Source organism: Lepisosteus oculatus, chromosome 5 (assembly GCF_040954835.1).
Source record: "Lepisosteus oculatus isolate fLepOcu1 chromosome 5, fLepOcu1.hap2, whole genome shotgun sequence".
NCBI classification, from domain to species: Eukaryota; Metazoa; Chordata; class Actinopteri; order Semionotiformes; family Lepisosteidae; genus Lepisosteus; species Lepisosteus oculatus.
In genome coordinates, this window is record NC_090700.1 from 31626858 (window position 1) to 31771036 (window position 144179).

At 40.1% G+C, this 144179-nt stretch overlaps 1 protein-coding gene and 2 long non-coding RNA genes across 6 annotated transcripts; 2 read left to right on the plus strand and 1 right to left on the minus strand.

The window, feature by feature from the left end:
- Positions 1-15152: 15152 nt before the first annotated feature.
- Positions 15153-66021, minus strand: cttnbp2nlb (CTTNBP2 N-terminal like b). 2 transcript variants are annotated; one of them, XM_006628365.3, is made up of 5 exons: positions 65934-66021; positions 52012-52119; positions 25964-26194; positions 23252-23359; positions 15153-21021 (listed from the first exon to the last, which is right to left on the minus strand). In XM_006628365.3, exons 1-5 carry the CDS (start codon positions 65937-65939, stop codon positions 19771-19773), a joined length of 1704 nt encoding a protein of 567 aa, XP_006628428.3. In that variant the 5' UTR covers positions 65940-66021; the 3' UTR covers positions 15153-19770. The 2 variants fall into 2 exon arrangements, with proteins under 2 accessions (XP_006628428.3, XP_069046386.1); XM_069190285.1 differs by lacking the exon at positions 52012-52119 and having other exon boundaries at positions 65934-65996.
- Positions 24720-31323, plus strand: LOC107076794 (uncharacterized). 3 transcript variants are annotated; one of them, XR_011189655.1, is made up of 5 exons: positions 24720-25060; positions 25300-25393; positions 26028-27224; positions 29151-29193; positions 31002-31323. It is a non-coding gene; the product is annotated as an uncharacterized lncRNA (long non-coding RNA). The 3 variants fall into 3 exon arrangements; XR_001477931.2 differs by lacking the exon at positions 31002-31323 and adding an exon at positions 30640-30900; XR_001477932.2 differs by lacking the exon at positions 31002-31323 and adding an exon at positions 30700-30900.
- Positions 50746-54850, plus strand: LOC138239202 (uncharacterized). The gene is made up of 2 exons (XR_011189654.1): positions 50746-50974; positions 54499-54850. It is a non-coding gene; the product is annotated as an uncharacterized lncRNA (long non-coding RNA).
- Positions 66022-144179: the final 78158 nt, after the last annotated feature.

Below are 144179 nucleotides of genomic sequence, written 5' to 3' on the forward strand. Positions count from 1 at the left end.
ATGTAATTTTGTTTCTTACAATTGATCAATTATAAAATTCAGTGGGCAAAAAACAACTGGCCCATATACAAATTGGTCCTGTTCAAAACTGGCTTAGGGCTATCTGGGTGGCTGTTTGAAATATCCTGAGAGATGCGAGTGATTTCACAAAAATAAGGACTACATCTCTGCGAAAGCATTAGAAGAGAACAGCGGTCTCAATTTCTCAGACCGGTTGTTAAATCTCAGTAACAAATTTATTGACAGCATAGCGACATTTTACAAATTTCAAATTAAACCCAAAATTGTGAACTTTGTGAAAATACTGGACAGTCTCCATGTTGTTGCAAACCCTTGGATTCGCAATGGGCGAGAGAGAGAATTGGTGCAAACTGCAAGATGAAGTAGCCCTTCCTGCTTGTATAAGCAAATAAATACAGGTTGTGCTGCAGACATTTCACCACAGATATGCTTATTTACAACATCATAGGGCTGCTTCACGTCACCTGTTCTGTTGCCTCATTCTGAATTGCACAATATGGAGCTGTGCCTACCTTGAAATTTCATCTATTCTAAATTGGAGGTTTTACATTTTACTGTGTACACTTTACCTTCATAGTAGTTTGAAATACACTTATCAATGCCGAGACTTTGTGGCTCTGAAATACAAAAACAGCATTGCAGTTTACCTTTAAAGGCGAATTTCTGAGCGTCTGTACTGTGTTTGTAGGACGTCAATTAAAAAAAAGCTAAACGCTTAAGTTGTTTTCAAAGGTCTTACATATTGATCTCACAGCAAGGTTTATAAGAAGGGCTGTTAAAAATTACTGAGTCAGCATCATCATTAACCTATCAACCATAAAAAAATACTTGTAAAAACTAAAAAAAAGCCTAATTTAGAAAATGTTTAGATTTCAAAGCACTCTAGTTGGAATGAAAACCACTAGACTCTGTTGCCCTCCATAAATTTGGTTGGACACACCTGGTCTTCATCATGCTGATATTAATAAGACCTGCGAGGTAAGAATCTAAGATTGCACTCAACTCAGGACCAGGGGAGGAAACTCTGTGCGTAAAGGAATAAAGAACAAACAGCAGAGTGGATCAAATTCATGGGTTGTACAAGAGCACACAAATCAGGCATCATCGTAAGGTGAAACTGTTATGGTGATGTCCAGGTTTCTCAAAAGCATTCAGACATCCTGAATCAGACTGGAAACCCTTTACCATAATGGACTGGTCTGTCATGTCTCTGGGTTGTGCCAGTCAGGCACATGTGGATACACACGAGACAACACAGTTCCAGGTTGCCCTCTGATCATCACAGCATCTAATTATGGGGAAACAGGAGGTTAAGAAGAGTTTCACCTCCTTTAAGTACTACCAGTTACTGTCCTTTAGTTAGGACTGAAAAACTAACAGGATGTATGTTAGCATGTAACAGCCCTTGTGTCTCACAGCCATTCCAAAATGAGATCATTTTCCCCTTTAATCATAAGCACTCACTGTTGTTTGCTTAAGCACCTCAGGCCAGCACTACAAGAAATTTCAATCCTTAATTTGCTTTTTTAACCTTGTAAATTCTTCATACTGAGTCAATCAAAGCAAATTCAGTGCACTGTGCTAGGAAAGCTTACACGCCTACTCCTTTCAATGTGCTGTAACTGTTTTGTGTGACAATTTGCTCCATATCACTGTAGTCTTGACAGGCAATTTGTGAGTGCAAATCAAATACTTTGGTCTTGGCTCCTTTCATAGGACCCAAAAAGTAATATATACTGCATTTTCTTTAAATGAATAATAATAAAACACACTTCCTTTGCATTTCTATTGTATTTTACCACAAAGCACAGAAACCAGCTACTGCAGGTGAAAATGTGTACCCACACACTGCTGCAGTTACAGTTTTTGTACAATAGTTTCACTCCCAAGGGGTAAAGGAATCTGCATCAAACCCTCTATGACACATCACTCACAACAGCCAGGTGTCACAGTGTTTGTGTCTTCTCAGTTTTGTGCGTGGCACACTCACAGCCATGTTTCCCGTCTGTCTGTCTGGATTTCTAAGCACAGTGGCATTGCTTTCTATGTTGTAAATGCAGCAGAGCAAATTATTAATACAACGTTTACAGGATATTTGCTTCAAAAAGTGGGCTAAATGCACTTTGTGCTCAGTATGAATTTCACAAAAGCCTTAGTACTTGTTTGCTAATGACATAATCATGCTAATGGCATATGTCATAATACAAATATGTGCAAGAATCTGGTACTTAAGTGAAATTCATACTGTCTCTGTGTCAATGTAACTGGTTTTAATATGGTAGGGCTGTGTACTTACTAGGGCTAGGAGGTTTATTAGCAGCACACCTTAGTGCTTTTACCAATAGACAGCAAGGCACTGTTAAATTGGGTCCTTTTTCTTCTTAGGCTGAGATGAGTCTTTTATAAAATAATTCTTGTTGGAATAGACAATGATTTAGCAATATAGCATCATAGGCTTCAGAAATGGGAAAGCATACATGCAGATGTAAACTTAAAAGGCTTAAGAAAAGGCAAATGAAATAAACGTTTCCTTTAAAAAAGGCTACACCAGTGATTCAAGCTCTAGTGAAAGGTGTTCACTTGATCAGCTCAATCAGGCCATTAAGAGCAGAGGTGGATCGAACACCCACTGGCACCGTAGCCCTCCAGGGCTGGCATTGCTTACCACTGCCTTAGCTTAAAATGGAGCAGCTGTTTCTACTGCACCAAACGGCTACTCCATTATTCAGATTCGGATCACACACACACACACACACAAAAAATGCAGCAGTTGCATGAGAATTGACAGGGATTTTAACAAGAATGCTATGACCCAGATTGACACATTCCAAACAATTTCCTCCTGCAGTCTCTCACAACTGGGGATACAAACAGGTTCAAGTCAGAGAACCCACTCTGTGACCTCTCTGCTGAAAAGGCAAGGTGCCTGCAGGGCTTAAACAATCAGAACTGGCTCATTGCATTTCCATCAAGTCGAACTGGTTCATGATCACTGGTTCACTCCCACTTGGACTGCTTGGATTTTTATCATGAACACGAGCCAGGCAGCATATAATTCTGCTGCAGAAACAGGCAAAAAAGACCGTCCTATTCCATCAAAGTGTTCAAAGACCCTTCAAGTTTCTTTAAGAGGCTACAATTAAGGTCTGACCTGTAAGAGGACGACAGGGGAAAAATTATGCGGCCTAAAAGTTAAAAAAACCTTTTTCCTTTAATACGTCTGCACAGAAACCTCAAAAGACCCCGTTCTCAAATGAACTGATTGCATTCCCCCAAATCCATTAGAGCTATTAGAATGTCCCTGTACCATTGTGATAAGATCAAAGCATTCCCAGTGCCCAGTCGAGACCTTGCTCGGGAAGCCATTATGCACTCTTGTAAAACAAAATTGAAAAAAACAGGCCCTGCAGAGCAGACATGAATGACCATTCCAAAAAACGTCTTTTTAACATTCCTTAAACTCATGGATCTTCAGCCAGAATTCTTGGAGCTGGGTTCTCACTGATACTTGCAGATGGGCAAAACTGCTGTGTCTCCAACAGAGCACTTGGATTAAAAACTGTTAAAACTGCAATGTTTTCCTGCCTCAGCTGCAATACAGAGTCAAATTCTGGTTCATATACAATCTTGTTCTATGCTGATAGACGTAATTCAACTAATGTGTCCTGTCCTATGTCGATAGACGTGTTTCACACTGATGTTTCTTGTCTTATGTTGATATGCATTTCCATACTAACGTGTCTAAACCTAATTTGATCAATTAAATAAGTGTGTCTGACACTATAAAAAATAGTTGCAGCATGCTAGGCTGCAAAGGAACAGGTAAAGGTCTATTCCATTCTGAAAAGAGAAGTAAGGAAACACAACATGTGGAGCTGTAGAGCCTAAAAGACTGTGGAGCCTAATTCAAAATTAGTTTTGAAATGAAATTGGAATGATAACTGTATTTTCTTTTCATAAAACGTCACTTTTGAATTTTAATTAATTAATCAGCTCAGTGGTAAAGGTGAATCCTTCTAACTAGTGTGGGCAGGGAGTGAGAGAGGGGCTATCAAGGAATCAGCAGGTTTCCCTCAGAACTCTACTCTTGTCGTGGTTGTCTGAAATGTGCTCTCACAAATAGCCCCACTGTGCCTACAAGAGAGTTATATTAGAAAAGCAGACGTGACACTGCTCTTACTGACTGCAAGCTCTCAGTAGCTAGAAAACTGTCCGACTCAAACAGTTGTGTGCTGCTACTTAGGGAATTCCAGTCACAGTCAGCTAGTGAACACGACAGGCTTGAACCTAAGACATGTGGACTAAAAGGCTCAAACCACACTCTGAAATTTGATTCTTATTTAGGTATCTCAGAACTACTGAAGAATTAGAGATTCAAAGGATGAATTCCCTCATGACTGCAATACATTAGTCAAAACTAGCCAATCCTCCAAGGTTGCCATGCATTAGACAGAACAATTCATTGGGCATGATAAAAAGTAGGAAAGACTTTTACTTGTTAGTCACTAACACCTGAAATCCATGGGGAAAATCATTAACTCCTGCAACTAATTGGCGATACCTGTCACTTTCAGGGAATAGAGCTGTGATCTCAATTTCAACAGGCTTCCAGGGCTGAAACATCGCTCTTCTGCCCCAGAAAGTCACATCTCTGAATCACAGTCTGTGAGACATGATCACTTCAGCTCGCAGCTCATCAATCTCCCGCCTTGTCAGGGCAGCCTTTGCTTGTGTCTGGCACAGTTTCCCACCCTGTTTCTGTACGCAACACCCCGTCAGGAAAAACAAACTTCTCTTGAGTGGAGAGGAGAGGGAATGGGCCTTCTGTCAAACAAACGTGACCCCCCACCTACTCACACATCCAGGTCTTCTGCTAGAGTGAGTTTCCAGTTTGGATCAACCCCCACAACTATGCTCCTTTGCGGTCTAATAGGGGATGAACCCCTGAGATAACATTTCAAGAGCCTCCATGTGCTACAGCAGCCAGAACATCGTCACTCACAGCTCGTCCCAGGACAGACTGTTTACAGGGAGGAATGTGGAGGGGATCGTCCAAGGTTGCTGAAGCTCCCTCTCTGACGTCCATGTGTAGACTTGGAGCAGGGGGAATGACAGTGGAACAGTGATTGATTCAAATCCCAGGTGAGTCACTGTTGTTGTACCAAGGTACTTCACCTGATTTGTGTTGGTAAATACCCAACTATGTAAATGGGTTCAAATTTAAACAGTTTTGGAGAAAGCTGTCAAACAAATAAGTAATTGATAATGAACAGGATGGAGTGAAAATAACCTGCAAAATGCTCTTCTTTGATGGGGTGCTTGTCTCTAACCCTTAAAAAAATCAAGATCATGGATCATGGAATACCTGTGAGAATGCAGGCTCATAGTCCCAGGTGGCTGAGAGGTTTCCATTCAGGTGGAATCTTCCAATGGTGCTGTATTTACTTGTTATGGGCAATTATCAGTACTCCCCGCCACTAATTAATGTGTGCTCACCTTGTTACCCCAGGTATTTAAATCCTGTCTGCACTCAGCCATTGGATTTGCTTTTCCCTGGAGTCAAATGCCTTTCTTTGCTATGCTTCACTGTGTTACTTGGCTCAATTTTATTCTTCACTTGCTTCAGAGTGGTCCGACTCACCTTCGACTTCTCTTCCAGATTCCCCACAGCTTTTTACCTCCCCATGTCTACCTGGCTATTGACCTGGATTGAAACTTGCCTTCAGTTCCTGGATTTGCCCTTCACTACAGACTGAGATTCCCTGTGCTGCTGCTCTCATTGCAGTGCTTTTAATTTCACTATTGCCTGCCTGCTCGCTGTCCTCTCACAGCCTTACAAGTGGGTTCATCCTTTAGGTCTGCACCCGCTGCCCTCTACAGATCAGTCTGCACCATTACATATCATGTAAAGCTTTTGGTGGACATCTCTCTATTGGAATGGTGTTCATATGGATGACATTTCTTCTGCAGGAGCATTGTATTAGATTCTCTCCAGAGGGTTTCTGAGGAATTCAAATCATCTCCATGTTAAGGGAAACGGATAAAAAAAAATAGGTTAAAATCATCTTGTGCAGTTTGTTGATGTGGTGAATTCTATTTATTCCTGCAGAAATCATAGTTTAAAAAAAAAAACTTGTCATGGTCTTCCTTAATGCACTACTATCAGTGATGCATTAATCCAATGTCAGTATCCAATCCAGTGCAGTAATATGTCTTTCCTGCCTGCCACGTAATAGTTACTTCATTCAAAATGATTTGAAATAAAACAATCTGCAGATCTAAATCAAGCTCCTGTACTGAGAACTTGAATTTGTTTTAAGGTGTCACCTCTTGCTGTGCACAGACTCTTGGAAGAACAACAATCAAATCTGATCCTTTTAAACATGTAGAATATAAATCATCTTCAACCCACAGCTGAAGCCTATACTGCACAAAACGTTAAAAATACCTCACTGTAATGGCATGTTAACATACACACAATAAAATAGAGAGCAACTGTATGTGTCCAATTTGACTGGTTCATCATTTATTTGCAGGAAAGCACATGGTATTTACAGTAAGCAAAAAAGAGAAAGGTCAACTACCAGCCACTTCTTGTGATCTTGTGGAGCATTTGACACTTTTTGGGTTCTTGTAATTGTACAGCAAAATGAAAAAGGTGAAAAGCCCTTTTCCTCAGGACGAAGAGCTGTAAGAGACACGACACATGACAATGCCCGACACTGTAGGGTCCAAATTTTGCCCATCAGTCTGCTGGTTTCTTTTATTTATTTTCCCCATTCATAGATGGGGATTATTAGGAGGCCATGATTGGTAAGGGCCAATGGGAAATCTGTCCAGGACGCTGTAGTTACACCCCTACTCTTTTCAAGAAACACCCTGGGATTTTTAATGACCACAGAGAGTCAGGACCTCAGTTTTACGTCTCATCCAAACGACAGCTCCTGTTTACAGTATAGTGTCCCCGTCACTATACTGGGGCATTAGGACCCACATTAGACCATTAGGGGGTGAGCGCCCCCTGCTGGCCCCACTAACACCTCTTCCAGCAGCAACCTTAGTTTTCCCCAGGAGGTCTCCCATCCAGGTACTGACCAGGCTCACACCTGCTTAGCAGCAGTGGGTTGCCAGTTATAGGGTGATATGGCTGCTGGCCATACAAGATGAATGTATCCATTAGCTCCCAATGAAAGTGGGAGACAACATTTACTGGTTTATATCTCATAGACAGGTAAACAGGTAGGATCCAATACTGGCCCTGATGGGTCAGTGTGTCAACAGGTTTCCATCTCAACCAAACCGAGCTCAGACAGAACCAGTTTTGCAGGGTTACCACAACAATGCTGGTGAGAATCTGAAACGAAACTCCAAACACCCCACAGCTCACAAGCGTTGCAGCTGGCCATCTAGGATTTCAGCAATGAGACTGAAACACACCGTCCTCCTGTTTCCAGCATGATTGAGAGATGGCCACTGTTTTGGTCATGAAAGGGACTGGAAGTGGATCTTTCCTTTACTTACGTCAGCCTCTCTGTAATCAGGGCTGTTCCTGGTCCAAGGCAGTTCTGCTGTTGCTGTACTTCTACATCCATTACAGGGGAGGCACAGGAGTGACCTCCTGCAGGACAAAAGAATATACCACAGCCCTCATTTACTTAAATACTTTTAATCAATTAATTAACATATACATATTGCATCTAGTGTATCATTAAATCACAGTCTTTGTAACATGATGTACAGTATGTCCAGCTGAAACAGAATTTGGGTCTGTTTCAGTTGAATGAGAAGGCTGACAGGGAAGAAATGCCAGCAATGCCCCTCTGAGAAGGTACAGACTTCCATGAGCCCCAAGGGAAGACCTGGAACCTGAATTATATCTCTGACTTTACAGTAAGAACAAGCTCTTGTTGCTGCTGAAGTGGCAGCAGAAATCCTCCTCAAGTCTCTCCTCTGAATTACATTTCTTTTCCTTACTGTAGACAACGTTTTACATTGGCTCTCCCGATTTCAACTTGTCTGATTCAAATCATTACAAATCAACATTCAAGTAATGATGGGAACGCGCTATTGATAAGAATAGTTGAGAAAGCAATGGATTTACGCATAACATAATAAGGCGTTGATTTTATCGTCCGCTTTTGGGAACAACACATAAGAATTTACAACGGCGGTCATTTAAGCATTACAAGCATTACATTTAAGCATTTACAAGGCGGTCGTTAAAAATGTCAGACTTCAAAAACATCAGTTTTTAGTCCATGCATTAGTCAGGTAAAATGTTAATTGTAAAACGATTAAGTGTTTCCTTCCAAACCATCCTTCTTTTTTCGTTAAAATTACAAGCCTTTGCTCAAGGACAAACAAAAAAACATGTTTTGAGCTAAGAATGTCAAATTAACATTTTGATACAGTACCTACTGGCTTTGACATGAGTGTTGTGAATATTTAGTTCTCCAGGAAACGAGGGACCTGTTCTGCCTCCGAGCTGAAGCTTAAATTGCACGAGTTTGGACCGCTAGAATTAACAAGGTTACAGATCCTGGCAATTTAACTAGTCATATGCTAAAAACAAATTGTATTTTTTCTTGAGTTGAGTGTGTTTGCACAATGCATCGTGAATTTTCGATATGAAGCACTCCAAGTGATAATGAGTAATTAAATGGAATTAAAACGAGTTAATAGGTCACAGGCTCCTGTTTTCTAATCAGATTACACAACGTTCAGGCGTGCATGTGAATCACACCTGCCAACATACCATGGATATCGTCCTGATGGCGCTAGACAGGAAACTATTAAGAGTTTGTTTGGCCACATACACTGTAATGCACTTTCTTTAATCGGCGCACATGCATGTCTACAGCGTGCGAAGGAGAGGAATTCGAACTGGATTTCCTGGTTGTCTCCGAATGCTTGAGTTATCAGCTTTGGACGCTCAGCCACACACGCATCGAAGGGTGGCCTGAAACCAATGTGTAGAAAATTACATTAAGAACAAATAGCCGGTGCTTAATGTGTGACCTTCCACAGCTGTCAGCAGCAGTTGATTTGTTGGCTTGCCACTGGCATTCTTTCCCTTAAACCTAAACCTGCGGAGTTCTTTTCTGTGGGTCCGGAAGTACCACTTGTCTTTTGCTAATGATCATTCCCGCTAGATTATTTTTTTTAATCGGTAGACAGCGAAATCGGCCACTTGTTACACGAAGGTAATTCACCCGCGGGATAAACATGATTTTGTAAGTGAATCTACGTCAAACCCATGTTTATGCACATGTGTCTGCTCAATGTTGTCCATGGAATAGTACAGTATGTAGACTGTACGTATAGTACATATAGAATAGGTGCTAAATCTAATAAAGCCTGGCCTTGTGCAATTGTTGCAATTACATCTTATACACCCCTTTTCTTCAAATCAAAATCCATAAATATCCTACACTCAGTTCATCACATTGTTTCTTGGCTCTGAATTGTGTAATGCTATAATAATTTAAAGGGTGTTTATTATAACTAATATCAAACTCAATACAGGTTTTAGGTTTAATTTCTATATTTTATAGGCATCATTGTATTTCTTGCATAAACTTTGTACTGTGCATTTAAGCCAATAAGTCATTACATGGTTAAGAACACCTGCAGTGTGGCCTTCCCGCACTGGGGCTGTGCCATCCCAGAAAAAGTTAGGCTGACAGGCTGATAGGCTGCTTTAGCAATGAAATGAGTACCCAAGGTCACAGAAGGTGATTACGAGAGGCTGCTTTGCTGTGGTTATGTGGTTTTGATCCTTTGTAAATAGTTTACAATTAATTAGTCCCAAATGATAGGCAGGAGTATGGTATTTTGCACTCCAGACTTCCAGCGGGTGGAAATGGGTGTGTTCACATCCCTGATCAAGGCACTACACTCAGATTGCTCCAAGAAATGCCATGCTCTATAAATACAGTAGGTCTCCAGGCCATCATTATAAATGAGTATTGTCAATTGATGTACACTGCAACTCACAACTGTCACTGAAGCTAAGCAGATGTGAACCTGGTCAGTACCTGGATAACAGACCTCCTGGGAAAAACTAGTGGGGCCAGCAGGGGGCACTCACCCTGCGGTCCATGTGAGTCCTAATGCCCCTGTATAGTGACAGGGACACCATACTGTAAACAGGTGCTGTCCTTTGGATGAGACATAAAAACCAAGGTCCTGATTCTCTGTAGTCATTAAAAATCTCAGGTTGTTTCTTGAAAAGAGTAGGGGTGTAACTACAGCGTCCTGGCCAAATTTCCCATTGGCCCTTACCAATCATGGCCTCCTAATAATCCCCATCTATGAATCGGCTTCATTACTCTGTTCTCCTCCCCACTGATAGCTGATGTGTGGTGAGCGTTCTGGCGCACTATGGCTGCCGTCGCATCATCCAGGTGGGGCTGCACATTGGTGATGGAGGGGAGACTCCATTACCTGTAAAGCGCTTTGAGTGGAGTGTCCAGAAAAGCGCTATATACTGTAAGTGTAAGCAATTATTATTATTAGTAGTAGTAGTAGTAAAGTAAAAGAATAAAAACAGGTAAACAAATGTCTAAGATGTATCTTCTTATGATCATTACTGATAGGCTGTAAAATAGCCTATACAGTTTGTTGTCATGGCAATCAAGACATGATTTTTCCTCAAGAGGACAGCCCAAATCATTCTCACTCAGCAGAAAAAAGCAAGTTGTCAGGAATTTTACATTCACACACAAAGCATGGTACAGTAAGTGCTGCAGTTACACACTTACAAGAAAAAGGCTACATTTAAGTCACTAGAAAGAACTTGGCTAGCCATTCCGTGAAGATTACAGCCAAAGTTTCAGTGTTGTATTTGCATATACTGTAAGTTCGGTCAATTCCAGCATACTGCGAATTATTATTAATTTCCTTTTATAAACTTTTTTTTTGTTAAGCTTGCAGCAAAACTACAGCTTTCCTCATCAATGTTCTGGCCAAAATAATTACTTCTGGGGTCAGTAATGTAATTTGAGTCCAGTTAAAACACTCTTCTGTTGAATAAACACCAAAACACACTAAAGTGAGGCATATATCTCTAGAATTTTACTGAGTATGTGGATTAGTTCCATAGGTAGAGATCATTATGGCCAGCACACTCCAGACATTCTACAGAATTCTACCAAAAATGTACATCAGGGCAGAAATAATTTCTCTTATGACTTGTGATCTGTCAAAAAGTGTCCGCTAAAAGAAAGGTTTCGATACTGGATGAAAAATGAATCTGGACTTCAGAAACATTACAGATAAGACAGGCCCATTCAGACCTCTTTGTTTCTTAGGTTGTTAGTAGGTGACTGATCCCAGGATCTCATCCAGCTATTTCTTGATAGAAGCCAGGGTGCTAGTTTCAAGGACATAACTTGAGTAGCTTACACAAACATTATGTAAAGAAATGCCTCCTGTCCCCAGTTTTAATGGCACTAACCTGTAGTTTCCACTTTGTCTGGATTGTGAGAATTCTGAAGACATCCATTGAGTTGACTTTGTCCATGCCCTTGAGAATTTTGAATAATGTAGTTTCCCTCGTAGTGTTTTCTTTTTAAAACCAAAAATATTCAGTTATTTCAGCCTGTAAAAGTCTGATATTTCTCTTGGTCCAGGTAATTTATCTACTGTAGTTGTTCTTCCCTGGAATGATGCTATGAGCAACAAAAGCAGCACCAGATTTTTTTGGAAAGTGGTGAACAAAATTGTAGAAATGTCCAAAAAGGATGTATGAAATGTGTTACAGAACTCGGTTTGCCTTTTTTATTGCTTCCTTGCATTGCAAAGACGTTAATAAAATCAACATAAAACATAACCGCCAAGGTTTTTTCATAAGAAAAGTCTGTGTGCTCAATGTTCCTCATCTCATACACTTAAAGCTTTGCTTTCTACAGTACATGCAATATTCTGAACTTTCTACATTTCTGCCAAATGTTTTCCCTGTCCTGAATGTGATTTAAAAACTTTTGTATTTTATTTGCTGCCTCTGCAGTTCGCTAAAACCTCTGTTTTGGTATTGTTTAAGAACTTGACACATATACTTACAAAACCAGAATAAACATCATTGATATAAATGAGGGGCAGCAGTGGTTTGTATAGCTGCCTTTGCAGTCTTGGGGCCCTGGGTTCAATTCCGGACCTTTTTTGCTAACTGTGTAGAGTACTGTATGTACTTTTTCTGTGTGTTCGCGTAGGTTTCCTCCAGAAGCTCTGGTTTACCCCCACAGTCCAAAGACATACTGGTAGCTTAGAGTCTTCTGGAACAATTGGCCCTGGTGTGAGTGTGTGTGTGCCCTGTGTTGGACTGGTGTCCCATCAAGTGTGTATCCTGCCTTGCGCCCATTGCTTGCCAGGAAATGCTCAGGCTGCCTCCCAACTCTGTGGGAGTGGTTGGAAAATGAATGAATGGATGGATATAAATTAGGTAAAGCAGTGGTCCTACGTGGATCGCTGTAGTACTCTACTAATTACATCACCTCAGTATGTGATTCTTCCATCATCAGTCATTTAGCTGTACCATATTCTAACCATTAACCAGTACTCAATACAAAACGTATACATAAACTTATATATGCACTTTTGGATTTGATCTTTTTTGAGAAACCTCATAATCTTTCTATATACATGCCATATACAGTATATACATATATAGTGCCTGCAGAAAGTATTCAGACCCCTCCACGTTTTCCACACCTTGTTGTGTTGTAGACTTATTTCAAAATGAAATGAAAGGCACCCACCTTTCCTAAAAATGTGTTTTCAACTTTATCATTATGGGGTATTTTGTGTCGACTGATGGTAAAAACTTATCGATTCAATTCATTTTGAAATAAGTCTACTACACAACAAAGTGTGGAAAAAGTGGAGGGCACTATATATATATACATACAAAGGAACAAGTAATAGGTTTATTCCCTGCTGAAAAGAGAAGAGTGAAGACACAACGTTTCAGCTGTGAAGCCTTCTTCAGGTGTGTCATGTATATATACTGTACTGTACACATACCATATCATATGATCTTTTGCATTCATTACTGCTATTGCTCATTTAAATAACTCTAAATTAAGCTAGACGTTTTGTAAATCTGTGTTGAGTATTCCCCAAAATCCTATTGCCATGCCTGTGATACTGTAGTGTAATATTGTTAATAATTATTTCCACAATTTTGCAACTAGTAAAGCCAGATTTCTTCACTTATAATTGGTTTTGTTTTGCCTCCCTTTTTCAGAGGTGCAACTTTAGCAATTTTCCAGTCCATGGATATTACTCCTCTCTCAAGAGAATATTGTAAGTGTTGTTACTCATATTTTGTTTTCTTAAGTATGATTGGTAGAATACCATCAAGGCCCTGCAAATTTGTTTTGGGGTTTATTGCACCTGTAACACTTCTGCCTACTGTGGTGATATTGTCATATCGAATTTGGCCTTTCTGCTACCTGTGGCATCCCGTCAATGTTTGGAGTCAACTGTGAGGTTCTTTTGTGGATCCCGAAAGGCTTCAATGTCCTCTTTTATGTAAATGGACAAAATTGCAAACCAAAGCCGAAGACCTCTGATGTACACTGAGCTACAACACGGCTATACAGACCTGTATGGTGATACAGCAGCACCACCTTCTGGTGTCCAGTAGTATTACACATTTTATACATACCACAGCGTCCTTCAACACCTGCAGCATAAATTCTCTGAAGCTCACAAAGGACCTTATTCTTAATTGACATAATGCGTAACTATTGGCTAAATAAGGATAATGTCTGTGCCAAAATAATATGTTTTGACTGAACATTTTATACTGAATACGAAAAGAATCAAAATTTGGCCTTTTCTCTGCTATATAAACGTTACAATATTCTGACAGCCATGGTGATTCGTAAAAATATTTATCGATACCCAACACTGAGTAAAAAAAGAAAAAATGCACAAGCCCTTTTTTTCCAAACAGTTTATTGGCTAATGTCAATTGCATGTAAAAGTAAATACAGTTGAAGGAATGATTTTCTAGGCTTATCCTACTGTATATGAAAAAATTACCATGCAATTTCAAAGGCACTTGAACTTGCATATATACATTTTTAACTGGCTTTAAGCTGTGGACAATTCATGGGAGAAGCAGCAGGGAGTGCTAAAAGTTATTAGTACAAAAATACACATACAATTCATGCATTTATTTAGTGCACTGGTTATTGCTGTTATGTGCTTAGCCTATAAACATAGTAAGTTATTGGATTGATAGTTTCTTAAACTAACAATCAACAGTCAAAGTTGTGACAACATAATTACAACAGGAATTACAGCCTCTGGTCAGTTTTTGCTTTGCACCTACAGGGCAGCTATAGTCAGGCCGGGGCCTGCAAGTTCCATCTGAATTTGCAATATCACTTGACCAACCTCTGGAACAAAAGAAAAATGCATTCTTGCCATTTTCTGAAGCAGACTTACGTTTTGTTTTTGGTCTGTTCGGTTCAGCAGTAGTCTCATTAAGATTCCTGTTTGAAAGAAGATAAAATCCTGTTTGTTTGTTTTTTAACCAGCTGGACTCACTGGCACAACTGTTGGAGATATTGTGCAAGCACTCTCCTGAGGTGCACACTGCCAGACCATTTGCTTTGCTGCTTATCCACAGCATGTCCTCTCACAGGGCCATGAAATGTCTTTTCAGAAGTTAATGGTGCTTTGCACGCTTAGCTCCGCGGAAGACATCCCAGTATAACCAAATCCTGCAAGAGAATTCTCCCAAACACTTTCACAGGGTTTTTCATGGGCAAGAAATGAAATCACAAGAAATGTGCCCACAATGAAAATCCTTTTGAGAAATGCTTAAAGACAGTAGTGTGTGCCACCAATGTTAGCATGAGGAAACAATCCGAACAGAGGTTAATTTGTCCTGATGCAACTCTGTGAGGTATCGGGAGGTAATTACTGGCTTGTAAAATCAGAAGGAAGGTGTTCACTTTCACTTTGTTCCACCTCTGCTGAGACAAGGCAAGCACAAGGCTCACAACTCTGGCCACATGTCTTTTTTATTACAGCAGAGCTCTCAGTTGGATAATTTGACTGATCGATGACTTTATACAGTATAACCCTTGTTTTCAGGGTGCTACAGGCTGTGAGTGTTTGCAAAATTATTGGACTGTGGCCGTAAGGACTGCAGCTAACAGGCCTTTTAATTTTTTTTTTTACTGTTATGAATGATATTACAATTGAGCACCAAAATCCAGCATAAATACAGTAAATGTAAAAATGTAAAACATAAACCCTGTAGTTACATGAAAGCAAATATCCTTTGTGATGGCCCACAATAGACTCAGGTGACAAAGGAATTTGCCATCCTGAACTACTGGGATGTCCCAGGAAACTGTATCCATCATCTGAGTGAATTATACAAACACCCTCTAATACAATTCTTTACAAGCCTTTTAGTAGTTTAAAAATACAGAATCAAAAACGTATAGCTGCCAGTCCAGAAAACTGCAATACGGAAGGCAAACATACGACCTTTTGTAAATCTCGCGGTGCCATGTACCGCATTAAAAGGCATGCTTAGTGATCTAGGACATGTGTGCCTAATCTTGGTCAAACAGTGTGTCTGAAGGGCTTCAAGGTGTCTTTAAAGCAGCAGCTTCTTAAGAGCGGGGGGAAGCTGTTAAATTGGTCCAGTGAAGTCAAGCTCAAGTTGATTATGGTCATTAATAGCCGAGTTGGAATTAAACCCTGAAGAGACACCAGCCCTCAGGGATGAGACACCCCAGGCTTAGAAATAAAGGATGACAGGCCCCCTTGCTTTACCTCTGCATCATGATGGCTACAGTACGGGGGGTGGCCATTCCTTTTCCAGGAGCACCATGATCCAGCAGGTCTTCAGCTCTCCCTTAACTCATTCATTTCTAAGCTCTTGCAATAACATTGCTTTGACCGCAAAAGCAGGTGGGTTGCTCAGTTACTCAGTTTAGATGTTTGAAAAGTAAAATTAAATCACCAACACACTGTAGCAGTTAAACACCACAGCTAGGGCATGCCTAGGGTGGCCTTTTTACACCTGCTGGACTGTGGCTCGCCCGTATATACATCTACGTCTGATATAGGTCACAAAACATCAAAGAACAAATTCAAGGTATTGCTGTAATGTGATATCTATGACCAGTGAGAGCTCTGTAGCTTTTAACAAGCCCTACAAACTCCCTGATACTAAGGGGTAACCCAGAAGTGAAACAAACCATAGGAAGTCATGCAGCCTTAAAGGAGTGTATTGCAGAGTAGTGAGTATCTTCTTACTTACAGAAAACCTACAGGTGCAGCATTATATACAAAACAATAATTGGCAGTTCAAACAGCAAGATCAGGGTACTGATTTGGTTCATTTTGGTATAAATGTGTATAAAATATTTATATAAAGATCTTTAAAAAAATCTAAGTTCTTTGTCATGTGCTTTTGTAAGTTGTCACAAAAAAATTCAGTGTATCTTCAGTGTTAATTCATCTACTGCTAGTCATTATATATGTACTGTCTATAGTTTCATATATACTGTATATACATGGGTATATATATATATTATCCCTACAGTGTCCGGTGTTTTGGTCCTCCAGTAAACTATGAACATACTGTAACATCTATAAAATGGCAATAATTGCAATGCAGAAATTTCCTTCTTATACATCCAGTGAAATAATGCAGACAAGTTAATTTTGAATAAAAACTGTTGTCTGATTTAAAATAGGATACTTGAGGCAGTTGTGCTATGCACCTGTCTGCCTGTTACAAATCAAAGTTTAGGAAACAGTGCAAGGGTTTGATATCATATTACAACATAAATACAATATCTTAAAACTGTATGATATACAGTACAGGTCCCCGGATTCTGTATTCATTAGCTGCAGGGCTTAGTGGGATTCACCCAATGGTTTCACTTTACCATTAGGTACAATATTTACCCATCTATACTCTTTTCCAGGATTTTCCACTTTTCAGTGTGTCCCACATTCCATATTCTATTAAAGTTTTCATTGGCCTTCATTTGAAGCCAGTCCCAAGAGGAATGGGAATTACTGTACAATGTTTTGGTCACTTTAAGAGAGGACAGGTTTTCAAAACTTGTTAAAATAACATCATAGCTTGATTTTTAATGAATAGCATTTCGACACAATATATTCAGGGATGTCAGCAAGCCCAGTATTTCAGGAATGCTATATAACAGCCTTTTTGATTTTTTAAAAATGAATTCTTTACAGACAGACCTGAGTCTGTCTGCCGACAACAGACATTGCAGGAGTCAGCCTGATCACCTTAACTGGTTTGGGCAGGGAGTCTGTAAATACTTTAAAGAGAACTCACAGAATCCTAGTCCGTGATTTCTTAAGGAAGAGTTCTTGAATTAAAACACTGGGAATCAGAATAAAATACAGCAATCAAAAAATATATTCTGAAAGCGCTGCAAGGTTGCCATCGGGTTATTCACAGCCTCAGTTCAGCAAAGGTTGCAATTACAATTCAAATTTAATTTTCTCTGTGATCTGAGGGACTTTTTAAGGAATTGTTCTGTCTTGGACTGATCCAAGACGAGTGGGACTGGAGAGTCAATATGGTTCACCACATCCTGTGCCAGTTTCTCATTTTCCCCAGTGGTAGGTGTTGTCTCAAGTCAATATTTTCTTAGACATGGACAAAATGTTTTTGTCACTCAAGATTTGTATTGCGTGCAGCACTGTGGCAAAACGGTTAGCACTGCTGCCATGCAGCATTGAGGTCTTGGGCCTATTCCGTACTATCTGTGTGGAGTTTGTTTGTACTTTTTTTTTGTTTGTGACTTCTACCCACAGTCCAAAGATATACCGGTAGGTTAATTGGCCCTGGTGTGAGTGTGTATCTGTACCTGTGTGTGCCCTGCAATGGACTGGTGTCCCATCCAGGACCTGCCTTGTACCTATTGCTCGCTGGGATAGGCTCTGGCTCCTCTGCATCCCTGAATTGGGAAAGTGGTTAGAAATGGGTGGATTTTAATTGTGATCTTTTTCCTTCTGGATTTTTAAAAGTCCTTTCATTGGCTCTGTTTTCTGCAGCTGGAGCTGTGAATGCCTTCTGATTGGAGGACTCAAAGTGCTGTACTTGTAACTGGTGAAGCTGGGACAGACTTGTGACTGTCTGTGGCCCAAAAAGAACTTTTGCTTTATGCAAACTGGAATCCAGGCTGACAGCATAAAATTGACACATCTAAAGACTGGGTTTACCCTGATTGCAATCGGAAATAGAGTATTAAGTAATGTGAGTGTGCATGTTGTGTGTCTGTATCTGCTTTCTGAGATAGGCTCCAGTTCCCTGGCAGCCCTGAATTGGGAGAAGTGGATATAAAATGTATGGATGATTGACAACAGATTGACAACGAGTTTGTGGAATGCAGAAAGAATTCTGTCACAACACTGCTTTACTGAATCCAAGGGATGGAATCAGTTAAAGGAGATCTAATTAGGGAAACCATTCAAAGCAGCCTAAGTAATTTAGATTTCACTTGCAAATCAGAGTCCCAAAGAAAGGTTTGTCAAAGGACAAATTAGGTGATGCACTGCTCAAGGACCACTAGGGGGCATTGTGACTCCACTCACTTTTGTTCCTGAGCCATTCTCAAGACTTTCCTACCAAAAGGCTACTGTGTTGCAGGGGGTGAAATACGTCTATGGGAAATATTAAACCCTGAAAACAAATCCATTGAGAAAGAACAGAGATAACCCAGTTTTGTCTATGGTCAGTGCTTACTGTGCTGATTCCTCTACAGTGATGGCAGCAGTACTTCGGAGAATGACCAACCTCTCGATCAGCTCAGTCACCACTATGGAGTGCTGTATGGAATTCTTGGATGCATTAATGAAAGATTACTGGCTCATCTCTATAAGCAACCTGACCGACTGGGGAGCAATGAAGAAACAGACATAACGCATTGAGTTAAAGAGGAAAGCCTGGCATAGCATTTAAGGCAAGGCCAGATTTTAGAAAGAGAGTCTTCTTTCTTAAAAAGAGGTGCAACAGGGGTGAACTCAGAGATGGGCTTGGGTCAGTGGTAGTGACTTAAGACCACCCAATCAGAGCCTGTAGAGCACTTCCCCTTTCTTAAGAAAGAGTATTAAACAACTGAACTGAATAAGTACTATCTTAAGCTTCATGTGCAATGGAGCAGGTTCTTTCATCTAATTGAGAGGTTTTGATGCGGGGGTATCATCAGATCAATTAGTTAATTGTAACCAAACAAATTGTCTCTTCCCATTTCCAATTGTCTTAAAGTTTCATTACATTAATTGGATCAATGTATCCTTTTTCTGTGGTCTCACACTTTTACCACATTAAAGAAAACCTACAGACTCCAAGGAATGGAGTTTGGAAAACATAATACTATTTATAAGCTTATATGCGCTTCAAAGCAAAATTTCTTTAAAACATGAGGAGGCCATACATTTGTGGCATAAGTGACTCTGTGTTGCTGGACTCACTTCAACTGGACATAGCTGAATCAGTGAAGGTTTTTAGAATTCAATGTCAATTTTCTCATTCTGACAATAATAAACATAATGATAAATACAGAAGTACACGTAGAAAGGTTACAACTTCATCTATGAGGAATAAAATTCAACATATCAACTGTAATAAATTAACTAAAACAGTGTTTCTTCAAACTTAGTCTGTCAGTACAGAGTGTGGAATGCTGACGGAGGAAGGGGTGCACCATGGGAAGGTGGGTGTGGCCATGGTTAGCTGGTGGTTGACATCACCAGATCGGGCTCCTTAGCCGCTTCGGGGGAGGAGGTGAGGCCGCAGCTGCCGGAGAGCTCTGGAAACTGGCTGGCTCTGCCCGGCGGTACTGGGGAGGCTGGAGATTGGGCCAGACCTGGTTTCTTGGGAGGGATGGGGGGTGGGTGGCCCCTCTCGGCCCGGGGGATAGTGGGAGACTTGATCCCAGGCGACAGCGGGCTGGAGACCTTGCCGGCAGTTGGGGAATGATCACCCCGGGAATGGGGTGGTGGGGCCAGGGTGCGATAGTCCGTGCCGAAGGGGGAGCTGTTGCTAGGGGAGCCCGGTTTGCTCTGCTGGTTGGTGAAGCGGGAGAGCACCTGCGTGACAGTGTTGCGTGCCAGCTGCTTGGCGGAGCTATGCTCGGCAGCGGTGGGCGACAGGTCGCGGGGGGAACGAGGAGACACCCCGCCGACCTGCTGCTCCTGCTCCGCCTGGGCTTGGAACTTGTGGCGGGCAGCCTGGAAGCGCTGGTTGATGCCAGCCTGGTAGGAGGACTGGTAGCCAGGGCTGGTGGCAGAAAGCCCCATTAGGCGCTTAGCCAAAACCGGAGAGGAGCAAGGGGAGGAGGTGAGGGAAGAGGAGGCTGTGCTGGTGGGGGACAGGCTCTGGTGGAGATGGACAGGGGAGTGCAGGCCGCCATTCTCCACCCCGTTTTCCTGGCTGGTCTTCTCCCCTGGTGAAGGATCGCCATCTTTGAGGTAATGCCCATTCATTTTAGGCTGGGTGGATGATTTGGCTGCCGGCTTTGCTGAGGCTTCATTCTGGCAGGCTACGGAGGCCATGGTGGGCACCAGGGGGAGGCCCTCTCTGCCCCTCAACTCTGCTAGCTCCTTCCTTAGTCTCTCTACCTCCTCCTGTAGCTCCTTGCTCCTACCTTCCTCCTTCTTCAGCCGGGCCCTCAGCTGCTCCCTCTCGGTGTCAAACTCGTCCAGCTGCTTCTCCGCCCGTGCCTCCATCTGCAGGGCCCGCTTCCTCTCGGCCTCCAGCTCGGCCTGCAGCCCCCGGGTCACCCCCCGCTCTTCCTCCAGCTGCTGGCCGAGCTCGGCCACCCGCTGGCTCTCCTCGGCCGCGCGTGCCGTGGCTCTCTTGCATTCTTTGGCCAGTGCGGAGGACAGCTGCTTGTGCTGCGCCCGGTCCTCCTCCGCCTGCCCCGACAGCTTCTTCTGCTCCTTCTCCAGCCTCTTCACCTGCGCCTTCTCAAAGTCCAGCTGCAAGACACAAACGTGGACACGCGGACAAGGGCAAGGTCACATTTCGGGCTTCATGCTTTTACTGGCTACCATGTTGCCTGTTGGTAGCCAGTAAAAGCATGCTTGAGTAGCCTGTTGCAGGAGTACTGCACATGCAGCTCCTGTGGTGAAAACAACTCTCCCTAAAACATCAGCCTAAACATTTTTATTTTAAATCCAGGTTGCAAATGAAATCCAATTACAAATTAACAAATGAACCCTCTATGGAGTCATTACACAGATTGACAAGAGACCTGAAACCCTGCAAAGTTACCAGCTTGCTACTGTGCTTTGCTCTGAGTTGCATACAGGCTTCTTCTATGCCTTTTTGTTTATAAGACATGCAGAAAATGCTCACAATGCTTTTTTTACATGGCATACAGGAAATGCTCATCAGGGTAAATACTACGTTTTGGGGAAATCCGCAGATATTCTCTCTAAAACCCTAACAATTTCTGAAATCACCAATTATTATTTTGCTCAACTCACTGCTCCAGCCCTTATATAAATTAGGATAACATCACTTTATTAGCCATATACAATATCATGTATTAGGAATTTGTCTTTTCACATACCCCAGCTTGCTCTCCATGAGACACACAGACAGGAAGAGAAGCTTGGGGTCAGAGCGCAGGGTCAGTTATTTATACGGCACCCATGGAGCAGCTGGGGTTAAGGGCCTTGATCAGGGGCCCAACGGAGTAGGATTGCTGGCCACAGGATTTGAATAAATGCATACTCTTTTTCAAGGTGGCAGCCCATAACCCAGACACCAAACCTATGGCCAAAATGTAGACATACTGGGTTTTAGACATCACTGCAAACCTAGTCCCAGGGAAATAAGACGATAAAACCATTTTTAAACCTTCAACTTCACTGGCACTCAATTTCATGCACCTCCACTGTGGGTAATCCTTGTCACATCCTTCTACCACCAAACATGCTCTTTTTCACTGTTGACGTTTTTTCTGTACACAATATTCCATAATAAAACACTCGACACGTGCCACAAATTGTTTAATCTAATTCGGATGCCTGATTTTTTCTTTCCTGGCCGTTTTTGGGGCTGAAGAGACTAGTGTCGTAAAGGTATCTTTAGGATTTGCACAGTCAAGCTGTGGTGAAGTGAAACAAGGGTTGAATCATTTCTAAACGGAAGCATCCTGGAATGCAATATTACATCACACAGCTTTTGTTCTTAATTGAGTCCCTCCAGATGTCAACAGTGCACCCTATCATTTGCGAATGATTAAAAAAAAGATATTTTCAGTCCATGATGAAAATGGCACAAATGACCAAGTATCCAGTGGGCACAATGTCAAGTAGAGGCTTTGGCAGAAAACAATACCATCATACCACTGACAAAAAATGACTTATTTTGTGGTTGTTGTTTGTTTTCCTATGTTTTAGGAAAGAGGCTGTTTTGTGAAGGATAAATACCTATTTACAGTATTTAAAAAAAAAAATTAGATAACACACCTTACAGCTGCACACAACACAAAATTACTATAGGAGCTGTTCATTTGATTTGCAATTAAAAGACATATTTTTGCAATAGGGATGCACCTTTCCCTAATGACACAGGCAGGCAACAGAACTCAAAAGCAAAATATTTCAGTTTCGAGTTTTCTTTTGTACAAAGAGGAAATATAAATCCATACACAACAAACTAATTTCAGAACAATTCCTCCTCAGCTCCTTGTGTTTTAAACTAAACAATCACCCTCCTTCCACTAGGATTAAGATTTTACTCTTATCGGGATTGGGTATCCCACAAAGGATGTGATCAGTTTGCTTGAACTCATGACATTGACCAAGCTGGCAGTGTGATACTGTCACTCAAACTAATCTTGATAAAAAACCATATTCTATATACGCAGTCGCTGAAAGTCTTTGCCTGCCCAACAGGCAGAGGCTTCACAGAGAAGTGTGGCTCAAGGGATGAATTTTGTTCAGGTAATCCTTAACAATTATGTCATCACTATTTCCCATTATAAGTATAAGACCAGCAGCACAGATAGCAGTCTAAGGTGTCGGACATAGGCATGATGTAGCCCCCACTAAGAGTACTGGAAGCTCTCAGGTTTCCATCAAGCCACAGGAATCAAGCTGTGAAGATCCTGAGTGATCCAGTCCAATATTGCTGTGTTTTCAGTCATGACAGAATGGGGTGTCTTCTTTGAGACAGATAGGTGCAGTACCCAAGTACCTGTTGTAGGAGGCGTTCTCTCTCCTTCTCCAGCATATAGGTGACATCATCGCCCTCGGCTGTGTCCTGGGCATGCCGGCGTTTCTCTTCCTCCAGGTCTGCAATGACCTGCCGCGCACAGAAGAGGGCAGGAGTGAGTTTCAAATGGACAAGGAAAACTATCAGTCAAAGGTCAATCAATAAATCAAATAGTATTACAGTATAGTGCATTTCAAAGAAAAGATTCACAAAGCTGTATATTAAATCTTTTCAATTACAGAGGACAATATAACAGACATGCATACGAAATGGTTGATAAAAGTTCAAAAACAACTCATAATTGGTTATAAACCTCATAACAGTTACACAGCTCAGGGTAGAAATTTAACAATGATTGTACTGTACAAGCTCAGGTCCCACCTCAGGCCACCAGCTAATCACTAGCTCAAGAGCTGGGACTATACAAAGCTTTAATATGGCACAGACATTGAACCACAGTGACAGGTTAGGAACTGTGTTGAATGTTGTTTTAGAAAAGTCACATGACACAGCTTTTCCCTTTTATACTAGTTCCTTTATATCACTGTCACGGGCAAATTCAAGTCCTGCTCAAAGCTGGGTGTTCAGAAAGAGAGGTCTCTGGCTATTATTGCATTAAATACAAATTATAACTATACCATAACTGTATAATATCGGTCATGAGTCCAGTTATATTGCTGCCCTGGTGGTGACATCATAATGATAACATTACCACTATCTTAAGTACGGTTTTATCGTTGCTCTGGTGGTGACATCATAATGACAGCCCTGCCACTATCATGAGTCCAGTTTCTTTATTGCTCTGGTGGTGACATCATAATGGCCCTATAATCCCTGCGCTATCATGCGCAAGCTTGATGTAGTGGCAACATAGCTATGACAGTCTGCCATGTGCATCAGGTAGGTTCTAGTGCAGTTGTTGCTGCAGAGGCACTGCAGTTGACATGAGTCTCCATTAGGGAAAATGGCATAATCCAGTCATATAATAAATGCCTTTAAAATGGCAGATGCTGTGTGCTTCCTAGAAACTGTCCTGACAGCGCTATTCAGCCTCTACCTCCAGGCCTTTGCCTCCAAACTGAAAAGCTGCCCTCTTTTGCTCATTCCTCTGGACCAGTCTGTCTGCGTCTGGGAGATGACAACAGAGCTATTGTCTGTGGCAGAAACTGAGGAACAAAACAGCAGGAGTGAACAAAGGGGTCAGTTTTTACTCCAATCTCAGGGGTAAAGAGAACTATTGTGTGACTCCTGTTCAGTCAGTGTCTGGATAGGGGCTGGGCAAAAATGTCTCATTTATTCATGTGAAATTGGGTCTCTTGTACTGGATGGTGCTGAATCCTACACTTTTTAACATTCAGAAATTAATAAAACGTTCGGCACACAATGTGAAGCAGACAGTTAAGTGCTACATGGTATATCCATTAGCAGAAAGATGCTTATTTCTGATGAAGGTGACAACCCAGAGCCTATCCAGGAAGCACAGGACACGAGGTGAGACGACACTCTTCATGGGACGCCAGTCTACTTCACTTCAGACACACCTAACTTAGGGACCAACGACTAGCAAACATGTCTTTTGGGAGATGGAAACCAAAATGGAGCACCTGGAGAAAACCCACAGGAACACATGAAAACGTTTAAACTCACTGAAGGCAACCTAGTCCGCAATCAAGCCCAGAACCTAAGATTCATAAGACCACGACTTTCTGAGGATGGATGGATATACTGTACAGTACTGCTTAAATTGTACTGCAATTGAAATACACAACGCAGAATATGCATGTTTAAAAGGTATGTTTCAGCCAAGTTTCATAAGAAACATTGTTACAGTTTGTTAAATTTCTGCTTCATGTTATTTTTTAATACATTCATATATATTAGCTGAAGCCTTGTATTTTATAGCCATAGAAATGAAACCTATGTATTTCTCAGAAAATGTTCAGGCTTGAGTGGTGAATACAGACACAGCGCAGCTCAAGTGAACTGGTTAATTTGTCCCAATGCCTGATACTGGAGTTTTGTCTCTACAGGCCACCGGAAACGTGAGAAGTATGGTACTATCATTACTGTTTGTTCTAAGAGGATGTGCATTAGCTGAAAACAAGGCGATTCTTTTATACACAGGTTAGTGTGGGTCTGGAAATAAAACCTTAATTGTCTTCTAAAAGTATTATCTATAGACCAAATTAAAAAAAAACTATCTTAAATCACAATGGACAGATTGCATGTAGATTGCAGAGGCCAAGTGTGGTTTCTGATGACTCATCAAAATCCTGCACAAAGGAAAAGTAATGCTTTGCACAAATCAGGTTTAACATCCATCCCTTTTGTAACCACATCTTCCAATTCAAGGCTGGGGGGTGGGACTGGAGCCTGTCCCAGCATGCAACAGGGTATAAGGCCTCCCAAGATGGGATGCTAGTCCATCACAGGGCAAACACACTCACAAACACAAATAGACTCACACCAGGGCAGTTTTCCCAGAAGGCAATTAAGCTACCAGTATGTCTTTTGACTGTGTCCTGGAGGAAACAGGCAGCAGTTGTAACCACTGTGACACAATGCTGCCCATCAGGCTTAACACTGATGTGAAAACCTACAGCCACAATCAATGAATTGTCCACAATGGCTGACCATCATCATCATCATTATCATCATCACAATCCACCACAGAGAGTGTTCCTCCCCACGTACCTTCCTGTGCCTGCTCTCTGCTGCGGCAAGCTGAGCCAGCATCCTCTCCTGCATCCTCTTGCAGTGGGACATGACCAGTTTGAGGATGGTGAGCGGACTGGAGCACAGTGGACCCCTCTCCGGCTGCGCAAGGCCCCGCCCCACCTCGTTGTCCCGCTGCAGGGCCAGGAATGGGTCGCTGAGATTGTACTTCCCATAGCGCTCCTGCACAAACGCATCTCTGTGCTGGGCCTGGAACAGGGATAAGAAAAAAACAGCTATTGACACCTTTATGAGCAACAGGAGCATATTCAAGTGGATTGTCTCTCCTGAGTTATAGATCAGATTTTAAAATTCAAGGTTCAAATATAAGGAATTATCCAGTGTCCTCTAACACATTTTTAACACATGGGATGTATAGCTGAATGTGAAGATATTGGGAACATCTGGTCCTCGAAGTACTCCAGTGTTTGTGTCTGCTCTGCTCTGTGCTTGGTATTACATTCCACAGAAATGATCTCCGTATCAGGGCTCCCTGTTTGTAACACGATTTTAAAACTTAGTTTGCTCCACATTTTAAAATACATTAACTTTAAAAAAGTTATGTTTGTTATATTCTGTTGAGCAAAATTCTTATGGTTGTTACATTTTACACTTTTTTTGCATCTTAAAAAAATAAAGTTTAAACAACAAAAAAAGAAATGTTCTCGGAGATTTCCAAGGCCAAATACATGTTCTAATATTTTGCTCATGGTAAGATGACGTGTTACGGTTCTGTGCGGTAAAATCAATCCTGCTTAAAGAATTCAGTGTAAATATTAACCTAGTATAAATCAATATCATCTGACATCATGTGCAAGACCACACTAACTGTTACAGTCTATGGGAATGTTATCTGCTTGCCTGCTTTGGGATCAGGAATTACTAAACAGGAAACTGCGAGTGGAAGTCTGACAGCAAGTGCCTCTGTGCCTTTTCTGAAGCCTCCCGGACAGAGCCAAGAGAAACACAGCCTCCGAGACGCGCCAAGGAAAGGAGACTTAACCCTTCTGGAGGGGCAAAGAATTTCACTGCTGGAAAGGGAAGCTCAGCAGATGGCATCTGCTGACAGGCTCTTCACAGAAGCCAGCCCAGCTGTTTCATTCAAGGGGAGGCTGAGAGTCACGCAGCTCAGGCTCCATGAGTTTCTGAAGCTTCACTGCAGGGACCAAGCTAATGATCGTCCAGAGCAACTGAACAGGCTGTCCCTGGAGAGCAAGTGGCAGCAGGGAGAGAGCGTAGGGTAACGGTGTTTTAGTTTCTCCAAATCCAATACCAGCATTAACCCCCAATATAAAAACCCTCTGCTTCTAAAACTCCCAGTTTCAGTGAACAAGTGGGTTTGCATATTGGATAGCCCAGGCAACTTTAAAAAAAAAAGGGTTTCCTAAAAAACTCTGGATAAGCCCTGGCTTTGCTGTTAATTTTATGTAGCAATTTTTAGTGCTTTATTGTCTGATGAGATGCAAAATTGAGGTCTTACTGTGACTCTGCAGCTGCCACGATTATATCATTGTCTGCTCCTAGTCCCAGGTGGATGAAGAGGTAGATAATGGCTCCCTGTTAAGTGGCATTCTTTTAGATATATTGTGCATTGATGACTCAGTGGACAATTGTAATGAAGAAGCTTTTGCTATTTAATTATATAGAGATACAAAAGTTAATCAGTACTGACCCAACTTCAGATGTTCACCACCAGTGTAGAATGTTTCAGGACAGTCGGGCTATTTCACTTCCTCTCTTGAGTGTGCTATGCTGATAATATATATTTATAGCATTAAGGAACATCTTCCTTCTAGATTGAAGCAACCCTGATAACCATATAATCCTTGGGGGGGGGGGGGGTATTCATACTTGAAACCACCATGGTAATGCTTGAGATTACACTTGCCTAGAAAGAACTTAATTTGCACCAGGAAAGGTAGCCACTGTCTGCCTATCTTGAGATGATTCTGAGTTATATCATGCACCAGATAGCTGCAGTAATAACTGTTGCTGTTTTCCTTGTTATATAAACCTGAGAGAAAAAAAAGAAGAAAAAGCCCTCAAAAGGCTATTAGGCTGTTTTGGATTCATCAAGCTTTTTCTTTGAACAAGGTCACTGTTGGGTGATATCCTAGGAACAGCCAGCTCTGAGTGCCTGTTCTGGCATATCTTATTTTTACTCCAGCTTCTCAATAGGCTTTACTGAAGCATTAAATAAAATATTACAGGCCTCATTCATAAAGAAAGGGCCTAATGCACCTTTTTGAAAAAAGACAAACTCTCAATGTTACACAATCCGCAGAAAAAGCCAGAACCGCCTACAGGGGCTCTTAAATCAGCATCCTGAGAGATTTACACGGCACTTTATGACTTTACTGCACTGCTTTTGTGCTACGAAAGAAACGTCAACTTAGCAGGGTGGGCAAAGTTTTTGAAAAGGGCCCCATGTCTGCAGAGACTTGACATACAGGAAAAGAACATGGCACCACAGATGCAGGGTCCCCCTGCGGTCTCTTCCCGGCTTTGCTGACCGTGGTCCTGTCCATGACCTGTGTGTGGCAGGTCTGAGCTCATTCAGAACATTCTTCTACAGGCACTTCACCACTGCCCTGTCAGCCTCAGGGCCCGGGAGGCAACAATTAGCTCTTTGATCCTTCCTGCCTTACAGTGCAAACAAAGAATGTCAGCCTCCACTGCTTTCTGTAGATTACAGTGTCAGTACAAAGAGCCCGTGTCCATCCTCTTGGTTGCGTTTTCAGAAGGGGACAGGGGAGATAAAAAGAATGTCTTACAGTTGGTTACTGTGCTATGCTTTGATTCTTTATGATATATATATATAGCCCCACCTTGTTTCTGTAACTTAGCACAAAATGGAACCGACAAAACACTTTCTTATCTGGCTCAGGGACCCTAACCTGGGCCAAAATTGGGAATGGAAATACGAGGACACTTTTCTTCTGTTCTCCAGTAAACTTGATTTTGAGATTTTGAACGTGATTTAATATTGCATGGCCGTGAATGTCAGTGAGTATGCATCGACAGTAAAAAAAAATAAGAAATTGTCCACATTTTCTGACCTAAACTGCATCTTCACTGTATAGCCACATAGGCAAGACAGAATTTTTTTAACGGAGTGCATTCATAATTTTGAACATGTGCTGTATCCGATTGTCTTTCTTCCCAGTGAGAGAAAAGACCTGAGAACTCTTAGAAAGACACGAGTGGAGGTATGTAACTATTTTAGCTTTTGTAACTGCTTGCTTGACGTTTTGAGGAAAGTACTGAGTTTTTACCTATTGTACATAAACCACACCTCAGTCTTTCAAGTGAGCACATAAGAATGTTTACAAACAAAAAGAGGTTATCGGGTCTTTCTAAGTCATTTGTCTTTTAATAGCAAATTGATTGGAGGTTTCATTCAGACATTCCTTTAAAAGAAACTGGGGTATCAGCTTCAACAAGTTGCCCAGCCATGTTGCTCCAGCCAAGAGGCTTGGTACCAGGAGGTTCCTGGATTGACCCCCACTCATACTGCTCACTTGCTGTGTCACCCCGATCAGCTACTTTGGGGCTCCATTCTGCAGATGAGGCCTCTTTTAGTGACTGATGCTAGCTGTCCTCCCATTGTCCATGTCACATTTTGGATAAAAGTGTTTCGGAAACAATGACAGTAATTATTGCATGGAACAAGCTCCCCAAGCAATGTAATTTAACATGAGACCCTGGCATATTTCAAGACCCAGCTCTATGAGCTCCTCTGACAAATTAGCTACCAAATGGGTCAGGTGGCCCAACAGATCTCCTGCATGTGTTTTCAGGATGGTCTGGCTACAGAAGGAAACAAAATCCACCAGCCTAAATTTTCCCCAACTCCACCCAACCTTAGCTCAGGTAGATAGAGGCTGTTTCTTCATCACACCATACTTCATAAGTTGTCAGGATCCTTTTGTTTTTCAGCTACAGTGCTGTTGCAAAGCACTACAGGCTCTACAAGAACTACCTAATCAAAATGCACATGTGCTCTATTAGGTAATACACATTTAGACCTTTTTACAAACAACACTCTGTGGAATATTAGCAATATTCCCGAACTGTCAATTCTACAGCAGTCAATACAACTTTGTGAAAGTGTGCTTAATAAGAAATTACTCTGCACTTAAAAAGTCAGATATTTCCCAATGTGAACCAGAAGGAAACACGGAGTGAGTGCCTTGGACCATCCAATAAATCCAATTTCTGGGATTTTAGGGAGTAGACAGGGGCAAAATCTTTAAATGTTGTTCATGTATTTTTGACCACTGTCATTCCTGCTTTCAGTCCTTGAACCCCACCAATTCCAAATTCCTTAATTACGACCAAACACCTCCCTTTGTAATTGAAGTATGCTTGACGGTATCCTCAGCTGAACACAGAAATCCAGATTATACAAAATCCAAGATGACTTGATCATCACTGGAGCCCTGCTGTAAAACCTTCAGAGTCAGAAAGCAGTTGTGCTTGAGTAACGAGATTATTCAGTCCTTGTGGTCGGTGATATGAACGGTTGTTTCTTCTTCTCTTATCCTTGTTTGGAATCCCCAAACCAGATCACTGCAGTTCTCAGTGTTATTATTTTGTTTTGGGATTCCTTTGAGGAATGCAACAAGATTTTTGTTTTTTTCTTTTCATATCAGGCCGTTCGCGTATTTCAGCACTTATTCACTGTGGACTGACATCTTTAATGGGTTTCTCAGGGACCTCCATGGAAAACAAATCCCAGGCTGACTCTGCCAGACCCTGCTGCGTGGGATTCTCCAGTCCAGAAGGGAATGCATCCATAACAACACTTGATGACAAAATAAACCAGATATGAATACTTACAGCACAACCTGGGACAAAATGTGTAGTTCCTAATGTTGCATTAAAAACACAATAAATCTATTTTCATCATCTGCAAAGCAGTACTGTATAAGCATCTCTTGTCCTAGACTGGCAAATTTCTGACCTCTGACCTACATGCCAAAATAGTGATTTGCTGTTGTTGTTTTTTTTTCAGAAAACCCCTTTATCCCAAACACCAGATACAAATTATGGGAAGTGAGATGTTCTGTAATGGGAGCTATCAATATCAGGACCTCCTGTCTACAGGGAGGAGCCCCAGAATAACTGGTCCGTGACTGAGTAGCAGAGGTGGGTTTTACCACAGCTCTTGCCTTAACCACTGGATCACAGTGTCCTGCTGGTTTAAATTGAGGCCTTTTCAGAACTGAAGCAGCAACCTCCTACTTCAACTGCTACATAATGGCAGTCCCTTCCAACTGTAATGTTATTCTTGCTGTTGTTGGGGGGTGGGAAGTGCCTTTCAAACTATGCCTCCTTCTGTAAAGAAGAGAAACAAGGGGATTGAGTAAGAGTTTTCTGTTTGTAAATCACATATTTATCCTTGGGATCCAAAAGGCAGACTATAAAAATGCTCTGGGATTCCAGCATGGACCGAAGTGATTGTTTTCAAGTTAATGAAGAAACTCAATGAGTCTTGTGTCTTTATTAAAATTGGCAAACGGGACCCATCTCAAATTATCTATTAGGTATGCGGGCTGCCAGGACACAGGGAGATAAACTAGGCTTATTATGCTGAAAAAATGAAGCACTGGTTGGAATTGGGAGTGGGGTACTAAACTATAAATGTTTCTGCTGACCTCTGGCTTTTTCAGTAACAGCTCAAAGATGTCTGAATTCTGTGTCAGTATGTTACCCTCAGATGGTTACTATAACAGACAGTGCTCATTGTAAATATAGCATAATATAAATCTTCTAGGTTTCTTAATTTGGAAGTATTTGAGATTAAGGATGATGTTCTTAAGACTGCATAAACATGTCTTTTGTAGAAAAGGTAAGATATCTGTTGCACCCTGTTTAAAGTTTGACCTGCAGTTTGCTACCTATTTCCAATCTAGGTATTCTTAATTACACAGTTTCACCAACACTCCAATTAACGTTTACTGTCACGCACCAGGTATGCAGATCTGCTCTCCTCCTTTGGCTGAGTTTATACGAACTCTTCACAAGGCTAATCTGTGAATGTCCGTGTTAATTTTTCAAATTGGCGATTCAGTATGAGATGCTATAAGCATTTGGTATCATTTAATCATCTAATAGCATTCAATACACTGGCCTTTACTTCCAGTACTAGTCCTGGCGATTTCGTTTAGATTCGAGACCTTCCTTTCGTCATAATCTGGGTCGTTTCCTTCGATCAGATTAGTGCAGCCGTCTGTAAATTCCATTCATTAAGACGTCTGGCGCCCGTCTTTGGCAGCTCTGTTCCGTTTTTGACAGAAGAGGAGTTTGGCTTTAAATCACTATACAGCTTTACCTAATTTGACAAGAGGTATGTCTCTGAAATGACCAAACTGTAACAAGATGATCATCCTTTTTTAAAAAAGCTTTATTGAAAGATTTGAAAAAAGTGGCTGATCTGTTTGCCTGCTATCTAATTCAGTACAGGTTTTATATTTCATAAGGAAGAGCTGTGAGATTAAAAGAACAGCACTGATATAGAGATCAGTAGGCAACAAGTAAAAATGGAGCAGTATCTCATAGGCCTGAACTTGCACCTCTTACAGGGGTACAGATGCTCCTGCAGGAAGCCCACATCTATACCATGGGCCAAATTTGGTTCAAGTTATTCTGGACAAGACACCCATTCCATCTTTTTCAAACTGATACAAAGTGCAGCAGGAAATGCCACACTACAATGTATGTATCCTCCAAAAAAAGCAACAAAAAAAAATCTCAGAGCTTACTATGAAGTAAAAAATTAAAAACAAATGCAATTGATGCCTGGGAATGAATTAACACTCTCTCCTCACAAATTCCATATGCTGTATGTGAATACAGATTTCTGAGCACGGGCTTCCTGCCATCAAGTGTTGTGTTTGTAGCTTGCAAATGAGAGCCTGACAGGTTTGTTTTAATTTAAACCAAAGTGTAGCTATTGGTAAACCAGGTTTTAAAACATGGGCTGGATACTTTCAACTGCAAAAGCCATAAATTAGATCTTTTTAAACATTATTCATGTTTGAGAAATTGCTACAGCTTTTTTAAAATTGCTGTTACTTCTTAACTGCTTCACTGGGTAAGGCTTAATAAGTCAGGTATGAGCCAGGAAAATGTTTTGATCTTTCCTGCCTTTGTGAAATCAGGCCTGGGGATTTGGCTATAAACTTGAAACAATTCCATTTAGGTTATTCTTATTAACAAATAACTAAGCAGTCTGGGTTTTCAGCTGTAAAATGGAGGTTTTCTAGACCGCTACACATTTCGAATCTGAAAGCTGGTAGTTTTTCTGCTTCTGTTCTTCATTCCTCGATGTTTCCTTTTACTCTGTTCAGCTTTTGTTATTAATAATTTCCTTTCTCAAATGTATATTAAAACTGTACTGAGTGTTACAAAAACCTAATACTGTAATATATAATTTTTTACCACATCTTAAAGGCCCTCATTTCCACATTTGCTTTTATTTAATTTGCATATAGCTTTTCAGCGCTCCCAGGCTGAAGTGTAATAACAATAATAAAACAGACCATAAAAAATAACAAAATTCATCTCTTGGTAAAATAATTATTCACCTGTTGTTTTGTGAAAAAAAAAGATGCAAGTGATAAAAGAGGAGCTGGCCATTCTGCTTTTGCTGCTAATGCTTTTGCATTTCATACTGAGATATTCCTTTACACAAAGGGTTGTAGGAGTCTGGAACAAGCTGTCAGGAGATGTTGTTGATGCTGATGCTGTGGTTTCTTGTGGAAAAGGCTGGATGAGATCCTCAGATCAATTAGATGGGATAAGGGTATCCTCTCATCATGCCCTCTCCTTCATTTGTTATTTTTGATTTGCCATGCCAAAAACAACAAAAACACAGAATGAGAGGAAGCAAATGGGAAGAAAATGGTTGCTGCTCATTGCTCTGAAGCACCAAAAGGCTCAGCCTGTGCAACCTTGACAACGACTCCACCTGCTTCCCCCACTTTCAGCTTCAAGGAGTCTTGTAGTCTCAAAGTACGCTTAAGTGTATTATTGGGAGCAGCTATAAACCAAATGAAACCTCCTTCCTTATCTGGTTGTTACTGTAACCCAGCACATCAGAGTTTAGCGGTGCCTTGTTTCCTCCTGTTATTTCCTCTCATTCAGCTTTCACAAAACTTAGCCCCAGTAAACAGCGTTGAAAAGGCACAAAAGGATGTGAGCTGAGACAATGACCCATTTTATTACACTGATGTGACTGAAGGGGATGGGGACACCAGCCCTCAAACATCATGTTTTGCAAAAGTTGGCAAAAACAAGAACTTCCAACAGAGTGTAAATTACATAAAATATTTTTGGAAATATTTATCTTTCAGATTATAAGAACTCACCCATAAATGAATATAAGAAAAGTAAATAACTTAATCTGTTCCACTACGGACCTAAAGACTTGCAGTTATAGAGATAAAATCTTAAAGATGATTAGAAGTTAGGTCACTAAACAGCACTGTCATGCACTTAAGCATCTGGATCTAAGGATAGTCCATAGAGGTGAAAGTGGAGGCCTGGTGAATTTATTCCAGCTCTGAGGCTGAAGAAAAACCCCCAACACAGCTTCCTAATCTTCTTACTCCTGTCTGAAGTGTACTGTGCAACTCTAGCCAGATGGACAGCTTTTAGCAGGCTGTAACACCAATGGCTGACCAGGAGGGAGACTCCAGGCTGTGGGATTAGAGCATAAATTATTGAAACACCTTGGAGGGTTTCTGGCATACCTCTGAAACGCAAAGAGGTATATACCCCTCTGGCATAGCCAGATCAGATTTTCCACCTGTCCTGAAAACAATCTTTATTATCGCAATGCACTAGGGTTTGAAAGACTGTCAGCTATAAAAGGAGATTTTTTTTACTTTCCCTTTCATTCATGTTGTACAAAGCTGCGATCAATGTTATTGTAGACAGGATCTAAACAGGCATTAGTATCGGTGTACCAATTAAAACTGCTCTCCCTTAGTGTGGAACTCTGGCTCTCTGTAGGCTTCAAGGCTCTCTTATTTATATGTGAGGCAATGAAAACTCTAGGTTATTTTAAGGGTTTATTGCATAAGTGCAGTCCATCTCTTCACCTGAAATTGATGGTTCAAGTTTTACTCTGCTGAAGACCAGGCTGCAAACTTGAAGCAACAGATTTCCCAGAAGCTCCATATTTGTGAAACACACTGCCCATGCCCATTAGAGACTTTGCAATTGTTTCAAACTTGCTTAAGGACCTACAGTATCTTTTAACTAGGGTTGATAAATTTATCTTATTTTTACTGGATCCATTTTCTTTGTTTTCTCATGTTCTGACCTTTCTGCATTGCATGTGTGCTATCCTACAAAGATTTGAGTTTCTTGAAAAGTACTCAAACAAAATCATATTATTGACATTTATGCACATAATGACATAACTACAACCTGTGATTTACTTTTACTAGAATAGCAATCGAGAGAAGGCCATTCGGCCTGTCTTTCAAAGTTTGTGGTTTGTAGCTAATTATTTTGGGGATCCTCCAATCATTTCTTAAAATATCTGAGAGAATTAGCTCTCACAACATGACTGAATAATTTATTCCAGACACTCACTACCCTTTGTGTACAATAGTATCACTTTATTTTCCATCAATAGATGTCAAGTAAGTATACTCATTTACAGTTTTAAAGCAGGTGACTGTGACAACTAGTGCCTACTGAGCTGAAAACAGACGGAACCCTGTTTCACGCTGTCTTGTGTCTGAAGCAGAGCTCCAAGCCTTATAGTTTAAAAACCCTTTAAGAAAGAACTAAATTAGATTCTTGGATTAAAATGCTTCTAAACTGCTCTAAGGCAAGATCATCTGACTGGCCTCCAGTCTGTAAAATATTTGTTTACAGTAATAGGAAATGTGTTAATGTTGTCCAATCCCTTTAACAAGTACAGCAACACAACACTGACAGCTGATTAACTATTAAGAACTTTATAAGCCAGTGAAGAGGCTAAAATGCAACTTGATACAGTACTTAGTGTGACTCACCCACTCCTATAAAACCACTCCTGCAGTGCCCTGCAGGTTTTTTTTTATTTCCCAAGGACAAGGGTCTATTTGGTCATGGCCTGATATGGAAACTTTTTTTTTATTTTTTCTTTTCGCCTTCTTATGTTTCTTATTGTGATGTTTCAACCCCAGTGGAAGGAATAGTCTTGCATGAAAACCTAATCACTGTGAACATCAACAAGGGCGATCTTTCTTTAGGGTTGTAATACACAATTTTAGCATACAGTTAGTCTCAATATCAAACCAGAAGGCACTTCTGTGTCTTGTTCAATGAGACAGGCAGCAGAAGAGCTTCTCCTGCTCCCAACAGATAATGTTGCAAAGTAGTTTCTTGAGGTGAAATTGGATAAAAATACAAGCATTGTTTTTCTGAAAATGATAAAAAACAAGAACAAAATTCTACTCAAGAGTAGATCAGGGATAGCCAACCTCTCCGATTCAGTAAGTATTATAAGAACTTCTGTAGGTCCAGCAAAAGGTTCGAATTTGAAAAACAGAAAACATTATGTCCCAGTGAAGTCTCAACACAAGCTCAATCAATACTACAGAAATCTGAGTATGGCAGAGCTGTGCAGCTGAGATAAGAGCTAATCAAGATTGTTGCTAATCTTGGGCTGGGCCTTTCTACCCCTTTACAGGGCTATTCAGTGCTTCGCTTATCTCTAGGAGTTTCATCCAAGTCATTTCCTCTGCCTCTGACAATACCACAGGCTCAAAGGTGGACCCTATCTACCCTCCCCCACTGTTACTGTGAGTACTGAGCCAAAATAGGAGTGTAGAATGATCCCTGGCTAGTCTTTGTCAAAAACACTCCGCCAGCTGAATTAAAATTCCGGGAAAAAAAAAACAAAAATGTCTTCCTTGTTGGTGTGAATTTGTGAGAAAAGACTGAATTGTTTCATTCCTAGAGACAAAATAACAGAATTACAAGAACAAAATCTTTCTGCCTCACAATACTCGATGAATATGTGATACACATCCTGCTTCCTGATGTACTCCACACTGCAGTTTACTTGTCCATATCTTTACTGTTTGTACTTGAACATAGTGACTCCTGTGCTGCATTAACGCACCACAACAGAAAGCCACGCTGTGACTTCTAAAACCTTTATGTGCACAGCAACATTTATATTCTAACAACTTTAAAATCTTTTACGCAGCCTTGGATACAGACACTAACCTAGGACCCAGCATGAACAACAATAACTGGGAACAACCCAAAAGTTTTGGCGCATGAATTATTCCAAAGAACTGTTCAAATAAACTATCATAAGAACATTAGAAAGGTTACATAGGAATAGGGGTAATTTAATCCATTTTGCTAATTTGGTTGTTAGTGGCTTGGTTTAATGTTCAAGTATCCCTTTTTTAAAGGATCCCACACCTACTGTACCTGCACGCGTGTCCTAGCAAAAGGTTCAAGACTCCCACAATCCTCTATGTAAAGAAATATCTTCTGGTATGACTGCCCCCATGACAGATATAAAGACGTGTTAATTATGTAGGCCATATATGACACGATCTGGCAGCAGAAACATTATATTAAATGTTTAAACATTATTATTTAATTAAAATTTAAAAAATAAAATGTTATACTGCTCTGCAGAATAAAAAAAAATAATGTCATGCATTTACACAATAATAAAAAGCAACACAGCAAATTTAATTATAATTGGTGTTTCATGTTCTCTGTTTAATGTTTAATGCAATTAGTCTTCACTCAATTCTAATTTAACAAAATTGAGTTATTCCCTATTGGTATGAAATGTTTTTTTTTTTCATTATTGTCCATTAGTATCCAGAAGTATTTAAAACATCATAGATGTGATAATGGTGCAATGTACAGTACACATATCTGTTAACACAACACTGTTTGCAAAAATATGCAGCCTTATATGAATAAATCATTTAGTAATCAAAGACAACTAAATTAACTATTATTTATCAACTGATCACGGCATGATGACATCATTTCAGTTATGTCAGGCCAGATATGTCTGTGTAGACAACATCTTTAAGAAAAATTAAAAAGATATCTTGTGCCTTGTACAAAAACTATCAAGAGACTTAAGAAATGTACAGAAATCACATTCCTTACCTCTTGAAAGCACACATTGCCGGATCAAAATGCTGAACAAAGCCAAAAGATACAGTATTTTACTTTCAAAACTTTGACATGAAGTTTTGCAGGACTTTGAGATTTGGCTAGGAGATTACATGAGGCCTGATACCTCCCCCATCTCTTCCCCTCTTGCCTAACGAAAACATCCAATCTGAAGATGGTGCATCCTCCGAGATAAATTGAACTTGACCTGAAGTTATTAAGTGTGATGGGAGTTATTTGGTTCATGTTTTGCTCAGACAATACAAAAAACACTTCAAAAGAAGGAGCAGGAATGAAGGGGGGTTTGTCTGTATTGTACCAGACAGACAGCCCTATCTGAACCTTACTGGGCTTTTTACCCCCACACACACCTGTACGGCAGTCCTTTCAGGCTGATTAATGAGGTTTCTGGGGAAGCATTACTGAACTCCCAGCCTACTGGGTGTCACCTGGCCTGCACGCAGATGGAGGCTGGGGGAGTGCGCAGAGTTTGTGGGCCTGTGCAGGCATGACTCACTCACTCCCACCAAGTCCACATTCCACTACCCTAACTGAAAAGGGCCACAAATCGCCTTTTCTTTTCTTAAAAATAGCTCTCAAAGCCCCATGCAACTCAGGGAAAGGAAAGAAAAAATGCACTTCTGTCAAGTTTCAGAAATGGCTTGGCCAGGCTGTTCAAAGTGTTGGATCTTTTAAGAGGCATCTCCCTTAAGGTTCTGAGGTGTGTTAGCTACTAGCAACCAAGCAACCATGGTGTGCCAAAAGCTCTCCTTTAATTTCCAACCCTTCCTATGTTTTTATGCTCCCATGTTAGACAAAAACAGAAATTAAGAGCTGAAGGATTTCATTTAGGGCATGAACAACCCTCTAGGACAGCTGTGTTTTATCATAAAAAGGTGTTTTCCTACAGTTTTAGAGACGCAAGTCCCTGTGCTGATTGTCATTAAAGAGCTGGCATTTGGAATGTAGTATGAACACAGAATTTTATTTTGCTTTTGCGATACTTTCTTCCATAAGTATATGCAATTACAATAAACGCTTCTCAATGATACAGCATCTGAGGTGCAGATTTACATGAAGCTCTTCGTGAGAAATTAAATAATCAATTACAAATTGATACCACGTTCATATGCTATTAGGGTGACATAGTACTAGCCAATCTCGTAGTCAATGATAGACGTAATTAAAGATGTGGTCCAAACAAGTACAAAAGTTGAATGACACTCTTTGTTTCAGCACCTCTTACATATAGCAAAGGTTCTCTCCTCTTGGGTTTTGTGCAAACTGACGGCATTTTTATTCTGAAACATTGTTCAAGATATGAAAGTCAGATGACTGTCGGTCAAGGCACTCCTAGGAATTGGTAAAGACTAACGATCTAGAACGCAGAGTACAATTTGGGTCACCGCATTATAGAAAAAGATATTGCTACTACAGAATCAGCCCAGAGAACAGCAGCTAGACACATTTTCTGCCTTTAAGGAATATGTTACAATATGCTAAGAGAACTGAATTGGCTCACCATGGCAGTACTATATTGGAACACATACGGTATTGTTACAAACAAAAGGAGACCATTTGAAGCAACACTGTATATTACTATTAGATTATTCATCTAATATTTTCATGGAATCGACTTAAGCAGAAGCTTGACTGAGAAGCTTGTTCAAGACACCTATCAACTTTAGTGTGAAAAACGCCTCTTGTTCTCATTCTTACAAACTCTAGAGCATTTGGATTCCAATTTCATTATTGAATATAAAGACATTTATTGAGGGGGCCACTTTGTCCATGCCATCCATGCTAGATTTTTTAGTATTTGTGTGAAGTCCCATCAAACATGCTCTGTTCAAAGATTGAAGAGATTCGGTTTCTTTAACCTGTTGCTTTTTAGAATCAGGATATTTCTAGCTACTATATTTCTACTTTCGTCAACAATGTACAGTTAATCCACACCTTATAGGTTCACTTCAATAACAGGGCACTTGAATAAAATTTAGTATGGAAAAGCATGTTGCAATAAATAAGCATGGCAAAGGAAACTACACAAGTAACTGCTGGTAAAACTACTAAATAAAGAGAAAACAACAGTTTTCGTTGGAAAATGCGTGTGAGGAAATCAGTGACTTGTTAACAAAGCAAACAGCCTGCAGAGCAATGTTATTTGCTTCAGTTACCTAAGAGCTCATATGAGAAACATTTCCACTTTCTTCTAAGAAATAAAAGTCAAACTTAGCAATGCAGAAACTATACACTGTCAAAACCCATTACAGAATCACCACAGCTGTTTTTCAGTAAAGAAAAAAAAACTGTGCGGAGAAAAGTGGCCCTAATCTTTTTAAGCTACAAGGAATCATATGAAAAGAAAAATATTTCTCTTTTCCTCATAAGGCATATTTCAAACACCTTCTTTTCCCCCAAAGTAAAGAAAACCCAAGTTATACTGTCACTGCCAATAGGTTTCGTGAACACATTACATGATTACATGAAGGAAACTGCTAATTCCTCAGATGGTGTTTGGTCAGTATAACGGGATTACAGGTACCTCCATACAGTAACATTTCTGGACTGAATTCAGGATACTATGAGCTGTGGTCTGTGCAAGTCATTTAAGACACTTTCTTTTCGAATCAAAGAAAACAAACCCACAGCTTATAACCTGCTTGTAATAACTAATAGCTGTAATATTTAAGTTTAAGCTCACTTTTTTTTTTAGAAAATACTATCATAGACCATGGCTTCAACTGCAACTGGTGCAATTACCTGGTTTGACATTTCAGTTCAAGACTGGAGCATAGTGAGAATGTGCAATTCATGAAGAATGACATACAGCCAACCACAGGCTGTGCAGGGAACATTCTCTCACCTAAGCACTTCACTTTGACAAATTTTGACACCCAAGTGCTTAGGATTGACAAATAATGATACAGAACCTTCAAGGAATGGGGCTACCAGTATTCCAGAACAAATTCTGGTTTTCTTTAGAAACAGAGTTTGGAACAATTTCAAACTTGATGGTTTTCCAGGCCTTGTAACTATTGGCTGTTATAATATATAGAGAGCTCTGGAGCTGGAATGTTGAAAGAGGATGAATAACAAAAATAAGAAAACAATTGTCCTAACATTGGAAAGTTCTTTTAATGAAGTGTAGCTCCACCTGGGATGACCAAACTGGCCATTCTGTGGCAGCAGCCCCACTACACAGCAGGTCAAATTGATAAGCAACTGCTTCATCAGCTGAAATAAAGTGGAAATGGAATGCACAGAACTTTTTTTTTTTGTTAAGCCTTTCCATCAAAATCATGACCCTTCCTGCTGTGCTCTGGAGATTCAATGCCTCCAGTGATAAAAAATAAATCACAAAAGGCCTTTATTTGGTCAACACTTTCATGTTTTGTATACAAAAGAAGATAATGGTGGTGAGACCACTGTGAATTAAAAAAAAAAGATAAGATGCCGGATTGTTATAGTCAGTTTGTAGCCTAACAGCATTGTAAATCCATTCTTGCATCATGTCAGATGACAGGTAGGCAGTTTCAATTACTGCATCTTCAAAGGTTTTGAAAGCAGCACCAATATTCACAGTGGCTAACAATACATTTGCAACAAAATGTGGCAAAGCAGAGTGAAGTTTAGGCAGCCATTGCAAAATAAATGCATGGTACAAGTGCGCTTTTGTGCCTAAACATACTGGAAGTAAAGGGTTTTGGCAGCTGGAGTTAAATTCCATTTGCAAACCAGGAGAACAAAGGTTTGCAATTGATGGGTCATCATCTGTCCGGACACAACAAGAAGCTGCAGGGCAGAGAAAAACCTTGAAGAAGGGAATGAATGCCTGCAGTACATCACTAAGCACAAAAAGGAGTAGGCACAAACAAATCAGTATCTGGTTGCTTGTCCGTGTGCCCATGTAAGGATCTTACCCAGATGCCTGTCCTTGTCTGCGTCAGTCCCTGCTGATATTTAGGCCAAAAGATGAATTAAATATTTGAAAAAAGTAGACAATTTTGATACGAATAGTTGAGGGCTTAGTTGTTATTATTTAAAAGCAGATCACTTTAGCAAAACCCAGATAGCCCAAGTGTTTTTTCAGCCAACAGACTTTTTTTTTTTGTTTAACCTGGAAGCAGGTGCGTGTATTTGTGTTAAATGAAGCTAGTGACCCGTGGTGATACAGATTAGCCGACGTTTCAGATTCTTTTTTGTTTTGTGCCAGGGAAATGGGCCCTGGCTGCCGGCTGCACAACTTCCAAAACAATTAGACAGCAGGAGTTTCTCAAATCGGAGAGACAGGAAAAAGCTGCCTTTGGGTTTTTTTTAACAAACGTGCTGTGTACATACACCCCCTCCCCCTACCTTTCTCTCCGCCAGACGGACTGAGCCAACCCCTTCTCAGGGGAGAGAGAACAGGCATTTCCCACAGAACTGATGGGCCTCCTGAACTTAAACCAAACAGAACTGTGCAAAGAGGATTTTAATATCCAGTTTTAAGCGTAACTATGAGAAGCAACAGAAGAAAATTGTTTTGACAAAACTGGACCATGCAGCCATGTTGTGGATCGCTGGGTTCAATAAACTACTCTTCTCCTTGCAGTGCAATTTTAACTAAAAGTGGCAGGTTAAAGATTTAAACCAAGTACTTTTGGTCCAAAGTGGGCCTGCTGGATTCTCTTGGTTCCCTCCTCATTTCAGTTCAGAGGTATTTATTCAGGTCTAAATGTACTATTTTAAAAGTGAAGAACACATTCTGAGGAACGCCTAACAGACAGCTTACTAGCCTTACTTGGATGCTGCAAGGGTGAGGGGAATGTGTAGCTGTCCCATTTGGCCAATTTTTAATGGTTGGATGGATCAGTCCAGCCAAACTGGTTATACTTTTGTTTTTCCGACTTCTGTTAAGTGAGGCGTTGAAATCCCTTACGCCTCTCATCCTCGTGGGCTCTGGGTAATTATGACAACTGCTGCCTACGCTGGTAAGAAGCCATCATCACTCCTTCAATGCTTCGCTTAATGGGAAGTGTACAGATTCCCCTGCAGTGAGCAGGCATGGCACCACTGTCGCCAAACAGCCCCTTTCCAAAAGGAGATGGAATACAGGCAGGAGCCCACGCCAGAAAACAGCTCTTACACACCAAGTATGAGCATTAGAATCAGGCCACCTGACAGAGATTTGACTCCACTAGACTGCAGAACTCTCATCAGAAAGGGGCTAATCTCAACAAGATCAACCATGAGTGTTAATCACAGCTGTAGTTCTTACTCTCCACCAGGTTTATGGATGTATTGTTGGCTATGAGTCAGTCCCTTGCTGGTTTGCTGGAATGGATATACCTGCAACAACCAGATTCACACTCACACCTGAGTATCCTGACCTGAAATGACACAATCAAGAATAAAGAGATAAATAAGTTTGTTGGAGGAATCCAATGTTTCCATTTCCTGTCTGTTATCACAGCTGGTGTTTTGTGGGAGCAGATTAAAATGGCCCCTGAAACTGAATTAACACTCCAAACTGAATACCGGCTACAAAAATTTACAAAAAAATTTCGGCAGAAAGAACTGAGAAAAAGGTTATTTCCCCGACGAAACAGAGAAGAGTACCTCACCTAAACACAATTTTCAAGTTTTGCTAGTTTCTTCTAATCGCCTACAAATTTGTTTTTAATTAAAACTGTAATTTCCACCTGATGGCATAACTGAAATAAAGTGACAGCTCACACATGGGAAATTAAACACATACTCTCTGCCCATCAATTATTTTTAAACTCCTGTTGCTGAACCCAAAACAGACAATTAAAGATAAAAGTAAAAATACATTTAAAAAAACAGCAAAATATTTGTTTTTCAAGCAATTGTAAATGAGAAAATGCAAATCATTAAAATGTTTAGCTGCCTCTCAGATCACAGACTTAATTGTTCCTGGTTTCCAAGACAAGCCTGCCAGACCTCAGTGTTTTGTCAGTGTCTTTGTCATTATACTGCATAGCTTCTCCTTCAACATTGTGAAACAAGACAAATTATTAACTATTGTACTAGTAGGACTATAAACATGAGTGGCATGGTGGCACAATGATTAGAACTGATGCCTCACAGGGCTGGGGTCCTGGGTTCCATTCTTTGGGTGCTATCTGTGTGGAGTTTACAGTATGCTCTCCCCGTGTCATTTGGCTTCTGACAAAATTGGTCCTGGTGTGAATGTGTGCCTTGAGATGGACAAGGCAGGGTGTATCCTGCCTTGCGCTCACTGGTTTAGAAAACATTAGGAGTATACGATAAACTGTAGCTTTGCCATTTAAATTATTAAAGGAAATTTGCAGTTCTACCCACTCCTTATGAAAAAGTATTTTATTTCTAGTAAGGGCCATGGCAATCCGGAGTATGGTTCAACAGTACAAAAGGAAGGACCACACCATGGATGGGATACCAGTCCATCACACGCACACGTATACAGGGGCAATTGAGATAGACTGATTAAACTAGCCAGCATGTCACTGGAGGATTAGAGGGAAGATAAGAAACGCATACAAACATGGGGAGCACATGCAAACTCCCCAGACAGGCACCCCAGGTCAGAAACAAACCCAGGACCCAAGAGGCACCATTGAGATACTACACCTACAATACATTTTTCTATAGAAATATTGAAAACAACATGAGATTCAAAAATTCAGAGAAGGAATTCAAAATGAACTGAGTAACTTTAGCTCCTGGGGGGAGCTAGTCAAACAGAGGCCTGCCATTTGCTCACAGTTTAATAAGCATATGGACAACACTGAGCACAAAATGGAGCAGACAGAAACACAGCAAGGCCCTTTACTGCATGGAGGACCTGACACGGGAGGCTAGGGTTTGTCTATTATCAATGAGCTCAGAAGTTTTTGTGAGAATAATCTCATGGTAAAATAAAAATTAAATTAAAAAATCTCCTATGTTGAAATTAATTGTTTACAAGTGGTAGGTATTCCAGTTCCCAAGTACACAGAATGAAGAAATTAATGACAGTTTTAAGTATGTTTCAATTAAATTTAATGAATGGGGCAGAAAAATGAACTGGTTAGAAGAATTACAAAGTCACAGGTGTTTCTACTACTTTATTACAAAGAGTTAACATATATGTAAAAGCATTAAGGAACAACAGTTTTTGCTCTTTAAACTGTGTCAATTACAGAAGGATATTGGTCTTGGTCTTTTATTATTATCACTGATTCAGAAACCAGGGCCGCCTCTGTCTGCAGCAGGGCTAGACCAGACCTGCTCTGCTGGATCTGCCTTGACAGCACTCCTCCCAAAAATTGTCTTCCACAGCCTATGGGCCTGTCGACTCTCTTTTGTCAGCTCAGACCACCCTCAAAATTAACCTTTTACTCTTTCCCTGCTGAAAGGTTCCATTATATCCCTGAATAAAATCACTTCACAAACAGGAAGATGCGGGCAGGAAGGTCTTTATAAAGGTTAACATTATTTTTAACCATTTCAGCTTGCCGTACATCTTGGAAAATACAGGGAAGACGGATTTTGCAGGAAAGCCAACATCCTTCAAGTGCATTTTTTTTTCACATGTACAAGTACAGTGAGCTGAGCCGTGCCACGCAGGACCCGGCCTGGGATGTGGGAGTGGTAAACAAACAAAGCCATCTTTCTCAATCACTGCTATCAGCAATTCATTCCTTTAGTGATTTCCTGAATTCACCTTGCCCCGTTTGCTCATTGCACTCTCTGTGATAGAGCACTTTTCCGTTGGTAGATTCTGAAGTTGTAGTAGCAAAAGCTCAAATGACGTGTTAACAGTATAGGCAGCTGCAAAGATACAACGCAACAGGGCAAAGGGAGTAAATTCTCTCTCTTCTTCATGTAGCTAGGCTATGAATGAGAAGCAGCAAGATATTCTATCTTAAGAGTCTTAAGGAGAGAGAGAGAGGAGAGTAAGAGGGGGAGAAATAATGAAAGAGAAGGGTGGAGAAAAACAGGGGAGTCAGAGAGGAAGCGGGAGAGTTGTTTTTGAGGGGAAGTGGCCGAGCTCGGGAACAAAAGAACATCCCCCCGAGGGCTTTGAGAATTCGCCACAGGCTGGCAGCCTCCCTTCCCTCCGAGGAGGTCACAAAGAAATCATTCCGAAGAACTGCAAGACTTAAACAGACAGAGCTCCTCCAAGGAAAGTGAAACACTCCACAACACCAGTGGGATCCACTGCTTGCCGTCTGCAGCTGTGCAGTGGGAAAAGTACTGGTACCATGTAGTTCTCAGTCAGGCATATACAATGCTGTTGCAGCACAGACAAGGTCTGTCTATCCATCAGTTTTCTATACCGCTTTATCCAGTACAGGGCCATGGAGGACACCAGAGGCTAATGGAGGACATGGAGGACACCAGAGTGAGCAACGGGCACAAGGTAGGATACTCTCTGGACAGAACACCAGTCCATCGCAAGGCACACACAGTCACAAACATACAGTACACGCACAGCAGGGCCAATTTATCTACCAATATGTCTTTGGAATGGTGGAGGAAACCGGAGCACCTGGATGAAACCCATGCAAATACAGGGAGAACATACAAACTCCATGCAGATAGGACTCTAGGTCTGGGATTATTCCCAGGATCCCAGCACTGTGAGGAAGTAGTGCTGTCCACTGTAGAAAAAGCAGTATTTAACAGCTACTAGGTAGTGTGGTTAATGAAAGTACCATGTCATTGTGGGATAGGCTGATATGGAAACACAGCAGACTGCCAGTCCATTTAAACTAACCACTCCCTCCCTATAGAGAATTAAGTTTTGAAAGTGGACATTTCAGAGTTGTCGTTTTGACGTGGAGCACAAAAGGCACACGCAGACAGGCAGCCTCAGATAAGGGAGGCAAAGTAAGCCATTTTCCCTTCTAGGGAAAATGAAAACTTCACTTGCTCTAATAAAAGCATCTACTCGCACAACTCAACTCTTGTTAGCCTACATTTGCTCTAGAATAGCCACAGTTAGTGACAAATAGCTTAGGAGCAGTCAAAAGAACCATGACTGATTTAATTAGCTATTTGCAGTTTTGCTGTACAGGCTGCGTGCAGTTAGACATACATGGCTTAATCTTGAGATGGATTTATTTGATTTTGGCAGTTCATTATTTCAGTTTGTTATTTTGCCCCAGGCCTTTAAGGAGAATCTTGTGGTCAGACCCGGAGATTTATTGTTTTTCTTTCCTCACTAATGGTTTCCTGGAGTAAACATTTTTTTCCTGCAAATAATTTTAAAATCCCACAAAGTACAGATAAAGAGGGAGCTTCCTGCCCAGATAAGGAGAGAGAGTCCAGTATAGGCTGGTCGTTTCCACCAAGCATGAGCTCTGTCTCGTTACACTGTGAAGCAAAAGCAGGTCAGTGCCGCAGGGACAACCCGATCACTTTGAGAGAAATGGGCCACCGGTTCCTGGTTACTGTAGGTTCCCATGGATACAATGAATCGTATGCAGTTAGGGTTCCCCATGAACCTGTCAGTTCTCTCTGATTGGTCACAGAAAAGCACTCTTCCCCTAACTCGAATGTTCAAGGTTCTAACAAATAGGACGCTTCCTCAAACTTTGTCACCTCTGAACATGGAATTCTGCCCCTCTGGAGGACAAGTGACAGGAGGTCTCTTCAGAGACTTCCCCCTTTCTTGTTCCATTTATATTTCAGCTACCATTCCTGACTATTATGTCGATAGCCACCATGCTTTGGCACTTCAAAAGAATGGAAGCCAACAGATACTGACAAGATTGGGTGGCTAACATGGTGCCACAGTGATAGCATTGCAGCACAAGGGCCCTGGCTTTAATTCTGGACCTGGGGTGCTCTCTTTGTGGAGTTTGTATGTTCTCCCCATGTCCACGTGGGTTTACTCTCACAGTTATAAGAGTGGAGGTTAATTGGCTTCGGGGAAAACTGTCCGAGGTGCAAGTGAACTGCGTGTGCCCAGTGATGGACTGGCGTCCCAACCAGGATGTATCCAATCTTGTGTCCATTGCCTGCTTCCCTTGATCCCGAAAGGGATAAAGTGGCAAGAAGTGGATTGATATAATTAACTGGGTTCCACCACAGCTTGACCATCCATCTGACTCACTGACCCAATAGAAACTAGTTTTGAGACAGTCATTCATCAACGTTCATTCAAAACAGCACCCCAGATATATAAGACTACAAAGAGTGTAATCAAAGCCGACTACAAAGAAACGATGAAGGCTTTGCAGTAAGAAACTGAATTTATCTTGTAGGTTTTTTAATTGGAAATAAGCTTTTGTTCCTAATTTGAAGGTATAAAAATTCAGGCAGACTCCATAGATTGGGAGGAGAACCAATGGACACCTGCTTTGTTTTCTTCCCTAAGCGTGTGAAGAATTTACTTTAGAGAAACTGGGGGCCTGGGACATCATGACAGAACCAGTTATTTGTAAACTCCTGTGTTGTGTTCGGACAGAGGTCAGAAGTGTCGCAGGCATTCCTTCCTCTAGCCACCCCCACGCTTGTCAGCAGCTTTCCTGTCCTTCCTGGCTCTGCCCGCTCCCGCTGCCTCTTCCCAGAGGCCCCCTGCCCTCCCAGCTCCATCTCCAGGTCTTCTCAGAAACATCTCCTACTCCCCGTGAAGCATGACACTGTGCGCAAACAGACTAGGAAACAGGAGACTCTAGGAAATATTCATTTGAATTGTAATTCCTGACTTGTCAATATTAATTTTCTGCAGGAACTATGGAGCAACCTTTGCCAAATTCTTTCTACACGAGACTAATTAAAAACCTAACACAACATAGTCTGACAGTTCTTGGAAGCATGTTCATCCTGGAAAACAAAATTACTCCCAATCCATCCCAGATGGAAAAGTGTAACTGATTAATAAACCATAGGCCCTCTCCTGACCCTTCACTTTGTCAGACAGTTTTCATCGTTTTTTAGCTTGGCACTTCCTTTCTTTTACAAATGACGTGCACATTTGTAAGTCACCAGTACGTTTATAAATGGGTTTCCTCTGGGTGCTCTGGTTTTTTTCCCCACAGTCCAAAGTCATACTGGTAGATGAAATGGCTTCTGGTCTGATGGTGCTTGTGTCTGTGTGCCTGTTATGGAGTGGCATCCAGTCCAGGGTGTATCCTGCCTTGAGCCCATTACTTGCCAGGATAAGCTCCAGCTCCCTGGCAACCCTACAGTACATTGGATAAAGCAGTTATGAAACATATTGATGAATAAAAAAGGGAATATTCAGAAAGAGTTAATAGATATCAAATTAAAATTAAATAATCTATATTCTGTCTGTATTCTAGCCTTCTGACAATACCAACCCCATTCTCTGGTCCTCTGACCTCAGCCTTTGACTCCAGTCCACTGTGTCAAACAAAACAAATTTTCTTTACGTGTCCAAGGACAAAAGCTATTTTGTAGATGCTGCTGAGACACACAAGTATACTGTTCAAATCCCCCCAAAAAAATTTTTGAAGACAATATTCACCTCCAGGAACAGAGTTTGAGACCCCTGTTGTGAGGTTATTTTTGCTGGACATTTTTCATTTGTCTGAGAATATAAACACATAATAGGCTTCACTTATAAACCCTTCTGGCAATGTTTTTCCTGACAACAGATGACCAATGAAGTGTCTGAATGTCAACAATGAAATGATTTATTAGGTGCTGCTGATAAGCTAAAGTACACACTGGGCAAAAAATACAAGTCAATATCTAAAGATACTGAACTATTCATTTCTTCTATTGTAATCCAAGATTTCCAACCCATTTGTTAGTCTTTCTGTTAGTCTGCTGTTCAAGATTACCAAGACAGAATATTTCTCATTACGCGTACAAGTACAACATACTGCCTCCGTGTTTCAGGATTAAGAACCTAAGGTATTACAACAATATTTACATACAACACAGTTTTGGAGTTTTGCCCTTTTTATAAAACCCTGAGAGGTTAGATGAACTGAAATCACTGCACTGACTAGCAAGATGTAGTAAAATTACTGAGACTCTATGTAGAGAAACAAAATATAGGTTAAGTCTCAGGTATGGCCACAAGCCTGAGTACACATTGAACTACAGCGCTATCACTCAGCTCCACTGCTGTGTTAACAGGGCAATCAGATCAGTCATTTAAATGTTAACAGGCAGGATTAATGGGACAAATAAGGTGATGAAGCAAATTTCAAAGGCCTTGTGCTAAATACCCCTGCTCTATCCTAACTCTGCTGTATTTTGACAAGGAGTTTAAAAAGCCAGAAAATGAAAAGTCAGCTAAGGGACACCCTAGAAAGCTTTGGATCCTCAGTTACTGCATCTACGACAACCTTCTACAGCCAAACAGTGGCTTAGAGAGCTGAAATAATAAAGGCACATTAACACATTAGGGTTGTGTCTTTTGAAAAAGCTTGTGGTTCTTATAGAAATATGACCAGCTTCAGTCTCTTGGCTCTTCCATATGAAGTCTCGCCTTTCCTTGGCTAATTCCTGTTTCTCTCTACGTCTTTTGTAAACATGCTAAAAATTTCTTCAGGTTAGAGCACAGATTTCAAAGCCTGACAGCACACAAAGCGGTATCTCTCCTGAGCTGTGAGAGCTTCAGACAGCCGCTGTACATGTAATAGGAATAAGGTGTCCCAGTGTTCTCCATGCCCCTATATGGTCAGATTCCTGCCTGACTTGCAGTTCCTTTCCAGCTCTGCCTCATTCCAACTGAACTAAAAAAAACCTTGCTGCTTATGACACTTAGTTGTTTGGAACCAAAGTCATCCGGCTGAGATACGCTCCAGTTGTCTTCCCACACTAAATGGACACACCGTCTCGAACAGTGGAAGGTACTGTGTGCTTTTCTGGACCCGGGTTAGCTCAAGAGTATACACTAGAGCACTCTTGTCTAACTTAAACCTCTTCGGTGACTTGTAGAAAAGTTTGTGCATTGTTTTAAAACCACCCCACTACTGCTTATTAAATGTAAAAATTGTTGAACTATTTTTAAAAGCTCCACAAACAGAATAAAATACAGAGTAATCAGAAAATGCATAAGCAGATCTATCACAAAAACACTGAGTTTTGTTTTGTGGTTCTGTTCTGTGTGGAGCAGGGCAATGTGTATTAAAATACAACAATATAGTTAATGAGTATTTCAAGTTGTCATGAAAAGAGGAGACATATACACTAGAATTGTTTTAGAAATACATAAATAAATAACAGCTGTTTGTAAACAGGCCCGAGACAGGCTTGATGAGGAACTCCTACAGTATAACAGAGCCAACAGCTACACATTCAGGGTTGGAGTCATTAGTCGATGTCTCTGCTATAAATCTGCCACAACTAAATTATTGGTGGCCAAGCAACTCATCCTTGGAAAAAGGAGGACAGCTCAAAGATAAAGGCACACACATCAGAAAACATCTATGTCAGCTAATCTTTGTGGTTTTCTAAAAATCACTGAAAAGCAAAAATGTTAATTACAGAACTCTGTCTTGAAATAAAATTTCCTTTAAATAGAGCAAGAGTACAACAATGCTCCACAATGCTTCCTTGCTATTGGTATAAATATGAGGCTCTGCATGAATCCCAAGGTCTATCTACTTCACACCATTGGAATTTGCCATTTTTATTTCCAATTTATTCATTTCAGGGAGGTTATTTAAAGACTTGTGACATGGTCATCACTTAGCAAACTAACAAATTTGACCAAAACCACATGACTGTCGAACAACTGCCTGGGTCCCTGTTAATTAGACCACAACTTTTCTGGGCTCAGCCAGGCTGTGATTGTGGTCATGATCACAACAGAAAGTGGCCGAGAGGCTCAGGGGAGCAGGTGCAGTAGTACTGGAGAGGCTTCTCTGCTCATGGAGTGACAGGAGAGGCTGGAGGAATGTGGGACTCACCCTTAGGGCCTCAATTACAAGATCCCTTGCCTCCAGCTCCCCCTCTAGCACGCTGAACAACATCAGCAGCTCCGGCTTACTCAGGTTGTCCATATTCATCCTGGATTCCTGCGGGAAAACACCCAGAGCGTTAGAGAGAACCTTTCTGGAGAGGGCAAAGGAGCAGGCATTAGTGAAATAGCCTATTAAGAAATACTGCCAATAATTACTCAAATTTTTTACTTGTAGCAAATGTTCAATTCAAAGAAAGAGAGAATAAAGGGTGAGATATTCCTCAGTTGCTGCAGAGACAGAAAAACAACCTCAACTCTGAAGCTGCATTCAAAGGATGCAGCACAGACATCTGGGTGCTCAGCATGACACACAGTGAGTCTCTGAACCTGCTGGGGTTAAGCCCTCTTCCAGTAGCACTGGGACCAGCAGCCATATCATCCTGCAACTCACAACTGGCAGCCCACTGAAGCTAAGCAGGTGTGAGCCTGGTCAGTACCTGGATGAGAGACCTCCTGCGAAAAATTAAGGTTGCTGCTGGAAGAGGTGTTAGTGGGGCGCTCACTGTGTGGGTCCTAATGCTCCAGTATAGTGATGGGGACACTATACTGTAAAAAGGCACTGTCCTCCGGATGAGATGTTAAACCAAGTCCTGACTCTCTGTGATGATTAAAATCCCAGGGTGTTTCTCTAAAAGGGAAGGGATGTTACCCTGGCCAAATTTCCCATTGGCCTCTACCAATCATGGCCTCCTAATATCTCTGAACTGGCTTCATCACTGTTTTACTCCCCACTGATAAATGGTGTGTGGTGAGTGTACTGGTGCACTATGACTGCTATTACATCCTCCAGGTGGGGCTGCACATTGCTGGTGGTGGAAGGGAGTCCTCATTTACCTGTAAAGAATTTTGAATGGAGCATCCAGAAAAGCGGAATATAAGTGTGAGGAATTATTATTATTGCCTACTATAAATGTACAGTACAGTGCCTTGCAGAAGTACTCAGACCCTTCCTACTGTATGGTGTCCCATTCTGTGAAATTACAAAAAATGATGCATACAGTATACATCCATTTTCTAATTGCTTAATCCAATACAAGATGGCAGGGGATAACGAATCATATCCCATCAAGCAATGGAAGCAATGTTGGATACATCCTGGATGAGGCATCAGTCCATCACAAGGCACAGACACAAAAGAAACTCACACCAGGGTCTATTTTCCCAGAAGCCAATTAACCTACCATTTTGTCTGAGGACTGTTGAGGAAACCTCTGCACCCACGGGTGAACATTTAAACTCCACACAGATAGCATCCCAGGAATTGAATCCAGGGCCCCAGTGCTGCACAGATGCATGTACAGTTTTTAAAATACTTTATCCAGAACCTCAATGCTCAGACTAGATAAAGACTTCTAAGGCTACATTACAGTAAATGTAAAATAAAAAACACCAAAATGAGTTTTTTGATGAGATTGCTTATGTGTTTGACCTATCATCACAATCTTTGATGCAAATAATTAGATTAGGTTTGCTGAACAGGGCTTGAATACATATGAACAACAGAAAAGTCATGTTTGCATATTAATTCTATTTGTACTTCTTTCTTTTTGTTGGTTTCTTGCTTTGAATTGGTGCTGAAGGTAATGTACTGTATATATCAAATATGAATTTCTACTTCAAAGTGTCCTGAGTGTAAGCTTTCAAGGAATAAAACGAAAACACTGGTTAAGTGGTGAATACCTTCTCAAGGCACTGTAGTGCTGGGCAGATATAACAATTCTTCTAGAACAGTTTGGAGCACTCTCGGAATATGTAGCTCTGGCAGTAGTGATGGAAACTACTATGTGGAAGTTTGACCATTTGGGGTATTTAGGAGACACAATTGTTATTATACACAAGCCCATGGTACCCACTGTTCCTTGCAGTAATACCAGCCATTCCCAGCAGATTATGCCACAGAAATAGCTAGAAAGAGTACAGAAACAGTGAACAGTCTTGAGGAGCTGAGAAAGTCTAATAAACTGAAAGGAATATGCGCTGGGGCATGATGATCTCACTGTCATTGCCAAATAGATATTTATCACAAAACCAGAGAGCAAAGCAACATGCATCTGCACAAGAGTGCTTCTGCTCACTTAAGAAAATGGGTCCCCTCTTTTATTTTTCTCTCGATGGTAACAAGTCTTACCTGCGTGGGCAATTTTCAGCCGTCTCAGCACCACAGTTTGTGTGCTTGATTGTTTTTATTACCTATGCAAGGTCATGCCCAGAGTCATCAGTTTGTGTGGGAGAAAAAAATAAACGCTTTTCCAATTACGTTTTGTTTTGAGAACACTGCAGAACAAACAAGATGCCTTCTGTGTCTGTCTAGATTCATTACAAATGAAGTCCAAATCCAGCTTTAGGCACAGGTCCTACTAAATTAGCTACCCTCTGCGGTTGCGGAACCAGTTGAACTTGATTAGAATTGATCCGATTCTGCTTGTTCTTTCAGGTCTAACAGGGCGGGTGGTTTTGTTCAGCGGCTTGGACAAGCGGTTGGATAGAAATGTTTGGAACGTACTGCTGGCGGACTACAGAAACCAGGCCTTCTTTTTTAGCACTGCACCGAGTCTGCTGACAGGCCTGTGGCATCTGGTCTTTAAACATGCAAACCGCACGCTAACCAGGCGACGTATGCAACCCGATGGTTTGAATCAGCACTGTTTATTTTATATTGAGCAATGGGGTTTTAAGGTTAGGGGTAATAACTACTGGAGCAACTCAGCCTTCTTCATACCAGTTGGAGGATCCCCCATGGTGCAGGAAATAAAGATCTATCTCTTTGAATAAACTCTCTGACCTCACACTGTCGCAGAATTTTGTTCTGTCCTACTCTTTTAAATCAATGGTTTCCCTTTGTCATGCAAAAATACAATTCTATGGTTAATCCCAGTAGATCTGTATATTGTAGCACAGAAAGCAGCTTTACAGATATGTAGAGAGGAACAAGTGATCTTAATGATGGATGCCTCAATTAGACTAAAATGGTAAATGTAACAAATTTTGTGAATTAAAGATGATAAATGACAAGTGTGGTTTCTTCTCACCCCAACTAAGCCGTATTAATAAAATGGTTATAAGAATAGACAATGCTAGAGGAGGCATTGCATATGCTGTTCATGCTTACATACCGTATATTGTAACTCCTGATTGTGTCTAAGACATTGTGTATGCTGCAATCACACACTCGAAACGGAGCACACTCAAACATGGCAGGACCAGGCACCAGAGCCTTGTGTGTCATTCAGGGATTGATGCAGATGCTCAGGCAAACAGCTGACACGCGTTATGAAGGGTACAGAAGCATCACAATTAAAAAATAATTAATAATTCCACTACGTGTTGGGTGGTGCTTGTTTTACTGGGGCCAGGCTCTGAACAGATTGCTTGACAGTTTTATTTTAGTATAAAGGAATTATGGCTTGCAGATTGCTCAGATGATCAGAAAATCCATATTTCTAGCAAATGTGATTAGCATTTGGCAGGCATATCATCATAAACGCAGAACCATGCTAAAGGCATGTACATTTTCTTAATACAGGGTGGATGTCCAATTGAAACAGATGCTGGAGATGGGCATATAGTGTTTATTTTAAACACCTCCTCTCTGGGTCTCAAGAGTATCTTGGGCACTTGAAATTATTAACAAACCAGGATTAAACCAGGACAATATCATACTTATATTGTTTCTGACAGGGACACACACAAAATAATCCGAAAAACCGTGACGAGTAAATTGTGGATATCTGGTAACCCTAAATATTCAGTACACAGGAAAGTAAATACACAAACATTCTGAGGGCTCATTCCTTCTTAAAAATAAGAGAAACACAGTGCCTGACAACTGGAAAACTATGAATCACCATGGTGGCTAATAGCTAAAAAAAGATTAACTGTACTCTTAAAGTTTCAAAGGGGAACCCTACTGTAACTTCCCTTCCCCCCCAAATAAAAAATAAACAAAGCCAGATTGCTCACAAAATAGGTTAAACTATCAGACACAAACACGGAAATCAGTAGAGAATAAGAAAATCAAACTTAACTGACTGTGGAAAGCTCTTCAGCCAGTCTAAACATAGAACAGAGAACCTAGTTAGGGCCTTATTAAGATTAATCAAAAGCCTTTCCAAAGGAAATTTGGTGTGATCTTTCTCAATGTTCTCTGCAAAACCACACAGTTGTCTGAGGTACAAACCTTACTCATTCATCTAATTCCATCCCTTACTTCTGCATAAAGGACTGCTATTTCTTTCCCCTCCTCTTAAACACTCACTGATGAGTCTACTGAAATATGATTAAGGATGAGGAAAACGATTATTTTTTAGAAAAAAAAAATTGCACCAGGAAAAAACTATATATACATACAGCTTATGACTGGACAAGTCCACACATCATATTTTTCCCCCAGTGTTTGCAGTGACTCATGAGTTTTAAAGCAAAAGCTCTCAAAAGCTAATAAGTATGGTTTCTGTATGAGTTGAGGTAGATGAGTCGAAGTTTCCAGATAATGACTTCATTTCGAGTCTGCAATGTAACACTATACTGTACAACAGCTGTACAGTAAAAGGTAGAATGCGGTTGTGTTTTACTTCAGGCACACGGAGATTAACACACTGAAGTGAGCCAAACATCCACTTCCAAGACAGGTCTGGCCACTTTCTACTTGCTTGTCTCCCATTAACTTTACTATATGAGCTCATCCGGATCTGTGTCTGGACGAGATCATTTTCATTGCTCTTTTAACACTGGTTAAGCCTTGGATAAAACGGGATTACTTTGATCTCATTTTAGAGCCAGGCATGTGACTTGACCTTTTGCTCATTAACTCTTCGATTACATGCAAATCAACTGAAAGAAACAGTTCCATCCCACACGACTGCAGCCAATTATTATCCAGGCTTCATGACGTAATATACACTGACACAACCCTGAATTCCAGTCAGAATGACTTGGGAAAAGCACTGATCTACTGGAGAAATGTTAATGTAGTTCTCTTCTTGCAAGACAAGGTCCACCTAGATGGTATTGGTATTCTCATCTGAGGCTTTTCTGAATGATAGCGTTATGATTTTTAACATTTTTGGGATAGCTGTCCATTGAGAACTACAAGGCCAGTCACTCATAGGTTAATAGACCAAAATCTGTATAGTCCATGAATTTACATGATTATAGTCACTGAAATATTCAGTGGACTTAATCAGGAAATAAGCAGACAGAACATCAAAAAAGGGAAACGTCTACACAGAAATGTTTATGGTAACTTCCTTTTCAGGGATTTATCAAGTTATCTTCATTGCTGAGGCGTTGAGACTAAGCTTGGTTACTGCTAGTGACCTAGATAGGCTGAATAAACAGCCTCTTTCTATATCAACCCTTCTTATTTATTACATTTATATTTTTTTCTACAGTTTAATGTGGACTCTGACTGCAATAAGGCATTGATCTCAGCTCCATTAATTCCTCTAATCTGAAACCATGATTTAATGATTCCATGCTCTGGTACTGACACACGCTCCTACTGACACAGTGCATGTGAATTTCCTTATTGAAAAAACAAAATAGCTTCCTTATTGGAAAGAATAAACTTTCACTTCTCAAAATCAGATAATACTTTTCTAAAATTAGAAGAGGAAGACAGAATTTCACTTTCAGACTGAAGAGTCTATTCACGACAAGTAGAAAAGAAAAAAGACAAAGCTAATTAAACAGCCAGTGAACTCTAGTCTAGTTTTTCTTTCAGGCCCCCTGAGTCACTCAACTGGTAATAGTGCTCACCATAGTGCAGGCTGAGCTCTATGATCATGGTTCGAGCCTGGGTTACTGTATGTCACTATCTTACAATGACCAGGATTACATAGGCAGCAGCACACAATAAGCTGAGCCCCACTGAGGGTTATATAGGTTCAGTTGGCTTCTCTAGGCTCTCAGAGACAGAGTGACCCCTGATACCTCTATGGCACTCGTGGAAATGTGGTGCTGTGGGCAAGAGACTCATCCAATCAGACCTGAACCTGCAGTGTTGTGTTAAAGGACCAATGCCCAGAGTGGACGAGTCTACCTACACTTGCTCATTCTCCCTTGTGCAGTCTCAGGATTCAGAACCATGAGACAAGATGTGAATATAATCGGCACTGAAAGCTTCCCAAAAATAAAAGGCCAGGAGGAAAGTCTGTTCTCAACAACAAACACTCGGAGGAACAAGTTTAATCCAGGAGTGGTGTCAGAATGCAGGCTGCAAAAGAACAATTAGAGGTTAAGAATTCAATAAAAAGTCAAAAGTAAAAGTAAACAAAAATCCCACTGGTGAAGCCTTTTTCAGGTGTGTACACACCTGATCTCTGATTTTTGAACAAATGACCCTTTGGATCTTGACCAGAGAAGACCACAAAGGGGCATGACACAAGTGTGCAGAATCCTGAAAGCTGCTGACTAAGACAACACAATGGAAAACTTGGTAGATTGACAGATTTTGAATGAATCCCTGGAATCCCTCTGGAAACATCAGGGTGAGATCCTTGAAACAATTAACTTTATCCCTGCAACAGCAGGATCGAATTACTCCGCCTTGCTGTTTGCAACCTTGCTTTTGTTCTTCCACTGCTGGGACACACTGGTCTGGCTCTTGACCAGTCAGTTCCACACTAGCACACTGGCACATTTCAGACGGAAACAGATTCAGAATAAAAAATATTCGACATGAAATATGAAAACAAACCAAGAAAAGTTCAATAAGTAAATTACATGTTTACTTATGGAATTTACAGGAACACTTGATATCAGTACGCCCAGATTGTACCTCCAAAAACACTTGGAATTAATTAGTGGAGCTACCGATATGCTGCACTCCTCTCTGGAGGCTCAGTAAGTAGTTTTTCTAGTTCTAAACGAGTCTGTGATTTGAATGGGTAGGTTTGAGCTGTGACTTATCTCACTATGTCTTTTGAGACAGTACAGGTATGTCTGCAAGACTTGCTTCGATGAAGAACCTGTTATAGTTCAAGCAGGTAGGAGTGTCAGCATGTGTAGGCTGCAAAGGAACAAGTAAAGGTTTATTCCATGTTGAAAAGAGAAGAAACAAATTGTTTCGGCTGTAGAGCCTTCTTCGGGTCTTCCAAAGAATGCTCCACACCCGAAATGTGTTTCTTTTCTTCTCTTTTTAGTATGGAATGAAACTTTACTTTTTCCTGAGAACCTGTATGAAGAAGCAGGGAGTCGTTTTACAACTGAGATAATAATGTTCTGTTCTAACATAGGCAGTTAACTCCCTTCACCAAATTCCATTTTGTTTGCTTTGTTCATCTGGCCTTGATTTCCTTGCACTGATACACTTATTGTAATTTATTTCAAAACTTTCCAGCGATTATCTACTGCAACACTAGTTGGTGGGGGGACTCTGGCAGTAGCAACAGCTGGTGCAGAGCCACTGACAAATGGAACGTGATATGACTTCACACCTGAAGAACAGAGTGACAGGGTGGATCAGTAAAATTCACTCAAGAGTGACATGAATTCAGTGCCACAGCTGGAGCTGAAACTGGGAATCACTTGGTAACATGTTGTTCATGTTAACCACTAAGCTACCGACCTTCCTTTGTAAAGTATTCCTCACAAAAACTGTTCAAGATTTCAGAACAATAATGTAGAAATATGATTTATGAGATGAAATGTGAAACATGCATAAAGGTGACATTTTTTATTTAAATCAGACTACGCTACAGTATAGACAGTAAATGACAGTTAGACTGCACAAACGCGAATATTTACAGCTGTATTGTAAAAGGAAACTAGAGGTCAAAATATCAGCATGGGAAACCCAAAAGTTCCCACACTGCTCTGTTTCAAATTACTCATGTAAACGCCTGGGGCAATAAACCTTTTATCGAGCTTGCTGTTCTTTCACTGACTTGCAACAGAAGTTGCTTGGACTCATCATAACAGAACATGGCTTCAGGTTCTCTTTCCGATTCTCTTACCCGTTGCCAGCATTGATTTTGTCAGTGATGTTTGAAAAGAGAGATGTCAGTCTAACTATGGCTTGTTTGGGGGTTCTTTGTCTGCCATATTCCTCTTTTATCAACTTCAAACCTGAGCTCTTCTTGGGGCCTGAGTTACACAAACAGATGTCAGGAGCTAATTAATAAAAAGGCCTTTCTTGCCTGGAGCTATATCACAGAAGGTTAGTTATAGCAAAGGACAGAAGCAACACAGGCCAGGTCATTCTACTCAGAGGATACCACACAGTGTTTGGCCTCTGTCCTTTGAACCATATAATCCCACATTGAATTACACTGACAGGGAAGGACAAGGGAGTTTTTAGGAATTTCTGTTCAATCCCCTGAAATGAAGAAACACCTACTCCATAGATCAGAAAACAAAACAACAAGTTGCGGTGTACGATCAACAGATTTATTTGAAAACCTGGGTTACCAGACATATTTAATAATTAAAGCCTTGCTCATAAATGCTTTTGGAGGGCCATACGAAATAAAATTACTCATGCCACTTTCTCCATATAATTAAGAAAGATAATTCATTTTTTGGATTAACTAGAAAGTAATTGCAAACAATTTGCACCTTCAGGCAGTTAGCTGGTGGAATAGATTATTAGGTTCAACTGCATACTGTTGATTAAAAAAAATGTTCAGAGTTCAGAGTTCTGTTGCATTAAAATGATTTCCTCACCCCCTGAAACAAACAATAAATGAACACGAGCACACATTTTCCACAGTGCTTTAGCATGTTACACAAAGCCAAGTTGTTTGTGCCGGCTCTCTTCTATGCTAGGTATTTTACGGCTGTTGGATTACCTCTGTCACTGTAATGTGTCAGAATTCTCTACAGGGCTGTGAAGACATTCTGTATCTTTCAGTAGCTGTGATTAAATGCATTTAACAATGTATCTTTTGACAGTGAGAAAACCATGTTGATTGCTACCTTTCTTTAAATCAGTAGTTTGCATCAGCTCATGTTATTTACCAATTGCAGTGTTTCGTGTCCATTTAAATCTGTAGAACATCTTCTGTACTGTTGTACAAAGGCTGAGTGAGGAAATGAGGTGAGAAATTAGATTAGTATTATACAGGATGCAATGGAAATTGCTTCATGTACTGTATGATGTTAACATTATCCCAAGAACTGTTTATTAACAAAGAAACTTAAGTACTTTAAGAAGTATGTTTCCTTACTTGAGAAAGCTAATGGCTACAGAAAAACAGTATCAGCGCTTTTATGAAAATATGTTATTAAAGGATTTCACAAATACTATCAAATTACTATGTGATTAGGTTGATGGGTACCAACCTTGAAAACATATTTTTGATTAGTGTAGTTTTGCAAACAAAATGAATCAATGAATAATTTGGCTTTGTGATTGATATTTATAATGATTAACCATGGAAATTAGTGAATAACATTGTTACAATGAAGAATGTCACTACTTGTCTGTGACTGTAGAGTCTAGCTTCACAATGAAAAGTGAATTTGGAGGTCAGTGATGCTCCCTTGCAGGTCTTGAATCTGGAGCTTGCTTCTGGCATGGGACATCTTCTTTGTGGAGGTGTGTCCTACATATGTCCACATGGTTTTTCTTCTCTGTTTCTTTCCTTAGTCCATACACTTGCGGTCTAGGTTAATTGGCACCTGTCATATGTGTAGTGAATGAGTAGCCGCTGTGGCTGTGATGGCTTCGCATATTGTCAAGGTAGTAAATGGTAGTCCCATCTTGTTCCCTGTGCCTGCTGTGTTAGACACAGGCTCAATGTGACAACACTGTAAACAGAGGGATGGACATCCTTGGGGGACCTACCTCAGGAAATATTGGACAGTCTTCCTAGACCTGCCCTATCCACAAGGGAATCCTATGTCTATTACTACTGATCCAAGTGATTTGTAAATTTGTTTCTGAGTTTGCAATTACTTAAAGTGAACAAATTAACTCAATATTTCCTCTTTGATTTTTGTCACAGCTGACGATTTAAGATTAGTTATTCAATTTACAAATGTACTTGTCATGCTTTTTAGGACCTGAGAACTATGTAAAAATAGAAGCTCATGAGCAGCTTATCAAGTGAAGTTGTTCTTGATGGGGATAGGTTGAGACCTACTGTATACTCCAGACCCACATTTCAATTCTGGGGTGTGTTGCTAGCCAACTGTAATAACAGTTGACCTGGTCTGAGGGCCACTGGATTTGGTGGACTCTAGTCAACCATGGTAGCCTTAGCTTGTCATGCAACAGTGCCCCTCAGTCAACACTATATTGTCTGCAAGGTCCTGTGGAACTCACAGTGGAGCGTTTCAAAGGCTCATGTCTATGGGCAAGCAGCACAACTGGAAAAGTGGTTCAATTCCAGACCTGGGGTGCTATCTGCGTGGAGTTTGTATGTTCTCCCTGTGTTCATGTAGGTTAACTCCAGGTGCTCCAGTTTCTTCCCCATACTAGTAGGTTAATGGACTTTGGGGAAAATTGGCCATGGTGTGAGCGTGTTTGTGCCTGTGTGTGTCCCGCCCAGGGTGTATCCTGCCTTGTGCCCATTGCTTGCCAGGATAGTCTCTAGCTCCCCCATGACCCAGAATTGGAAGAAGCAGTAGGATAATGAATGGATGTGTACATTTATGGTTAAATAATAAATAAATTAGCAATTGGCAATTCCAAACAGGAAAAGCATAAAAGAAAAATATGCAGTTTAAAAATGGACATAAGACAAGCCTAATCGGATGTAACAGCTACAGTAATTAAGGATTTGATTAATAAAAAAGTGAGAGGGCACTGGAACAGATACAGAACTGCATTTAAGATGAAGTTCAACACCACCAAAGAAGAAAAGTGGAAAAAACATTTTAATAAAAGAGATATTTACATTCATTATGTAGTGGATCTTTCAGGTCATCATTGCATACTGATGGTGTAGAAGGCTTTTGACCCAGTGATCAACTAAATCTGGGCACACAGCTGCCCTACTGCTCCAGTGTGCAAAATGTTGTATGTTGCAAATATAGCTGAGAGGCTAAGTCTGGATGCTGTTTGGAGGTTGGCTAGGATTGACAACAGAAAAAGATAAGAATCCAAAAGGATCAAACAGGAGTCCACACAAAGAGGTAATGAATGCTCCCCAGGTGATCTGTGAAAATGCCAAGAATGAGAACAAAAGTGAAGAAGCAAGTTTTCAAAACTGATGAGGTCATTCCCCATGGACTTTTTTGCCCTTTGTTTTAACCCTTTGTGGACTGCAGCTATACCAGACTATCTTCTGCACAGGATAAACACAAGCAAGACTGCACCTAATGTCATGGTTTTATTTCTGGTGGTGCCTTTTGGGGGCTGGAAGAGAAGCCAGAATCATAGATTAAAACCAAAATATGGTCCTAAGTGGAAAGCAAGCTTGAGTGGTTAAACTTTAAACCACCTGATGACAGCAAAATAGCTTCAGGCCACATACTGTTCTAGCATGCACATAGTTACTAGCTGGGGAGCTGATAGATGAGGACAAATGATACCTCGCATTGAAAATAGTAAATATTGTGTTTTCCCATCCTTCCTACTAATGCGAAAATCTTGTAGGCTAGATCTTTTCTCTGGGTTAGTGTGTGCAGAGAGGTTAGGGTGACTCTTCCATTTTTCAAGCTAACTTATGTAGTGGTGGAAGTCTGATGATTTGGGGAGGAATTGGACTTTAAGACAAGAACACCATTGGAGAAGACTGATGGCAAATCCTACTGCACAGGTAAACATTGTCAAAGATACTTGAGCCAACAGCTTTTCCATTCCTGCAAGATACTCCAGAAGGGTCCATTTCCAGCAGGACAATGCGAGACCATGCAGTACTAGGATTACAATGACATGACTTCCAGAAAACAATGTTGCGGACTTGCAGAGGTCTTACAGTAACCAGCTATTTCTCCTCATCTGAGTCCAATAAAACATCTGAGGGACCAAGTTGCCACTGCCATCAACAACAGACAACTGCATCCAGCTAACCTTTTCCAGCTGGCTGCAGCTGCACAGGAAGAGTGGTGAGACCTCCCACAACCATCTGTCCAGAGGCTGATCAGGTGTGTGTGTCAGTGCTGCCAAGACTGTGTTAATGTTGAAGAGGGTCATTCCTGATCTTAACTTTGTAATGTTTTCAATTTTGACGATAACATAATTAATACTGAAAACAAATCACAATTTATTTAGTTAATTTTGTTCACAATATAAAATGATGCATGATAACTGTTTCTTTTTTTACTAAACCATTTGACTTGAAAGTTATTTTGTGCCTACTCACTACACTGTCCTGCTAGGTTTTACTATAACTGGGGAGAAGTGTGGGGCAGGAGAGGAAGTCTACTATGTGTATCACAGCTTATTGCTTATGAAGCTTTCTTTTTCAGCTTTGATTTCTAGTGGTGCAACACTTTCAATCATTGCGAGGGCAGCCCCATAACAATTAATTAAACATGGATTAATTGTCCATCAATTAAAGCTCCCAGCTCGTTCCGAGCCGCCTAATCAAGTTCACCGAGTTTACAAGTCACAACAGGATTTGGCACTCGCTCCAGTGATCAAGTGCAAATTCAAACCTAACAGCAGTTCTATTACACTGAAACGCCAACCCAACTATGAGAACCTAGGTCTTCTATGATTTTTAACTCGTGTCACCACTACTGTTTCTACAATAAAGGGGGTTTCCGAAAGTCCAGCAGCGCAATGTGTATCTAGGAGTAGGGAATTTCAGTAAGTAAATGGAGTCTGACATTTTAACTCTACCCACTCAGTGATCAGCTTTTTGAGCCCCTCCCGCACAGACACGAAACCCCAATTGGATGCCTAAGCCTTTTCACTGTAAACAGAAATGCCAAGAGAACCGTATCATACACGCAGGAGAAAAGAAAACAGAACCTTGCTAAAAGCACATCCGAAAAGAAAATCTCACGGTACGCTTACGCTGACAAACACCTTAAATGTGCGTGTCAACAGAATATTGTTTAAAAATCTGAACACTTGAAACAAATTCGGTGCTGTACTCCGATTTCAAAGCGAAGACTTTACTAGAAAATGTGTGAATTATTTAATGCCTCTGCCAATATACCCAGTAAAGTGCTGCTTTGTCCCAAGTTCATAACTTGCGAAGTGTGATTAAAAAAAAAACTTTCCCAAAGCGCGGCTTTGTGGAAGATTTGAGACTTGACGACCATGAATGGCTATTTTAACTGCTCTACGGGTCAGAAGCGCCTACTATAATGAAGCCGAAGAAGGGATATATTATTTAATTCTACCTCGGACCAGTACCCCCCAACCAAAGCAGTCTGTTAATAACCCATTTTAAAATAATATTGTCTATATATGATCTTATTCGTCTTCATCATTGTCCATATAGCCATCATTATTTGTATCACCGATAAAACCTGGTAGTGTTATAATATTGACACAATCTTATCCAACACCTCTGTTAAATGTGACATCTGAATTCAAATATTTCCAGTTAACTCAGTTGTATTGAACGTTTTATCTTTAAACAAAAACACCAGGTGCTATGTTTCATTATTATTCATAAACTTTTGGTTGTTGTATTGTTAAAATGTATCGTACAGTTTGGAACTGTATCGGAAACGTAATGTTGTAACAATATTACATAAAAGAAAACATCAGTCATTTGGAAAATATTTTGTTTTAAGATATCTGTTTAAGCAAATTCTTGCACACTTTTTTTTTTACTTTACCTGCCTTTCCGTTTTTTTAGTTGTTTTGTGGTTACCCTATTAAACAGACTTCTATAGGAAACGATTCAGGCTCCAGCTAACTTTGTAACTAGTCGGTCCATCACACCAGTACATATTAACAGTCTAGGAACGTATCGCAGTCAATTAAATAGATAATTCAGTTAAAAAGACATGAAAACATACCTTCATGCGTCCCGCTCCTGCTGCTTTAATTTTCCCATCCAAAAAGACAAAAAAAAATAGTTAAAAAAAATCTGACGGTAAATCCCAGCGGAAACTACGGACAGAATTGATTGATGGAATATTCAGCATATCCGCAAGAGGGATTTCCAAGGATCGGCCTATCAGAACCTCATCTGGGCGACAAGGGGCGGGGAGACAGGTTTGGATTAGTCTCTTTGTTTAGATTTTTTTTGCTAAATTCTGATTGATGAAGTCATTTCCTGCGTGTTCCTCGTGGCTACATTGTATCCTCCATAAATTGAAGGTGTTCTCCTTCAAGTTTACGTTTTAATTGTAGCAGAACCTAAATCTCTGAAATTGCTACATTTCTTTATAATCTGACAGTTCGGGGATATTAAGACTCAAGCAGCACTCTCTAGCAGTAGCGTGGAGCAACTTTAAACTTTATCTGTTGGAAAGATTAAGAATTACACCACGGGACGGTGTGTAATTAAAGAAATCGAGCCGCAAGAAAAGTCTTAAAGTCTTAAAAACACTTGCCTCCAAGATCTAGTGACACTTTACGCAGTCATCCTCCGGGAAAGATGCGGTCTCAGGGGAAATCCAGTCTCCATGGGGATTCGAGATGGGCCCCTTATCTCTTTAGTCATCCTGGCATACTGTCTATATACAGTACACTACAGATGTATGTTTCATATTAAGAATTTAAATAGAAGCCTCTTTCTAAAGAAAGCGACGGACTTTCCTGAGTTATTTTCCGATGTCGTTTACTTCAAATTTAACCGGAGTTAAAGTTGAAAATTCTTCAAACAGTGAACCTATCAGTATCAGGATCTATTAAAAACCACTTTAACGTTGGTAAAACACACTACAGACTACAAGGACATGAGGCAGTGGAAAACAGTGAACTGCTCAGTTCTGGGATGGGAGTCCTCAAAGTGAAATCAGGTTTGTGGTCTCAGTGGACCACTAGGTGTTGCCCTATCCTCAGTACCAGAATTTCCAAACTAATTTCCCCATCTTTTGTTGAGCGGTGAGATTGTGCTGTTTCGGGCGAGACGTTCAACCAAATTTCTGACTATGATCACTGTCAAGATAGTTACGTTAAACCAGGAGTTTCGGAAAAATGCCATTCTGGGTTTGTTAGGGTTTTCATATTTACATTGTGGCTGCTGGTGCACAATGGCTACAGTGCGTCACCCATCATATCACCCTGCAATGCCAGCAGCCATATCACCCTGCAACTCACAACTGGCAGCCCACTGAAGCTCAGCAGGTGTGAGCCTGGTCAGTACCTGGATGGGAGACCTCCTGGGGAAAAACTAAGGTTGCTGCTGGAAGGGGTGTTAGTGGGGCTAGCAGGGGGCGCTCACCCTGCGGCTCATGTGGGTCCTACTGTAATGCCCCAGTGTAGTGACGGGGACACTATACTGTAAACAGGTGCCGTCCTTCGGATGAGACGTAAAACCGAGGTCCTGACTCTCTGTGGTCATTAAAAATCCCAGGGCGTTTCTCGAAAAGAGTAGGGGTGTAACCCCGGCGTCCTGGCCAAATTTCCCATTGGCCTTTATCAATCATGGCCTCCTAACAATCCCCCTCTATGAATTGGCTTCATTACTCTGCTCTCCTCCCCACTGATAGCTGATGTGTGGTGAGCGTTCTGGCGCACTATGGCTGCCGTCGCATCATCCATGTAGGGCTGCACATTTGTGGTGGTGGAGGGGAGACCCCATTACCTGTAAAGCGCTTTGAGTGGAGTGTCCAGAAAAGCGCTATATAAGTTTTAGTTAGCAAAACAGGATATCAGGATATGTAATTATATTGAATATACGTCTTCTGTGAAATTCAGTTTTAAATGGAAAACTAACGTTTACACAAAAAAGTCCGACCTATATAAAATCGTATATAGGTAGCGACTTACGACACTCTTGTCTAACACTCTTGTAAGCTACGAACCTTACAGTTACACTGTTAATACTGTACCTTTACAAGCTGAACAGTGAATACTCGTGGCTCGGGCCGCTGCGCATTGTTTCTCCCAAACGTCTGGTTCATAAACAATTGTACCTCAAGAGCATGAAAGAGCTGTTTGGTAGATTTTTGTTTCCATCGACACCATTTACAATTCTCGTACTGCCCTAAAGTTGAGTTTTTCATCGACATATCATTAAGTCTTTCCCTAGCCAGCAGAAAGACTACTGTACCTCCGCTGCATGATTAGCAGATATACTGTAGGCATGAGAACATTATGCGATGAGAGCAAAACTGGAATTCAGACGCCCTCTGGTGGACATAAGGACGTACGGTAAGGTAGACGTCAGTATTTCCCGCACTTCGAAAGAAGCATTTCTAGAATAAACTGAACCGTTGAATTTAATTAGGTTTTTGCACATTTTACTGTCGCTAATGCGGTTTTGTAATTTCCGCACATACAGAAATCAGCAGATATGGAAAACACTTTGGTTAGTTGGTAGCAAAAAAAAAAATAACTCTTTCTTGGTTTGATTTAAACACAAACTTGAATTGTACACCTGTTAGCTCTGGAGCCATGAACTTCACAGTGTACTCAAAATAGAGCTTAATGCTTTTTTACAGTTGATTCTAATCTTTTGAAAGGCTTCAATGAGTTTAAATTTGGTGTGGACAAGACACAATTCTGAGGAATGGGGGATTACAACCCATTCCTGTGTAACAGCATCCCAGGAAAAGGGTGTACTTGGATTGGATTTAACCATCAGTGACTGATCCAAGGCAGAGAAATATGTTCTATCCAGGCGAGAGGGACAGTCCCAGGGCTGTGGCAGTGTCTGGCTCTCTGGAGTGGGAGAATCCCAGTACCCCAGAAGTGTCTGGCTCGCTCCGGCAGGAGACTGTCCTGATGCTCTAGCAGTATCTGGTTTTCCAGTTGAAAGGGAGAGTCCTGGTGCCCATGCACTGCTCTAGCAGTGTCTCTGGAGTCACGATATCCTAGCTGGAGTCTGGACTGGTCTGGAGTTCCATTTTGGCCAAAATAATGTCAAAGCCAGTGGTCTTCAAAATAAGTATAGATTCTTCCCAAGAACATCTTTACACTAGCAAAGAGCTCATTAATTCAGGACATGGGGTCACAGTCCATTAGCTACTTCTGGTCCTGAGACACAAAATTAAAACTCACCTAAAAAATTAAAACTGAAACGTCTTCTAAAGCTGAAAACGCTAGTGATGTTTGAGCTGAAACAAGTTTTTGAGTGAGTAATGGCCTTTGCCACTCTTTGATATACTAATTAGGCACAGCAGGAATATTAATATTTATGCCAAGGTTTTCTTTGTGCTTTATTATGAAACCTTTCATTCATAGGAACTTGAAAAAAGTATCCTGGGGCACTTTTGTAATTGAAAGAATAACAGCTCTTTGTCAGTTCATAGTTACCATGAAGTGGTTTTCACGAAAACAGCCACGTTAATGCTGTATTAATTATTCTTGAGCTTAAAATTATTATTTTTTTTGCTTTTGCCTTCAGGAGATGAAAAGTGATTAAAAATAATTTTACTGATTTGTTTTTATTTCTGACACTAAACATCACACTATGAAAACATTATTTTAATTGCCTTCCGTAGGAAAAAAAAACTGTCACGTGTCAATACACTATGGCAAAGTTCAAAAGGACTGCCAAAGCGAGATTCTTGATCTTTCAGAGAAGTGCTTTAGAAAATAAACTGGATTGACAAATTCTCAGTTACCCATGACATTAAGTCTACACAACCCTTCTAAACATCTGCTTTGGTAAATACTAGCAGGCTGCTGTCATAGTTGAGTGCAGTAAAGCATGTTGATCAAAGCTTTGCAAAGACAGAAAAACTGCACAAGTCACATGCAGTACATTATTTAAACATAGTGAAACCCCCCTGTTCTTTTTACCCTTATCTTATTATTCTTATTATGCAAGCGATTAGCAGCAAATTCACAGACGTCTTCATGCACCAAGCTGTTGAAGTTGTGGAGATGGACTAGCTCCACTGTCAATATCCTATGATTATCATTAATTTCTATTCTGTTAATCACCCTAAGAAATTCTTAAAGACATTAATTTTGACATAAATCCATTCACTCATTTTCTAATCACTGTCTCCAGTAAAGGGTCACTGGGGAGCCAGAGTTTATCCCAGCAAGCAATAGGTGCAAGGCAGGGTACAACGTGGACGAGATGCCAGTCCATCACAGGGAACACACACAAGCACTGACAATGGGGCCAATTCTCCCAGAAGCCAATTAACCTACCAGGATGTCTCTGGACTGAGGGAGGAAAACGGCGCACCCAGAGGAAACCTAGAAAACATGGGGAGACCATACAAACTCCACACAGACAGCACCCCAGGTCTGGAATTGAACCCAGGGCCCCAGCACTGTGAGGCAGGAATGCTAACCACTGTGCCTCCCCCTTCAACATAAATAACTTTAATAAAAGATCTAAAAAGAAGACAAACAATATTGTTCTCTTCAATAAAAAAGGTCATTAATTGTAGTCAAAACTCAAATGTGGCTGGTTAACAATAATGATAGACCCAACAACAGCTCACCAACCAATTTTGGGCCAGGCTAATTAACTATCATTGTCAGCCCCATGATTGCCTACTATATGGTACAGTACACAACTTCAAAGTTCACATCTGTCGAAGGAAGATGCAGGATACAAAGAGCTCTTGGACACAGACAAGCCAGTTTATTTGACGAAGGAAGCTGAAATGAGAAATAGCTCAGGTGTGCAATTCGGGATGCGCACCAATGCCAATATTCCTCTTGGTCCAACCAAGGTCAATCAGGAGAAACAATGACGGCTTACAATAGCGGAGAACGATTTTTCTGGTGGTAGAAAGTTCTGCGAGTAAAGATTTATTTTCATAAGGCAGGCCTTTTAAAAGTTATATTATCAATTTCACGCCACTCAAAAGTCGAACGCTTCACAGCCCCTGGTCGCGTGTATAATGCGGACTGGTGTCCATCATAATGAACAGAAAATTACCAAGTTACTCTTCTGCGGAAAAGACGCTGACCCTCACACAGTTATTCATTAAGCAGAACCAGCGGTCATTACGAGAAGAGCTCATAAGCAGTCGTATCTCACCTTTTTTATATTCACAAGCTTGTTTACAGACACAGTCACGGCTCATTTGCGCCCCGCGGCGTCCCTACTGAAGAGCACTCGGTTGCGCTTTATCCTTACAGTAATTCAGCCCCACTACAGTACAAGCTGCTGTATGTGGGGTTTGTGCTTTATTTTTAAATTAACCAAGGTAACCTTCTGAATTGCAACATAGAACTAAATATACTGCTGACCGTCGCATCTGGGTTTTCTTTTTATATCTAGAAATACAGCAAGTATACAAACTCAGTTGACGGTTAAAAAAAAAGATTGTAACGTCTGCGTTGTAACGTCGAATTCCGCAAATACGGAAAGCGCCGGTCAAAGCCACTGGGCGGGTAGAATGATATTGCAGTGCTAAAGCCAAGATTAAAATGAGTTGTCATAGGGCACCGACGCTGAAGCATTAATCAGAAAATCACAACTAAAATGAAATCGCGTGAACCAGGTGAAAATTGCTGTAATTGTATCGTGATACTCTACCGAAGCGTCAAGTCCTTGATTGACATACAACGTTGGTTCTGGAGAGGCACGGTCCAATTGTTTTGTAGGTCACCATTAAACCGAAGCTGAAAGACATGCAGCAATTCTGCTGTGATAAATTAAATTAAACAGGTGCTTTTTAAAATTATGTAATTCATTATCTTAAACTGGTGACCAGTGAAACTAACTGGATCGGGACTCTCCGGGATTCAGCTCTGTTTTATTTAGCTAGGAGTGCCCTATTACAGAAACTTCAGAACCTTGGATCAGTTTTGTTCCATAAACTCGCGACTCTTTGTATTGTGAACTTTTTCATAGCTTCACGGTTGATTCCCATTATCATGATCATGCACACTAGAGGGACATATAAAATTTAATTATAACACATATTTGCCTTACAAAGGCAATACGATGTTTCATTGTATTGTTAGAAACGAACAAAGAACATATTAGGATTTGCGCTCTAATTTTGTTTAAAATATCAAACTGTACTGTGAATTATGAACATTGAATTGTGTTATTGCCAGTTTATTTGGTATTTTATGCGATTATTTTGTTCCACTTGTGGTGTTATAAAACATTTTAAGATTTAATATGTCATTAAAACGTTTAAACGTGAGGGTCGTACAGAAACATTTACGTACAGAACAAAATGCATTCCTAGCTCTGAAAGAAACTGTACCTTGAAAGTCCTTTCAGTACCTAATTTTAACTAGCCCTTAGTGAGGATGATTTTCCTCTTTGAGGTGCATCCTTTCAGACAAGCTACCCTTTCTCTGGCGTCCCTTGAAATTAATGTGACCTTTTAGACTGCAAATACTGGCCGAGAGAAAGCGCAAAAAAATCCCCCCAAAAAGCAACAACAAATTCAGCAAAAGCTATCGACATTTCAGACGATGTCAATGGCTGTCCGTAGAGAACTGTAAAGCTATCCCTTCCCCACACCGAGCCCAGAACATTCCTATCAACAGAGTAGACTCCCGGACAAACTTGCTCACTCACAATTTTTCAGGCTGGGGACAATTATGCCTTGTTATAGGCAAAGTGCCCAGACTAGTCACTGACCGAAAGCCAATTTAGTTTGACATTCCAGAGAATTAGATATCTGTAAAGTTGCTGAATTTCTAAATATTCATCTGATTAGAAAATTAGGTCTCCAAGTAAATTAACAGTTTAATACACTATTCAGTTGGCAAATTGCATAACTCAGTACTGTACATGTAATGCTTTTTGTGCAACACAGATTTCTTCTGTTTGCGAATGGAAGCAAACGATTGGATTTTAAAAACTTTAAATTAGGTTTAGCAAATTCCAACTACAAATTCTTTATAAAGTAAAATAGGAGCAATAAAATGACTGCTTACATATGTCTAAATCTAAGCTTGTTAAAGTTTTTTTTCCAATTTGGACTAGACATGTGGCAGATGTGAACAAGCTCCTGCCAAAACATACATACAGTATGTTTTGGTCTAAGTTAATTCATTTCTGGTCCCTCATTTTTGACACTTTCTCTCATATTACTCAACTTGAAATTGAACCTATGTCGTTAATTGCTTGTTTTAATTGTTTTTGGTTTGCCACCTGATAAAGTCCCCCTGTCAAAAATGCAATCTGACAGCCGGGCTTTTAAAATTCTCCTTTTTAAGGTGCTTTATCCTCTTCGATTGGAAGCAAGCTGCCCCACCCACATGTGTTTAATGGATCAGACATACTGTATGGTGCAGTTTCATAAGCTGGAATAAATGCAATACACACTTAGTGGGTCCACTATTTAGTTTGACAACAATTTCTGAGCTATTCTGAGACTTTGAGCCTCCCTTCTACACACTAGACCATAACCTATGGCAACTGGCTGCTCAGATGATACCTGATAGGACTGGCCTTCCGCTTTTCTTTATCTGTTTAGTGTGATTAGGATTTTGCTGTGCTCTTTTTTGTGTCTCTTTCTCCTTTATTGTACCCCGTTTTGAGAGGAAAGATTTGGGAGGAATGTGGGAAGGGGACTGGAAAGTTTGTATTTTTCTTTTTCCTAAGATATTCTCAGATAAAACACTCTACCAACCATTTACAGGCTCTGTAACATTACTTTAATATGTAACTTACTGTCTGCACCATGCATTTTTGTTGAATAAAAATACTTGCTAACAAAATGTCAGTCATCTGTTAGGAAACTGATCAAGACACATAATTATTTACATTTATAAGGACAAGTAAAACTGCTCATAATTAAATTTTGTATTGTTACCCAAGAGAGTGTGAATAGTTTGTTGATTATACATTTGTAAATAGGCTTCTGCAACTCCCAAATATCTATAGTACTCTTCATCCAAAAGGATTGTCTAACCACTGAAATGCAGCCCTACCTGAGAGACACACAGCAGACATTCTCTGTCAACACCTGTCAACATTCTCACTACACAGCACACAACATAATTCTTATGCCATTTGACCTTCCATGGTATTCGGTTTTATCTGAAATGAATGAATGAAATGGCAGCCTGTATATGTCATGCCCTGTACACCTACACCCTACACCCTCTTCTTCTGTCCCATTCCTAGTTCCCTGTGATTATTCATGTCTTTTCGGTGTGTCTTGTTGTGTTGCTTATTTACTTCCTGTGTCTGCTCTGCTCTTGGTTCAGCATTGAGGGTACAGATGTCACGAGACTTGCCTAGCATTAGGTTGCTCCTGTCCGTGGCCTGAGGGCATAGGTTTCTATACCAACATCGTCTGACTCCCTGAGCCTGGGCTAACCTCCGTGTTGCCCCCTTTTACTGCTACGCATAGGGTTTTTATTGCTCTCCTGGCCATACCATGGCTTGGCCTTCTGACATCCGAACAGTTTAGGACATTTTCTAGACTCCATCCCTCCATTTTCTAACCTCTTCTTCTAATCATGGTTTGTGAGGGAGCTGGAGCTTATCCTGGCAAGCAATGGGCATAAGGCAGGATACACCCTGGAAGGGATGCTAATCAATTGCAGGGCACATAGACACACACACTCACACGAGGGCCAACTTTCCGAGAAGAAATTTAGCCTACCAATTTTTGGAGTGTGGGAGGCAACCAGAACACTCCAATGAAACCCATATGGATATGGGGAGGATATATAAACTCCATGCGGATAGCATTCCAGGTCCATAACAGAATGCAGGGCCCCAGTCTTGCAAAGCAGCAGTGCTAACCACTGTGCTACCGTGCCACCCATTTTCTGGACTCAGTCATATTCATTAAATTATTCAGAATTAATTAACTACCGAATGCAAGGCAACATTTCATTTTCTGGTCTTAATGCACAGGTGTTTGAACACAAATCAGTTATACTTTCAACCCTAGTTTTAACCCTGGATTGAAATACAGGTAGGGCTGAAACTTACTGGCGCAGATTGGCAAGTGATTTGAACCTTAATAGGAAAGTATGTCTTTCTAATGTAAAATTGTTCTATTTGATCTTAATGTTTAAGAAACTTTCTGTATGTTTACACAGTAGAGTCTTTTTTATTGAATCAGGTAAACCCTTTTTGTGAAAGATGTTATTGAATACAGAGCAATATTACTTTTAATTACTGTACAAGTTAAATCTATTGGACTGTCTGCTGGATGTCTCTGAGAAACTGGGCTCTTTTCACTAAAAGAGTGGATATCTGTCTTGAATTCAGTGTAAGATTAAGTTCACTGATGTTCCATACCAGTATGTTTTCTGGATAATGTTGCTTGCACTCACTCTATAAACGTCTAAGCTGGGTGCACACTTTGTTAAGATTTTGAATGGATGTGTTTCAAATTAAGTCCTCTCCTTAAATTTAGTTTCCAATTACACAGAGTGTATGGTGTTCTATCAACAAAGCCCCATTCCTATTAGGCTCCTGACAGAAGAATGTGACAAATACAAGGTCATTTGGCACAACTTACCAGTTTGAATTTTAGCAACGTCATGATCCAAGGACTTTCCCTCAACCACATGACTATAGAGTTTGTTTCAAATCCTCTTTGTAAAAAAGTGATTCCTGTTTTGTGTGCTGGATGATTTGACTGTGGTATTCCTGAAGTCATTTGATGGTTAACAAATGATGGATCTAGAGGAATAGTCAGCCTGTCTCTCTATGCTGACTGCTGTAGAATCTAATCACCTTGAGACTTGGAGCAGCTGGAGTCAGTTTCTGACTACAATTGTTCCAGGTGCTTCTCCAAATGAATACTCGGACCTGGCTGAGCTTGGGGCTCTGTTATTGAGTTTGAACACTGAGCCCCTCGAGCTTTGTTGTTGTGTTTTACGTGTTTCAGTATACTGGTTCTCTGACCCCTGCTTTCCTGCTACTAACTCATCTCCTAGATTACCCCTCAGCTTGGTTTACTGTCTACAGTACCTCTTGGCTTTGATCTTGGTTCACCTCCTGTACCAATCTCCCGGACATTCCCTTGTGCTTTGCCACAGTGTCTCCTGAGTTCTGAGCCTCACTTGTTATAGATTATGACTCTGGACTGTGTGTGCCTTCCCTGCGCACTGGTTCCTCTGTTTCCCTAGCTAGCTACAGCACCATGCCTATCTGCGTATGTGGCTACTCAGTTCACCAGACAGCAAGCAGCCTGCTACTCATCTCCAGAGTGTGCATTTCCCTCTCCCTTCAGTCCCAATACCATGCAACTCTGGGCAATCCCTGTGTGTCTGCCTTTCATCCAGCACATGTGTTCTTTAATTACCTGGATCACGCTACAAGTCCCACCTCGATAATGCGTCATTACATATAAGATGTTGGTAATAATTAGTTAATAAGGAATAGGTTTATTCCAAGCTGGAAAAAAAGAAGAAAGAGAACACAACGTTTCGGCCGTGGAGCCTCCACGGCAGAAATGTTGTGTTCTCTTTCTTCTTTTTTTCAGCATGGAATAAACCTATTACTTGTTCCTTTGCAGCCCGCCCATGCTGATGCAGTTACCCACTTGAATAATTAGCTAATAACAACCAATTAGAAAAAAGGGCTAAATTGCCTCCTCTCAACCGTTTTGAGGTTCTATATTCTTAAGCCTAGGACAGATAACCCTAGGCTTTCATGAAAAAGCTCATTTGAGCGACATTGGGGCAGATTTTATCGCCTCTAACTGGCTTTCAAAAGGGTGCAGTTTCCTACAAAATGGCTCTGTGGACTTCAAAGAGGATGCCGTGTAAGTAACGAGTCACGCTGATCAACATTTGTGGTGTCATTAATTTTGCAAATGTGCTTTGCTAATTGCACGTACCTACGGCCGCCTGTGATACATTAGTATGGCTCCACTGCCCTCACAAAAATTGCAAAGGATTATTGAAAATAGTGAGAAACATGGAACAGATCTGCAGCGGTATGAAAACAAATGTAAGGAATATCCTTTCTGAATATATTTCTCAGCTTTGTGGTCTCAATGAAACCGTGATTGCGTTAACTATAGTTATAATGCCTTGAATGTTGTCAATGGCCCCAGCTTGACTGTGAGCTCTCTAATCCAGCGCTGGGCGATGGCTGGCGATGATGGAACGGCTGATGAGGAGCAGACAGCATGCGGACTGCAAAGGCGAGCTCTCACATTAGGATTTTAAATTCCAGCTGACAAATGTGCCGCTGTGTGAAAAAGAGGTTCAGCCACAACTGAGACTGAAAAGGAAGTGATGCAGGCGGTGCAAACAGAAAAGGACTTTTGCTCCTTCCCCAGGCAGCATTTCAGACAAAAACAGGTTCCGGGGTAGAAGAAATATTTAAGCATTTCCATGTATTTTAGCTTTTCGTAGAGTGGTTAAGAGTCGTGGAGGGCACTTTTTACAATAGTTTAAAGCAATAGAACTGGAATTTGCACAGATGCTCTGAAAGCAAATATTTAGAATTGTAGGTTTGGATATATAAATATTAATTACACCAGTTGTGATGTTGCTTGATGTTTGGCCATTGTGGTACTGTATATACTGTTTATACAGTAACTGATTACGAGTCCGAAATGCAGGAGTCTGTCTTGACTCTATCAATACATCTAACACAGTGAAGGGAACAATGTAAAAAGAGGCAGTAAAATTGGTTTTACACAATACAACAGAGAAATATTTGAAAAAAAAAATTTTCAGTAAATACTAAAATGGGAATACTGCACATACAGTATAGCAATTTAAAAATATAATTAAGGTTGGTATTTCAGTACCTCACTTTGCTTGATACAAGTGCAATAACTTCATTCTGCGGCCAAGACAGTATCAGTAAGTGCTGGTGTTCTGGATGACAGTTCATTACATTTTTGAAAGCTGCTCAAAAAACCTGGATGCTGAATGAAAAGAGGAGAATAAAAATACGAAAATGAAAAGAAACATTGAAGCAGCTTGTAGGTTGGAAGCAACCAAACCATACAGAGCTGTACGACACTATGATTGGACACAGTTTGTGTGTTAGGTAAAATTACTGGCAAGAATGAGAGATTTACTCACGGTCATGTCCTTTTTAATATCCTTCTTCTGTCAAGGCTCCCAATTCCACCCGTAATTCTACACTTTCAATTCTCCTGTTCAATGAAATCCAGCAGAGGGCACCCAGAACCAATTTGTTTCCTTGCCTCTTAGCAGGATGTGTAAGCAACTGTGTGTTCTATGCCTGTGGGTTGTGTCTGGCAAGAAAGCTAGTATCCAAAACTAGCTATTGCATGCCAATAGCATTTTTAGTAGTCTGAGTAGTGCAGTATTTCAGTATAACCTAAACCATTAAGAATATTTTAACCCATAAAAAACACTGACAATCTGTCTGTGTGAAGATGCTTTAATTCATAACTAGCTTGGATCTAAATCTCACAATTTATGATTCCTTAATCAGGTTCTTCACAACTTTTGTCAGCATCTGGCCATCTCAGATGTGTTTAACGAGCCAATGTCATGTACATTTATTTCTAGCAGCCAGTGCTCCACAACAACATCCACCACTGCTCCCAAATGAACATTGCTGAGCTCTTCTCTTTGCACTGGCTAGCCTGGAAGAGCTATCATGGAAGAGGGAATGCACTTACTGAGCAATAATGACACCAATTCACAGATCAACAATGGCGGGCTTATGAACTCTGGTCCCCTTGGCTCAACAGCAGCCCACTCAATCTCAAAGACATTTCGGTTAATTAAATCTCCATGGAGCTCTGGAGCATAGTCAAAGGGTGGAAGAAATACTCTAACATCCAGGCCACAGGACACATCCTGGATCCACAGTTACAGGTAGGTGTATCAGTGAAAAATGATTTGGGGCTAGTCGGCCATCATCATCAGGAGGCCATTCATTCCTTGTGAGGCTTGCAGCACCCTGGAGCTAATTCTGACAGCACAGGGTGCAAAACAACACCCTTGATATGACACCAGCTCACCACAGGACACACATATATACAGTACAAGCAGGAAGATGTCTTGGGACTCTCCCTTTGCGCAATGAATCTACTGCTTTTTTGATGCCTGTGAATGTTTATTGGGCATAAAGGGCATTTCATTTTACTACCTGTTCAACTGTGTGTTTTTTTTACATATCTGGAACCTTCTGCTTCTCAAGGAACTCAGAAATTATCTCATGGTGCCCCTCCGATATCCCCAAGCTGGAGATGTTTGGGTCCATTCTTGGGAGTTCAGTAGGCCAGAGAAGAAGCTTTAAAGAAAATACAATTCTGAAAACAGAATGGCATGTCTGTCTAGTCCTTAAAGTGTAAGCACTAAAATGTTTTATTCAGAGCAATATCAAAAACACATGAAATCCTAATCAATGCAAGTGCGCGAATCAGCAAGGTATATTACTGATAGAAATGAGGCTCTCAGGTGTGTAAGATTTGGTCAAGCAGTGAAACCTGCAATGGTTCAGCTTTTCTCACTCAATTAACTCTAAAAATTAATTAATAGAGATTAATTAATCATGAAAATCCAGACTGTGGTAGCCGTAATGTCTGATAACAGCAGTCGGCCCCTCCTGTTCCTTTAAAGCCAGTCACATGTCTCAAAAGTAATTTTAGTCCATGAACAATAATCAAACGGAGACAATCCCACGGTCATGCTGAATACAAATTACAGCTAATAAGAAATGAAATAGACCAATGCACTTGGAAATTAAAGCTTAACACTAAATAAACAAACAGAACATAACATCAGGTTCCGTCTGTGTCACGAGCAGGGGAACAGTAGCCTCATTATAAGATCCTAGTGACTGCTGTACCAGTCTCATCGGTCTGGCCTATGAATAATTAGTGTCTGTCTTTGTCTCACAGGCAGAGCTCATCAACAACAAAATGTCGTTTTTGTCTAATAGGCTGTTTTGGGAGTAAACTCCACTGTTCCTAATTTATGTCTTCTATTGCTGAATCTTCAATTAAACAGATCTGTGGAGTGACCTGTGGAGAAAACAATACCAACAAAATAAAAGCTGCACCTTCTTATTAGGATTGGAAGATCCAGGGTAGGAACAGTGCAACTAAACCACCTCCACCGGGAGAATGGATACCCCTAAAGTTTCAGCAAGTCTTCTTGAAAATAGATTTCACTCTTTAGTCTGAAACTCTGCTGAGGATCCCCCTAGGGAAACTGACTTCCACAAATTTTGAAAATCTGCTACCCTCTCTTGCACACTGGAGTCTTTCAGTATTTTGTTAATATTTCCTTATTGACCATCACTCCATGTAGGGGAGTTCCAGCAGGTCGACTGTGCGGTTAGGGACTCTAGCATCATGACCATTGGATTAAACCCAGGTGAGGATGCTGCAGCACAAGGTAATTTACCCAGATTACTCTAGATGTCTAAATGGATGCTAAAATCTTCATCCTGGAAGTAAATAGATGACTGTAGTCTCTGTAAATTGCTTCGCATAAAGCATAATATACTGTAGAAATGCTTTAGCTCAACCTAACAGAATTTAGAGAAGTTTGGTGAGCCTGGAAAAAGGACTCAGCCAGGTTGTTGAAGTCAACAGCCTGGCTTCTTTCCATACCAGTTTTCTTCAACACAGAGAAATAGGTCAGCATACAACCTCTGGGGTATCACATTTACTGCAGCAGTATGAGTGAAGTATCTTGCTCAAGGTTACAGCAGCATCCCAACTGAGTTTAAACCCATGACCCTCAAGTCTGCAGGCCTGCCTCCTGAAACAGCCTGATGTTGTTCGTAAACATGAGAGCCCAGAATGGCCTCTGCTCGTGTCTTAACCTTTTATTGCAAACATTTCTTCCCAGAAGCACTGAAGTAGCAAAGCAGGATTTTAAAGATCACTCGGTGGAAAATCGTCCCAGCCCTAATTAGAAAAAGGAAACTTCTCTGATGGCCATTTCAAATTTTGAAAACGTCCTCATCTTTTTGGGAATAGCTTGCTCAGGGATTGGGGCTCACTCATCAGGCACCTCATCATCTTTAGACCTCTCCCGTTGTGCCTTCTCCGATTTGTTCCTTTGTTTTCAGACACAGTTAGATGAAAGTTGGGTAAACAACATATTTGAACCGACTGTGTACTTCCTAAGACTTGAATATGTCAAAGGGCCCTATGTGTCAAAATTAGAACAGAATATCGTGCTGTGGTGAGGTCTGTTGGAATCATGCTGAGGCTGAGTTATGACTCAGGCTCTGGGACTTTTGAAGCATAAGTCGTGTATGCCAACTACTCGTGCAGCACTGAACTACTCCACAGTTAATAAGACAGACTACATGCCCATAGTTTTCTCCAGAGAAAATTAAAACTGTTTCTGACTTCAGTGTTTGCCATTGTGATCGAACTGTGTGTTGCTCTGACTTTTTTGCTCAGATTATTGGTTTGCCACGATAACTGTCAGTTTAAATAACTCCTGTTTCTGAAAACCACTTCTGGAAGCTTATGGGAAAAGAGTTCAGGGGATGAGAAACCGACACGCACAGAAGCCTGCAGTAGGACTGTTTTGTTCCCTGACTTCATTTAGACAATAATTGTCACATCACTTTCATTGGTAAAACTGAGTGTCAGAAAGGAAACTTGGGTCCTAAAGAGTAGATGAAAGTCATCAGTACAACTTCATTTTAGGAGACTTTGTGAGGGCACCTGTGGGCCAATCTGCTTCTTGGCTGCAAGGGTAAGAAAGTGTTTCCTTTTTATTGTAACCTTAGAAGAATCTAGACTTTCTGATTTGTGCTCCTCTTTGTACACTATGTACAGCACCCATCAGTACTCTCCATCGAATGCCAGATGTACAGCTTTCACTTGCCTAAGGACTGGACTGTTAGTCTGCAGCATTTTCATTGAGCATCCTCTTTGTCTGCTGTAAACCATTGCAAAAGTTTTACTTCTGTGTCACTTGCACAATAATCATACCCATCACCATAGACACTTTCTGTAGCTTTTTCTGTAGCCACCCTAAGCATCACTTATTTTTCTAGAATTAAAATTATGTTGGACACTTACAAAGAAACAGCCAGTTAGAAACAGAATAATAGAATAAAAATCATCATGAAAACTTCCATTTTTCTTTACTGTGGTTTTTCGATTTCAGGCAGACACAGTATTATAAGGTTGAGAATTCTGATCCCATGCTCCCGTTTGATTTCCTGAGCACCGTCTGATTCTATTTTTCAATACCGCCTTTCCCAGCCCTCCCTTTAAAAAAAAAACGCCTTCTCCTCGGAGCCCCTGACAGAGAGAGAACAGATCTGCGTCTCGCTCAAATTAATATTTCATATAGATTTCACACCTGGTGTTCTGCACTAGGTGCCAGGCCCCCAATGACATACAAAACGCAGCATTGATCAGTGCAGCAAAAATAGCTCAGACGTCTTGGAGAGATCGTCACTCTGCCAATTCCCACTGTAATTTAGGACAGTTATCTACATCTGCTGCTTGGCAGAAGATCACGGAATCATTGTGGTGGGATGAGCTATTTATTAGCCTTTTTTTCCGGCAGAAGAGTGTATGCATGTGACTATAAAGTATGTGTGCAGGGGGAAAGGAACACACAGAAACAACCTCTGTGGAAGTCATAACACTGTAGCAATTACTTCTCTTTTTCTATCAGAAGATCAAGTGAACCACAAACATTTTTGAAAATTGGTACTGAAGTATTCCCACAGGGTGTCTCCACTAACTGCTTCACCATATGGATGCCAGGATGTACAGTACCTTACAGCCTGGGGATTGCTATTTTAAATAGAGGTTTAAATGATTTGGCCCTAAATGAATGTCGGCATGAAAGGTGTGCCAAACATTCTTGTTTCAGTCAGGGCAGGGTTGCCATTTTGTTTTTACTGACTTACGGACAGAAAACCTCTATTTCACAGACAAGATCTTTTATTTGGGAAAAACTGTCATTTTCACTCCCGAGATCTGAGGGCACTCACTGACTGCCTGCTTCTCAAACACAAAACTGTCCTTTTTGCATTAACAGTGAAAAATTACTAACATTTTACAAATTTTAACTGTAATAAAAGACTCCATAAACATATAAATGGTTGCTAACCTTGAATGTGGGTCCTAGATAATAGCTTTGATTTTGTGACATAAAGTTACAAAATGGTCTCCTCCTATTTCAAACCTTTCTCATGATCTTCCCTTCACAGGAGCAGTCCATCAGATCTGAATCTTTCCATCATGTTCCTTCTGTCCACTCCCATTCATCATGTGTTGTGTTCACTTCTCCACGTGATCTTCTCTGTCCTAGTCATTTGCGACACCATAAAAAAGTCTGCTTTAGAAAAGACTTCAAGGCTTATTTCTCTTTTTCCTTGTTTCTTCGCCTGACAGTTTTCACTTCCTGATCTAATGCTCGGCTTAAGATTATGAGCTTTCGGAATGTGGCCTGCCAAGCTGAGGGGAACTTGGGTTATGACACATGAAATCCACACTCCAGACGGAACTTGGCTGGAGGCCATCTGCTGGTGTAGCTTTGTTTCAGTCAGTTTTGGTGACTACAAAGCAAAAATGGACAAGCTTTAAAATGTCCTGAGGCTAATAGAATTCTTGTGCTGTAAGCAAAGACAACAAGCATATACATCTTGAAAATTTAACATACCTTATCCTAAGGCACAGATAAGGCAGTCTCTGAAGAGATGTCAAAAGATCATGGTGAGTGAAAAGTTGAAATAGGGATTGACAAAGTTATACCAACTTTTTCAAGGTTGGGCATATTGACCTGTGCCATAGTCTCCACCTGGAAACAGAAGCAGATTTATTTTTACCTAGTCTGTAGATCAGTCACCAAGACATGCTGTGACTTGCTGGAATCATTAACACAAGTGAAATGAAATGGTTTCACAAGGATTTCAAATCAATAAGCTGTTAACAACCAAATAAACACACCGGGCCTCCTCTTGTTCGGAAAACCTTTTCTTTATTTCTTTTACATGCAGCTCTGGCACAAAACACATTAAGCACTAATCTGCTGCGAGGGCATACAGTGTTCCTACAGCACAGCGTCTCAATAACAACAGCCCAAGCAATTCAGGATTAGAAGGTAGAAGGAAACCACAGATGGGTCAAAACAATTGATATGTGCAGACCCCCCAAAAAAAGACAAACGGGAACGATGACAGGAAAAAAAAAGGTGAGAAACAAATCAAGAAAAAATGAGAACAAAATGAAAGAAAGGCAACATTGATAAATACAACAACACTGGAAGGAAATTAGATACAGTACGAAAAAAACGAAGAATTCCACGTGTGTTTGGATTGTCTGCTCGTGGCAGCTCACCACTAAACAAATATGCAAGGGGAGTGCGTCCAGTGTATCGTCTCCTCTCCTAATCAATATGCCTCATTAATTTTATGAGACAATCATGTCCTCTGTGTCTGGTGCCTCAAACCTTTGAATAACAGCTTGGCGGTGTGGCATAATTACACCAGTGTTTTACAAGTGAAGGAGAGAGAGAGAAAAAAAGCCCAAACACAGATTTAGTGCTTTTTAATTATCCTGAAATTGCCTGCCTGTTTCCTCTCCTCAGTGTCAACCAAGCTGTGTTCCTGTAGTAAATAAAAACAGTGGCCAAGGAAATAGGCTGGCCAAGCTGGCCAGTATTTACACAGAGAACACAGACGTGGCACAGTGGTTGCCATTTTCCTCTAGAATGGCGCTTAACTCTTCCTTTATCATGTCAGAATGGAAGAAACTATAAGGTCAGGCTTCTTTATGTTCAGTGGTTGCCCTCCTGTAACCACAAGAGGCAAGCTTTAGAAAAGCCATTTCAAGTGGTCTCAACCGACTGGAAGAGCTATCCTTTGAAATCTTTAGTCCCAAATTTCTGAGCTGACTTTCACATACAAATGAAAAAGCTCCACAAAAATATGCACAGACAAAACAATGAGTTCAAAATGACATGCAAATTCAATGGACATAAAAATCATTACTCTTACTTCATACTGATTCAGGGCATTACTGTGGACTAATACCGAAAAAAATACAAAATGCTTCTCTTAACAGGCCTTACGAAACTTCTTTCTAGAGATGTTACTAGAAGCAGACCAAAAGCAGAAGTTACATGGAATAAACCAAAAGCTCTCAACATTATAATGGGTGGAAGAAAAACCGTTCTGTTAACTGAGAAATGAGCTGAGAAAAACTGAGGTAAGTTATAGTGACTACTGTGTATAGTGTATGTGTGTCCAAATGATCAAACTCTATTGTGTCAGGGGGCAACACGGTGGTGCAATGGGCAGCATTGCGGCCTCACATTGCTGGGTACCAGTGTTGAATTCCTGAGGTGCGATCTACATGGAATTTGCATGTACTCCCTGTGTTTACGTGGGTTTCCTCAGGGTACTCTGCTTTCCTCCCACAGTCCAAAGACATACCGATAGTTACATGGACTGGGAAGATTAACCTTGGTATAAGCGTGTACATGTTTATATTTGTGTCAGTGTGATGTAAATGTGTCCCATCCACGGTGTATCCTACAGTAGCTTGTGCCTGTTGCTTGTTATTCCCCAGTGACTCTGAATTCGATAAAGTGGTTAGAAAATTGATGAATGGATGGTGTTTCTGTGCCAAAACGCCATTGAGAAATCATGTGATGGACCAACCAGGATGCAAGTGTATGCAATAATTAAGGGATGGATGAGATAGAGAATTAAGGTCCTGTCATCAGAGACAGGACAGGCAGAGCAGGGAATTTGTGGTTAACTCCGTGGTTTCCATGAGCTACTTTAAAGTCATCATCATTACTTTTATTAGGCAATGGAGGGTGAAAGATTTAAACCTGACTGGTGGGTCTCTGCTCAAAATGACACTTTTTAAAACTTGGTTTCAAACCTTCTGTAAGAACGTGAGGGGTTGGTAGCTGGTGCACAGTCTTAGAGGATTTCATTTTGTTATTATTTGCTTAGCAGATGCACTCATCCAGGGTGATTACATCAAAAGAAAATGAAAACACTTTACTTGCTGGATTCTCAGACTTTGATCAGTTGATGATCTATTGCTTCAGTTATGGAAACATACTGGGAAAAAAGGAAATGAGGCTAAAGACCAAAGGCTATGAAGGAGAGATCAGCACCTGCAGAGAGCTGCCTCGTGTTAAATTATTGAGGAGACCAGCCCTTTCATGGCTGTAGTGTTTCACGTATGAGAGAACACACGGACAGTCAAGTCACCTTTTCTGACTGGGCATTCGATTGTGTCAGTGGAATCAAAGGCGATGACTATGACCTCATTGGTCTTCCTGTACATCTGAGACAGATTCAAGCACTTCATTATTTCGGCATTGCAGACTGATAGCCACTTTGTTTCACATGCAGTGTCAGATTTGATGAAAAGATCACCTTGAAAAACAGCCAGTATGCTTGTTTTGAAGGAATTCGCTGCCAGGAAGGTTTTAATTACTTTGCTAACCCATTGACCCTGTGTGAGTTCAGACATGGTGTGCCACCACTCCAGAGGTATTTATGCAGTTCATGTAGAACATCTGAGAGGTGGCATGGTGGTGTAGTGGTTAGCATTGTTGCCTTGTAGTCCTGGTGCCCTGGGTCCAATTCTGGACGTTTGGTGCTGTCTGTGTGGAGTTTTTATGTTCTTTATTGGTTGGTGTATGTTTTCTTCAGGTACTCTGGTTTCCTCCTACAGTCTAAATGCATACTTGTCAGTTTTTTGGCTTTTGCGAAAATTGGCCCTGGTGTGAATGTGTCCTGTGCCTGTTTGTGCTCTTCGATGGACTGGCATCCTGTCCAGGGTGTATCCTGCCTGACACTTGTTGCTTATCAGGAGAGGCTCCGGCTCTCCCATGACCTTGAATTGGTTGAAGTGGTTAGAAAATGAATGGATTGATTTATGACATCTGCTAATAAATAGGTAGAGTTTTGCGATATTCAATTGACTAAAATAATTAAGGTATAATGTATTTCGAATGAAGACTACCCATGTTTCCATAGGTACTGTAAAGACCATTTTCTTCAGTTACATTACTAGCTTGTGAACAGTAAAATAAACATTGAAGATAAAAACTTAAAACAAGACTTTAGTGCTACCAAGGTAATTTAGTGCCATTATGTAAACAGTGCCTTGGTCTTGTTAGTAGGTTTGATGTGCAATAACCTGTCCCACAAATCAACTGTTTTAATATACTATGTAGAAACAATATTGATTTTATTTCACACTGCATTAATTTGCTCATCCTTAATGCCTTTAGAAGTTGCCTTTCAGTGTAAACTGACCCATTAAAGCTACCATTAAAATGTATGCTCATGCCATTGAAACACAGGCTTCGTTAAAGGTACACAATTTGTCTTCAGTGTTTGCGGAATGAAAGGTTAATATGTCCATCTAGCCCAGACTTCCTGCAATTGGTCAGAGGGCATTGATCTGCATTTGGGCACTGCCTTCAATCATATTAAATCCAACCATATGATTCTGGAGCTGTGGAGTTTTCATGTCCACAAAAGTCAAAAGTCCAATTCTGAGAGCCATGAGGAAGATTATAATGGTGGAAAATAAAGTTTAAGGGGCCTTACCTACTAGGTTAAATCTCGACCAGTTTTATCTGGTTAAAAAAAAATGGACCCTGAATGCAGCTCAAAATTGATGTACCTGGTAATGGCCTGATTCAGAGAGTAGAATGAAGTCCAGTAGCCTGTATGCTGCTGGTTCTTAAAATAAGCATGTCATGAACCAACGGAAAAATATACTATGTATGGGGCTACATAGAACCCCATAGAAATATCCAAGGAACTGTGGGCCACTCACGTCTTGGTTTATATGACTGTTCATGATTCAACTGTCAGTAAATGACTGCATAAGAATGGTGATCATGCAAGGATAGCAATGAGAGACCCACTGCTCTCCAAATAACCGACCAGTATCAATGCCCATCTGATGATCGTCAAAGAGTAGATACTATGGATAATCCACAACACTCGGGGAACAGTCTTGTCTGGACAGACGAGTCAAAGGTTGAACTCTTTGGCTTTAATAAGAAACCTTAGCAAAAAGCAAACCCTGCTTTCCAACAGGAGAACTTCCTTCCAATTGTCGAGCTCTGTGGAGAAAGTGTGATGCTTAAGTGCTTTGCTGCTTCAGGACCTGGACAGCTTGCTATCATTGACACAACCATGACTTCTACATTGTATCAGAAGATTTTAGGGGAGAATGTCAGGCCATCCATCTGTGATGTGAAGCTGAACTGAAATTGGGTCTTGCATTTTAAACATACAAAGAGATCTACAAAACAATAGCTGCAGAGAAAAGGGTTCTGTAATTTACAATGGCCTAGTCAAAGTACTGACCTAAACCCCAACAAAATGGAAGGGCAGGACTTAAAGTGAACTGTCCATGCAAGGCAGCCCTCAAATGTCACAGAGGAGAAAGAGTTTGGTAAGGAGGGATGAGCCAAAATTCCTCAAAACAGATATAACAGATTACAACAGGTACAGGAAACATTTTGTTGAAGTCATTGCTGATCAAGGTTGCCACCAATTACTGAATCTAAAGATTCACATACTGTACTTTGTCGCTGTTGCTTACCGAATATTGCATCATTCGAGGATAAACAAAAGTTGAAAGAATATCTTATTATTTGTTTGTTTCATCAGGTTAACTTTACTATATTTATTTTAATTGTTTACTTTAGTTTAAGACTTAATAACATTGTAAGTTTCAAATGTGAAATATGTGAAAATCCTAATGGGTTCACAGACCTTTTCTTGGCAGTTTATGTAAACTTTGCACCGGGGGAAAGGAGCTCATTCAATGAGAAATCAGCTATATTGGACATGGCCCAGGATGAAGTTAACATCAGTCAGCCAGATTTGGAAGAGAACAGTGCAGACTGAAAGGCTAAAAGCATAGCTGTTGAAGTGAGATCTACAAAAACGAGCAGAAAAGAAAAGGCTTCAAATAGTCCCTTAGAGGCCCATAGCTCAGAAGCGAGAGCACTATAAACAATATATTGGACACAAAAGCAAGAAAATGAGTGAGCAATTATGATATTATAAGAGTTTAGGAAATGTGGTTCCCAAAAAGAGCTGGAGATTCATTGACTATTATTGGGTTCAGGATGTTAATTAGCAATAGAAAGGAATGAAGAGGATGTGAGATAGTAATTTGTATTAAGAATGACAGAAAGACAAAATAATTTAAAGTAATACTGAATAAGTGCTGGGGTTGTATGGCTTAAACTCAAGAATAAAATTGAAAGAGGTTTAGTGATCGTAACATGTTGCAGACCAGCCAATTTGGATTGTTAAATGAAGCTTTAGTATACAGTGTAATCAGATTTACAATGGCAAAAGCTCACTCAGGCTTCGTAGAGATACAGGCAGGCCTATTATAGAAGAACAATGACTGGTGAAAGTTTTCAATGGGAGATTAATAACATGCCACAATTTACAAGACAATCCCTCTTGGTTCTAAACTACTTCATCTTATCAGAAGCTGAGGTGTTAAAAGGACTTGAAACAAAAAGATCTTGAAATAAACAAATCTAGGTGGACTATCATAAACAGACAGTATTAACTTGTGCTGTAAAACCTGAAGGAGGTCATTTACAAACCTCTCAGTAGGACTTTCCAAAGGGAGGTGATGTCCTTATTGATTGGAAAGCTATGAATGTAACACCTATTCATACAAATGGGACAAAACAGGGCCAGGAAATTATAGAGCAATCAGCCTCACCCTAATTACATCTAAAGTTATGGGAAATTAAATGATCCAAATTAGAAGAGCAACAGAATTAAAATTAGACTCTAGGAGACAGTCCCAATACTAATCCCCCGGTGGATCACAGTTCAGAGTGGTATGTCTGTCATGACCTCACTTTTCCCAAGCTTGCTTATCTTATCAGTATACTCTGTATTCTGCAAATTAACTAGATCTTAATCAGTGCACATACTTTTCCCAGTAACATCTGATCTCTAATCTTTTTTATTGTGCTGACTATTTGGTAAAACTAAAACAGTCTGAGATTTTACATATGCTTATAATCCCTGAAAGACTGCTACTGTATGTCCCAGGAGAAGACCTAATCACAACAGGTATATGCAGTAACTGGGTGAGAGCTGTGGTATTTGGCTTTGTCTGTACCTACTATATATTTTGCTCTAAATCTTTTTTTAAAACAGGAATAAATGAGCTAGCACTTCCATGGATCAGAACTACAGCAAAAAGAAAATGGCTCTTCTCCCCTCACAATAACCCAAAAGCAACAAACAGACTCTCTCAGCACTACAGCACTCAAATACTTTACACCCCTACAACCATTATAATGGCATTCTTTATATACTTCCAGCAAAAGGGGAGAAAATGAGAACAATTCACACCTGAAATTCAACAAAATCTCTGAACTATCAGGACAAAAGAGTGATATAATGGAAATGTCAGGGGCTGAGGAATTTTATCACATGGAGAAAAAAAAAGATAGATGCGTCTGAGCAATGAGTTTTTAAAGCCCTGGAATCTATACTGAACAAAGGCTTATCCATAGAGCTCTGCAGGTATGCAGGTGGATAAGGAAGGCTTTAATAAAAATCTTGTCTAGCCCTGGAGTGCCTCACCATAATTTTGAACCCCCTCAATAGTTACAGTCACTATCTTCTATGCATTCCAAGAACTAGCACTATTTTTACCTTTACTCCAATGTTTTTACAGCCTTTTTCATCAAAGGCAATTTTATCTTCTGGTGCAATTCTTCCTTCCCAGCTTCCAGACCTACTGAGAAATGAAGTTATCACTATACTGTGATCTTAAAAGTTATTTTAACTTTGCGGAGCAACAAAGAACTACATTTTTGAAATGTAAAGTGACTACAAAATGTGTTCTGAAAGCTCAGTTTTCATGGTCTTGGAATGCAGTTTCTTATTCAATAAGAGAAGAAGCAAAGGCTAGCAGATTCTGTTTAGGGTCTAATAATTGCACAGCTCATTCACAGATTTGTCTTTCAATGTGGTTCCTTTATGGGACACGTCAATGGCTGTTTATTTCTTTTTAAATGTTTGCAAACCTATCTGAGATGAATTTAATAAAAAAAAACGTTTTTCTTAAAAGTGTGTTTGGAGGTCATTGAATTTATGAAATAGAAACTTATTTTCAGAGTGTCCAGTACAGAACAATGTACTGGGAAAAATGACTGCAGTGCTTTGTGTGATACATGCTGATTACATCTATGTTATGTACTGTAGGTGACCAACACCTCAGTTGTAAATGTTGCATGCTTGGCAATTTATAAATACCATGTTGACAATATATTTGGTCATTAAAAACAAAGTACACTGAGGACTGAGAGTGGAAGGCATTTCTTTACACAGAGGGTAGTAGCTGTCTGGATTAAGCTGCCCAGGCATGTTGTTCTAGCTGATTACCTGATATTTTTCATCATACTGGATCATAGAACTATTGAGTTTTCAGAATGTGTGTTACAAATATACCCAATAAATCTGGATCACAGAGCAATTTGGGGCAATTTAACAAACGTAATCTCTGTATTAATTCACTTTTTGACCCTGCACCAACCAGAGTATTGCAAAAGCTCAGTTACAAGTATTACAGACACAGGCATCTCTCTTTCCAAACCTCTCTAGGGTCATGCAAAGGAACAATTAGTCCCACTTCACAAGGCATGAGGCCAGTCTTACTAATCTTTACCAATGGCTTAATTTTGCACAGTTTGCACAGGAAATGTCGATTTAGGAAACATGGAAGTAAGAAAGGATATTTAAAAAGATGGAAATGGGGTAGCTTGCAGGACATGAATGTGTGTGCCAGTGCTTTCAATTCCCTTAAACACGGCTGAGGGCCGTGTTGGATTTCAACTGACAAAATTAAATGTAAATATGGGCGGCACGGTGAGGCAGTGGTTAACATTGCTGCCTCGCAGCTCTGGGTTCCTGGGTGTGCTATCTGTGTGGAGTTTGTATGTTCTCCCAGTGTTTACGTGGTTTGTCTTGCGTGGTGGACTGGTTTCCTCCCACAATTCAAAGATGTACTGGCAGGTTAATTGGCTTCTGGGAAACTTGGCCCTGGTGAGTGTGTGCCATGCAGGTTGTACCCTCCTTGTGCCTGTTGTTTGCTGGGACTGGCTCTGGCTCGCCCGCGACCCTGTATTGGAGGAAACAGTTAGGAGATGGATGGACGGATGTGTAAAGTATAAACTGAGAAAAAAAATGGCTGCTTCTAAGGTTATAGGCAACTCAGAGGCAAGAGGGAAAACAGAAATAACAACCATCAAAGTCCAGAGATCACCTCGCGTTCAAGGTCAGGTAGACTTCTCCTCAGTCTGAACAGTGACGGTAAACACAGAGCCAGTAACACGCCGATAGAAAAGCCAACAGGACCAGCCAAGCAAAGCAAACAGGCAGTTAAGTACTGGACGGAGAAATTATAAATGGTAATTTAATCACATAATCACTTTGACTCTCTCCAACAAGCTAATTTCTTCTCCTGGTTCATTTAACCCCGTTGTGCGGTATGAATTTTAATGAAAGACAATGGGGTGAATATTTAATTTTATCTCTGTTTTTAACCGTGTTTCTTCAAGTTGGAAAGGAAAAAAAAGAATTAGCAATCTGCCACACCGATGCACACCAAAAACACTTTGCATTTGTTCAACACTTTTCATTGCCACTAAGAACTGCAGAAGTGCTTAGCAGATTGTGCCCTTAGCCACACCATCAATCTAACACTGGAGTCCAGCTGCACTCTGACTGCCTCTGGAGCAGAGCACAACAGAAACCATTCTCTTGTAACAGGGATTTTCATTCTTTTTGGTTAAGGAATCCCATTTTTTAATAAATACTTCTCAGTAAACACCTCCATTTTAAATGTGAAATGCAGCCAGATTCCCATAGGTTTTCTGAAATAATAGTATTAACGATATTAACAGGAAACAACAGAAAAAGAACTACTGGTAAAAATTATTCACTTTAAATGCTATCAGAGCCAGTCCTTTGCATCAAGTGTTTTACTGTACATGTTGCTGGGCTTGTCTACAAGTTGAAAAGTTAGGAAGACAAACAATACAAACAAGAGGAAGACAGTAGGTCTTGCTAGCCCTAATAATAAATAGTAGCTAATTAATTTGAAGAATTCATCCAGATACTTCATTAAAGAAGCCAGGGTTTAGGCTTGATCAGCATGGCTTGTTTCATACCCTCATAACTCTTTGTGTAAAGAAATGCTTCCTGTTCTAAGATATAATCCATAAACTGTAGTTTCCACTTGTAGCCTTTGATTTATATTTCACTGTTGATACCAAAGAAGTTGACAGGGTTGACTTTGTCAGTGTTTTTAAGGATTTTCTATACTTGGGTCAGGTCTTCCCCTAGTCTTCTCTGTTTGAGTCTAAAAACTTGTTATGGGACTACAAGTCCCTGGCCCCCACATGTAGTGGCCTTTTCTCATGCAAGAAAAAACATACCAATAACTATGCTACAGAGCAGAACTATTGTCAAAACTGGGCTGAAAGACACATGCTGAATCATGGTTCTCTGAAAAGGAAAGGAAGTCTTCTAACTTGCCTGTTGTCCATGTGATAGACAGAATCCCCCTGCAAAAATGCCCATATTTATTCACTCACTATTTTTCTGCCATCTATTTATTAACAGTAATAAAACAGTGTGTCTCCTGAATGCTCTCATCTGGCACATGGAGTGTCCTTTGGAATTTAACAAGTTAAGTGAAAAGCAAGCTTTTCTCTTTGTTAGATTTATGGGTCTCTCTGGTAAATATCAGAAGAGATTTCTTTTTGTCAATTGTTTTTACTTTTTATTCAATTTCTAAGCTTCACTTATTGATCTTTTTGAACTTAAACACCATGGAATTGCTCATTTCTACTCAACTCAACATTAGGACTGCGAGCGTAATGCCAGAACAGATGAACCATGGCATGAGGGATAAGGACTTGCATGTGGTGTTTTCCAGAATGCGAGCCCTTCAGTGCATTCAGCAGAGCCATTGTCATCTGGAGGAACAGTGCAACACTCATGGAAACATTGTGAGCTCACAGATGCACAGCACATCAGAGGAGTCACTGATGTACAGCTGAGTCAACTACCCCGCCAACTCAAGGCCACTTAAGCCCAGTGTTGCTCAGCCAGCTGTGCACTGTCTCTTGGGAAATCAGAGCCACAGCTGGCTAATGGCTTAGTTCATATTCAAACCTGTAAATATCTGCACTATTAGGGTTGAGCCCGTGGGTAAATTGAGTACCTTGACTGACAGAGGCACTAGGGAGCTCAGAGATACATTCCCTTAAAGGTATGAACCTCTACGAAATGAGCCATATTCACAAGAAGCCGAAATTTTAGCATCTGCAGTTTCCCGTTGAGTCAATTACCAGTTGCACATTTGTTTAAACATGTTCCGCATTTTTATCAGCTGTCATGGTAACCGACTCAGCAGAAATCCAGATACACAAAAGAACAGCACAATAATGGAAAAAAATCCCTTAAATGCTAGTAAAAGGAACACAAATGAGTAAGGCAACACATTTTGTAAAACTATTTTTATTGTTGGAGTTATGTAGAAAAAAAAAAACAGGAATTCAGTATAATCCTAGAAATAGGACTGACAAATGTTCACAATCAGAAGATACATCCAGAACCACGTTCTCTCTAAACTCATGAAGGAAAGATATCACTGGGCTGGTGACGTAACAACCACACAAGGCATGCAGCCAAAGAGAATTAAACTTTAACCAGGCAAGTTGCTTAAGTGGCACCTGTTATAGAGGCTGACCCTCTTTGGAGCGCCTGAGCGAGGCTGAAAAGCATCTTCTTGTAACATGAAGTGGCAGTTCTGTCGGGCTGCAGACAGCTGGAAAGGAAGTACCAGTCTTTGAAACCTACTTTTTAGGGCACCTGCGCTGACACACTGCCATGACCCAGATTTTAATGCCAGTCCCTGTTGTAACATGAATGGCAAGTGATTGCCTCACCTGTCCTTTAAGCACTCTCTCATTCTAAATAATGAAATAGTGTTTCTTTGCACCCGGTGTTACAAACTCACTAAGTGGTTTACAAAAGTACAGAGTTTTTGTGTGCATTGAGCTCTGTAGCTTGTTGGATGATGAAGGTCCCTGCCCCTCCCTTAGGCCCTGGAGAACAGAGCTTATTTAACTTACTGTATCTCAGCGGTACAGAATCATTTAAAATAACCTTGCTCTTTGCAGTGACCCCCAAGCCTGACCACTTCTGTGGATTTGGGATAGACCTTAACTAAAACAACTAAAGGAAATTATTTAAAGCAATGTAGAAAGTTTTTATGCAAGACTATCCATCCATAATCTGAAAGTCACTTCCTCCTGGTAATGGGCACAGAAACCTGGGGTCTATTCCAAAATGCTGGAGTATCCAGTCTGTCTCAAAGCACAAACAAGAAGAAAAAAGGAGCAGCTGGCAAAAGTTAACATGAACACAGTGTGAACATGCAAATTCCCCACAGTAGGTGCCACGGTTTGGAATCAATCTTCAGATGCAAGAGTTGAAAGACAGCAGTGCTACCTGACACACCCCCTTTACTACAAGGACAGTTTGTAAAACCTTGCTGAATTCTTCCTCCCATAGGTGTCAAACGTACAGTATTTCTGATAGTCTTCAGCTGTCACTGTTGCATGAATTGCTACATCCAGTTCCACGCATTCATCTGTCTCGTGCAAGCTTTTTGCTTCCGTGATGATCACCCTTTCTTCTGGCTGCACGTACTGTATGTATCTTTGTCATCTGTTAAACTAAAGCAGTTTGATCACACTCTATTCCATTTGTTTCTATTTCTCTGTTGTCTTGAGCTTCTTAGTGTATGTTTTTCTATCCTTCTTTGAGTCATCGTCAGGTTCTGTGTTATTATATTTTCACATTTCACCATGTTTCCTCACACTGGTATTAACTGATTGATCCACCACCACCTGGAAACTTAACCTGCTTGGCTAATGGCAGGTTTACAGTCAGAGGTTCGAGCTGACACCATCACGAAAAATCAAGAAGAAGAAAAGCGGGGAAAATCATCTTATAAACTTCTGTTCAATAATAATAATACAATAAGTTTTGTTTTACAAAGTATAATGAATTTACGGTGGGGTGAGCTGATTGCCACACTAGCAAATTAGCACTGGAATCTGGATGAGCATACGACCAGTTCATAAACATACGGACAGTTCTGTTCAGTGGGGCATTAGGCACATCTTAAAGTTTTTCTTTCTCTTAATTAGAGATGCTAGTGTTTTTCACTCTCTCTCTTTATATAACAAGCTCTGGCTGATAATGGGGATACAGCAGACAGAAAACAGTTGCTCTATTTGCAAACTACGGAATGTCTTTCAAAGCTCCTTGTTAAATTGAGTTCGGAACTCAGTTGTGCACAATTCATACTGTAGTGTGAGTTTCTATGAGCACTGACAGGTTTCTACTTCCAGGCAAATTTATTTGCTGTTTCTTTGCCGTTACAAAGTATTGTGCTCTACCAATGTCTATATGGTACCACCTGTACCATAAATTATCACATTATTAAATTGGTAAATAACCTTCTTTCAGACAAAATTGTCATAATTCCAATCTGCAGCTGAGGAATGAGATCTACTTGAAGATTGATATAGCAAATCCTCGTGAATTACTTTGTGTCTTACTTCTGATCTTGGGATAACTTGTGCAACAGGTAACGACCACTGTTTTTTATTTAGACAAGTAATAATAACAAAAGTCTGGATGTGTCCCTCTTAGCCTCTGTGCTTCTCACTCAAGCATGTCGTCTTCTGTGTGCGGCCGATTTAATTACGCCATGTCGCCATGAGCCGAAAACACCATTAGCCTAATGAACAGCGGGAAATTAAAATGTAATGGCTGATTAGCAGTCATACATTTTGGATGTAATTGTATAAGTTACTTATTAGATTGTGCCTCTAATCAGAAAGGGAAAATTGTAGTTTGATTCCTCTGTTCTTGACTTTAGCAAAACTTTGGAAATACCTAAGAAAGCTAAAAATGTCTGCATCCCAGAAGCTTACTTGGAAAGATGATGTCCTCAGACTCTTTTGGTCACATTAATTCATTGTTATGTTAATTCATTGTTACGAAAAAGGGAAAAAGTTAAAAAAGGTTTAAAAATAATTAAAAGTTAATAAAGCAAGTGCTCACACTAAGCTCATAAACTACAGTTCTGGTTGGATTTGGTATTTCAGTCTTTAATTTTATTGCTGCCAATATGGAACTTTACCATGTGTATATTATTCATCACATTATATTCTCACATTAATAAAGGGAAGAGAATAACAACTAAAAAGTCATGCTATGTTCATGTTCAGCACAGTCATACTCAATGCCAATGTAGCAGCCTATTGTCAAAGGATATTGCCTTTTCAAGTAATAGTAATTTCACAATCGACAAACATTCAGATTCTAAATATCATTTATACTGTAAGTGTACGGTATGTGTCAGTCTTTAGTGCCATCAGAAAATGCATAAGATGTACAGTACTTGGGCCAGAGGTGGGTCTCTACCCTATGACACTGGAGTCTCTGGCAGTGCTTTTGAAAATGAGGACTGGGAGATATCAATCACAGAAACTATTTCCTCTAAAGGCTAAAGACAGAAGATTGCCAATGGTCGCATACCTGGGCAGACAACATCCAGGCTGGTGGGCTCATTGTGCTTCCAGAACAGCATCCTTGCCCAGAAGATCCAGTTAGGAAACCAGGTCAAAACCTCTTAATGTATTTGTCTTTTAAACCTCAAACAGACAAGTGTTCATAGCCACTTATCACAGACTAACCGAAGATACGTGCGAGAAACCATGGCAACCAATGTTTTCACTAATCTACCTTTCAATCAATCTATTACTATGACAATGCAAAGTGGTACAAAATCAGTACTACCTGTCCATTATGAAAATTACCTTATTTCCCCAGAATATTTAAGACCTGATTTCCCGTTCATGTCTGCTTAGTCTTAAAGAATCCTTCCTCTAGTCTTGGAATTCATGTTTTCTCCCTGTATTCTTCTCTGCTACGGACCTTGCTTATGTTTCTGACTTCACTTTGGATTTTCCCCTGCGGTCAGCTTGGTTGTTCTGATTTTGATCTGTGCTTGTGCCTTGGATATGCTTCTGGATTCCCTTTTATGCTTTCTTGTCTTGACTTTGTTTGTTTCTCGACCACAGCTTGAATTGTGCTTTCAATCTGTTCTTTCAACTGTCATATGCCTGCCTGCTTGCTCCGCCTTGTTCCTGTGTTCATGTCAGTGCCCTGTATGCTGCTCTTGGTCAAGAAAGAGCACATTCATGCCAGGCTTTCATTACAGTTTGCAGGGAAAGAGACTTGGGAAGGTTCAAGAAATACATCCAATAAAGGGAAACACTCTTTTCTGCAGTGTTTCATGGCACAAGAGAAGTACATAAGAACATGTGAAGAACATAAGAGTAGAACATAAGTACAAGCAAGTAATATACAATAAGAACATAAGAGTAGGACATAAAAACGTGTGGGAGGAGCTTTTTCAGCCTAAGTGTCAGCTACCAATCTACTGGTTGGTAGTAGTTTTTGATCCAAGGATCTCAACCAGGCATTTTTAGAAGCCAGGGAATCTTGATTTACCCAACATAATGGCTGGGTACTTTGTTCCATACAGTATGTCCACGACACTTTGAGAAAAGAAAAAAGATCAGGAGGCACAAGTTCTCAGTTTTATATGCACCTCCACTCTTGCCCTGTGGTTCATGTTTCACTGTCTGTTCTAAAGTAATCTTCTGGGTTGACTTTGTCAGTGCCATTGAGTAAAGTGGAGAAGGGCAAAGTGAAACCCCCTAATAACGTTGTGGGGAAAGGTTACAGCATGACCCATTCAAGGACTGAAGGGAATGTGTGAGCAAGCAAACACATGGTTAAAGTATGGCAAAACTGAAAACAGGGCAAGACCACTGTGGTATGATTTGATAATGGTTTGGTGCAGCTGTTGGATTTGGCCACAAGACATGACACAGCATGTCAAGAGCACATTTGTGCACTGCAGGGCATCCGCTGTAAACTCATTGAACAATAGGCGCCGAGAAATGAGTTTGCCCAGGAAAAGGTTTATTTGTCTGAGACTGTTCTTGTCAAGGGTTCTCACACAGTCTGTCTCTCGGGAAGCTGACTTCCCTCCTTGTGTCACCAAATCAGTGGGAGCTCCTTTAAATTATTTGTAATCCCCTGACACAGCGCAGGAATTTGTCGGGGCAGGCGACCCAATTACAGGGTATGGGACGAGTAAACAAGTGACTGTAACGAAAAGAGACACGAATTACACAGGACACCGAGTGTGTTAATCCTGCACTGAGAGAAGGGCCAGCACGACTGTCACTCCTCTGCTTTTTCATTTTGCTACAGGGGGTGACAGCTGTGTACCTACAGGAAGACATCAAGTCTCCACTTTTCCAAAGAGCACACTTCCAGTTTTTAATCATCCCCTTCGGCCCTCTGCTCTGCCCCCACAGTCGATTCTGTTGTATTGCTTGTTGCATGTAAATGTGTTGTGGGACTGACAACTCCCATTCTATAACATTTGGCAAATCCGCAAGGTTTTTTTTGAGGGGGGGGATGTTTTTGCCAACTTTTGTCTGATTTTCCATCCAAGTCCCATTTTTTTAAATTTCATCTATCACAGACTAAATCATAAAAAGCCAAAGAATACTAACTAACTCACTGCGGTGAACATCTTTTCTTTGAAGTAGCAGTAATTGAAGGCCTTCTCCTATGAACAAGAAACTACACTTTTGCAATATGGGAAGAGGTTGCTATTTTAGAAAATAACAAGTTGCTCCAACATTCTTATATTGAGAACCACAGTACTGAAATATGTGTTAGCCACACTATTTTTAACCATAATGAGCATTTAAGCCATTTAAGAAAACAACAGTATCAATCAGAGCAAACATGCAATTTATAATGATATCATACTTCTTGGGAGTTTTTTCTACTCTCCTATTGCTCTTTTTCAGGGCAACAGCTTGAACATAAATTGTTTTTGCCAGACCAAATTGTCATTACATTAATGCCCTCTGCACTTAGCCTGTAGTTTTAGATTAATCCTTTACCGCAATTTCAAAGGCTGTGATCCTGTTATGTATATTCATGGTGTATATACTGTACAGTATATACCTTTTTGCAGATATCACATTTTTGTAGTACATATTCTAAACCCTTTTTAATGTTTCATTCATCCACCCATTTTTTTAACGGCTTCATCCAATTCAGAAGGAGCATATCCCAGAAAGTAACCACAGCAAGGAGGGGCACCCCCTGGATGGTACACCAATCCAGCATAGGGCACACACAGACATACTGACACCAGGACCAATTTTCCCAAAAGCCAATTAAACTACCTGCATGTCAGTGGACTATGGGAGGAAACCTGAGCACCTGGAGAAATCCCACGCGAACACTAGGAGAACATACAAACTCCACACAGATAGCACTGCGAGGCAGCAATTTTAACTGCTGTGCCACCATGCCACCCTCTTTTTTCATGTTTTCAGACATATGTTATTGATGGTTATTCATGTACATTTAGCCTAATAAATGTAATTTCATTGAATTACTGGGGCTGCATTGCTTAAGGGCTCAGATGAGACTTCCCTGATATACATCTTGTCAAAGCAAAGTGAACTTATTATTCAGTAGTTATAGTATATGTCTGAGGTAAAAAGTTTGAAAACAACAATACAGGGCAAATTCACTCTAACATTAGGATTTTAAACTACGAGTGAAAATGAAGGACCTGGTTTCTCCACTGCCATCAAGACTGCAAACTTTCAGCCAATGAGCTGAATTTCTTCTTTTCCTTGAAATGATTTATGTCTTTAGGATTCAGCATGTCCTTGGGTTTCTTAGTAACCATGTCCTTACACATTTCTGTTCACATGGGTGAACAAAACAGCAGCAAAGTGCAGGTGAGGTGTAGAAAACTGAAAATGGGTTTACAGTACAGTTCTCATAAGGATCCTAGTGTTCAATGAGCTGTACTTTTTGACAAATACAGTAAATAATCTGTTTAAGGGAGAGACGGATTATTTTCCTTTTAAAAATCAGGTTAGTTTTGAGGCTGATGAATATTGAAGACTATTGGACTCAGAGAAAACTGAAGTCCCAGTAGAAGAATGCCTACAGTATGTACAGTACTCTGGGCCACAAAAGAGAAGCTGAGGTCCGTTTTACTCTCTGCTGTGGGAAACACAGGCACAGGAGAGAGATGCTTCCGCAGGTCAGCTGACTCAATAAAGTCTTTCAGGCTGCAGATCCAGGGCAAGAAGCTGCTGGTTCTTTTTATAGAGAAGAGAGGAAGCAGGATAACAGAGAGAGAAAGACTGAACAGGGTATCTGTATTGCATCATTTATGCTACAATAATGTAAGAAGAAAAGCTAAAAGGGGGCTTATAGCAGCGCCAGAGTAAAACTGCAGACACAAGTACAGAAATACAAAGTTACTGGGTTCTCCTAAAAGTTAAACCCACCCCCACTCACGTTTTGCCCATACAAAGGAAAACTTGACTACTTTAGGAATTTTATTGGAGTATGAAGAGATTGGTTTTATAATGACAAAACAGGACGTTATTACCTGGCTAAAGTTATTTAACAGAGCTCTTCTGGCTCTGGGGTGTGGTCTAACCTTGAAAAGATGATCATTAGATGATCACACCTCGTTTCCATAGTGAAGTGGTTATCATGTTCACCTGTGAAAGGTCCCTGGTTCAATCCTTGGTGGGAACAGTGTTTTTGTTTTAAGTGGGGTCAGCAGGGGGTGCTCACACTGTGGTCTGTGTAGGTACTTATGCCCTAGTACAGTGACAGGGAAACTACAGTATACTGTAAAAAAACGCTGCCCTTCAGATGAGTTGTAAAACCCAGATCTTGACTCTCTGTGGTCTTTAAACATCCCAATACATTTCTTGACGAGGTGTTACCTTGGGTGTTACCCTGGCATCCTGGCCAAATTTCCCCTTGACCTTTACCAGTCATGGCCTCCTAATAATCCCCATCTTTGAACTGGCTTCATCACTCTGTTCTCCATCTCACTGATAGCTGGTGGGTGGTGAGTGTACTTGTGCACTATGGCTGCTGTCACATCATCCAGGTGGGGCTGCACATTGGTGCACATTGGTCCCCATTATCTGTAAAGAGCTTTGAGAGGAGTGTCCAAAAAAGTATAAGGAATTATTATTATTAAAATTGCCTGTTATTTGCCTTCTGAAAACAACTTAAATAATTGTAAAGAGCTTTTACCTGAAAACAATAGTGACCATTTAGAAGTCAGTCTATGTAATCATTTTCTACAGAGCCAAAATCCATATTTCAAATACTGTGTTCATTTGTATTTAAAAAAAAAATGTATTGATTTGTATTTAAGGTTAATAGAAAAAAAAGTAACCCAAAAGGAAAAAAATTAAGAAAAGGGACGTTGTGCCATTCTTGAAGTATACTAAGGCTGTAATCAGTTAATTACAGTGTCTCTGTTGATTGTATAAACCCTGCAGTAAGTCTGCAATCACACCTACTGTAGGAGAGCGAGGGAGGGTATAGAAAGAGGGAGGCTGTGAAGTCCTGCCCAGTTTGTAATCTCTAATGGAACACCTCACTAGTCCTTTGCTGCAACAAAGCTATAATTCAATCTTCAAGAGCCAAGCACATGTTTTGATATCTCTAAATAATGTATTCATTTAGAAAAGGCTTAGATTCCACAGACCCTAAAAGCTCAATACAAAATAATGTTTCTGATGTGTTCAGTTTTAGCAGAATTTTGTCTGGAACATATTAGCGGAACGTGAGGATGCATAGTCCATTAAAACAAGGCATTATGATTCTTTATGAGGCATTATAACATTGGAATAAAAAATACTGTATTATATGTGGGAGTGAGTCCAGCCTTTAGATTCCTACTGTGCTTTGGCTGAAGAAGAGCTTTGCAGTGCAGGAATAGGCTCATTAAAGCCATCAGATCTTGTAGTCCCCAGTTACCAGTCATAGAGTCCTGCTGTACTGCAATGAGTTCAGAGCACACCCTCCTGAAATGCTGTATACAACGACATTGTGAATGTTTCATATACAGTAACACTATCGTACCTTAGATTTATCAGATTGTCTGAGCAAAAAACTATATGACACATAAAGCCTTGGTGCTTCTGTGTTAAGATCACTTTATTAACCATATACAATTTCGTACATTAGGAATTTGTCTTTTCACATACCCCAGCTTGCTCTCCATGAGACACACAGGCAGGGAGAGAAGCTTGGGGTCAGAGTGCAGGGTCAGTTATTTATACTGCACCCCTAGAGCAGCTGGGGTTAAGGGCTTTGCTCAGGGGCCCAACAGAGTAGGATTCCTCTGCCAGCCACAGGATTTGAACCAGCTACCTTCCAGCCACAAAGCCACTGCACCAGCCCATATCACCACTCACCACAGCTGCTCTGTATAGTGCTTAGTATTGTGTTACCAGTATTACCTGCATTGAGTCAAGGCTGTAATTTGACATAAAACTGGATTCACATTGATTTTGATCACAAACCAATTGCTAATATTCTGTCTAGGACAGAAGATAATTAACTTTGTAAAAGAAATCTCATATAATTTAAGGGTTTTACACTTGATTTGGATTTATTTTACTTGAGCTTTTTGTAAATCAAAACCATTAACCGCTTGTCCAGATTAGATTTTTTACTTGTCCTAAACAAGAGTTATTATATATTAGATTTGTTTTCGTCCCAAAATATTAACTAATGAAACAATATCATGAATGTCATTGCAGAAGCGCATTTGTAAAGCCCTCTGGATCAGAATGGGAGCTTTGCTGAATGGAATGTTCTTCAAAGGTGGGTAATGTGCTGTGTGTTGCACTGGGCAGAGAAAATACCACTCTCAGGGTGACATTGGCGAAGGAAGACGACCTGCTTGGAATTCATTAGGGGCACCCAGATCTCCTCAAGGAGCAAATGAGTATTTTGTATTAAGTAGTTAGGAACCCAGTGAAACCAGCAGCAGCTGATTAGAAGGTGCGTCAGACCTCCAGTGCTCATCACGGAGAGCCAATTAATCACCCCACAGGCCTCTTTTCTCTTGTCCTGCTTTCTTCTACTTAGAATCTTAGATTTATCTTTGATTAAAATGACTTTGCAAAAGAAAGTTTGTTTGGTTTCAGAAGCAAATGCATAGCAATATTGCAATCCTGCAGCAGTAAAAAAGCTGTAAATGGAAAGGGCTGTCATAGTCTTACAGTAAATGGACCAGACCAAGAGGATGTTGGCGGTCTTCTTTTCCAGTTAAGCTGATGTGCAGTTTTGCATAAAAAACAGCTCCACTACATAAAATCAATAACCCATCCCCCCACATTTCACATAACAGTCCTGGGATATTATGTTCCACTTCAGGCCCTGCAGAATCCACAAGACCAAGATACTCTTGTGTTTGTGGCAGCTCCCAGTGATGCACAGGAATGTTAATTTTCTGAAGAGTGCTGTTTGATTGTCACGACCGCTACTCCCCATCTTAAGGGTGCTCCAGCCCTTCCTCGTTCTCTCCCATTACCCACACCTGTTCCCTATTTCAGTTCCTCCTTAAAAGCCAGATGCAGATGTCACTTGAGGCTCCTCATTTAATCCTGCTGTGTCTGGCTCCGTCATGGTTTTAACCTTCTGTTCCTGATCCCCCCCTGCCGGTCCCGACCCGGTTCATGGTTTTAATTCCCTCGGATGGATCTTCTGGCATTGGACTTACTCTTCTGTCTTGGATTACCCATTTGGATTTCTTCATGGATTGTTCGCCCCAGATTCAATCCCCCTGGACACCTGCACCCCTTGGAAACGCCCCCTATCTCCATACCTTCTCCTGCATGACTTTTTCCCCAGTGTTTCCTCACAATTCTGGATCGTGTCATCTGCATAGGGCCCGGAAAGCACTATTCTTGACAGTGATTACTTTAACTTTTTCATTAGGTCTTAGGAATGGCTTGTAGGAATGATCAGGAATTTTAAACTGGCAGAGCTTTTAAAAAAACTGTATTACTAAAGACTTTTAGTAATTGTTTAGTAGCGTAAGATACGTTGCTTATAAAATGGCTTGGCTCAAGACTGAAGCAAGATCCAGCACCTACAGTAAATAAGGTGCTGAATTGCAACACAGAATGTCTGATAAATGAGCAAATCACAGGACAAACATTTCCACAACGGGTGCTTTTGCACTGAGCCGTGTGAAGTGCAGTGCTGGTGATAACATTTTATACATTGCAAGGCAGAGAGATTGTACAATCTACAGGTACAGCCTGTTCCCTATTTAATTGCATTTATTTTAACATTCCTGATAAGTTTGAAAAAAGCTTGGATTCTGGAGCACAATGTGGAATGATTTATATAAGGTAATTATGCAAATGCATATGTCTCAGCCATTGGAGTATAACCGCTGACATCATAGACCTTTGCATCCAGCACTGGCTCTTAAGTCATTCATACTTCTGACACAAAGTCCCATCTTCCATTAATAAGAATTCTTACAATGTGTAACAGGAGGGCATAAGGCAGGAAAAGAATAAAGAAAGAAATGAGAAGAGGCTATTTCGTAGTTATTAGCTATCCAAGTTATTGAAATCTGGTTTCAACAACATGGCTGAGCAGTCTGGTTCATACTCTGAGACCTTTTGAAGTGCCTCCTGTTTTCAGTTTTAATTGTACTTTCATATAAAGTAGGTTCCCCTTGTGTTCGCTGGTTAGTGATTCATTGTTCATTCTGAAGATGTACACTAGGACGCCTTTGTCAATGCCTTTGAGGGTTTTGAATTCTTGTATCAGGTTTTCTCATAGACTTCTCTCTTCAAGAAGAAAACGGTTCAGTTCCTCCAGGCTGTCAGTGTAGGGCGTGTCTTTAAGCCCCGTTGTATCTGATTTCTCATCTTTGGACTATTTTGAGAGCCACAATATCTTTCTATAACATGGTGACAGGCATGGTATGCAGTATTGTAAAAGAGGCTTTGATGGTGTGTGACAATGATGTGTTATACAATTTTAAAATCACACCTATTGATTGAAATTCTGTCTTTTTACTGTATATCCTAACATCTGGCCAGCTGTTTTTATCGCTTCCCTATACTGTCTTAAAGATGAACAAGTGTCAGCATAATCACATAAATCTTTATAAATAGTCTCTTCTAAGTTAGTATTTCCTGTTTTACATCTATATATTTGGTTTTGCTACCTGGATGCAAAACCCACCAGTTGTCAACATTGAGCATCATCTGCCATACATTTCCACAGTATTGAACTTTGTTAATTTTTTTGAAGATTGTTGCCTCTGCAGTGTTTGCTAACCCAGCTATTTTGCTATAATCCGTTAACTAGTTAAGCGTTATTTTACATAGTTGAATTTATGGATGTCACATATACAGTAACATAGCATTTTATACAGTACAAATAAAGGAGGAAAAATAGCAGTCCTAGCATAGATACTGTACATGTGGATGGATCTTCTGGCATTGGACTTACTCTTCTGTCTTGGATTACCCATTTGGATTTTTTCATGGATTGTCCGCCCCGGATGTAAACATCCCAGTTATGTTTTTATGAACTCATTCTTAATCTAAATACACCTTTCACTACCTGTAATTTGAGAATTAAGACTTCTGAAAATATAAATACTCTATATCATACACTCTCTACAGAGCAGAATGTTGCACAGAGGAGTAACCTTAAGAGGAAAATCAGTAGGGCATTTTAAAAAGGTATGCCTTTTATTTTTCTCAAGGTATTTTTTGTTCATTCCGGCAAAAGAGGATAATCTAATTTAGCAATTTAGTTTTTCATGGCAACTGGCACTTTTTTAAAGTCATTTTTATGTTATTAAAGTAGCTAAATCAATTAAATTGTATTATAATTATGTTGGCAGAGTGGCTGCTCTGTCGTTGTGGATAGCTTTCTTTAATCAGCTTTCTTTTAATACTAAAATGTATTTGCTGGCAGGGCTTACATACCATAGACATGAATAGTTTATGAGCCAGTGCCAGTGGTCAAAAGTCAAAAAGTTTAAAAAGCCAGTATTACAAGAGCAACTTATAGTCTACAGTATGTATTATACTTTAACTTTCCATTCTTGAGTCATTCAAGTCATTCCACTTCAAAATGTGACACTTTACAAAAGTAACAAAGGATATTAAAGAAATAGAAAGTCTGATAAATTGGTTGTAACAGTCAGTATTTTGCTTCAGGGTGACCATAAGCTCTTTAAAATATGATTCACAGCACTGAATGGAGATGAAATCAGAATATTTTTTTGTGTCAGGCATTTCCTAAACTTTTCTTTTAAGGAGTGAGTTCATGAATGTCCATTTTGTTTCGGAAAAGCTTTTCATTTTCAGCAGGCAGGCAGGCAGAAAGGGAGTAATGGGAGTGATTCAATTATTTATTTCCAAGTAATCAAACGCCAAGGTCGTCATGATGCAGAACTTTTTGGTGACGGATTCCTCCCCCATCACCTTTTATGCACTCAGCCTAACGTGATTTTCTCTCAGCTCGCAACATTTGCTCTCCCCAGTCTCTCTCGCTCCTCACGTTAATTTACATTTTAAGTGACCATCAAGATGATTGATGGCCACACTGAGAGAAAGGCGGGTGTTTTTCTCTGTTACCTGAGTGATCTACTGAGCTACCAATGTGTCAACAACAGCCCAGAGTTACTTTAGGGAGTAACAGCCTCCAGCAATTGGAAAGAAGTACCCTTTTGTGACTTTCCTTCAGAGCTAGAAAGCGACTTTTAAAATTCTGGCTGTAAAATGTTGAAATATTGTGGTTTTGATCAGACAACTGGTCATATTTCACTTAAATTAACAGAACGAAAACATACTGTACGCTACGCAATCATCTGGTAAAAATACTATAGCTCTTTGTGATGTGGTATGCAGAACTAAGTGGATATAACTTCACTCTCTTTCTGCTTCATCAATTATTACTAGTTGCCAAGAAAAAACTAAATTTATAGATGGTTCCCCATTTTCTGGAATGAATAAAAATAATTTAGGACCTCTCAAGGTCACAACTCTGCTGTGTACCTCTTATTTCTGGTCGAACCCCCAGGATCATTTCCTTTCCTTCTCTGTCCTTTCCCTTACAGCACTTATGGCTGAAAAAGCTGAGACTGGTGTAGCACCAGACTGTGAAATGATGGGGAAAGCATTGTAAAACTGAAATATTATAAAACATGGCACAATGTTTACAAAATAATGACAGGGCAAATTGAAATGACCAATGTTTTTTTGCTGAAGTTACTAGACATTAGAGAAAAAAAATATTCTCATTGGGTTAAAGACTCTAATGTTGGCATGCTGCCCAATGGTTCACAGATGCAGGCACAGAAGCGTTTGCGTTTTGGCGCACTATGGTTGCTGTCGCATCATCCAGGTGGGGGCTGCACATTGGTGATGGTGGTGGAGTGTTCAGAAAAGTGCTACATAAGTGTAAGCAATTATTATCATTAGAAGAAAAAACTCAATTTCCCATTGCACAGCGTGACCTTTAATAAGATGGGGGATCAATAAGCACAGCACGGAACTCTCTTCTTCATGAAAGCACCCCACTTGAGCACCAGCCGGGGGTGAAGCCAAAGAAAAGACCGATGAGGTATGAGGTTACAAACAGGTGAGTTCAGAGTTTCGCATCAGAATTATTTTGTACCATCTCATTCCATATGTCTGTACCTTAATATAAATTGATATTATTGACATTGACTTGATTTATTCTTTAATAACTCTAAACCCCTCAACCAAATAAAATATTGAAAATAAAGAGGGGAACTTCATAAAAATCGATTGCTGTTACTCCACTTCCTCAGAGCTTTCAGAAAACAAGGCTGTGGGCTAAACTCAATGTGCCTTAATGTTGAAGCCCTCAACATTTTATCTCTTAATCCCCTTTTGAATTTCAGCAAACGATTGTTTTGAGCTCTTCTTAAATCCTTCATTTGCGACTGAATCAAAAGCGGTTGTTTTCAGGACAGCCTGCCTTTTCAAAAAGCAAACACCCCTTAATCTGGGCCTGCTGCCTAATTCCTCACGTTCTCCTTCCCCAAACTTTACATCAGACACATCTAGTCTCATTGACTTGCATGCCCGCATTGTTTTCTCAAACTGATGGCTTCCATTTTCCTTGGAGTCCAGTCCTCAGCACGTTTTCTTAAGTCCCTTATCTAGCTACAGGGCCGTGAATTAAAGTTACCCAGTCCGATTAAAGAGATAAAAAATATAGGCTCTTAATAATGAGGTCTACTTATCTAAGCCCTGAAGACACACAATCCCTTGTGATTGGAAGAAAAAATATGTCAATTCCAACACTAGGAAACAGGACATTGTCAAAATTAGTGCCTAGTGAATATACTGTAGTGCTGCTATCCAACAAATCTTTAGCTCTCTTGAAGAATTTCCAAATATTGATCACTTGATCATAAAGCACCATGGGAGTACTTCAGATCAAATTCCCGTTCCCATTTTTATAAGATGCTAATTTGTCTTAACCTACAGAAATATGCGAAATAATATTCTTATTCAATCAGAGACAGACTCAGGTTTGTGTAACTGTTGCTAAGCAGCACAGAGTAGTGCTGTTTTATACTGAGTACCTCTGACATGGCGATAATACTGTGTATATGAGCCACAATAGGAAACCACAATAGGGAACAAACTGAAAATACCAGTTAACAGCAGCATGGATTTTGGTAGCATACAGACAGATGTTGGAACAGATAAACAAGTGTTGTAGGAAGACTTAAAGTTTGCTTCAGCTTTTTGGCAATATGTCTGAATTTGTACTATGGGGATCTACAGAAACTGTCTCATGATTTAAACTCTGACACACTTCTCTCTGCCTCTGCTAGCTCAAGGTGCACAGAAAAACAGATGCCATTGTCACTCTCTCTCATACAATTCCCATTTCTGAATAGAACCAAGGGAAGAGACTGGGAAAGTGAGATTCAATTACCTATTAGACAAGAAGCTCTGCACTGCATAAAACAGGGGTTGATTTGGGACATATTAGAGAAGTTGCTGGGAACGTGAGAAGGCCAGAATTGGAGAAGGAAGCCATTGGAGAGATCATGTCTGACATGCCAAGGACTCTCCAGGATCTGAACTCTTTTTAAGGGAAAACAAGAGGGCAAGAGTGCTTCACATTAGTGAAGGACATTATTCAGCAGTTTGTTTTTGGAGCTCTCTCAGAAGGGGACATTCAGCAGTGTGTCTCAAATAAATACAGAGCAGACTGTATAAGTATCGATTTACATAGCATGGAGGACTGGCATGCTGGCACAGTGGTTAGCATTGCTGTCTCACAGCACTAGGGCATGGGTTCAATTACGAACCAGGGGTGCTATCTGTGTGGAGTTTGTATGCATCCCTAAGTTTGAGTGGGTTTCTTCCAGAAGCCTCAGTTCAAACTGCTTGGTTAATCGGCATTGGCGTTAGCATGGGAGTGTGTCTGTGTGTTTCCTGCGATGGTCTGGCATCCCATCCATGGTGTAACCTGCTTTGGGCATGTTGCTTTCCAGGATTGGCTCTGGCTCCTCCACCCTGAATTGGATGAAGTGGTTAGAAATTGGATAGAGGGGGAAAAGAGGGATATAGGATTTTCCTGGCAAAAGGGGTGAATGAAGACATTAAGTGTGGCTCTGCAGCACAATAACGGGCTTCTGGAGGTGTTGGGAGAGAGTGCAGTTCCAGATGAAAGGGGTCAGCTTACCAATTTCCTTTGCTTTTTAGATATCCTATTCCTCCATAAGAAGAAAACAAGTCAGAGATGTTGTATAACACAACAAAAAGTGATCCAAATTTTTAATCACTTCTTCAGTCACTCGAGGTGCCTATTTCTTGAGAAATATCACATAAACTCTATTAAGCTCTATTAAACTCTATTACCACATAAAGCATTCTACGCCATCAGCTACAGTATAATCTGCTACAAAACCTGTTTCATGACATTGCACATTCCATCTACTGCAAATTAAAGACAAGCTTCAAAAAGACTAAATGCTCTTATCATGGCTCCAGAAATGCCCTGTTACAGTATATACTGTATCACATAAGGATTTAGCACTTTTAATATCTATGACTGTATATATTTGCTTAATTATTGATGGAAGCTTTTCACATGATTTCATCATTTGAAGAGCCACTTCTTCACTTGGGCTCTTGGAATGACTGACAGCTGGAGGCTAATTATTTAAGGTATTGTGATACAGTTGATTGCAGATGATGTTCGATAAACCAAGCAGGTTTATCCTACATGGGTCTGCTGGTCCTTGCTCTAGGAGAGAACTGGCTGTAAGGAGAAGAAGTCTCCATCCTTTCCTCTTCCCTGCAGACAATGAGCATGTCACGATATTAGTTCCCCCTCCTTAAGGGTGCTCCAGCCCTTTCACTAAAGACTATTCTATGCACCTGCTCCCTATTCCCAGCCCACCTTAAAAGCCAGGCGCTGACGCTCTTCCGGGCTCTGCTCTGATTTCCATATCGTGCGAGTCTAGGACCTGGAAGCGCCTGGTCCCGTTAAGGTTTTAACCTCGGTTCCCGTTCCTGTTCCCCGTCCGCCGGTTCCGACCCGGCCTTCGTGGTTTTTAATTCTCTGTTCTGATGGATCTCCTGGTTTTGGACTTACCCTTGCGTTTTGGATTTTCCCTAAGGACTACTATTGGATTGTTCGCCTCGGCCACATCTCCCCCGTGCACTAGCGCACCTTGGACACGCCCCCCTGTCTTCTGCCCCGTATTCCTGCATGACGTTTCCCTAGTGTTTCCCCACTCCGTCGGATTGTGTCATCCGCATAGGGTCCGGAAAGAACTGTTCGTTACAGAGCACTTGTGAGGTTCCTATTATTGTGTTTGCAGACATTTCAATTTGTCATTCCATATTCCTATAAGTACTTTCAGGACTTGAGAAATGAACAAGCCATAAAATAGCATTTACTGCTGTTCCATCAGTCTTGCTCTTTGTGTTGCTAGTGGTTTATTGATTGGAAGACCACAGACAGCTGTTTTATGAGGGCATCAGCATCTACACCATAGCTGGGTAGTTTGTTTTATACCCACAACCTTTGTGTAAAGAAATATCCCTGAACTGAGGTCTAAATGCTCCCCTTCATAATTTCCACTTGTACACCTCACTGCTGGTTCTGAAGTTATCCTCTGCTGTAAAATATACAGAGCTTTGAGAAACTTGTGCTGATACCGAAACATTTGTCTGTCATTTGCCAACATATGTACAGTAGATTGCAGGATGCACAGAGCATTGTGCATATTTGGTCATGGGCTCCTGTCCTGAATAAGATTTATATACTGTCACGGACGTCCAAAGGGACTACCCGTGGGGAGTAGGAGAGCGGAAAAAGACCCATATGTGTAGTGGCGAGACGGGAAAAAGGCCCGGGCTCATTAGTGCAAAGAGTTCAGGAATACTGTATAGAAACCTATGCCCTCAGGGAGCGGACGTGGGGCGCCCTGGTGCTAGGCGGGTCTCAGGACATGCGAACGTCAATGCTGAGCGAGGACAGAGTGCAAGACTCGGAAATATATAGCCCGAGGGACAGGAAGGACAGCAGACCAGAAACTAGGGACAGGACAGAGAAGGAGCGCCCTCTGGCTGCGGAGGGCGTGACATATACCTATTTATAGTATACCTATTTATAGTAGTTCAGGTGGGTAGCTGCGTCAGCATGCGTAGGCTGCAAAGGAACAAGTAGAAAAAGAAGAAAGAGAACAATGAGATAAATGAGATTTCTCATTTCACCTCTGACGGCCACGACCACACTAATCTCTCCGTCTGTGTTCTCAAAGACGGTTTTCCGAACTCATACATCAGAAAGACCACCGAAACTAAAATTATTCTGCAGTTAGGATCACACATTCTCCCTTCCCTTAACGACAGATTACTGTTCTTTTAAATTTTCTCCATTCATTGGAAGTTTCATTTCACACCTCTCTGCACCCATTCTGACTTCACACCTCTTGATTGGCTCTCTTTCTGTCCCCTGCTCCCGCCTCTCACTCCTCCTCCCTCCCGACCTTTGTTCTCCCACTACTTTACCTTTGCATACTGCCCTGTCTCTCTCACACCTGAAGAAGGCTCCACGGCCGAAACGTTGTGTTCTCTTTCTTCTTTTTTTCAGCATGGAATATACCTATTTATCGGCCTACTTTTTATATACATCTGCCAGTGTATCTATCCACTCTGGTATCAACGGACACTTCATGGACACAAATTGCACTTAATTGAAATAGTTTTTTTAAAACTTTTTCTGCGTTGCAAATATTAATATAATTAACTATGAGGTATTAACAATCAGACTCTAGACATTGTCAGTGACCACAAGTACTTGGGACTAGTCATAAACAGAAACCTGGATGTTACAAATGTTGTGACACCATTTACAAAAGAAGACCAACAGATTTTTTTTTCTTAGGAAACTTAGAATTAAAGTATATTAACACCTTTCTTCAAGTCATTTACTGAAAGTGTCTTAACATACTACCTCACTTATTAGTTTGGCAATATCAGTACTGTTAATTGTAATATGTTGGGAAAATTAGTGAAAATAAGTGGCAAAATAATTTTGTGGTGGAAATATCCTCTACAAAAAAGGGTTGTAAAGAAAGCCAATTACAGAGTGTGTGTTTCACCCCTCTGTTGTGAATTTACAGTGCACTACTCCTATCTGGAAGATGCCTCTGTGTCCCAAGGTGTAAAAGTAATAGACTTGGGAAATATTTTATCCCAGATGCAATTTCTCTATTAAGCAAAGTAAAGTATCTACTGTATCAGCATTGTATTTCTGTTGGTGATATTTGTCTTTCTTGTATTGGTGTATTGGACTGTGACTTAAACAAATTTACCCCAAAGGATAATATAGCTTGAACTGAATTAACTGCGGGGCCATTTTTAACTTGGGTAACAAAAACGTGCTAATCAGTGAACCAAATACCACCTCTGATTGGCTAAATCTTCTCCTTTGGCATGGTACAGTACCTACTGTTGTGTTGCTGTACTATGCTGTACAAAAGCTGGCCATTCTTGTGCTGAAGCCTAGTTATGTCATCTTAGAGTTCCATCTCAGGAACCGCGATTAACACCTCTTAAGCACTATGAATCAGCAACGACAGTGATGATGGTAATAATATCACAATGTTTCATTACATTCAATAAAGTACACTCAGAGAGTGATTAATATTAATGATCAGTAGCTTACATATAGAAACATATAGAAAGAATGGTAAATGATCTCCCATTTGTAACTTTTCTTAGGCTTTTAATTAATAAAAACTGGTTTAAAGGGAAAAGCTTTCTCAAATCATTGTGTGTACAAATGTTTGATTGCCACATGTTAATTCAATCCCCACTGTTTTTTATTAAGTGATTGCAATATTTTTTTAATGTTTGCTGTGTCACTGGTAGACATCCTGCTATGCAGTTTACCCCAGCATTCCTTTAATCTGAGACTGTCCGAAACAAGTTTTGATTTAATTAGCCTAAAATATTTCTTCAGCATATTTCTATCCAATAGTACTCAAATAAATTGTAATATCTTTACCATACACGCAAACCAGATGTATACATTACATTTGTTGGTGCTGACGTTAATCTATGGTTGTAGTATTTTAGAAAAAAATCTATGATAACGAGTTTGGAGAAAATTAAAAAAATAATGATGCTAACAAATTACGCAGCAGCTCTGGAGACAAAACATTACAAATTTAATATTTAATCACAATTAGACGCAGAACGCCCATAGCAACCGATGCAATCCTGTTGTATGCCTCATCAGCCTGGCAATTGAAGCTCTTCTAGTGAAATAATCCATGACAAAGACAGGACATGAGAAAGGTTAATCATGGAAGCCTGGACACAGAATCTCTGGAGGTGGGATTAATTTGGAAAGGATAGAGAACTAAAACAATAATTATTAGAGCTTTATACTAGATTACCATGACAAAAGTTAATCTTTCTAATGCAGCCTTTTTTGCTTCCTTTATTGCTAATTTCAGGTCATCTAAGAGAGCAGTGAGCACAATCTGCACATATCTGACAAGATGCCACTTTCTTAAAGAGTAAGTTTGAAAGTTATGACATTTAAAGGTCATATGGCTGCCCAGTCATGTGAGTTATTACTGTATACTGTTTCCCTTATTGACTACACAAAATAAACTGTCTCCACCCAAATATACAAAATTATACACAACAGATACTGTAGGGTTAATTTGTAAAAATGTCAGCTCGCTCTCTTATGTGAATGACATGTCATATGTACAAAGCCCAAATTTTCATGAGACAATGAGATAGCATTCAAGGATAGAATTGAAGCATGGCATGCCACAAATTCTTTGAGCCGCAAATGCCACAAAGGCTAGAGTTCCATACTAAAAATACCCAACTCATGTCCGGTAGTTGCTCAATATTTAAGAAGATGCATCAAGCAACCATCAAGTTAGGACAAGAGAGGTTGGATGATGCCACTATTATTCAGGGATGAGTAGAACTAAGAGATGAGATATTACTGCCGAAATGTTACAATGCCAGTCACGATGTCAATTACAGGATAGATTCAGGAAGTGTAATGATGCCAGCACAGGGCAGATGGATAAGGACCATTCACATCTATGATCGTCTGCAGCCAGCAGCTGTGAAGGGTTAAGACACCTCAATATGACAGTGTGGTACTACACAGTTCAAGCTAACAGAGGTCGTATGAGACTCTGACTTTGTGGGGTTCCCCATGGGATCTTATGGTATTGTAGAACCTGGCTGATTAAAGTGTGCTCACTGTTGTAAGAAGACATTATTGTCATCTTGTGCTTTTTACACTTGAACACAACATTTTGCTATTCCTGGTTTCTTTACGGGACTGTATATACTGTAACTGTATATATATAGAGAAAATAAGAGTAGGAAAAGAAAGTAGTAATCTTTGGTCTCCAGGGTTTTAGATGCCAAACTCACAGACTACATTTTCAGTGTAAACTGAAAATGTCTTTTGTCATGGAAAGAGATGTGTTGAACATGTCACACAACCAAGAAAAATGAAAATACATTGTCTGAGCAAATAAGAAATGTCCACACTAAAAAGAATAAACAGTCCCTGAGCTTCACCTTGAACTGCCATGAAATTAAAAATACAAATTTAAATGCAAATATATAAGTTAAAAAATTATATAAAGTCCCTTTTTATGAAAACCTCATTGTATTCAGTTGGGAAATGTACAGTGAGTCGCACTTGAAAATCAAAGCTTCACACTGCTGTAGTTCCAGGTTAATCTACCCTCCCCTCCAAGGCATTTGCAAAATGTTCAAATTAACAGCAGTTGATTGGCCTTTGCTGTTGTGCCTGAGTGGCCTTTACAAGTCATTTGTGAAGTGTTCAGTGGGGCTGTTAAAAAAGAAGGGGGCAGTCATCTAAGACTCTGTCCTTTGAAGAGCAAGGTGAATATGACAATAACTCCAGATGGCTTCTTTTTCTGTCTTTGAGGCGATGTCATAATGGAAAGAGAAAGACATTTGTTTTTTGGAGATTTTCATATAGAAATAAGTGGAACTTCATTGATGTCCAGAAAGAAGCTTTTCTGTTCAAGCGTGCTTCTAAACCACAAGGGCACAGCTCTAATCCTCCACAGCCACAGACCACACAAAAAGCATAACAGTGCTGTTTGGTCATGTTAAAGAAGCTATTCGGTAATTAGCAGTTCAGGTATGATGGAAGTACCGTACTGTACATTGATGACATCCAAAATCCAGAAAGAACAACAGACCAACAACAGATACAACATAAGCCATACAGCATGTGAAAAAACGGGGGCTCACAGACTAAATGGATAATTGTGGATTTTCAATTAAACAGAATTTAAAAGTAAAAGAACAGACTTGTCATGTCACAATTACTCCACTAGTGAAACGTAACCAAGTATCAATGCTCTAATTGAGAGGAAACATGTACCGTAGGTGCTCTTTCTTTCATTACTGGAAGCAGTCCCCCTATTCAATAGTAAATATGCTTCCTCTACTTAATATCTCTGTGAAGATAAAAAAGGGAATGACCTATTGCTATAAAGAATTGATCACTGTATTGGCTACATACAATTTTATGTATTAGGAATTTATTTTTCACATACCCCAATTTGCTCTCCATCAAACACACAAAGAGGGAGAGAAGCTTGTGGTCAGAGCACAGGGTCAGCCATTTATATAGCAGCCCTGGAGCACTTGGGGTTAAGGCCTTGCTCAGGGGCCCAACAGAGTAGGATTCCTCTGCTGGCTGTTGATACAAACTGGCAACTCCCAGCCACAAGTTCAGATCCTTAGCTACAGAGCCACTGCACCACCCCAAAAGATCAACGTACTGTAGTTTCTGTCTGTCCTCACTTCCCAGAGAACAGATATCAACACTATGTGAGTGTCCTCAGACACTGAATTCTGTCCTCACAGAGTATAGGAACTTTACTTTTCAAATAAATTAAGTGTTCCAACACAAAGGAATCGTTCTCTAATCCAGAATTGTTTTACCTGGACCTCAGCTCTGCCTGTCATTCATATTAAAAGCGACAGGGCAGGTGATGAAAATGAAATCGCAGTTTTCAAGCCAGCTTTCTTCTTTTTTAAAAAATTGCACCAAAGCCACTAGATGGAGTCTTTGGGAAGGAGTACACAGGAGAGTGGGTTTAGAACAATCTGCTTTCTCATCCTTACCCAGACGCAAATCCTGTACCTGTGCCGGCCTGCCCGCGTGACGGGAGGCAACGTTAATGCCTCAGCAGAAAAACAAGCCATAAATCCTCGTCTGTAAATACAGCATGATGTATTAGTTTTAGCCTCAGCTCGTACTTCATTCCCAGCACAGGCTTGTGAAATATTAGCTGTGTCCCTACTGTGCAGCTTGCTCACACGCACCGCAGCCCATGTGCCTTTCTCCCTTCCTGAAGCACGTGGAACGCGTTTTGAAGAAGCCAAAGTTAGCGACCGACACAGAAATGTCACCATACTGCAGATTTGCTGAGCTAGGCTAGAGGGGAAAAAAAAAGCAAGCCAAGTTTTCTTTATTGTGTGTTACACCTCTGCAGATTTCACATATTGTTTGTTGGGTTTTACAGGGATTTGGAGGCCCAGCTCTATGGCTTCTATCTTAACTTTGAACTTTTTTAAACTTTAACACCACTCATGTATCTTTAAAAGAACATATGGTGCGGGGAAAAGGTTTGGGAACCTTGCATGTTAGTTTTTTTCATGTACATTTTAGATATTAAAACATAACTAGATGTTCATGAAAGTTTTACTAAAATATTAAGATAACCTGATTAAGTTTGTACCACATAGAAATACAGGGTTGCAATCATATCAAGCAATAGGTGCAAGGCAGGGTACACTCTGGACAGGACACCAGTCCTTTGCTGGGCACACACAGCCAAAAACAAACATGCACACACCCACAGTGGGGCCAATTTTCCCAGACGCCAATTAACCTACCAGTATGTCTTCAGACTGTGGGAGGAAACTGGAGCACACAGAAGAAACTCAAGCGAACACATTGGGAACACATAAACTCAACACAGATAGCACACCTGGAAAACAAATGATCCAACAGTAAATTTGAGTCCCTGAGTGACTGGCAGCTCAATACATGCATTAGCAAATTAGTAATTATAATAAAGCAAAGAACAATAAATTTCTACTTACAGTATAATATACAGTATAAGGGTATATATTATGGAAAGCAGCACCAGATAATTTATAACACGTAACAGTGCAGGTGATTCCAATGCCAGTCCAGAGGGAACAATCATTCAAGAAAAGTTGAGTTTAGATGCAAGTGCATCTCCAGGGTAGATACTGTGCTCAGCAGAAACAGAATAAGCATTGTGACAAAATATAAGAGTCTGCAGATTTCAAGTACAAGGTGTTCTCATTGCAGAGATTTGTGCTTTTTACTTTGGTATACCACAGTAAAAACGCATGGGATCAGTCTCTCTGAACGCTCACTCTGCAGCTGAATGAAGAGAACATAGCTTGCGCACTTGTACTGTAAGTGCCGAACAGCAGGACCAATGTGTGGAAATTCAGATGCTGTAATTATCGACCTCTGAGCAGCCCCGCTGATGGTCAGCACTGAAGTGAGCGATCCTGGTGTGACTGAGAATGTGAATGACGTGAAGATCCTCAGGTAATCCAAGTGAGACACCAGTTTTCCTGTTTTTCTCTTACATGGAGAGATCCAAAGACATGCTGCTGGATGGCCTTCAAAGCAATGTTGCATATGTCTTAACTAAATAAATAATAATCTAAGCAATTTCACACAACGTGGACACAGGTGCACTGTTCAATCAAGTTGCACTTTGAAAAGCAGAGAGTCAGCTGGTAACCCACCACAAATGACCCTTGTTCAACAGCAGTCTCCACACTGCAAAACTATGCATGATTAACCATTAAAATTCAAAGAAGATCAACCCCATTAAACCTGGAAGCTGCAGCACATTGTACAAAGGCCTGGAGAGCAAATGGTGCTTGATTTACTGTATATACTGTAGGCAGAGAGCCAAGGGAGATCAAATTGTGCCTTTTATGTTCTAATTTTGAACAAAAACATGCAAAGCCCATACTATACAAAATCAAACTGTGAAAGTAAACCAGCAGGTAAAAACAGATACTCTAAGTAACTAATGAAGGACAGAAGATATTTTATGATGAGTTAAGAGGATGATTTCATATACAGTATATCTGATACAGTATGTGCAATGGGATCTGCAGCACTTCCATTCCACCTGCAATGCAAATCTTTCTCCTGCAAGATCTTCTGCTCTGCTTCCCTGAATAATACACTAGCCCAGGCCACCTGACACTGGGTGTTCTGGATTGTGAGCTTGGTGTTGTGTTGCAAGTGGATCATCTCTGAAACAAGACATTTCATTTTTCTTTCAGTATCGCCTGCAACGAAGAGGATATTATGTTGATAGAGCAGACAACCAATGGGCTGTTCTCTAAATCTGATTAATTAAAAATTATAAGGAGCAAAGGCAAAATATCAATATCTGACTTTTAAATGAAACATAACAGAACATAAGTACAGCAGCTTGAGAGTGCTTTTCCGACTACTGGGCCTCTCAGAAATGCTTGTAGATCTCTTTCTCCAATACTCACTTTCCAGGCAATTTTCCAGTTGTGATACTACCAGAGTTTTAGAGTGCTGCTGGGATCACCCATCCACCATAATAAGGGTATTTATTTCAGGCCAGCACTCCAGACAGGTCCTAGAAAAGCAGTCAGGGAGTGTTCAGTCTTATAAGCTGTGTTCTAGACAAAGCAAACAGTCCATTTTCCATGTGTGGTAGACTGGGAGAATTCTACTTTCTTGGCTGTGTTTTTGTGTCTGTGTAATTGACTACAGCCTGTAGATTCATACCAACATCCTCTAGAGAGCCTCATCTGATATTCAAATCAGTTTATTTTGGAAAATGGAGGGCCTGGCAGATTCTCAAATGTTCCTGATTCATCAGGAAACACCATGTGGCTCCAGATCCAAAGGCACAGAATTTGAAGAGTTCCTACAAATCAGTCAAACATGACCAAACAAGGCCTCAGGGTCACTCATCAAATTAAAAGAAAAACCTTATGCCAAATTCTTGACATTTGCTGTACAAAGTTTCTATTGGAATGACATTGTTATGTAAACTGATCTATAGTATATGCTAACTCCATTTATATATGAGCATTCATATGACAAATCATTCATGATATGAAAGGATGTTTATAAATTTCATGAGCCAAAAGTGTGCAACTAACTGCATTGTGAAACATATGTATTACATAAATGACTATGGAACCATGGAGATCATTTGAACAGGCACAAGAGCAATACTCATCAGAGCGCGCTATATTGTCTCAAAGAGACTATCATGCATCCTGTAGTGGTCACCTCTAATGCCTTTCTTGTGTGAGGTCAACAGGAATAGTATTCCTAGTATTCACGGCTGTGGGAGTGTACAGTATGTACCAAATTCCATTGCTCCACAGGCCACAGTTTCTAAGGTACAGTTGTTTAAACAGCCCATTTAATTTTTAAGACCACTGCACGACAAAGTCCTAGGTAATAAAAGTATGAAACATTAGAAAGAGATCCTAGGTTTTGAACCATGTGCAGAATTCTTAAGAGAAAGACCTGAAACAGCTGTACAAACTAGCTATCAAAAGTCTCCTGCTTTCACTCACTTTAATCCTCCTGTCAGAAGGATTGCTGCTCCCTTTGTCTCTGATCAAACTCCGGAAATACAAACTGTTCATGCAAAAGCTTAATCAGCCAGTCTCAGATTAGACTATGGATGTCACATTGCACTGTTCAAGCACACCATGTTCTCACAGTTATGTCATCCATCTACTGAGCATCAGATTTGCTCTGAAGCTAGGACGCATGATCTCAAATCTGGTACCCTGAGTTCTCAAAAAGCCTCCCAGAAATGGGGAAAGGGTCAGATCTCAGAGAATTTGTAAGAAGTCACATAATGAATCTTATGACTTTAACAAATATAATTTCTCTCACACTTTGCTTTCCTTTGGCCCTGATTTTCCTATGAATTCTGCATCTCTTCACTGTGTTTTACTACACAATACCATATGAATGCCATGATGTTCTGAGTCTTAGAAATAGTTTCCATGGCCTAAAATGGAGTAAGGTCTTGTTGAGAGGAAGCCACAGTAAAGCTACAGAAAAGAGTAAAAGTGTGAAAGGCATGTGGTAATTAATGTCAAGATAAAAATGTCATAAAGCAGGTGCTTTAAAAAAGTAAAAGTGTCCAATTCAGACCTAGGATGAGACTCATTGTCTAGATATCTCTGAGTCACGGGTGACCCCTTTAGATGAGTGTGTAAAATCCTTAAAGCGACACTTCAGCTAAACCTAGGATGTCTCCAGCTAAGTTTACAATATAAGTGTTCTTATTGTGGAGTGTCAAGATTCATTTAAAGAGATACTTATAAAGTTCTGTTTATACTTAATGATTGTTTTTAGCAGTTCTGCTACTGTATATAGAGGGACAAAATATGTATAGGGTATTTGACGTGACTCACTTAACTGAAGAAATGGCAGCCTGTTGTAGCTGTGAGGATAGGCTGCCCAAACCCCTCCTCAGCACTGTGAGACGTGAGCCAGGGAACTGCAGCAAGGGTATACAGTACTGTATTTGGGGAGGTGGGAGGGATGCAAAAGACAGACACAAGGGAAAGTCCTGGGTGCAAGTCTTATCTACTTAGGCAAACAGAAGTGTGTGAGATTAAAATTTGATCTTCCTCCCAATCTTCTCTTTTAATCTGCTTTTTTCTTGGTGCAGACTGAGGCCAACCTGTCTCATGTCTGAACAAAGATGAACATTTCTTGCATTGCAACATGTTAGAGCACCTAATGTACTAAATTTCTGCTGATGTGAATAGGAAAAGGCAATAGAAAAAAGTGCAAACATCATCAGGAGCCACAAGGCTGAGCTGGTGCAGTTTAAGTATTGAAACAAAGTAAACTTCACTGAGCGTGCATTTGCTTAGATCTGAGTTTGTTTCACAAATTAGACTAGATCTTATTTTTCATGTTTTATAATATCTTTGAGTACTACAAAGAGACACCACAATCAGAAGCATTTTTCTGTTCGCAAGAGATCAGCATTTAATACAGTTTTATTATTAATTTCCACAGAAGTATAAGATACCAGTGCAAATAGTGACTGAGCATGATTTATCATGAACAGTGAAAGAATATGCTCTGTAATATTGAGTTGTGCATAAAATCCTTGTGAAACTGTATACAAGTCCTTTAACTGGCTAGGGAAAGTGTCTTACCATGGGTTTCAAAAATTCACCAAATGGAGACAGAAAAATGTAAGTTAAAGCAAATGATGAGGTGAGTAAAGTGTTAATGTTAATGCACTGACACTGGCCAATGGGCTTCAGAGGGCTGGCTCAACACTTCCGTCTTCCCACTTCCCTCTTATCTTGGAGGAACTTTATTTTAGAAAATCTTTGGAAAAACAATTGTTTCTTTGCCTCAAAGATGGAGTTTTGAAAAAGTTTCCATCGCAAACTGTGAGAGAACCTTGTCAAAACCAAATAAATTAAAAGTGTAAGAGACATACAATTCCAGCCCTGAAGGGCCACAGATGTGTCTACAGATGCTAATTCAAATTCAGCTCTTATGCAGCTAATATTGGCTTTATTGGATGGATTTGCCAACTTCTCCCAACTATGGTCTGCAGTTGTATATACAGTGGTATGAATGAGGAATCTTTGGACAACTGCATAAACACGGCACCAAATTAATATTGTACATCTTAAGTGCTAAAAGAGAAAGGTAGGATTTTTAACCCGTTCTTCGCTTCTATTTGGGGATTTTGTGGTTTGAATCCACCCTGGATTTACCTATGGTTAGCAACCACAGAGCACAAGCTGGAATGGTTTAAAAATGCATCACTTTGACCACCCAGTGTCGAATATTAACAATGGCTGTAGGGAAGTGGCAATTTAGTTAAAAATTGTCGTTCCAATTGTAATGAGATGTTTAATTGTTTAAGTATAATAACTGAAAAGGGTCTATAACAATTTCTGCAATGTAATACGAAGTGGAGGACTGGGTGATTGGCTTTTAATTTTAATTAGGATGCTCTAATTTCAAGAGTTCACTAAGAAACTCTCAGCGAACATCAACTCGACCCCAGAGGTCAGACATAGGAGATTATGTTATTGAGTTATTTGACTTCCTCATGGGAAGCCCTATTATCGTTTGTGATGCCCCATGCTTGACAGAAAGATCAGTACTGATCTAAAGGTGAAAACCAGCGTTATACTGTATTTCCTTTCACATCACAGTTCCTTAGCATCTGTTCGTTTAATTGACTGTAGAATGAAGACAGAGCTAAAGATGCTTGAAGCTTCTTGTCCAGTTGCTGTCCACCAGCACAAATGAGCTACTGTGCTCTACGGAATACTATAGAACCCCCTTAAAGAATGTCTCTCAAAAGGGTGTGATTCAGAGGAGTGTGCAGTAGACAAATTGCAGGCCATGCTATGCATGGCCCGATTCTATTTTGCTTCACTGCAGTCAGGAAATTACAGTAAATGTGGTTACTGTACCAAGAAGACCAAGAAGAGGAATAATTGTCACTTATCACAGCCTTTTATGTCAAGAAGGCATGTGTGAAAAATAATAAAATCCCAAAAAAGGAGGCTTTTCATATAATTTGGGAAAGATGGCCAACATGAACAGTCATCTATAAAAAAGCTACTATCAAATCAAATAAGGTTGGTTAATTATGCACGTCCAGAAAAGCTGTGTTATTAAAACAACGGTACTGGGAGATTTGGGCTCCTGGCAGACTACTCTGTGCGTGTTAATCTGTTCACGGGTAAGCAGCTGGCATGAGGATGCCAGGCCTGTCATCGTTGGAGGGGAGCAGTGGAGTTTGTAGTGACTCTAATGCTCAGTTAACTTGTGTAGCTGGTTCAGTGACCACAGAGGAAAAGAACCGTATTAACAAGACAAGTGACAGTGATCTTACTGGGATCTGGCTCTACATGGATGCACTATTTCATACTCTTTCCTCATAGTGCTGACAGGTCACACACCATTTTGTAATTTGTGTTTTTATTTTAAGATTTCAGTAGGAAGCATTGGTGTCATCAATGTTTATAACTTCTTTGTCTCAGTAGCAGAAAATCAGTATGGACTGTATTCACAAAACATTTATCACCATGCTAATACTTATTTTTTTCTTTAACAAAACAGAAAGAAAGAACACATTTTCAGACATAAAAACAATCTTTAAGGATGTTTATACTCCCAGAAGGGATGTTTAAACAATACAAGCTTGCTTTTCTCTTTTCATACACTTAGACTTAGGAAGGGGGAGTTTAGTACACAAGCTGGGTAATGCATGATGAAACATATATAAAAATAGATTAAACAAATAAGGAATTATTGATGCAACTGAATAGAACCTCATCACATATACAGTTGCCGAACACAGAAAGTTGTAGATGTATTTGTAGATGTATTTTAATCATCTTTCAATTGTGTGAGCCTGCATTTCAAATATTGTTGCAGTTATAATACAGTAGATCTGTAGTGACTTATTAAAACAGTGTGATAAGAAAATGATGTGAATGTGGACAATAACAAATATCCAATACCAACTATCTTTCAAAAGCTGCCAATGCTCCAATTATGACATTTTGCTATTAAGGGAAGTCCAACAATCACTGCACATCAACACTACAGGTAGTACAAGGCATTAGGTGAGAAGCTGGAACATGGTGTAATAGATCTGTAGATGATACAGACGAAGACACATTATGGGAATTAGAGTTCCTCAGGTCTGGGAAAGGGAACAACTGTAGACCTTATATAGTATGAAATACCACAAAACCCTTCTTTGCTTAAAAGTATACACTATACAGTTCCCATATAAATACTGTACAGTATACAATAAGTGCTTTGGAGTAACACAATGAGTAAAATTAGTGCATTATGCACAATAGTGATTATACAGTAGCTGTATTTTTTTACACAGAACTCAGACCACAGACCTGCTCTATGCCTCACACTTCCCCTCTTTTGTGTTTTGAGTGGAAGAAAAATTGAACAAAAATGCTATAATTCCCCTTTTGCATTGTGGTGGGAACATAAAGTGTCTTAAAAGTGTCTTTCTCTTCTCTCTTTCCCATTGTCCTCAATATTATAAATAAATCCTTGAACACTGGCGTTGTATCAGTGGTCCTCAAAACTGCTGCCATTACCCTGTGCCAAAAAAGCCTAACATGGCTGTGGACAATCTAAACAATTTTCACCCCATCTCCAACTCGCAAAAATTCCAGAATGCGGTGTCACATTTCAATTACATAACCACCTCATGGCAAATAACCTTTTCGAACCCCTCTAATCTGGCTTCTGTCAATTTCACAGCACAGAAACTCCCTTGGTCAAAGTCACTAATGATCTAATAGCTTCTGATTCTGGTTCTCTTTCTATACTTATCCTTCTTGATCTCAGTGCTGCTTTTGACACTGTTGACCATGACATCTTACTTTCTCATTTTGAGACTGTGTTTGGAGTTTCTGACACTGCTCTCAAATGGTTTGAGTCTTACCTTACTGACACTGTCACTTTGTCTCTCTTAATGAGTGTAGGCATCCTCTCACGGGGCACCAATAAATGTAGGGGTTTTGTGCATTTACTGTGACAATTATTAATTGTAGCAGTAAGTCACAAAATAATTCTTTGATGGCTATTAGAAGACTGACCCAGCAGGATACTCAGCAACGCACACACACAAATACTAACACACGACAATACATTTATTAATACATAAAATGTGCATATAACAGATCTTAAGAGTGAGGGTTAGCAGAATACAAAAGGTAAACCAAGAGGGACATACATTCAGTATACCATTCATTTAGACCCTTTCGTAAATGAACTTGGATTACAACTTCTACACTAGATGCTCAAAAGCAAGTACATCACTCATAGGAATTAAATTGATATTAACTGGCGTTGAGGTAATAATTGAATTCTCAAGCTGTAATGCAGAATGTTGAATACTCATCCAATCTGTGTGGATTCAGATCTTTCGCGGACACAAAGGAACAGCGGCGGGCAGTGCTGTTGCGGCTGGAGAGAAGTGGGAGAGATTCCTGCTGCAATGCTCTAGCAGTGGGCTCTCTTAAGACCGTCTAGTTAGTTTTGGCTTGCTAGCGAGTTTGTGCACATGAGAAAAGTGACTGCGGGTCCAAGCAGGTCACACTCTTTAGATGGGAAGAAGCCGGTTCGTTCCCGATGTAGCGCTAGTCCTGAATCCTTTGATTCAGCTGTCCACAGTCCCGACCGTAGTTCACTTGTTGATCAGGTGAGCGTTCACGGTGGGTTCACGAGGCTTGCTGCTGGGCTAACCTCGGGTGGATCCTTTGGTTACGCATGGTGACCTCCATTCTCGACTCTTAGAACAAAGCAAAGTCCTGGCACTCAGACACACTGGCCGTTAGGTGATTGTCTGAGCTGAGTCTGAGAATGTCCAGGAGGAGCACCGGAGGAGTTCTGTGCTGCCTGATTTACTCGGAGGAACTACAGTCGTTAACTGGTTGAAAGTTCCGTGGGCAATGGAATGGCCTCTCTGTATCCAGCACCACTTGAGATGAAGGAGAGAGGGACTGGCAGGGGAGCAGAAAACTTAATTCTTGTATTTTTAATAAGCCTTGCCGCAACATGGGTATAGGTCTGAAATTGGTCTTGTTAAGTCTGGTGTTCCTCAGGGCTCAATACTGGGCCCCTTCCTTTTCAGCTTTTATATGTTTCCACTTGGTCAGCTTTTAAGATCACATGGCCTCAGCTATCATTTCTATGCTGATGGAACTCAAATATACATCCACACCAAACCTGACACTGAAGTGGCTGTCTAATTGCATCTCTGACATAAAAACTTGGATGACTCAAAATGTCCTTCATTGTAACTGTGACAAGATTGAAGTCATGCTTATTGGCACCCCCTATCAACTTTGTAAAGCCAATCCTGTAACCCTATCTGCAGATATCTCTGTACTTGAGGTTCAGTCTAAATTGAAAAACCTTGGGGTAATATTTGATTCTGGCTTAATATTTGACCCACATGTACAGCATATTGTCAAAACATCTTTCTTTCACCTCAGAAATATCACTAGACTACGCCCAATGTTATCACTAACTGTGGCTGAAAACCTTATCAACACATTTGTGTTCTACTACTTCAATGAGAGAGTCCTAATTGACTACTGTAATGCTCTACTCGCTGGGGTATCTAAATCTACATTGAACAAACTGCAATTTGCAAGCAGCCAAAATCCTGACCAGGTCTAGTGCAAGTGATCACATTACTCCTATCCTGGAGTCCTTGCACTGGCTTCCTGTCAAATTCCGTATAGACTTTTAAATCCTCATGCTGACCTATATGCCTCTGCATGGCTTGGAACCTCAGTACCTACAGTATCTGAACTATTATTGCTACTACTCCCCACTTTGTAACCTCCTCTCTTCTAATTCTGTTCTCCTAACTCTTCCCCAAGCCCGTCTACATTCTGTGGGTGACAGGGCCTTATCCTGTTATGCCCCCAAGCTCTGGAACTCTCTCCCCAAGGATATCAGAGAGCCACCTTCTCAAATTTCCTTCAAATCCAGACACAAAACCTTCTTCTTTAGAAGAGCCTTTACTTAACTGGTTCCATTCTTTACCCCTCTGCTCCTACTATACTTAGTACCACCATCCACGGTCTCCTCTGTGTGTTGTAATACTGTTTAATCTTGTGTATTGTTTTTATTTATTGTTGTTGTTGTTATCCTTTATAGCACTTTGAGAAGCCACCTTTAAAGGCACTATATATAAAAGTTTATAATTATTATAAACAGGCAAAATAACTAAGGCACCCGATTGACCTTTGAGTACAAATCTGCATCAGTTTTTCAAATGTTCTTTACTGTTGCTTTTATGCATCTCTCAGAATAGAAATTTCTTTCAAAAAAAGAAACAAAAGTAGTTGAATAGCATAGCCCCAGACTGTGCTTTGGCAAAGGTAAAACAGCTATTTCAAAACTCCAGCATCCCTTGATGAGGTTAGTTTCCTCAAGCATCTAGTTAGCAAAAGGAACACCAGGCAGTCATTGCTCAGCGACAGAAGCTGGCGTGTTCGCGGCTGGGGCAGCTTTATAAATCACCCCTGAAGATGGTAGCGTCTCACCTTCAGCTTGCCTGGAGCACAAATTAATTTTCGCTTAGGATGCACTCCATCAAGTCACCAAGACTTCGACAACAGAAGGTAAAGAGGGTAAACAGCAGGCTGACAAGGACTGACTCAACGGGTTTGGCAAACATTAGATAAACCCTCAGCTCTTCACAGAAGCACCTACAGAACTGAAAGCCAGCAATCTTCCCTGGTCACTTTTTAACATGACACTTCTGCAATATGGTTCAGGCCCATAACTCTTGTGAAATCCCATTAGTTATTAATACATTATACACAATAGCTTGGCATGCCTTGTAATTACTTTGTCTGATCCATTTTTAAATATTCAGCTGCTGTCCTGCCTACATTCATTGTTCTTGACAGCTTCAGACTCCTATTAAGGCTTTTTTCCCCCCTAAATCTTCCCACATGTACTGTTGACATTCCATTCTTGATTTGAGGCTTATTTTTAACTTGGAGAGACCAGACAGTTGCTCCCCCCCCCTCAATTTCACCAGCCCTTAAATGGAATATTGCATTTTTTCACTTTATCCACAGAATGAACACACATGTCTTCTTGATTTGATTAATCATGTCTATAGTGTGTCTAGCAAAGACACTCCTGGACCTTGTTTTTAAGAACAAAAGAAAAGTCACTGGTTAGAGGAGTCCATCTGGCCTTTGTCCCTCAATCTTTTCTACAGTACATTGGTCATCTTTTAGCTACACGAACAACTGTTTTACACTGTCAAAACAGCCGTCTATATTGAATTTTGAATCTGCTTTTATCTTATCTTATGAATACCCATCTGTATGTTTGCATTTTCTGCTTAGATTGTATATTTTGTAAAGATAGAAGTACTACACTATAAATTTTAAAGAAGAGTCCCAGAGGGTTCAATGTATGGTTGGTCTGTAGATTACTTAAGCCCCTCAGACTTGACTAATGGTCTCTGAATACATGGCCTGAACATGGTGAAGCAGCACTTTGCTGTCCGATTGGTTTTCCATTGTTTATATAAGGCCTTATTGCACCTCACTGTACCTTAGCATCTGTTAATCATGATTTCACTCTCCCTCACCATGATTTATTCCCAACACCTTTAAGCAGGATCACACACACAGTTTGCTACAGAATTTACCTACAACATTTTTCAGACATTATACAAAAAACAAAATTTTCAACTGCACATATTCTAATAAATATTAGAAGTATGTACTGAAGTAGTAGTACTTCATACATTGCCCAAATTTCTAAAACATCCACTGTTTTTTATAAATATATCAAATAGAATATATTATATTTTTAATTATATAAATATAATATATTTTAATTATATAAATATAATATATTTTTAAATATATAAAATATAATCAAATGTATATATGATTATAAATATAAATTGCCATCAAAACAGCTGCATTGCTCATAATTTAGGTGAGTGACAGCTGCTCATTTTGCTGATTCTCCAGAAAACAGACACAAAATGAGTGGATTTTATACATGCACAACAAAATTAGCATCATACCGAAACTTTGAATCCTTTGAAACTTTTAATCCAACTTCAAAGCACCCAGCACCGCTAAAAGTTATTTCATCAATATGACAGTGAATAACTTCCTCCCTTCTCTTCCTGTCAGCTAGTTTTGATAACACTTTTTCCCCAAAAAGCAAACAGTTTGCTGAAATAGTGAGATGAGGAGATAAGCATGAAGCAAAGCAGCACTGGTAACTGGAGCACTGGGACCATCCACAGCACAGGTAAAGGAGGATTAACGAATGCAATAAATGAGAAATATAAATGCTGCACTCTGAGACGTGCATTCTGGCCTTGTTTGTCCTCACTGTTGGGATCCAGAAACATGATTTTTGAGGTAACAGAAAAAAAAAATTGAAGAAGCTACCACAAACAGTAACATGAATATTGTATGTTTCATTCAAACCTGTTAAGGTTTAAGATCTATAAGAGAGCATTTTACTGCTGGTAAGAACATATCAGGCTATTAAATTACCAGCATTATTTGACTGGTCAAATCATTGCAAGAACACATTAAAGAAAACAAACGAGAGGGGGACATTTGGCTCAGCTAGCTCACCTGGTAGTTAGTAGCTAAATGATGCTGTTAACTTTAGCAACTTGATAAGACAGCTCGTTACACACTCCTAAAAGCCATTGTATAAAGTAGTGCCTCTTTTTACAATTAAATACCATATTTGCAACAGCCTTATTTCTTCTGCAATGTTCTCATCAGGAAGATCAGGAGAGAACTTTATTAAGGTGTCCTCACATTCTTCAGACAATGAAAAAGCCAATCCAGCAGATGTCTTCAAAATCAATAGTGAAACTCAAACCAGAAGTTAAAAGTGGAAACTAGGGGACACCACATTTAAAAATGAGTACCGGAGGCACTTCCTTGCAAAAAGGGTTGTGGAAGTCTGAAACAAATGTCATACAGTCACAATTACTGTAGCACCAAAACTAAGAAACTCTACCTTGGTCTGCACTACGAGTATATGTTTAAAATTGGAAAAAATGTCCCTACAAATATTGTGACTTCTAAAAAAACAGATAATGAGGGGAAGTTCCCACAATGTAAGATCCTCTTATTGTAAACCATAAGGCATCTTTTTTTAAAAAAAAGGCAAACAATATTTAGAGTACAGAAAAGTACAAACAAAAGAGTCAACGAGAGGCTCCCTAAAGGTAAAAAAACATGTGTATACTGTAATGTGTCTGGAATCTGCTGATCAGCAGCCTGATTTGGTAGCTAATTTGAATAACAAATTTTATGATGGAGGGTCTTGGAGCTGAGAAGCGAGTGGCACTGCGTCTTCATAAAGGGCAAGTAACGAAAAGATATTAGCTTGGGTGTGGAGTTAATTTCTCCCTGCCTCTGCCAGTGTTCCATTGCCAATTGACTAAACATCCACAGTCTCAGCTAGTAAGTCTGCAGTGTTTTACTGTAGTGCTGTGATCATCCCGATTTATTTTATTCTTTTGATGCAGGGCAGCATCAGGTCAGAACACAACCCGATTGTCTCCATTGTCCACACAAAGAACAATGCAAACCTGTCTAATGCTGACTGCTTGTATTTCTTAGGTTTTTCTACTTAGTATATGATCAGTTTGGGAATACATTAGGAAACCATTAAGATCTTTGTAAGAATGTGCCAGAACATTTGTAACCTTAGGGGTGGAGCTGTGGCACTGTGGCTAAGGATCTGCGCCTGTGGCTGGAAGGTTGTTAGTTCAAATCCCATGGTTGGCAGAGGAATCCTACTCCATTGGCTTCCTAAGCAAGGGCCTTATCCCCAACTGCTCCAGGGACACTGTACAATGGCTGACCCTGTGCTCTGACCCCAAGCTTTTCGCCCTGTCTGTGTGTCTCATGGAGAGCAAGCTGGGGTATGTGGAAAAGATAAATTCCTAATGCAAGATATTGTAGAGGGCTAATAAAGTGATCTTATCTTAGAACAAAATGTGAAAATTAAGCATCTATAACAAGCAGTTGGTTCAATAACAATTCGATCACACATTGGAGTTATGAAAGCTGCTAATAAAAAAAAAGATCTAACTAGAAAGCTCTTTCTTTTGGTGACGCATTACATCATTGCCAAACAGTTCCCTTTCCTCTTAGACGGAGCAAACGGAGACAGTTGTTTCATGGTCAAGAGGTTTGGTGTGCTGTGCCTGTATCTTTAAAGGCAGATCAGCTTGTTTTGTGGAAGGCTAAAAGCAAGCAAAGTAACCAGGCAGGGGAGGGATTGAATATTGACTTGGAAAGAAAAGGAGAGTGAGAAAGAAAGAGAATATTTTAGACCAGGAAATTAAAGCAGTCATGTAAGAAGAATCATTATTGGAAAGTGAGCAAGTTGTAGAAAAGGTCAAGCAGACAGACCTGCTTTGAAACCAACAAAGACATTTTTACACAGAGACTGGGCTCTCTTTCTCTGAATCATTCTAACAACCTGCACAGCAATGTGTTTTATTTCAGTTTTCTTCAAAGCAGCTTTTTAGCATTCAGGATAACTGAGTTGTGGATTGCTGTTTTTAAATAATATTTTTCAGTTATTCTTCCTACAAGTTTTCTCTAGCTTTCTTACTTTTATGTCATAATGCAAGATCTTCCCTACTCAACTCCATTTTCCCCCATCCACTTTACAACCACTTCTTTCAATGCAGGGTCACGGGGGAGACTGCATCCTCACACCAGCACCAATTTTCATAGAAGTAATTTAACCTACCGGTATGTCTGGACTGTTCTCAATTTATAACAGTAGATGTCCTTGGAATTGTTTGAGTTGACACAAGTTTTTATCATGCTTGTAACTCTTATAACTATTAACTTGTAACTTTTATCATTGCAGAAATCAAATATTGACAGTCCTAAACAAAGTTCTTTGCTTTTTTATTAAGTGTCCTAGCAATGGTGCATTACACAGTCCTGTTTAATGGTTATTTATAAATTATTTGTCCTTGCTGGTGGCTCCTAAGCTGTAGCTGTTCTAGTGAATTAACTAATGTACAGTAGCTTTAATGGTACCAATACTTACTGTAGATCTGTAGATGGAAATCCACATGAAGAAAGAGTTGTAAGGATTTCTGGGAAATAATCATATACTGTATATCACATTTATCACTGGGTAATATGTACTAAAGTTGTAGTGTCATTCCCACAAATCCCACAATATATTATACACACCACTGACCGGAATCATTAATACAGTACCTTCCCATAAAAACACCAGTGTCAAAGCAATAAGAAAACAGGAAAGGTCAAACATTGTGAAATGCCTGCAAAAAAGATAAAACATAAAGGTAACAGTGGATCTTTTATGGTCTATAAACTATTTTGTTTAGACAGGTGAACAGCTGCAAGAGCCTATTCTTAGTAGCAAGGCGTATATTTTTACAAGGCAGTCTTGCCCTCCACAGGCCAAGGATAAATAAAACGTTTCTAAATTTAGATCTGATATAATGCAAGTGTGACAGTCTACAGTAGCTGCACGGGGGTCTGGCAGTATCCTAGCAACGGGTGCAAGGCAACCTTGTTAGTAATCATGAGTTAAAACAACAAGGTATTGCATCTTCCAGAATACCGCAAATTCAACAATTCCTATGTTGATAAGAACTTCAAACTTATATAAAATTAAAGCTGCAGACTTCAATGGACTTGCTACCCAATTGACATGGATTTCTGCTTCATTTCTTGTTTAAAAGTCTGAATGTTCAGCCTTGGTGCATTTATCAGAAAGTCAATTCTTCAAAATATGTACGTGTGGGCATGCAACTGCTTTATACCCCCAAATCAAGGCAAAAATTCAGTCATTCATCAGGTAAAATGTGCACTTCAATTACAGCAGAAGATTTTGTGCTTGAGCCATTAAACCTGTATCCAACAGTAGTCCCTGGGAATGCGTTAATGGGAACTAAATATTTATTGGTAATGAAATTCAGTACCTCAGTAACATGACATGATAATCACAAACAAAACAGAATTTAAAATCATATTCATCTTTGATAATATTACAAATAGGGGTTACTAAAATACAGAATGTTAGGAAATGACTGATATTAATTAATTATACTATTAATAATTAAATATAGATCATATAAATATAACAATAATACATAATTAAGATAAATAATCCCCAACTTGTAAAGATTATCACAAATATATACCCAAGTGGTTGCTATAATTGGAGGCACACGACTTGTTTCTTCTCTGGTACAGCTTTGGTGAAAGAGTAAGAATTCAGGCACACTGGATTAAACAATTATTTATTAACAAAGACAATACACACACCATACTACACAATGGATACACAAACAACACACAGGTTTTATTTTTTACAAACTTTTTCAGAGGCCTACGCTCCAACCACCCAGAATAACCCCAGACTGCTTCCGAGTATTCAAACTTTTATATAACACCCAGAAAGAGATAAAGCTGCCTTCTTAACCAAAGAGAATATAACCTACAGTTAAATCACTCCCTCCATGAACGCGCATGCTGGAAAACCAATAGGAAACTTTCTCCCTATTCTGAAAAGCATTCACCTGGATCATTCACCTGGATCATTAGTACAAAGAGTTCAGGAATGCCGTATAGAAACCTATGCCCTCAGGGAGTGGACGTGGGGCGCCCTGGTGCTAGGCGGGTCTCAGGACATCCGAACATCAATGCTGAGCGAGGACAGAGTGCAAGACCCGGAAATATATAGCCCAAGGGAAAGAGAGGGACAGGAAGGACAGCAGACCGGAAACTAGGGACAGGACAGAGAAGGAGCGCCCTCTGGCTGCAGAGGGCGTGAGAATCACCACTCCTATAGTGGGTTAAAGCATTAAACTAAACTAAATAAGAGAGGATTGTTTGTCCAAACATGGTAAAAAGGAAGAGAAAATAATTGCCGATTCCAAAATTGTGAAAAAATGAAATAAGACACACATTTCCTTCCTTGGGATTGACATGGGAAGGCTTGGGGAAAGGCTTTGGGGTACTCAGATGTGCCGGAAAGGGCTATATAAATGCAATCCATTGTGATAAATTGAGAGATAGGAACAGATTATGGGACAATGAGATTTTGCACCAAAAAAATTTACCACTATGTATATTCTTTTATCTATTATTTCTTTTGTGATGTGTTGTTCATCAGCAGGGATTACAAAATGTATCTCTGTCCTGCTCTAAAATGTGGCTTTGCCTTTGTCTAAAATGAGATCACTCATTTGCTTGAAAGCAACTACGGTGTCTTTGCACTCAGGCTGTGATTGGTAGGTCCTGGAGTAGACTGTACAGTAAAAGGAAATGGAGTGGTTAAGGGTACAGAGTGAAGAATTCTCACTGAAAATCTTCAGTTAAAATTCTGTAACTTCCGTTAAAAAGCAGCAAATACAAATCTCACAGCCAACGGCCCATCCAGTGTGCTGTTAATCTTGATCAGATTATTTAGCCCTGCTCACTAACTGCTTCTAAAATGTAATTTGTCTCCCACGGTGGTCCACCAAAGAGAACATAGGGAAAATTCCTAGTGTTGTGGAAGCTTCAGTACTTTCTGAAAGGACCTCAGGCCCTGGGGAAAAGCCAACATACAGTACTTCACCAACAAACTGATGAGATCTGTGACTTGCAAATTTATCAAAGTTTTTTGTGGTATATCCTAGTAAAAAAGAGTAAAGTGGGTACAGAGTAGCAATGCACAGAAAGGCACAACACTACACAACACAAAGTAAACCTAAACCGTAAGAAAGATATAAGCACCACGAAAGGACACAGACCTTGAGAAACATCATAAGGCTGCGCTGAGGTGGTTTTGAAGTGGCGACTTTGAAAAAGTAAATAACTTAAACAGAGAAAGTTGGAGGAGGCTAATACAGACCTAGACAGAGTCACACAGACTAATTGAAGCAAATCCAGTCTCATGGATTGCAAATCAAATGAAAAGGAGGCGATTTTATTGTGTGGTTCGTTTTCATTCCCTTTCAATTTCATAAACCTTCATGGCGAGTCAAACAACAGAAGGCAGACGAGGTCTACTGCTGAAGATTAATGCTCCGGCTGTTCCCAAATTCATTTATGCTGCAATTATAAAATGCTCCCAGAGTGCTTTCCCCCTCCTTTGCTGCTTTTCAAGTGAAAGAACTCAGTGTGGAATAAGTCCCAGCAGCACTAGTTCCTGAATCAACTTTACCAGTTCTTTTGCTTGACATATTTATTAATCAGTAACACTCTATGTTTAGTGGTTGAGCCAGGCACCTGTTTTTTTTAAAAGTTTTTTCCCCCAATTTTTTTTCTGGTGGTCTTGAGCTGGTCTGATAAATAATCGATAATCACGGTATAGAATCGATGAGCTGGCTTTTGCAAAGAGCCTGCAGTTTCAGATTTACCCACTGCCTTGGCAATTCCTCTATGATACTGTACAAAATGCTCCAGGAACACAATAACAGGTAGTCTCAGCACTGAGAAGCCTGTCCCTCTTAAGACCTTCCTTTTCTCTTTAATAAGAAATCTTTGTTTTCTGCTGCTTTGAAATCAAATCGTTTTCAATTAGGATCTTGAGTTTTCGCAGTGTGCAGGTTCGATTTCAGTAGTTCAAAGAAAGTCTTCCAGGAAGGGCAATAAACATGCAACAGTTGAAAGACAGATATTAACTCTGGATGCTTGTAGGCATGTAAAATGAAAAAAAAAAAATTGAGTGGCAGGAAAACAGATACCAACATTCAACCTTCCCAGTGTACCCCGGTAGAAATTTGTCTGCTCTACTTTCTAAAATCAGCCTGATGGGGCAAAACAAGTCCAGGGAAGTGCTTCCTCGGGGAACAAATCCAGGGAAGCAACATGGACATTTAACAGTGACTCAGCTAATGTAGATGGGAAAGTGTTATGACTACATAGTCAGATGTCCTTTGTGGATGAGTACTTCTTGGATGTCCTTCAGGATATTGAAACATCTGACCTAGAAGACCTTAAATTATCAACTATAAAATTGGCTGTCGAAGTACTCCATGCTTACTATCAAGACTAGTGAGAGGATCTTGCGAAAAAAGGCTTGGACATGCTGTCTTCAGAGAAATTCAGAAAGACTATTTTCATTATTCTTCACAGGAATCATGAGTTACAATAATATGTTTGAGTCCATGAACAGGTAACCATCTAAGAGAGCAATTCCATCAGCTATGCAGAAGTTTGGTATTAAGCATGCTGAAGACTGCCTTCTGTGTATGCAACAGAAGGATTGCTTACCTTCAGAGAAAATGATTTTTTAAAAGGAAAATATGTTTTCTCTGTTTCTTTTTAAAAATATTAGACCTGAACCCCTAACACTGATAAAGTTATAGTAAAATAAAGCTTCCATAACCTCAGACCCAGGTTAGAATGCACAGCATGCAATAGCCGTTATTTTGCTCTTGAATGCCTAATAACAGCCTTGTCTCCCCAAAGCATAAGCTGTGCAAAGAAAAATGCATCAGTTAGGCTGGGAAAGAGAGAAAACTCAGTAAAAGATGGCCCTCAGGGATTACTCTTCTTAAAATGCTTCTCAGTTAGTATCTGTCAAAGCTATATTTTGAGGAAATAAGTACTGCACTACTGACAGACAACACACTGCTAAATGGCTGTTATTTACCACAAAGAGGACAGAGGACTTGCTGAAAAGAGGAGAGTGTGTCCACACAGCCAGTAAAGGCAGTGCTTAGTTCACAGCTCATGCCTGTTCACAAGCCAAACACTGGCTTGGCAACACTGTCAGGTAGACCAGGTGAAATAACAAGATCAGGTTTCTGCCTTGTCCGAATCCAAAAACAAGTTCCATTGGTCCTTTTGAGAACTCTCCATATATACACATTGCTCTTGGAGTGTAAGTGCACCTTTGGAAATCTGGCCAGTTATTAACCTAACAAGCAATGTAATGTCAAACCAAAACCCAACTAACTCTAATTAGATATCTAAATATTGCTAAATATTGACAGCTTTCAATGTTATGATGTTGTTGCGGAGCTTTTTAGTGGACAAATTGGCCACCTGGGTTATTTGGAAAACTCCAGAATAGGGATATTTCTTGATTTGGTCTCCTTCAGGCCTGAGTTGACTGTAATGGGATTACAGTATCATAAGTACAAATACACTCCAGAGGAGACCATGTGGTACATTTTGTGGTTTATGTGGCACATTTCAGTCTCTAGTAGCATATCAATCTAAGACTCTGAATAATGTGCTCCTCTGCAACAATCTATTTTGTTCTATGCAGCCAAATCCCAAATGTGGCAAAGTGGGTTTCTGTGTTTTCTGAGCCTGGGTTGGCTGCATTCTGACTTATTTGACTGCAGTAGACTGAGTTATTTGACTATGCAGTTTGACTGAATATATCAAACTCCACAGTGACTTTTCTGAGAATAATATTTTACTGCAAACCTGCTTACTTGGATGTTCCTACTTGTTTCTAATTACTTGCTTACCATCCTGCCAAAAAGGTCCTGAAAGCCTGTAGCCCCAGCCCATCTCAATTCATGGAAGATTACTGAAGGAGCTGAACCTTTCTTTTTTTAACCACCTTGCTAATAATATGACACCTTTTTTGTCCTTTGAATAGCTGTATGGGCATGTCTTACAATACTTCATAGGGGTTCTAATAAAAGGTTATAGTGACTTACTGTAAAGGTCAATTAAAGAAAATATTGATAATATTGATGACAAAATCAAGGCTATGTAAATGAAAGGTACTGTATACAGAATGAAAACACAGAGTGACCATTGAAAAAGAGATGTACAACATGACTGTTGTTAATGTGTGTAAGGCAATGGACAGGCTTTGAGGACAAGTTTGAACTGAATTGCACAAGAACACAACCCTGCAGATGAATTTCCTCTCTGGGGTGCAGCTGAGTCACAGTGGCCCAGCAGTGTGAGGGCAGTAACACTGATTGCCTGTGCTCTGTGGACAGAAAGGGAAATAAGCACAAGCACAAGCACTTAGGAAAACACATATTTAACATTTCCCTATTTCCTCTATTCTGGACATTTCTTTCCTTTTCTGTTATATCAATACTGGAGGCACAAAAGCCCAGGACATTCCCACAAGACTCCATTGTATTCTTGATATGCGTACAAACACTCTTAATTGGGTTGTCACTTTTCTGCTAAGGCTAATGGGCCTACTTTCTCTGTTCAGTGGCCTAAAGTGAACAGAGTGCTTCTCTTTGGGCACCCAAACAAATCCCAGACAATCCAGTTGAAAGGAATTCAAATGAGGCCTGGCAACAGCTGCAATTACTGAGCCATTTATGACTAAACAAGGATAATATAGTCCTCCCTGCTCTTTCCATCTCCCACATATTAATCTCAGAGTTAATTGTTGCTTTGGGCTGCTTAAAAGGAATGAGTCCTGTTTTTCTTTTCAGGTGTGTAGAATCATCAGCTGTTCCCACAGTCAAGAGGCTGTTGTAGGATGAGTAACTGCTATAATTTCCCATTCATCACTGCATCCTTTAAAGTGAGCCAAATAGCGCTGCAGAGTAGACTTAAGGTTTGTTCTAACTTGTAAGGTTAACATCACTGCCAGATCCCATAGCCTTATTATCCCAGGAATCCAAACAACTTAAAATTCTTATAAATACTTTCAAACAATGCTCCTCTAATCTCAAATGCCCGCAACCCACTGTAATTCGACATAAAACACATTGAAATCAATTTCACAACCTGTAGCTGCAATTTGGGGTATTTACCACTGGGTAGTCATTCCCTATTGATAAACAAATACTATCGGAGTTAAAAAATAAACATTAATGTGGTTCTGCCTGCTGGTAGCTTATCTGATGCAAAACTAGGAAAAGAGTCAAAAACTACCTGTTAAAGAATTGATGTCCTTTGTGCAAACAGTAAAGTAACAAGGAGTTGTTGAATTTATAAGAGCAATGGTTCCTATGGTGGCCCTTAAGTGCAGCGCGCATTAAGAAAAAGGGACTGCACTTTGGGGCCACCTTATTTCAGGGTCACAGTAGTATTTCCATCACAGTGCTTGAAAACACTTGATGTTGATTTGTCAATGCTCAATTAAGTTAAAAAAGAGGTCTTGCCATATTGCCTAGAATTTATTTTTAAAAAAATCTGTTCATCTATATGTACACTGTAGATGTACTGTATACTAATGGGTCTAAAGAAAATGAATCTGGTAGAACAGGGTCAAATATATTGTATATACCAGAAGTCTGTATTGCAACTGGTGAAAGGATTGTCGGTTTTTTGGATAACAGCAGTTGAGTGGATGATTGGATAAAGAGCAATGATTGCTCAGCTACCTTACCTTCTTTTCAATACTGTTATTCTGTTTCAAAGCAGGATGCTATTTTCAATTACACAATAATATACAGAATTTTGGTTAATTTTCTATGGATCTCAGCTCAAAGTTAGTTTTGAAGAAAATCAAATGGCTAATTTGGTTTCTACAGTAAGGCTACATAGAAGAATTTGGATATTGATGTTCCTTTTGGGTAGATAAAATCACAACTATTAAGAATAATGTTTATTGTTGTTGGCAGCAGTGGTGGAATAAAACGTATAATGGGAGACATTTATATAATCTACAGACAAGTCTTCAGAGAGTCAGTTGTGTGGGGGAATGCAGAAGGGATGAGGTAAATAGTAGCAGGTTTAAGATGGGCATTGTAGTCTGAACATATTTAATTGGAAAACGCAAATGTTCTGTGCCAGGAATGGAAAGACCCAGATTCTGTTAAGTGTGTTTTATTACATTGCAGGAAGTATGCCACAGAAATAAGGGTTACGCATGTTCAATTACAACTGGAAAATGTGGAATGTCTTACTTTGTGATTTCTGATGATAGTAAACTTATCTGGGGAAATTTAGAAAATTGTCCTGTCATTTATTATATCAACTAGCCTAGTAGACTGAATTCTAATCATTGCACTTTCTACTTCAATAAAGTAGGTGGCATTCATTTGTCAGGAAATTGTACAGACATCCACAAGGGTGATGAAGAAGTTTCTGGTAGTGGTTCTCTGGTGGAAACAAACAACGGATCAGAGTGTCCTGGTAAAGCCTGGCAAGAATTGCCTCAACTTTTAATGCCTGCTGTTAGGATTCATTTATTAATCCAAAATATCCTGCAGACATCTAAATCCTGCTCGGTACCCTCAGTAGAGAGTTGATTATTTTTCATTCGCAGTCAGCAAACATAATTCTATGAGACCTCAACACCCGAGAGATTTTGAACATTAAATATCAACGTTGACAAATAAACCTATTTTTCTAAAGATCTGAACTGAGCACCTATACCAGAATGATAAAACAGAATGTGGAAAAGGTTTCAAAATCCTTTGATGACCTGAATAATGCAAAACTGTTGAGTTTTCCTTCCTTTAAGAGATGACCAATTATATGCAAAGAAGCTGCACGTAAAACTTTGTATCTCCTACAACAGTACCTTGATTCTACAAAATAAGCACTAATGGAAAAGATCCATTTGCAGAAATGCTCCACACAATTAACAAACTTAGCAAAACTCAGATTTAATCACGATATACTCTATACAGTAGTGTGTAAAAAAACATGTTAAACTTTTGCTTTGCAAGATGATACCCTTAGAAAAGTCTGCTGTGATTTTCTGTAAGTGTGGCTTTGCACAGGGTGATGAAGTCAGATTGCAACAAAATGAGCAAGGTTGGCCCAGTGCCCTCTTCTTATTTCTTACCTTTCCTGTGTTCTGTCTGCATCAGTGATAAACTGTCAGGCGAGCACCTTCAGTTTGAACAGACATAAATTGATTTCATTTTGTCAAATATGTTGAGCTTCCCGAGCCTCCCTGAGTGAAGGTGACGGTACTCCTATTTGTAACAAGGCTGTCCTGGTTTCCTCTCGATGATGACATGCGGTTATGACAAAACTGAATGAAAGCAGCACAATATGACCATGAAAAAAAATGTATTTTCATTAGCCCGTGGGCATCCTTTCAGAATGATGTTTAACAAGACTGATCCGCAACACTCCTAGCTTGGCTTTTTCTTGAAAAGACACTACATGTAAAGAAGTAAAAATAAAAAAAAAATCTTCTAATCTAAAAATACATTTTTTTGAAAGTTTTGATGGTTACCCTGAACTGTTACTGTACTACCTAGAGATCCGACATTTTCTTCTGTTAGGAAACTCTACAGCGCTATTTTTTGGGTTAAAACCTTGCCTGCAAAAAGCGCCAAAGATACCCACAAACAGCGCTGTCAGGATTTGTTCTCCCTTATGGAAAAGCACTAGAAGACCATTTCAGCTATTTCTAGAATGAACCAGGAGAAGTGCCTTCAGGGACACGGCTTGGTAGTTTCTTCCAAACACTCATGACTGCAAGTAACATATTTGTTCCTGTGTTCAATTCTTTGGATTTCTTTTCATCTTCACTTGTTTCTATTGTGTGATACAAGTGATTGGAATCTGGAAAAATAATGGAAAAGGCAACCTAGAAGACTACTTCAAGACCAGGTTACCCTCATAATCACCTCTGCTCAGGACAGATTTAGGTCCTTTATCCTGTCTGTCTGTGACTTTCCTTTTAGATAAGCATCTACCTAACACAATGCTTCTATATTTGCTTAACATTTTAGACTTTTAGTTTTATCCACTGAAGTTTTTTGAGCCTTTTATCATTTCCCTATTCTGTAATAAGTGAGACAGTGATGAGGCCAAATAAGCCCTTAATCCCAATATATATATTATTTTTCTTGATGCATTCTTACTGCTTTTCTTGAAAAATTCTTACTGCTAAGCAGGCAATATTTGGCATAATCTGCATAGAATGTTTGTTACCACACCTACAGTAAGCCCTTTTATGTTTCCTTTGCATCTTCTATAGTATTTGTAATCCATCCATTTTGTATTATCTGTAGGCATGTTATCTATACTGTCATATACAGGAAGACTGTTGGAATGTAATCATGCTTTTACTACAGTGTTTCTAATGTTTGCATCTTATTTACTACATGTCTACTCTTTACTCTTAGTCATGAGTGCCTGAAAGCAACTACTGAGCTAAGTTCCCAAAAACAACTCCTAGAATTATAATAATATATAATTCTAAATATCATAATTCTAGAATAATGATATCGACAGGACATCAACCCTGTACTTTACAGTACATGCACAGATATAATAAAAACAGACTAAAAGAAAAGAACATCATGGTAATGTCAGCAGATACAACAGAAAATTAACATAGTTTTATGAAAGCAAAATCTCTCATTCTCTAAGCTACCTTCAAAAGGAACTAATGGAATATTTGATGCGTGGTTATTTTTCAAAGAAATAGTCCATTATGTACATCTTTCCTTTCTCTGTTTTGGAGAGTGGAAGTTTTCAGATATTAAGATGCATGAAACTAATAGGAAAATGCAGGTGATTTAAAAATTCTTTGTCAGTGATATAATAATCCACATTTTGCCTCAAAGTGCTTTGTTAATGAGATTTTGGAGAGAACAAAGCACATGGTAAATACACTTTTTAATGAACTTATTACAATATTATAGCTGACCGTTAAGAGTCGCCTATCCACCCCTGAAGAAGAAAATGGAGGCAGTCCAGGTTTTTATTGATGTTTCATTGAGGGAGTAACCATATGTAATGGACATGTCACTGGATAAATACCAGGCAGAAAATCATTAATATCTTGGCAATTGCCACTTAATGTAAAATGAGCTCAATTCATGCTTTAAAATGCCCTTTTGACTTTCGAGGTATTACAGGAAGACAGAGGGGTGAGAGAAAGCAGACTGGCTCTGACGAGCTGTCTGAGTAGGCCAGTACAGCATTCATTTCTTCTTATCTTTCAGGTTGGGAGTAATAAAAGAAAGTGTCAAAGTTATGGATGATAAACCCACAAGTGACATTAGTTGCAGGTAAAATTTTAGTGCGTTGCTTTCCGCTGAATCATTTCTAATACTGTATATAATTTTATTGCTCTTAAAGGGGGCTGAACCTTTGAAAAGTAACTTCCACTACAGGGTCTAGGAAAACAATCACCG

What these genes read in the sequence shown, in the direction of transcription:
- cttnbp2nlb (XM_006628365.3), bottom strand. An exon ending in CAGAGAGCAGGCACAGGAAG is followed by an intron (nt 23,360 to 25,963) that starts GTACGTGGGGAG and finishes TGTGCGCGGCAG; the next exon opens with GTCATTGCAGACCTGGAGGA. An exon ending in GAGAACGCCTCCTACAACAG is followed by an intron (nt 21,022 to 23,251) that starts GTACTTGGGTAC and finishes TGTGTCTTGCAG; the next exon opens with CTGGACTTTGAGAAGGCGCA.